Below are 144,179 nucleotides of genomic sequence, written 5' to 3'. Positions count from 1 at the left end.
CTCTGCCCTTCCTTGGTGACCCTTTCCTCATCCTTACAGCAGCTGGGATGGAGTGGGTTAACTCCTTCTTCCTCACAGGCTTTGGGAGTGAGAGCTCCAACTTTGAGAGGCTCTTGGTAGGACCTAGAGCTCAGTTTGGTGTTGCAGAGTTAACCATCAAGGACATAGGCATATGGCAATGTACTGCAGATGTTGGAATGAAACCATTTACTATGCTGATGACTGATCTGACCCAAGGGCAACCCACAGCTACTGAACAATAGCACACAGAAAGAAAAATGCACTAATTTCCCCAATAGAAGTGGAGGAATTACTGTAGAAATGTAATATGCAGCCTGTTGATAAGATTCAACCTACTTCATTACTGTGCCAGTCCAATAGTCTCCAGCAGGTCACAGGGTTGGTGTAAATACTGAGCTGAGATTTGTAAATGAGAGAGTATAAAGAAGCAGTCATTTTTAGCTCATCATTGAAAACCTCAGCAAGAGCTGTCTTCTCGCTGTCTTGTAGAATAACCTCACAAAGAAGGTCCAACAACCAAAAAAGGAACATTTCTATTCTATCTGGGAAATTATGCTGATCAGAACGTACCGGTAAATGTTTAAGCATCCACAGGAAATGCACCCATTTGTGTGTGTTAGTGTGCTGTAAGACACAGAAGTGCACTTTTAAAGGTATCTTATATAGTTGAAAAAAAATTAAAAAGAACTAACAGACAAGAAAAAAGCCTTTACAAGTAACACTTTTTTCCCCCCTCCTGCTTTGCAGAGCACTGAGTTCAGTTTGTTATTTATAAAATAAGGAAACTTGCAAGTGATGGAAACCCTTTAAGAGGTGCTTAGCCTTCATGAAGATTCAGTTCTTGTGAGGCTGGACACAGTTATGAGGCTGGATTCCCTGAGTTTGCTGCAGAACTGGAGAGGGCACTGTGGGCTCTGTTTTGTTTCCTAAGCCTACTTCACAGAAAATCAAATGTTTGATGAATTTTAATACTTCATTTTCATTCCCTTTCAACCACAATATATCCCTGAAGTGCAGCTCGCAGGAGTGTCATTGACAAAAAATGCAGATCCTTACTTTAGCCTCTTCCTATTGAAGTACCATTGACTTTGATCGAGGCAGTCTTGAGCCTTTGTCACATAAAGAGGTTAAACTAAACAACTGTTAACTGACAGGCCACCTAAAAATGAAAAACTGTGTTTCTAAGATACATAAAACCATTACAATTAGTTATCGTGTCTGTAGTCATACGGCTTTTAGTGTGCATATAATTCACCAAGTGAACAAAGGCTGTATAAAATTTCGGTGCAAAACATAAGCAAAATTCAAAATCACCCCCTTTCCTTTCAGCTGTTTAAGTTCTTAGCATGTGTTTCTTATTTCCTATTTTCTTTTGCATACCTTTTAAAATTCTTAATGCGTTCTTCTGTAGAAAAGTTGTATTTTTATCCTGAAGTTCCGTAATCCTTGTGCCTTATCTTATAGAGTTCATCCTGGGATGTTTTGTTGTTTGTTTGGCCTGTGAGGGAAGAAAGAGCATCTTAAAGAATGCTGCCCTTTTTGTGTGTGGACCATGCAGAATAAAGAAAACAGGTGTACAGAGTCTGCAGGCTGGGAGTGCACCAGTTAATTAGTGGCTGGACATTGCTGGGTAGGAAGCCTGGCGAGGATTTTTTTGTGTGTGTATGTGCGTTGTCTGCTCCCTTTGATCACTTGTGTGGTAAATAGACATGCAGGGTAGCTATAGCAACATGTGCTGTAGGTTGGTGGGAACAGAGGGGATGGGATCCCCTGACAAAGGGTAGTTTGTTAGAGCGGTTGGTTCTGATTAGAAAAAGGTGGCACCAATCAGGGCATTTAAAAACATCAGTTTTGCAAAACACAAATGAATGTTATCAGTTTCAAAGTAATGCTTGTTTCTGTAGCTCTGCAAGAGTAGGTTGTGTGGAAGATTGGTGAGGAAGGGGGAGGGATATTAAAAAGCAAAGCATAACCCATTTATACTTTTGAATGTAAAAATATTCATGCTGGATGTGCTTTTTCTTGTGGTGCTGTACTGGCTATATAGTTTGCAGAAGAAGCATTTGCAGGAGACAAATTCCCACAGATGATGATACAAATAGTTGTGTTTTTAAAATATGGCTTCAGGAGGCACTGATGATAATGTTATGTTATGTAAAGTAGTAATGTAAAGTAGTGCATCTGATCCATTACCTTTCCCTGATTTGTAAGAGTTTTGTGTGCAATTTGCAATCCCAAGATCCTGTTCCTATTTCAGCAGCCTACCTGTAGAGGTCAGACTTGAAGCTCTCAAAATCTTCCCATGCTAGAATTTCAACCTAAAGTTGTAAATATACATATCCATAGCCACTTTCCTCATTAACTTTATGTGAAATACTTTTAAAATAATGTTGTTTTTTCAGTGTCAGGTTATTAAGTAACACCAAGTTCTGCATTGGTAGAAGTTTGAAATACATCAAAATTCAGCTTCATTTCACATCTTGAACGGAGCCCAACCTAAAGCTTTTATTAGTGCCTGAATTATTTAGATGTGTATCTCTGTCTCCATGATCCCCACCAGGCCTCCTACCTTTGATGAGGTCTGTCTCCAGCTCCCTCCCTCCGGCCTGCCCAGCCCTCTGCTGCGCTGGCTGCCGGCTTCCCACTGCTGCCTGGTCTCAGGGCTTTCCCCTGGCAAGGGACAGGGGAGCAGGCAGTGCCACAGAGGGGTTCCACAGCTTCTGAGCACTGCAAAAACTTGTCAGACCTCAGAGTCCCTCCACAGAGTAGCACGAGAGGTAAGGGGTCTGCTGGAGCCTGGGCTCAAGGAAAATGAAATGCTGGGAACAGGGAGCTCGCGGTGGTAAAGGCTCAGGGAAGCTGCTGAAATTCAAAAAATGCCTCAGCACTTGGAGAAACAGTTTAATTTGTCTGTGGGTGAAGACTGAGCGGAGAGAAAGGAGCAGACCAGTATTCACACACAGCTGTATTAATTGCCTTTTGGATGTGTGCTGGAGTTTGTTAGAACTGAATTTCAGACTTTGTAGGGTATTTAATTCTTTAGCCTGTTTTTGGTTCAAAGTCTTTATTACAGTCGTGCAGCTTAGAGCTTGTAATGCTTTAGCAAGCTGTAAGGAATTACTGCATATCCCTGAGATCCCTGGCTTGCAGTGCAGAATCCAGCCTGTCTGAAAGCTGGGAAAAGCGCTAAAGGGTAGGAAGCTGATTTTGATCTCTTTTCTAAACAGTAAAAAATAGTTCCTAATTCTTTAGAATTCTTTCCCATTTGCTGTCATGTCATGTTTTTTTATCATTAGTATTTATATCTTCCTGGGGGATGTGGGAGGAGAAAAAAGCTGGCAAAGAAGCAATGTTTGTTTGGCCCAAAATGTTTTATCAACTTTCTTGATTGAATAAGTGTTGAGATAACTGGGTGCAAGAACAATTTTAAGATAGTAAAGCAAATAAAAGAAATTCCAGGCTTTTAATCCTGTAAAAGGAATAACAGGACAGTACATGAGGAGATCCATGGGGCTGAATTTTTTATTGTAGTGTAATAGTCTTTAAGGAAAATATTTATGGAGGAACATATTATGCTCCCAGAAAGGAGCTGGTAACACACTGTGACAGTTGCTCCACATTTTGGGTCAGGAAGGCAAACATATTTCTCGTGCTTTTGGTGGCAACATCTTCCCATCACTCTTCACCAGGCTGTCCTGTGCTGCCTGTGCACCTGTGGAGCTCCAGTGTCTGAGCAGGTGCCCAGGACTAATGGCATTGACTCATCTCTTTGGATCTGCAGGTATTTAATTACTGAACAGCTGCAGCAGGAGCTTAGAGAGATCCCCCTCTCCACACACACACCAGCGTGGTAGGGCAGACTCATTTGTGCTTCTGGCAAGCTGATGCACTTTGCAGACTCAGGTGAAATGACAGCTCGCTTAGATGAGACCCTCCCTCCCCCTCCACACCATCTCTGGGATCTCCCTTTTTTCTTTTTAAGCCTTTATTTGAGGCACTAGCTGAGGCTGATATTTTCTTTCAAAAAATACTGAGAAATCAATATTTTATGGCAAAATTGCTCTCCAAAAAATACCATTTTTTTTTTTTAGTAGTTATCCCATATGAAAACGTGATCCCTTTTGATTTGGTGTTTTGGGTTTTTGTTTGGAGTAGGATTTTTTTGTTTGGTTTTTGTTTGGTTTTTTTTTTTTTTCCTTTTTAATTTGGCTTGTTTTGTGTATTAGTTTGCGGATTTTTCTTCCTGAGAGGTAACTGGAGACATGAAAAAAAAAACAAAAAAGGAAGAATAAACACTTTTTCACAATTTATACTTAAAATGGGGGTTGCCAAATCTAGCCACTCCATCATAGAAACAACCAGCACCCCAGTTTCAAGGAACTCTTCATCACCAGGCAAGCTTCAGAAGTTTTGGAAGGGATTTTGGTTTTATCATCGGATTGTAACTAATATAATGCCCTTATTGCAAAATCTGTTTGTATTTTACATGGAAGATGTACACTATTGACAGCTTCTCCTTTGTGGGCCACCAAGGGCTGCCTCTGTCTCCTGCCTCCGCTTTTTTCCTCCTTTGGAACCAGCTCCAGTCCCTGGGCAGTGAGGTCTCAAGCCCTCAGCCCGGTCTCTGGTTCCACCTCAGCTCTGGTTGCAGGGATACAGACAGATCTCTCTCTTACCTCTTGTGTTTCTGTTCTTGTTGGAATTGCAAGAGGCTGTAGGCAGAAGCCTGTGCAACTCTGTAAATAATCTCTCTGAAAAATACATGTGTTGTAAATCTGAGGTGCAGAGGAACAGCAGGAATAGGGGAAGGGAAGGCTGCCCTGGGCAAGGAAAAGGACTGTTCCTTTCAAGGCAGTGCAGGTGGATAAAGCTCTTGGGCAGGGACAAGAGCTGTCAAGCACAGACCAGGTTTGTCCATGCAGTACCGAGAGATGGTGTGTTCTCTGGCTGTGCCCTGTATCAAATGCCATTAATACCAGCACACATGCACAGACCAGGTTTGTCCATGCAATACTCAAGAGCTTGTGTGTTCTTTCCTTGTGCCTTGTATCAAATGCCATCAATACTAGCATGTATTTCCTCACTGAGAGATGCCAGCTGTGTGGGCCTTGTTTTGAACAACTTAGGAAGCCTAGGTTTTAACCATACAGGTCAAAATTTGCCCCATCCCACCAGCACCTATTGAAACAGGTAGATGATTAATGACTTCATTTCTAACTGGGAAACCTCAGAATTATAATTTAGACAAGAGATTTCAAACTGGGATTTAAGCAGTTCAAAAGTGCACTGTATTGTTTTGGTCTAATTAACACAACATGGTGATAAGACATTAAAGCAGAGTGACAACACTATACATTGATAACAGGGGACATGAATGCCTGGAGACACAGTCTACATTGTAAAAATCTGAAAAAAAAGGGCTTATTATGTTAGATAGGTCAATGTGATTTGACCTAGTTTTGCTTTGCTGCTTGGAAATTATGTCAGTATTTGTTATGTCATCTCCTTGGATGAGCAATTTAACATCCTTTTTGCATTGCAGTGTTGTCCTAATATTTTATGTATTTACTTGCTCTCTAAAAGGATCCTTCAGGCTAATTCTAGAGATCTGGGGAAAACTGATACAAAACAAAAACCTCCTGAAACCAGCTTCCCTTTCATATATGTTCTCTGTGTAACAAAAAGGAGTAAATTTAGTCACAGCAAAATTATAGCTACAAATTCTGAAAAGCATCTTGTCCCCTTTGTATTTAAAACTCAGTAAAGTTCATGAATGTAAAATAACTGTGCTAACATGTATAACCATGCACACCTTTTCCATAGGGGTTTTTAATTGCTAAGACCCTGCATTTTTAACTTTACCCAGATACTTATGTAAAATAGAGTGGCTTAAAGGAGCCATACCATATTCTTCCCTAAAAGGTAAGGTCTCATTCAAAGTCCTCAGTACTTCTCTTGGGGAAAATGAGGTGTTTTTTTTTTTTTTTTTAGTCTTCATCAAAATCACAAGCTCTTTCCTTCATATTTATATTCATGTTGGTTTTTCCCTCTGCTGCCATCTGGACTTCTAAGACATTTGCCAGGGCTCAAGTTGTGGTACATCGGGGAACAACCAGGGGATTAGATGTTACAGTTCTTTACTCCAAAGGAAAAATTTTGCTGTTACAGTATTTTGGTAAATGTTAGCAAAGGAAAGCTCCGTCTGTTCCTTAGCTTTACCTACCTTCTCACAGCTATGCCTCTTACTGTATTTAACAAATATAGGTTGCCTCTTCTGCTTCTTAACATTTCTTGGTCCAAAATGGGTAGCTCTGAAGCCTGATTTTGCTTCTGCTGAAGTCAGTGTTATTGGGGAGGTCAGGCAGATCCCCCATTCAAAATAGTCTTTTATTGTAGTTATTCAAATACATCTTTTGTGACAAATGCTGAACAGATCAGGTGGTAGTGTGAGAGCAAAAAACAGGCTTTCTTTCCCAATTTTTTTTTTTACAAATTTTTTCATTCCTATTTTCTTGAATAATAAGAAATTTATTATTGAGTTTCAGCATGAGCTTTTTCATTTCAGTGTCCAAACGAGCTAAGTAAAACCTGTACAAGTTCTTCACCATTTCTGCACAAATATATCTAATCTTCAAAAGGTCCCTCTTACTCAGAATTCTCAGCTCAAGTAAAATTAAAAATGGTAATAACTATCTGAATTCTTTGAGCATACTTCAGATGCAAATGCTCTTACATCCCTTCTTAACCAGCTTAATTGGAACAAAAGCCCAATATGAATGTGTGTTCAGAGGTGCCTCTTCTTTGCTGTAACATTTGCTCTTGATTCCTAATTAAGCCTTATTACTGAAGGTTAAAAAATCCTCCCACAATTTAACTCTCCTTGAATGTCATGACTGCAAAAGAAATTGTCAGGGTAGGAGTCTGCTACTGCCTCCCATGTGCCTCTTTCTTTTAAATGGAACTAAAGTGTAAACTGCTTATGAAGGATTAGCAATGACTGGAAATAAATATCATGTATCTCCAGACTAGCAGAAGCCTCATGCATGAGGAAGATGATGATTGTGGGCTGACAAGATGATTCACATAGCTGGAAAGACTGTGCAGGGATTCATGGAAAGTTCTCACTGTACTCTGGAGATTATCAGCCCCAACCTTCTCTTCAGCACAGGTTGCTACAGCAATTTCCTCAAACAATATTGAGAATTTCCAGCACATGAGAGTCCACTGCATTTCTGGCAGCCTCTTACAATCTTCTTTTTTTCTTTTTTCCCCCTTCAATCCAGACAGAATTTCTCTTGCAGCACTTCAAGCCCATTGCCTCTTGTTCTGTCAGCAGGCATCCTTGTCTAGAGAGTAGCTCTGTTTCCTCTATAACTCACTTTATGGGTATTCAAGGAGTGTGATTAGATGTCCTTTGAAGTTTCTGTTCTCTATTCAGAGTAAACCTGTTTCCTTCAACTTTTTTCATATGTCAAGTGCTACAACACCCTAATAATCCCAGTGGCCTCTGCTGGACCCTTCTCAAGTTCTCCAGCTGAGGGACCACAAGTGGTCACAGTATTCCAGGTGTGACCTTGCAAGTTGAGTGGAATAGCCACATTTCTTGGGTTACTGACTGCACTCTTTCTGGTGCCGCCCAGTAGGCTGCTGGCCACCTTCCCTGCCAGGACACACTGCTGGCTCCCAGTCAGCTCACTGCCTGCCACTGCCCCCGGGTTCCTTTCAGCAGAGCTGCTGCTCCAGCCCATCAGTCCCCAGTTTGTGCTGCTGCTTGGGATTACTTCTTTCCAAGTACAGAATGTTACATTTATCTTTGTTTAAGCTCACATTATGGCTTAGTTGGTAAAGTTACTTTGCAGTCTCCAAGAGGGACTTCCTGGCCAACATAACAAAACTAAAACAAGCCCTGTAATTTTCCCTGTTTAAGTTCATCTTATTGCATGATTGTTCACAGAGGACTTTAGTTATTTCTCAAGCATTATCTGTCTTTCTGGACCAGAAATTCTGGGGTATTAGATCATGGATTTTGTCTAATTTGTCTATTTTCATGCTGTTTTCTATTGTGGGTTTCTATGCTTTTATACCTCTAAATATTGTAGAAGAGTTAGCTTTAGGAAGACAGATTGTGTCATTTTGGTCTTGAAAATCTGGAAACTGTTACTGGAGAAAACAGGTTTATAGAGAAATGGACTTTATTTCCCCATTTGTCTTGAGCTGATGATGCAGGTATGCACCAAAAGAGACTAATAACCAATGGCGCTGATTTTTTGCCTAACGTTCCCTTGAGTTTTCAGACTAATTCCAGTACACTTTCTTAGTCCAATTTTTTTTTTTTTAGCTCTTTGTATTGAGCCTTGCTGTCCCTCTCTCTGACACTGCTCTAGGTTTTCTGTTACTGCCTCATTACTTCTCTGTCCCCAGTTTTCTGACCTCCTGCTCATTCCCCAGATATCTGAACAACACTATACCTCTCAGAACTATAAGGTAAATGCAGGGGAAATGTTGTCTCAATCCCTCCCCTTTTTCAAATGTGCATTTAACCTCATCAGTGAAGTATAACTCCTGGCTCTATCAGTGTGAAGCTGGAAGCTTGATCATGACAAAGGAGAAGAAAACTGATTTTTCCCCTCCCTTCCTGGCCTTCTAACACTGAACTGGATTTGTAAATTTTTCTTGAAAAATCCTAAGATAGAAAACCTGTTTTAGTCGTTCTGAACATCTTTTGGCAGATGTTTGTGCCATTGATTGGTGCCATGCCAAGGAAGGTCTAAGTGTGTTGGCTTTTTTGAGGGACTTGGGGTAAAGGAAGGGGAAGAGAAAGGAAAGAAAGGGGAAGGTCTGGCTGTTTGTGTTATTCCTACATAATAGCAGGGGAAGCAGCTCTACTTTTCTTGAGAGAAGTACATTTTAAAATATCAGGATGCATTCCTGAGACTAGACTAGGTTACTTAGAAAATGAAGTACATGAGAGAGGCACAGAGGGAAAACAATTGTGTAGGAGAGGAGACCAGGAGGAACTCTTCAGAGAAGGAAAAGATTAACCATCTGTCTTCTTCAAACTGCATTAGGAAAGCAGAGGCTTTATTCAGAAATCAAGAATGAATCTTATTTGAAAATCTTGAGGATGAAAATAGGATTTTTCAGTGGTACAAAGTCAGAACTTGCCTTGGTAAGCACAAATGAAAGAGAGGAATAGTACAGAAACTTCAAGAACTTGGAGACAAAGAGAAGGCAGGCAGAAGACAGAAATGTAAACAGGACAAAGAAGACCTCTGGGTTACAAAGGGGGTTAAACACTTACAACCTCCATTGAAACAGCTTGGTCTTTCTCTTCTTGAAAGAACCATTCCCAATGGTACTTTTTCTTCACATTTGCATTGCAGTGTAAAGGTGTAGTGGGATGATCAATGGAGTTTTGTTTTATAAATCCTCTGGAAAACTATTTTCCTAGCAAGCTTTTCTTTGTAGTGTCTTTTTAAAATTCATAAGAGTATTCTGGGATGTTGGGTATTTTAGTGTCTGTAAAAAGCAACTAAAATATAAGGCTTACTTTTCTCATCAAGCTGTAAGGCTCTGACTTTTTTGGTCTTGAGGTCATTATATAGTGTGTGCAAATGAATGGTCTCTACCAGATGGTGAAGCCTTGTCCATGAGGGCTAGAGGTACATGTAATCCTTTAAATAGTCAAATATACCAATAACTTCAGGCATTTTCATGTATGATATTTGTTACCTGGACTTCTGGGGCAGCATCAATGTAAAAAATTCTGAGACTAATTCTTACCATAAGATACTGTTAAAAAAGGGTTTCTTCTAATTGTAAGAACATTACTCCTGATGGATGAGTTTGTAGATCTTCCACTGCATGAATACTCACCTTGCAGAAGTGACAATTCCAAAGCTTTTCCCCCACAATTTCATTATTGCAGTTCCATGGGAAAAGCTATTTTTTTGGTGATAAAGACATTTGATGTTGTCATCTCAGTAAAACACACTGTGAAAAGTGTATAACCGAAGTGGTGTGATATGGAGAGATGTGCAGTGCTGTACTTCAGGCCAGGCATACGGCCATTATAGCTGTAAGGTCAACTATAATTAATTTTCCTAGCTTTGGACTGTTTCATTTGAAAGTCCTGTGCAAAGTCATTCATAGGATATTTAAAAGATGTGTTAATGTGTTATGTTGTGCAGATCTACACTAAGCATTACTGGGATGGCATATGCACTGCAGGAAATGAAACAAGCTTGGGGATTTGCTCATATTTACAATAGACATTTATTTACTTAGTGTGTTCTTTCTTGTGCAGGGTGAAAAGGTTACATATGTCTTCAGGTGATAATGGACAAATTATTTAATTAATAGGGGTGATTGTGCTCAAAATCAGAAGGTCAAGAATCTTTGCCCAGTGTGTGGGAAAGAACGATACTCAGAGTGATTAACACCCAGAGGAAATTTCTGAGTTTATTTTGGCTGGTCTATAGTTGATAATTCCCTTGGCTAAAGGAACGCCTGGCTCCATGTCAGTCACCATTTCCAGAGCTTAACTTTGAATAGCAGTTATTTCTCACACATGTTGGACTTGTCAACTCTTGTTTCAGAGACAGGATGCAAATTGGCACATAGGTAAGCTATAGTATTTGGGGGGTTTTGTTTCTACTCTATTGTTGTTGAAAGACTCTGTTTTTTTAAAAAAAAGGAAATATAGGAAGGTTCTTGGTATAAGTCTCTTTGTATGAAATAAGAGACTTCATGCCGCACTACTTTGTTATGTGGGCAGAAGAAATTTGACAGAGATAAAGAGAATGGGAAAAACAAATTCCAGTAGCTCAGGAGGGCACAAGGAACATCCACTCTCCAAATCTTAATTATAGAAGTAATGAAATGAGTCATAGTATCTCAGAAAATATTTAAGGGAGATTGTACAAAAGATCAAAAGCTATAAAAGCCTCCAGAATAGTTCAGAATGAGGGACATAAATTGCTAGTGTTCTTGCACTAGCAGAGAAATTTGGGGAAAATTGGGGGAGATCGCAAATGATAATAGGAAGTGGACAATGCTCATACTAAGAAAAGCTGCTCCATAAAACAATCTAAATCCCAAAATTGGACCTTAGAAATTTCTGTCTGGCCTCTAGATGTCTTATCAGTTTAACTTTGAGCATGTAAAATGAACTGACCATGTTTTCCAACGATTCAGAGCATTTTATTCCAGTGGATGAAATAATTCACAGATGTTTTACCATGCCAAAACCTGGCTGTGGTTTAAAGCATCATTTCAAAGGTTTGGTACAAGGTTTTTATTATTCTGCAGATTTATCTTTATCTTTTAAATGCAAATGTGTTGGGCCAGGAATCTTGGACTTGGGTCAGTCTGTGGTCTGTTACATTTCCATATGTCCACACGGCAACTGAGGAGTTTATTATTCAGCTTGTTTGGGTGGTGACCTCCAGTTCTTCCAATCTAACAACGTAGGCAGTTCTACTTTCATGTCAGCTGCTATATGCTCTTTATTCACCTTGGGGGGAGGACACAGTCTAAATCAATTTATGCTGCTAGTTTTCTAATACCTGTTTATACTTCCCTCCAGAGTGCCCAGAAGTTCAGCAAAGACTTCCTGCATTTAAGTGGAAGGCATCAGGGAGCAGCTTAGGTACAGAAACCACAGCAATTGCCTCAGCAAAACTTAGGAACAAACACAGGAACTTGGGTCTGAAAACTGATGTGAAAAACAATGGAGTGAAAATTTTAAATACATGAGTTGAACATGAGTTTATCTACCTTACTTAGATGAATTTTAGGTGTCTAGGTCTAAATACGTAGCTTATTAATTTTACCAAGAAGGGAGGAGATCTATAAGAAGGGACCTGCGGAATCATGTTTTTCCCAAAAATACCTTGCATAACTGATCTTTATCATCTGTCTAATCTCTCTTCAAATGATGGATGGATTGACATAAAGAGCTGAAGCCTCCTGGTGCTATGTTGGATATTCACTTAAATAAGGAAGAAAAGTGGTGAAATGCTTTAAATAGATTGTGGTAAAAGATGTTTTGTAACATAGGTTTGATCTAGGCAGAACAATACAGAATAATGAAAATAATATTGAGCATTTGCTGTTCTCTGAGAAGTCAGAACACACAGTTACTCTGTTAGTGTTTCAGCAAGGTCAATACAGCATGAAGAAAGGGTGTGAAGAAAAGGCATCTTCAGTAGGTATTTTAAAGAAAATAAGAAAACCTCATGCTAGCTTAAATCCAATAGTACTCTTAGTTCTCCCCTCATCCTTATTTAAAAGGATTACAATGGAAGTGTTTTTTGTTTTTGTTTTTTTTTTTTTTTAAGACAGGAATAGTATTTACAAAATGAGACAGCAAAAGATAGTGCTGCCTATAAAAGACATAGCTTTTAAAACCAACTTCAACAGAAAATCCAAGTGCGATATTACACAGATTTAAAAGGCATTCATAGGTATTTGCATATAATTAAACATTTGCAAGAAATTCAGTGACTCATTTAATATACATGAGGGAAGGGATACCATCCAGAGGGAGGAGGAGGTAGGGGAGGAGTAGACCAATGTGAACTTAATTAAGTCAGGGCAATGCTCAGTATCAATACAAACTGAGGGATGAATGGATTGGGAGCAAGGCTGAGGACAAGTACTTTGGGATACCAGTGGAAGAGAGGCTGGATATGAACTGACAGTAAGCCCTTGCAGCCCTGGAAGCCAGCTGCTTCCTGGGCTGCAGCAAAAGCAGGTCCATGGAGGTGATTTTGCCCCTCTGCTCTGGTGAGACCTTACCTGGAGCACTGTGTTCAGCTCTGGAGTTGCCAAAACAGGAAAAACATGCACATGTTGAAGCAGGTCTGGAGGAGGGTCACAAAAATGATCAGAGGAGTAGAGCACCTCTGCTGTGAGGACAGGCTGAGAGAATTGAGATTGTTTAGCCTGGAAAATAGAAGGCTCAGAGAAGATTTTATTGCAGCCTTTCAATAATTAAAGGGGTCCTGCAAGGCAGCTGAAGAGTGTGTGGTGATGGGACAAGGGGCAGCAGTTTTAAATTGTAGGAGTGCATTTAGATTGCCTGTAAGGAAGAAAATTTTTTTATGATAACGGTGGTGAGATACTCAAACAGGTTGTCCAGAGAAGTTTTGGATGCTCCATCATTAGAAGTGCTCAAGGTCAGGCTGGAGGGGGCTTTGGGCAATGTCATCTATTACTGCTGGTGGCCATAGCAGAGGTGTTGAAGTATATGATCTTTGGGTTGCACTGAAAAGACTTTTATTCTATGATATTTTTTTTTTGTTTGTTTATTTAGGTCATGTTTTAAGCAATATTATGAGATTCCTGATTTTAATGAGGCATTTTAAATTTGATTCAACCATGCATGACTGCATTCCAGGAAGTGTACTGATTTAACTGGAAATTCTCTGCATATACTGTACTTTTGTGATGGGAGTCTTCTGACAGTGGAGATATTTATGTCTTAGCCCACTTGCTACTAGCTTCCTTTGTGGTCCATGGATATAGGTACCTCAGGAGTAAGATTTTTCTTTGTACTAAAACCATAAAAAACTGTAAGAGAAAATGATTCCTTGAAATGCCTGTTGAGTAGGAAAGGATCCCAGGATTACAAGGATCTTGCCATCTGTAGGCTTCTATATTTCAGACTCCTCTACTTCATCAGATGAACAGAAATTTAATATTATTTAGAGAAGGCTTTGTTTTCCCTGACACCCGTTATAGCCCATTCAAAGATGTCTTTATAAGACATGTGGCAAAATGTTGCTTTATGTCGTTTTTCTGATCTAGAGTCAGGTGAGATGAATTTCAGCCTTTATAGAGAGTGTGACAAACCAAGGTTAGCGTGGTACTGCAGTCTCCTGGCAGCCAGAGATTATTTCTTTACCAGAATTTTAAGTGCTCAATGGCATTTCATTAATGAGCTGAATGAGAGCATAAAGTGACAATTTAGTTTTAAAAATGTTGACTTCAGAAGCATTTCTCCCATCCAGAATGTAATTATGGTTGAGACCTGTATTATACCTAGAAGAATCCTAATGGGAACTTTACCTGTGGAAGGAAATATTGCCTGCTTCATACCACATATTTTTATCTTCATAAACCAAGATTGCAGTCATAAATATATCCTGTCTTTTCCCACTCATTCCCATTATTTCACATTTTCCTGTACATTCTATTTCTGAAACTCCACATTCCCCACTTTCCAATCTTGCCCACATTTAAATTTTTGGTCAGATTTTCCTGAAGGTTTTGGCATATTCAGTGCCTGTATCCACATTAACAAGTCATGCTGGACCAGTTAACAGCAGATCAGGAGAATGAAATAATTGATGCAGAGAACCCAATACCCAGACTATACAAGTTTTTTTGTATAATACTGTACTCCATACTGTACTTCTTATAGTCAGGGCCCAAAGACTTCATTAGCAGCAGAAGGTCATTATTAAGTGCTCATTTAGAGATCATCATCTGTGCTATTACATCTGAGAGGATGAGACTTTATGCACTCCAGCATTAGTCAGGAATGTGACTCCAAGCCTGATTAATGGAGAGGATTGGGAGGTTGCTTAAAAACGTTCCCATGACCTGAACAAAAGGACTACCAGGAAGATATACAGCAAGCACAGCTCCCACTTTGCAAGGGCACGGATATCCTTGAATTAGCATTTGTACTGCTCATTTCCCTAATGCGGCTCTCCAAGCCAGGTTCGTCCTGAGCGACGGTGCTGGCAATGCAGACACAGATAATGAGCAAGCCCCTGCTCCTGGGGCACAGCAGTGTGACTGCTCCTCAGGTGAGGAGGTGAAGTTATACACCGGTGAACTTGGGTATTCTGAGCGCCCTGAGTAAAAATGATGAAGGACAGGCTTAGCAGGAGGAAGATGGGTATGGGTCGGACTGGGAGAGAGGAGCACTGATGCTAAACAGTGTTATAGTGCTAATCCTTTTAACTTCCTCTCTGGGTTTTGTTGCCAGACCCCTATAGGGGCCTGATTATTCAGACTCTGCTCTGTCTTCCCAGACACCCGTTCTGAGCAGAGCTGTCTCTTTCCGTAGTTAACAGGGAGCTGAACTGCAAAAGGCAGCTAGTGTTTCTTCAAGGTGGGAAACAGCTTTTTACTGTTAAAACATTGTAACTCTACCAAAGTTGCAGAATATCTGCTGACCAAGCATATGAATGTGTTTAGGATGTTATGCTTCTCAGAAGTATGAGAGTGTTGTATCTGCATTGCATTATTTCTTATCTTAGCTAACCATGGAAAGATCTCTCCCATAGAAAAGCTCAGGAATACATAAAGGCACTGTTGTTTCTTGGAGTTAGTGAAGCTATGAAATGCATGAACTTTACCCCTTGTCTCTACAAAAGATTTGCCAGTTCTATGAATTTTAAATCCATGGGAAATTTTTGTTGCCCTCAGCTGCTGAGGTTCAATGGCTAAAACTCTTTTTGAAGTTATGCTTGAATGCTGCTTTCTTTATAGCCTCCAAAATGACACCTTATGTTTTTCTTGCATTCATAACACTGAGAAAAAGATGAACAAGTGTTCCCTGTCCAACCAACCGTCGCATATCATCTGATCTGTTTGGCTGTTTGAATGTAGTGATTAAATGCCCACAATTCCAAGAAATACTAAAATGTGTTTAGCAGTTTGATGTTTTAAAATCCGGGAATAAAAAAGCAGATGTTATGATCCATGAAGGAATAGTACATACAAACTGGGGGTAGGGCACAAGAAAACTAGAACTGTTTCCTGTGTAATGAGCCATGCATGGCAAAGACTCTAAGGAACAGCCAGCAGCAAAAAGCTACCTACAGATGTAATCATTTTATGTTTCATTAAAGCCTCGTTATTTTAGAATTTATACAAATTTATGCTGCAGGAAAATATGAAGCCTGTTGTATGACTCTGGTAAGGAAGAAAATCAAACTTTGAAGGACTAGGCTATCATTTAGAAGAATTGCATCCATCTAGTTCTGATTATTAACTGAGATTTTTGAAGATGTCTGGGAGAGAACTTTGATTCAGGAAGGAGATGGTAGCATGCTGAGCACTGGAAATGTCATGGCACACATGGGCACTTGCAAATGGCAGCTTTTGGCTATGTGGCTGTAGCTTAATTTTTCCTCACTCAAGATGATGGGAAGAAGGAACACTCTGTGTTTTCAAGGTCATTAGAAACTTATTAAATGGATCTTGTTTTTAAAGGCTACTGAGAACTTCTCCAAAAAACTGGACACAAACTGGTTATATACAACCTATATATTGTCATATGCCTTTTTTGAAAATAAAAGTATAACAGTAAAAAAGGGAAAAAATTAATTTGCCTTCAATTTCCCATCCATATAATAAACCGATATCATAACCAAAGCCATTCCAAGACACATCCTGTCTACTGAGTCAGAAAAAACCTTACAGATACCAATTTGAGAGCTCTGATAGGTCTCTCCATCTATATTTTGTTCTCTAAGAGAAACTGTGACTTGTGTCAGAAAATTTATCTACCACTTCCCCCTTGGAAATCCAACCTTATTAGTTTAACAGTCAGTCATGGTCCTAACTTAAAATACATCAGGTAATACTCACCAATAAGCCTTATTGTCGTGTTTTCTGTCTGTAGTGGTGTGTCCAGCTTGACAGATACAGAAATATCTTCAAAGAGGGTAGTGAGTGAACAGGGTTGCCAGACAACAGATTGGAAAAAGTGTGATTTTATTGATTATGGAGCCATTCTCCATAACAGCATTCCGGTAATCTATTCACTGACCAGTTGTCCCGGAAGAGTTGACCTGTTCCAGATGCTGTACCATCACAGAACTCTTTTCCACTCCCCAAGCATCTAAGAAAGGCAGATAAGAAACCCAAGGGAGGTTTCATAACACGGCCCATAAAGACACCCTTTCCCCTATATCTTAACTACATATTTTTACAATGTCATTTTTCTGATATAGACAAATACTTGCTTCTGAAATATTTAAGTTGAAAGCAGACCCTCATTCTTTAATATATGAGGTATTAGAATAAAATATATATGAAAGAATGCTTTAAAATATTGTGTGTTCAAAATATTTTGTACTTAGAACAAGCACCTATCAACGTACTGGGCATTTGTACCAAAAAAGAAACTGATCCTGAGAACTAATTTACTCTGCTACAATATGGTGATATTTATCGTCAAACTAGACAGAAGAAAACTTTTCAAGCCCTTGTGTACAGGTCTGACTCAAAGTAAAGAAAGATATATATCATAGACTCTCAAGTGGATGGTGAAGTATTATGCTTTGGATTGTTTATATTCTCCACTCTCTCCTTTATATTATTTAAAAACTTGTTTTGCTTGGCATCTGAAATAGGATATCCATGTTCCTGATGCAACATGGACATATTTGACATGGAGTTTTTCTTGTCTGACTTTTTAGGGGAGGAGTGATGTACAAATGTAACTGAAAAATTTACATCACTCACTGATTGAGGGCTCGGGTTTCATATGTCTGATTTACACTGTTCAGACTATTAGTGGTGGCATAGACATGAATAATTCTGTTCGTAACACTGTCAGACACTTTTCCCTGTTACTTGTGTATAAGATCTGAATAATATAATTTGTTTTATTGGCTTTGGTAAGTGAAAATCATTCTGGGTGTCGTGGTCAGTCACTTATTTTGAAGTTTTTCACTTTATTTCTAATTTCAAGGCTCTCTCACAAAGCAAGTGTTTGGGGGTTTTGTTGCTTTTTCCTTGTATGCACAGAATATGAATTTTTCACACAAGTGAAAGAGATGACATCTAAAGATAGGCTGATAATGCCATGAAGTTATTTATGTGGTTTGTAATTATAAACCACTTTGATCACATTCTGATTATGTACAAATGGTCCAGGACACCTTCCACCTAGAGACTGTCGTGAGGCTCAGTTTGATTTCATAATAAAGCACTCAGGAAGACAAGGACTGTGGTTTTCAGAGTCACATTTTTGTGGTTTCATTTCCAGGAAATGCTAATTCTTATTACTTCATAACCCAAGTACAAATATAATACAAAGCCACAGATCTGAAAAATACATGGGGTTTTTTGAGTATTAGCCCTACAATATTTCAAAATAATATACAATAATGTAAGTGCTAAAAGGAATAGAGCTTCTTTGCTTAAGATATTCTGTACTTTGGGTGTGTGATAAAATTCCAGCATGAATGCACAGCAAAATGAAGTATTAACTTTCTTTGCTTCCTAAGGAGTTCAAAATGTTTTGCTCCTGTGGGATTTAATGTAAGTGATGCTGGATATTTAGTCTACAGCATTCTATTCACCTTTGAAAAGCCTAGGTTATAATCTGATTTAGGTGACAATTGAAAGAGCTCAGCAGTCTCAGTTTAGTCCTCTTTTGATTAAATCACCATCAGACAGTTAACACAGTGCTAATCTTGAGGCATACTGGCACTAATGGAATAAAAGAAGCATGGAGTATAAACTTGGCTTTAAAAAATTTTAAATCCGGCAAATTCCTGCATTTTAAAAAGCACAAACATTTATGGAAATTTTGCAAAGATGAACCATACCTACTACATGGGATGCCTTTACTCTCAGAGTTGAATATTCTCAGATTCTGCATTACAAATGGCAAAGATATTGATACTGCTGGAAAAAAAATCCTCAGTAGGAGGAACTGCATTACGGTAGCAGTGATTTGTCCTGGCTTATTAAAGATATCAGTGTAGCAGAATCTGGCCAGATGGTATATTGTTAGGTGTGGCCATCAAGTCAGAAACTATGCTAAGTTAAGAAGATGCCTTGATCAACATCTTCATCTATTTACATCTGATCCCTTCCAAAGCTGTACTGGATAAAGGGTGTAGGGTAGTATAAAGACCTGCAGCAATAAAATAAATAATTACTATCAGTTGATCTAGGAATAAGCAAAAACTTTTTCTTAAGTAATATAAGAATCAGCAAAGGCTTTCTTTATTAAAAGTTTCTAATTCTGCATTATTGCATTCTGAACAGAAGGGTCAGTTGTAGTTTTTAAAAATGGTGTGCCAGTTAATTTCTGTAATGATCTGTGGATCAAACACCATGCATTACACCCATCAATATAGATTTTTGCTATATACAGGCTAGACACAGCAGAAGAAAATGGTTTAGAGTTTAGCACTTCAGGGGGCTAAGTTGTTTTAAAGCTACTACTCAAAAGGACCATAGCTTAATCCCTGTGCTGCCAGTCAAGACAGTGATTAAAAATCACCCATTCAGGCAATTGCTTCTGGGTGTTGATGTGCCAAGTTGTGGGCGTGGAGTTAAGGGGGTGGAGAAGAGGAGGGTTTGTGAATGTATGGCTGATGTTTGACAAGCTGAATTTCAAAAAGAAGGAGGGGAAAGCAAGGGAAAAGAGGGAAAAACTCAGCTTGCTCCAGGAGGAAGGAAAAGGAGAGAACAAAGCTTCCTTCAGTAAGCTCAGCCTGTTTTACAATCACAATTTCTGAGTTCCTCACAAGAGAACTCCCCCCTATTACTACTCTAAAGAGAAAACAAAATTGTGAAATCAAAAGTCAGCCCTGGGGGAGGAGAAGGGGAAGGAAGTTTGTAAATGAGACAGGATTTATCCTGAAATAATAACCTTAGCAGTGATAGCAGGGCTCCTGGTGAACCGCTCGGTGGACTTTTTAATCTGTCTCCTTGGATGCTGAGTGTCGTTTTTAAAGCAAGCTCTTTATGTCAAAGGAGATTAGCACTGGTGACAGAATAACTTATTCTTGAATGGGAATATGGAGAAAAAAGTACTTTCCCCCATCTCCTCTGCTGGTAATTCTGATACATTTTGGTAATTCTGATATATATTGCTATATTATTTCCTTGTTTATTGTGTAGATTTTTTTGTATACAATTACTCCTAAATTACTTTTAAAAATCAATATGGAGACAAAACACTTGTTCTCTTGTTACCTAAAAAACAAGTCTCTGAGGATAGCATTAAATCTTCTTTCAACATTAAACATTTAAATGGCTGTGCTACTGCCTTTTGAATCCATGCATGGCTGCTAAAATATTTCATCTCTCAGGATTTCTTACACATCTCATCCATGCTAATACGAGGAAAATGTTTTGGTTTCTCATCTTTTACAGAGAGTATCTCATCTCTGTGTGTCGTCTGGTACACTCAGCTTCCTGAGCAAAGAGGGTAATGCCAGTGTGACCTTGGTGCCAGTGAAGCGCCAAGTGGAGCAGATCATCTTGAGTGCCATCATGTGGCATGTGCAGGACAACGGGGGGGATCTAGCCCAGCCAGCATGGGTTTAGAAAGGCAGGTCCTGCTGGCCAACTGATCTCCTTCTATGACAGGGTGACCTGCCTTGACGATGAGGGAAAGGCTGTGGATGTTGTTTACCTGGACTTCAGTAAAGCTTTGACACTGTTTCCCACAGTATCCTCCTGGAGAACCTGACTGGCCATGGCATGGACAGGTGCACTCTCCTCTGGGTGAAAAAAATGTCTGGTGACCAGCCCAGAGAGTGGTGGTGAATGGAGTTCATCCACCTGGGGGACAATCACCGGTGACATTTCCTAGGGCTCAGTACTGGGGACAGTTCTGATATATGTATCAGTGACCTGGGTGAGTGCATTGAGGCCACCCTCAGTCAATTTGCAGATGATACCTAGTTGGGCAAGGGTGTTGATCTGCTGGAGGATGGAAAAGCTCTACAGAGAGATCTGGACAGGCTCCTGGATTGGTGGGCTGAGGCCAGTGATATGAGGTTCAACAAGATGAAGAGATATGAGGTTCAACAAGACGAAGAGCTGGGTCCTGCACTTGAGTCACAACAGTCTTTAGCCCCGCTAGGAGAGGTTTAGGTGGGACATAAGGAAGAAAGTTTACACAGGAGGAGTAATTAGGCATTGGAATATGGGGCCAGTGAGGTGTGGAGCCACCCTCCCCAGAGATGTTTAAAGAAAGACTCAGTGCCTGGGTCTAGTGGACAAGGTGGTGTTGGGTCACAGGTTGGATTCAATGACCTTAGAGGTCTTTTCCAACCTAATTGATTCCATGATTCTGTATCCTCATATCTAGGACTGCAAAAGTTGTTCTTTACAGAGTCTTTCTCAGAATAATACTTCTGAATCTGGCCTTCCCCCTGCTTTAGGAATCATGTTGTTTCATTGAATTATTGACACCCCAATATGAGTTGGAATCTTGACAGGCTCTGTTGCTGCCACCTCATTTTCCATATTTTGTTATGTCTTTTACAAAGGACCTCTGCTACGATTCTTGGATTTGTACCAATCTTTATTTTCCAGAGAGGTATATAGTTTAGGGAAAGAAAACAGTCCAGAAAATACTACAAATAAGGTGTACATATGAGACCCTTTCACATATGCAATGTTGCTGACATGAGTTGAAACACAAGCAAAAAAAAATAGTAGTGGCATCGAGGGTTTTTTTAAGGCTTGGTTCTTATGACCTGGAAATGGGAGCAGCTTTAACTGGTATTTTAGATGTTTTTAAAACTGGGTAAAAAAAGATAGTGAAACCAGTCTTAATTTCTTGCTCTGGTTTGTGGAGGTATTTTTATGCCATTGAGATGGAATTTCTCGTCACCACTGCACCTTGTCCCATTTGCCCTTTCCTGGTTTCTTGATGATATAGTCATCCCACACTAATCTGGCTCATCCTGTCTGTGGCATTAGAGATGACTGAAGTTGTCTTTTCCTAAATGAAAGTGGAAAAAGAAGCTGCAAGAAATCTAATCATGGAGTGAATGGATCAAATAATGGATTTCTATTCCAGGTGTGGCTCCATGGCAGATGATGATTCTGACACCATTTTGGGTGTAGATCTCTGTGCTGACAAAGAAATTGGAAGGGATAGAAAACAACTGCAAAACTCAGTGCAGGAGAAGAGCCCTTAACACATCAGTCTCATGGGATATAACTGATCTGCTCTAACTCCCAGTGGCAGCAAACTGTTCTTTCTGGTATATTGTAGCTACTTCTTTTCTCCAGCATCTCAAGTAATACAACACCTTTTCATCATTTCTTGTTGCTGGAAAGGAGGTGATGAGTGTTCATGTTCTGCTAGGGCAAGTTTTTCATCTAGGACAAATGCAGGCAGAAGATACTATTGGATTAGTCCAGCAGAAACAAAGGTAGTTAGAAAATGTGACTTTATGTCCTTATATCCACCTATAAGAGTATGTGGTTTTAAGACTAATACAGTGTGTCTCCTGTCAGGGAGAGTTAGCTGCCAGCCAGACTGGTTTCCCAGAAAATAAATCTTTGTAGACTGGCTGCTGTTTAATAAGTACACTGTGTCCATTATTCAAGCTTTTGAGAGGACTCCTTTTGCTTGTTACAGAAAAAATGGAATTATTCTCTCATTGTTAAACAAAAATCATCATGTTTTTGAATATATATCAGATTCATAGACATTAGTGCCAAGTAACCCAAAGGTGGGTTGTTTTGCCTGTCTTGTCTGTCCTTTTTTCCCCCTCATCTCTTTCCCCCAAGTCATGCTCAGATGTCAGATGTTGCTGAACCTTTTGGTTGCTTTGTGAAATCTGGAGGGGCACAAACTGCCACCTGGAGCTGCTACCCAGAGCAGCCACTACTGTGTCGGACTAGTTCACAAAGACACATTTATTCTGGTTGGCATTAATTAGATCAAGAAAGTAGGAAAAGAAAAAAGAAAAGAAGTTATTGCATTCCTGAGCTGATAATATATACAGGACTGACAAGTGGAGAGGAAAATTGCAGAGCATAGCAGGTGTCTCTACTGGCAACTGAAAACAGCCCAGTAACTTTTTTCAAGGGACTTGTGCTTTCTCTGTTTGCTCTAAAGAGAGTTAGGTAAGCTAGGCAGGATAAACTGATGGTAGTTATGGCAAATAAATGCTACCTGGAATGGAAAATAGAATTTGCAATAAATATGAAAGCATAGAATCAAGATCTGAATTCTTTGAATCTTCACTGTGTAAAGCACTAATAGCAATGGTTTTTTTTGGGGAAAGGTTTTTTGGTGGTTTTTGTTTTGGGCAGGGGGAGGGGAATTATTGCTCAGCTCATTGCAGTGAGATGCACTGGCAACTTAAAATTGCCAGTGCATCTCACTGCAATGGCATTTTATAAAGGGCTAAAGTATAAAAAGGCTTTCAAAGGAGTAAATAATGGAAGATGGGCACATGGATGGCTGTTCCACTGCATCAGAGTGGGTATTCCTGGGAAAGGATCACTCAGTAATAGGTTTGTTCCTCAGTTTTCTTTTACCTCACTCATCTTCTATGGGACATAGGCTTTCCATGGCAACTGAAGAGGACATTTTGTTAATCTAGTGACTGCTCCCTATGAAATTATATTAAAATGAGATTAAAAATCTCAGGTTCAGGGAGATTAAAATTAATGGCTGCAATATGTATTATTCTCAACTGGTATTCTGTGGTATGTTAAAACCAGTCCTGTAGGAAATTTAGCTTTTAAAACATATTGGCTGTGTGATGACCTGTTCATTAACAGAAATTTGAAGTATAATACCCCTACCAGTTAAAGGACTTTGCCATTCCTTTTAGTCTGAAAACTATCATGCTCAAGACCTGGAAGTTTCATAAAAATTCCTCCCTAAAGATATTGTTACTGCTTAATAGCCATCTGGTTTGGTTTTTTTTTTATTTGAGTCAATATGGGGGCCTTTCTTCTTTGGTTTACGTGCTAGACTTTGATTTTATTTAAGCTTTTTCCTTTTCTCTTGCTTGAGTACAAAAGCACAGTTTCTCATCATGCCTTTAGTTGTAATTTAAATTCTATTTTATTATAGGCTACAGTAGTAGGAGATTCTTTTGAAGAACAAAAAGATATAAAATATTATATAAAAAAATATATCCTTTCTTCATCTATTTGTCAGCATTACTTTTGGAGGAAACTCCATGACGTGGACTATAGTGATAGTGGTACTGAGAAGTGCAGGAGCTCTGCACAGCCTACAACTTGAGTGACAGACTCTTCTTTCAGGGTGATGGGAAAGAATATTTGCATGAGTTCTTAATCTGAAATTTGACAGTCAGTTGTGCTTATTTTTGTCTAGGTGCAGGTGCACACCCTGAAGAAGACACTGAGAAGAAAATGAGGAGTAGAGTATGACACAAGAGCAAAGTTGCCAGATAATTACAGAATTAATAATAAATAGGAAAAAAGTGATTGCTGTGTTGTCCAGGACTTGGTGCTTATTTAATTTCTTGTAGATCATGAGTATTTAAAGGGAGAATAATTGATGGGATTAATTAGAGATATTTGTTTAACAAGTGTTCCTGGCTCTTGTGGCTCATTAATTAAACTTGAACTTTGTAAGAATGTTCTTTGCAATCCATATTGGCTTATGAATTCAAACCACTTTGGTTTTGAATGGAAGAGAAATCAGATAAACAGGTAATTAGTGCAACAAAAATAGTACATAATGGGTTACAGTGATTTATATTTCATTGGAGAATCAAAAAAACCTGAATCATCCCATAAATCAAACATAATTGGCAAGGCCTGCCTTTGTGGATATGTTTTCTTTAGCAGTCTCTGACGGTCTGTGTTTAAATTCACCTTGTGTGTTTAAATTCACCTTATGTGATGTTACAAGAATTAGTCTTTGAACTAACTGTAGACTAAGTATATAATTTTTATACTTTTAGCTATTTGTTTTCCATTAAGAATATTGAATATCCAGAATCTTTTTCTTTTGCATACTTGCATTTGTAAATAGTTATTCTCTTGACTCTGCACTTGACAAACTATTAGCAAAATAACAAAAGGGTGTATATGTTTCTCTGCATATCAAGGGTCTCTGTCCTGAAGCTTTTAGAAATTTAAAAGGCAATTAATTCACTTAACAGGCCCTGTGCTGGTAAGTAAGGATTTGAGTCCTCAATGCTTTGCTTTGTTTTTCATAAGTTAATGTTCTTTATTAAAAGGCACAGCTTTCTTTTACTAATACTTTTCAAGGCTATTAATCTAATTTTTTAATGATGATGAAAATATCCTGGTACAGTTAATATATGAATATCACTGGAAGACAATAGACAATACCCTCAGGACCAAAGATTATTTCATTAGCATAAACTGGTTTAGTTTTAATCCTCTAAGTATTTGTCAATGTACTTAACTTTATTTAGCATTCCCAAGAAATTCTTGTATCTGATGCTATCTCTTAGTGTCTGCAGAGTGACTGCCACTACTGTTTTCAGTAAGATGTTCCCTTCAGAAGAAAGCTGTTGAACTATGGCTCTGGGTGGAAACAAAACTGAAGTTTCAGCAAAAGTGGGAGCTGAATGTGAGGCTAAAATACACTTGTAATTGCTGAAACTGTAGATTCATACTGCTACTCATGAATACCACATAATCTTCCCATAATACTAAGGGCTATATTTCAATGCTTAAGAAAACAAATTTAAATTTCTTCTCTAATGCCGTTTCCTGTGGCCATGATATAAAAACATGAACAGATTCAGGTGGTGTTTGTCAAGTTCTTTAAAGTGAAGTCTTTATCCCAGTTTTCAGAATCAGATCACATAGAAGGAAATCATAATCAGACATCTTCTTTGTAAAGCATGTCCACCAAAGACACTAATCTACCTGTTATGCTAAAAAACCCATAATTTTTTAATAAAAAACAGCAGAGGATTTAGATGTAGCCAAGACCCTCAAAATTAAGACTGATGCCTAAACCTTTCAAAGTTTTAAGGCTTGTCTAGATTTTAGATCCCAATATCCTCTCCACAGTTTAGGATTAATTGCCTTTTCAAATATTGTCAAAGAGACTTAGACTTTAGAAGATGCGTTTAAAAACTTCAGGCTTCACTTGTAGTAAGTGTCAGCTCAATTTTGATTTAGCATCTTACTGCTAAAAAGCAGTTAACAACAAAGGAAAAGAACAATTTTCTTATCTTTTCAATATAAAACCTTTTCCATGTGACGAGATTGAAAGGGTAAACAATCCTTTTGGATATGCTGCAAGAGAAAACATAAAAAGGATCAAGTTCCTGTGCTTTTGACTGAGTTAGATTTTCCCCCCACTCTCTTTTTAAACATGTCCTTGCACACTGATATTCTTCTTATTTGTTATATTCTTATTTATTATTTATTCTTCTTATTTTATTATCTTCAAATCTTATTTTGATAGTCAGGTTCAATTGATGTTTTCATACTCCTGCAATGATCATTGCCTCAATGATTCAGGGGGTCAGACTAGAATTCAAATTCACAAATTAGATGCTGTGTTGTTAATCTAACAATTTAGAACAGAGAAGTTCCAAAATGCAACACTGAGCAAGAGGCTTCATTGATCACAAGGAATTATTAAAAGCAAGTTCTCTGTAGCAGTTGGAGTTGCTTTTTTTTCCCCTTTCTCTGCCTCACCTACCCCCAAATTTACAAGCAGCTGCTGTACATTCTAAGCAAGGGGATTTTTTGTTTGTGGCTTACTTTGAAGTTTAGAAAGATAGGCTTTTGTTTAAATTGGGGAAGTATGATATTTGATAGAGCAATTTCTAATCTATTCAAATATGAATCAAGTGCTAAATATTTCACCTTCAGCAAAACATAAAGTATTTTAGAATCCCATGCTGCTGTTGAAATTATAGTTTTGCCTCTCTCTAAAGAGCCTTAATGATGGGTCATTTATAGTATGCCTTATTGGTTCAAATTCAAATGATATTTAGATACAAATGAAACACTAGGGGAAAATGGCATACCTGCATACAGTGACCCATCAATGTCTTAAGAGTTCCATCAATGAGACCAGAGGAGGTTTAAAGCTCAAAGAGCAATTAATGTTAAAATATTTGAGGGAGAATTAGCACTTAGCATTCCTATGAAACAATTTCATACTAAGAAATTGCTCAAATAGTATTACGTGAATCACTCTTGGTGACATGATATTTCTTAATTTTTTCAAAAAGCCAGCCTACTTTTTTTTTTTTTCCTTTTATGTCCTTAGTGTGCAAAGAGACTTGCAAGATGTAGATACTGACTTGAAGGGAGGGGCATCTGTATTTTCTCCACTTCCTTCACTTGGGTTGAGCAGAGGATGTGGCTAGTCAGAAATGTACTGAAGACATTTGCCTGGAGCAGGAAAACCCTGCATGCCAGCAAGGCATGCTGTTGGGAACAGCAACGAGGCTGCTCTTACTCTGGCCCTGTTCAGAAAAATGTGAGTTGCTAATGTCATTTGGATCAGCCCCTCTGTGCTGACTGACCATATGGCAAGAGAGGAAAGACTGGGGAGATACTATTTTTAACCAATCCACTGTTGCTGATTTTCTTCATCATAGAATCCTGTGATTAGCTGTATAGTACAAGTAATTCATGTGATTGTGCCTGCCTGTGGAAAAGTTATAAACTGCAGACATTAGTATATTTTTTCCATTTGTTATTATTACAGTTTCAATATGATCCATTATACTACACTATGGTATCTGCTTTCTAAAGACACAGTGGACTGATTGTTTGGAATAAGTGCCCGGCAGCAGCACCTATCAATCTAAAAATTTATGTTCCCTGTCCATCAAAATAAGATAAAATTGCACAGAAAATGAACTGTAAAAGAAAGATTGTATTTCTGTTGTGCACATTGAAGGAGTGACATAGAGAATTCTCTTTCAAGGGCAGAAGACAAGCCAGTAAAAATGACATTGGTAACTGCATATTAGTATTTCCAAACTAGCAAGAGAAAAATCTTACTTTTTAGTTTTCTTAAGAAGAAGTTTCTAAGTCCAACTGTTTTTATGAAAATATCTATGCCTGACTTAGAAGCAACACAATGGAACCCAGCAAAAAGCTGTGCTGGATGCTTGTGGGTTGGTGAATTTCAGGATTAACATCGGGTTATGATTTTGTGTCCCATCTAAATTGCTTCTCCCAGTTAGTCCTGGTATTGTCTTTTTCTAGCACTTTGAATATTTTCTGGAAACATGATTTCTTTCAACCTAACTGGGTACTTGCTTGTTTCTATTCTGTTTATCTGCTTGAACTCTTAAGGTGCTCTGTTTCTTGACTGCCAGGAGCACTGTAACCAAAATAACACTGTAACTGCAAAGCTGTGAGGCATGCAGAATGCAAAGTATGATACTTGATGCTTCCCTAAACAGCATCATGCTGATCAAACTTTTACCATGAAGAGCTGACTGTATTTGGCAGAAACAGTGGCTGCCACTGCAGCAAACAGACACAGTTTGGAGACTGGCATCAGAAATACATAATTTTAGAACCCACACATGATGAAAGAATAATTTTGCAGAGGGTCAATAGATGGATTTTCATTAAGTGTCTGAGCCTTAAGCTATATTAAATTTAGATACAGTAACTTATCTCTCTAGTAATATATTAGCTCAGAGTCTTGGACTTAATTTCTTCACATCCTGTTTGAGCTAGGGATGTTGCCAGTTGATATCTAGTCAATATTTTGACATAGTTTAAGAAATTACTGTCACAAGCTACCCACTTCTTTTCACTGCTGTAACTTACTGCAACCCTATACACCTTAAACAATAATTTTTGGTGGTTTATACCATGTAAAGAAACACATGAGCTGTGGTTCAGCACTTAATCTACTGATTCTGGTGTGAAGGTGGTAGGTTTCAGCAGAAAGGAGCTATTGGTGGCTGAAATAGCTTCTGTTTCCAAAGCTCTTGGTGGGGATCATAAGAACGCAAATGCACAGCTGTGTTGGCTGAGCACTAGAGATGTTATCTTGTTAAACTGTGGTGATTTGATTATATTCAGTCATGTATCTCAGTCCTTCTGCTAAATGAGAATCCAGCTTCGTGTATAAAGACACTTCTGTTGAGGTTTTCATGAATTTCAATAGGTATTGAAGAGGAGGAAGGGTAGAAGACATCTATTTTATAGTCCACACTTGAGTTCAAAAGTGAAAAAAGGGAGATTAGTGTGGTTGAGGATATTTCTTAGATGACTTCATTATCTTAAGGTTTTTGAATGATAACTGAAACAAGCTGGCATCATGAGTGACACAAGTACAACTTCATGAGGCCGTGGTTTGAACTCATAATAATTCACTTGTATACATGTGTATATGTGCATACAAGAGCATAAGCAGTGAAAGTATCCTGAACCCTTTGCTGACAAGCCATCACATAGAGATACTCAGCTCTATGAAATCTCTCTGTGTTCACTATTGTAACACATGCAGTGTTACCCTCAAACTGAAGTAAAACTCATGCAGGAATTAAGGCAGATGTATCAGCAAAATTGAGATTATTTTAATTAGTATCACTTTTATGATTGGTGTCACTTTTATGATTGATGAAGAAGATTTAAATATTAAAAATGTTTGTTCATTGAAGTTGCTTCAGACTGTGGCTGATTGTCTGCAAGCAAAGGGCATGAAAAGGTAGACTGACTATAATGTGGACAAAGAGAGCAGCAGGACAGCATCTGATAATCATAGAATCAATAATCCTTTGAGCTGGTTGATCACAAATGCATCTGGATGAGTATAAACCAGCATGGCTGGACAGACAGTCCAAAGAAACTACTGATACTGTTCAATAAAAGATCAAGGACAGGATATGTGTTGAGGAATCGAAAATTCTTCTGTCTAGGACTTGTGTTGTGGCTCCTACAGTGCTGCTTATAACTTGAATTGACTGTAGGTTATCCATGGACATTTAATATCATGGAAAAGGGTTCTAATAATCATAATCCCTCTGCACATCTGTCTTGCTTTCTGCATGCTCAGTTTGCCTGTTAGAACCTGCTATTCCACACACAAGTTAACAGACGTTGCCAGCAAAAAGCTTTAAAAACCTTATGAAGAACATGGATTTGCATGAGGTCTCTGGTCTATTGTTTCAAGGAAATGAAATGAATAGGAAATTAAATAATCACAACAGTTGTTTATTGCTTCAAAAGAACAAAGTGCAGGCTCTTCCATGGAAGAAAGACCTAAGTGTGGGTTTGTAATCTTATGCTCAGATGTCTGAGGTATGTTTTGTTTCACTTTGTTGTGTTACCATTGTATGAAAGAGGGCATTGCAACATGAAAAACGGAGAGCACAAGGAAGCAATTCTTTCCTGCTGTTTCCAGTTTGTGTGATTTTTTAACACCTTTGTTGGAGACCAAATGTCTGGTGTGACTCAGTCAGGATTCCTCCCGGGCACTTTGGTAAAGCATTTTCAGTTTCCTGTTGCAGTTTGCTGCTTACATACAAGTTAAGGTAAAATTAAAAAAAAAAAAAAAATAAGCAACTGCTATCATCTTGTGTTCCAGCTGGTGAATCTCAAAGCAGTAGGGTCTTTGTGGTGTTTGTAGGAAGTCTCTCACACAGGTGCTGTACTCTCTCAAATTGTCCCCACTTTTAGCAAACTCCGCTAGACTTTGCACTGTTATATTTTTGAATAATATTTGGGGAAAGCAGTAAAAAATAAGTGATTATTTGCCACAAGCCTGTTGTGCAGAGTTCTGCCATTCTGGAGAAGAGCAAATGTGGAAATGTTCCTTTTGGGCGTGGCAGGTTTGGCCAGTCCAAGGCAGCCTCCCGTCACAGGGCTGGGTGTGCCAGCCCCACTCTGGGCTGATGGCCCCAGGGCTGAGCTCGCCCAAGCCATGGGGCAGCACTGTCCCACCACAGCCCTTGGTGGCTTGCTGGGATGCTCTGCAAGGAGATCCATTTCTTCCTGCCTTCACCCCACCAGGGCTGGCCCTTGGGAGGGAGGGGAGGTGTTTTGCTGTGGGTGCAGCACGAAGGGCTGGCCTCAGGAGCACGGATCCTGGCGGAGGCAGTTAGGTGGAGCGGGTTTTCCTGCAATTGTAGGGGAGATTTTCCTGTTGTGTTTCAGCCACAACTGTCTTGCAGTTGCAGACGCAGTCAGTGCTGCCACAGGATTACTGGGACAGTGGTGGGGTCTGCTGCCTGTCCCAGCTGGGCTGCTGGTGGTTTCTGGAGGGTCAGCGTGGTCCCTGTCTCCGCAGCAATGTTTCCCACAGAAGATGTAGGGCGGGATCCAGCGGTGGGTATGCGGCTGGGTGGCTTTGTGGGAGTGGAGCAGATGCATATGTGTATGCTTGCCATGGCAAGTAATTTAGGAAGTATTTTATAATGTGTTTAGCAGTCCTAGGGAGGAGTTGAGGTTTGCTCTGTTGCTGTGATGAATTACCTTCTTGGTGCTGGAAAGTCTGGAAAAAATGGAACATTTTTCATCTTGAGTTCTCAAACAAGGACTTATTGTCTTGTTAGTTGTCATAAAACCAGTTAGAGAGATAAAGAGGCATTAGCATCTGCATAGTGTTAACAACATCTGGAACATTATAATTCTGTATTTAAAATAACAGATGAAGGCTGAGATACATGTTTACATGAGAAAAATTTTAAAACTACAATCATTCCCTGATGTCTGCTTCAGTCTTGCGCAAAGTCTTTCAAATTCCATTTGTTTATTTATTTATTTGTAAATGATGAAGTTACATAACCTAAAGAAGTGACATGTTTCAAGTATGATGGCTGAGAGGTGATGTTTTTTCAAAGGATGTGCATTTGGCACCAGTATGCTCAGACTGATGGTCTGGTCACTATGGTTATTTTGCATGCAAATTCTATATGCACAAAAGCCCACAAAATGCAGCATACATTTAGGAGAATCAGCAGCATGTATAGCTCGTAGGTACCGAGTGTGACTTTCCCAGTAAAGTATTTCAAGAAAAACAGTTGTCTGAGGATAAGATGACATTCAGTGATGTTGGAAAGAAAGTATTTACTTTTGAAAGTAAGTATTTACTTACAAAGCTGCTGGAAGAAAAAGCTGGAAGCTGTGCAGTAACTCTTTCTCAAGTGCTACTCTAGTTAGTACAGTAACACTGACCTGTTTGCCAGCCAACAGGAAATACTCAATTTTGTTCTATTTTTTTTTTTTTTTTTTTTTAGATAAACTGTGAGGCTTTTTTGATGAAGAGCATCTAAAGGGATACAATAATTAAACTATTGTTTTCTCTTCCATTCTCTTAAAAGCTACTAAGCTGTTTTGTGAGTGATAATAAGAACCTTTATTTAAGAGGCACATTGGTGGTATTGATACAGTAATTCAGAAGCAGAACTATCCAAATCCAGAAAAGATCCCTGCTCAGCTGGAAAGAGGTTGCTCTGGGATCATTCTACTGCAACTCAACTCAGTTTTCTGTGTTTCCTCTTGGATTTTTAACTAGACAACAATAGAAATTAAGCATATCTTAAGATATTTATTGGAAGCAAATTTGGCTAAACAACTGATCATTGAGCACATAAGAATAAAAAAAAGAATAGATGTTAGATTCTCTTTTCTCTTTTTATGGCTCAAGAGCACTGGAAAGAGTTAGTTGTTAATTGACGTAGTCTTAATTTCTTAAATTCTAAAGTTCCTTTCATACCTGGAATAAAATAAACAGATCTAGAAAGCACAGATCACTTAATACTAAAGAAAATCTCATATAGTTTAAATCAGATGGCTTTAGAAGTGGCCATTTCTTTCCACTGATTTCCAAGGGATCCTATAGAGACCTGTTCAAATGAAAGCCAGCACTTGCATTTAGGAACCACTATGCAATAAGAGAGAAGAACTGCATTCTCATATTTTTTCAGTTAGTGATTTGCTAACAGGTACTTGCAGATTTCTGTTCTGGACTACTGAGCTGAAGAATGCTCCTAAAAATCATTCTGCTGGTGGTGAACAGGAGCCTGGTACCCCAAGCTGTGGTGGCAGAAAGGTGCCCATGGTGGCCCCAGTGACACCAGTAAGACAGGAAATGTCCCCACACCTCTCAGAGCAGGACTCAGGGTCTGACAAGGGCCTGGGTGAATATTCTCCTTCCTAATGGAGTAGTCCTCCTGCTGATTCCCATTTTATTATTTTCAGACCCAGGAAGCGTGAGCTAGGTGTTTCCTCCACTGGTGAGAGGTTTCTGTCAGGCATCTAAAACAGATAACCTTCAGACCACAGATATGACTTGTTCTTTATCTTCCATCTTCCCATGGATCACAGCTAATTTCCCCTTCTAATGACCTGGTTAAAATCTTGAGTTTTAAATACACCAATGATCTTAGGGAGTTCAGTGTACTGAGAGTACAGCAGGCATAAATTAGAAGGAGCTCTTCAGTGTTAGACAGTAGGGTGGGGTTTTGTTTTGCAATAGCCAGAATCTGTTTATATTCTTTGTAAATCTGCAGGGTAGAACTTATGAAAATATGTTCATTCCTTTAAAAAAATCTTTTATAGGCTTTTTTGAGGATTGCATATGAAGACCAGGGAACAGGACAGTGAGAGGTCAACACTGTGTATTTTGTAATGTGATTATAAATATTAGGAGCTTTAGTTCATCAAAAACACATATTGCAGGTACTTTAAGTTCAGAGCCCTATGTGGTGGGTTGAGGTCACATCTTTATATTTGTACCTGTTCCTGGGAATTATTGATGTTATTTTAAATGCTCTCTCTGATAAGAAATCAGACCCAGATAAGAAAGCGTAAGAATAGCAGGCTATCCTCCTGTGAGAAATTAAAATGTGATTATCTAGGTGAAGACAGTGATTGTGAACTTTAGTACCCATGATTCCCTTTACTTACTGTGGGGAAGGAATTCATAGAACAACCTGATGAGAAGAGAAGGCAATAATTTCTTTCTGCCACCTCTGAAAACTCGCAGTAGTTTAACAGCTACAGAGTTTCCAAGCTGCACTAACATATCTGTGTGTGACCCATCGTGACTAGAAGGAATGTGTTGGAACACATAATTTCTGAGTACTTCTGTTGCTGTATAGTCTATGTTAAAAATCAGGGTGTACTGTGTCACCTAAGGCATTACACAAGCTGGGGAAGTGTGGGAGATTTCCAGCTCTACCCTGCAACCAAAGCCTTATAAAAACTGGTGGGTTTGGGTGGGTAAAATTATTTTACCTTCCTTTTGTTGTGGAGTGGCATCTATATCAAAGAAGCTGTTAGCTTGAAATGAGTGAGGAAAAAAGAGTGGGGTGGTACAAAGCAATTTGATCCCTTTGGTAAGTTTTTGAGGTTGCTCCAGTTGTTGTTTTCCATGCTGCCAGTATCAGACCAAGACGTGAACTTGATATTTGTTCCTATACAGCAATGATATACCCCAGAATAAATACCATTTTCTCAAACGAAGAGTGTGAATTTAGTTGAGGAGATTTTTGGAACAGACTCTCAACCACAAATTTAATTGGAGGTCAGTGCTGATTCACATGTGCTAAAGGTTGAACAATTAATTGCTTTCCTTCCCCTGAAGAATTTTGAGGAAATATTAAATCTTGTATCTAAAGAATGTAAAGATACAGGAGTTGCAAGAACAAGAAAAATAAAGACCAAAAAGCTTTCCAAGTGTATAGTAGTATAGGTTAATGTGCACATGTAATATTGTAGCTAATATATTACTATATATAATATTACATCAGCAATATATTGATTGCTTTGGGATTTACAGGTCAAGATTTTTTTGTAGTCTGTTAGTTTTTGAGCCTTAGTTATTGTTTTATCTCCCATGAGCAGGAACATATGATGTTGTGTCAAAAACTTTAATTCTGTGAGATGTTCTTGTCTCACCGCATAACATAACAGGATTCATCTTTTCAAAAATATATTCTCCTGCTAGCATATGTTTCAACCAGAAAGGGATGTTATAACACTGCAAACAGCATAGCAGGTGTGCTTTTCCTGTATTGATATAATTTAAATGTTGCAATTATCTCAACGTTATGGAACCACTGCATGTAGACAAGGCAGATTATCATTCTTCTGTCAACGAAAATGTATGAATAGGATGAACTTGTAATTTTTTTTCATACTGATCATTTATTTTTGCATATTGGGAGCTGTTGAACAGACACTAGCCTCTGAATATTTATTAATTCTCATTGCTTTGATAAAAGCCAGGGGGAAAACAAGCATTTGCTTGCTTCAGGGTGTGTGCAGCTTGCTTTCTTTACTGCTACAGAAGTTTCCATTAAACATTTCTAAAAAAGATTTGATGTTGGATTATTAGTTCTTTTTGCATTACTCACTCAAACCACTATTTGCATGAATATCTCACTAGCTGTGCTGTTGGCAATTGCTAACATTATGGGTATCCACAAGCTTCAGTATCTGTACTGCAGAAGGTAAAATCTGTCATGGACTAAGGACCACCTAGGCTATGCAGGAGTTCATTGCTTTGATCACATTTGAAATGTTGATTGAATGGGCTGTGGAACAATCATATTCACTCTGGAGAGAAAAGTTGTTCCCCAGAAAATTTTGTGTATATCCTAGAAAACGATAGAAAATGGCAAAATTCTTCTTTTTTTCTTCACTGTTAACAGAAGAAAATGAAAGCTGGGTGTTTTTCTATAGCCTGTAGCAGATTTATCAAAAGAACAGAAGATAATAATTTTAGTTTTATTGTGCACTTAATAGAAAAGTGTTGTGACTTCAAAAACTACAGCTCTGTATTATGGTAATAACCTGCTTAAGCATTCCGTATTTTACTCAGGAATCTGTGGGTGCTGACTGCAATACCCTTGTACTATAAACCTAGGATACATACATGGACATTTGTATGCAAGCATAACTCATTTTATTGCATTACATACTTACATACTTATATTTTGTATTATAATTTCTTTTCATATTCATATAATGACATTTTAATAAATTTCATTTTCTATCTGAAAAAGTTGTCAAGTGTTTTCAACAAAAATACTTAGTCTTCAGGTGTTCAATCTTGAAATTAGCCAGTGGTCTTGTGTCCATCCTGTATATGAGTTTGGAGGACCAGGATTGAAATGGCCTTACTGTAACAGCCATTCCATAGTAGTCTTAACACAGTAAATTGTTAGAAAACATGACTACAAAAAATGCTATTCAAGCCTGCTTAGGAATATTTTGCCTATAATTCACCAAACCGCTGCAAACTGTGATTCTACCAGAGGGGATTTTCAAGAAATTTTGGAGCATGTCACAAGTCCAACTCTTTTACCCAGTGCTACTTAGTTAGTAAGATGCTTAAAATTTCTAGAATGGCCTACAGCTGCTTCCTCCTTCAATGGACTGAGCTCACTACAATTGAAATTAATCAGCTTTATTCATGCCATGAGCTCCACCTTTACAAAAGGACATGGTTTTCCACTGCTTTTCCACTCCTGTTCTCACCTCTCCTGAAGGATGTAGGATCAGCTGGAATAGAAGAAGAGCAGGAGACACTGTGTGACATGCTAAAACATTGCCTGCTAACTTTATTGTAGTAGCTAGGGATTTATTCAGTGTGGAGAGAATTCTGTAGTGTTTCACTGACCAAAAGTGATCTCAATATACTCATATATATATACTCAATATACTAGAATTTTTGACACATTCATTTATAAGTGTAGTTTTATCCTTGTGGTGAGTTGACCCTGGCTGGATGCCAAGTGCTAACCAAAGCTGCTCTGTTACTCCCCTCCTCAGATGAGCAAGGAAAATAAATACAATAAAAGGCTGATGGGTCAAGGTAAGGATACGGAGAGATCACTCACCAGTTACTGTCATAGGCAAAACAGAATCAAATTGGGAAAATTATTTTAACTTTTTACCAATCAAATCAGAATCAGGTAATGAAAAATAAAATACCTTCTCCTCCACTCCTCCTTCCCAGGCTTAATTTCACTTCTGATTTTTCTGCCTTGTTCTCCCTAGCAGCAGTAGGAGATGGGGAATGGAGGTTGCAGTCAGTACATCACACATTTTTTCTGCCACTCCTTCCTCCTCAGATGGAGGACTCTACCCTCTTCACCTGCTCTGGTGTGGAGTCCATCCCATAGGAGACAGCAGTTCCTACAAGAACTTTTGCAACGTGAGTTTTCTTCATAGAGTGTAGTTCTTCTTCTTCACAAACTCTCCAGCGTGGGTCCCTTCCACAATGTGCAGTCCTTCAGGAACAGGCTGTTCTGACACGGGTCCATCACAGGGTCACAAGTCCTGTCAGGAATCTGCTCCAGTATGGGCTTCCCACAGGATCACAGAGTCCTCTTGGCATTAACTTGTTCTGGTGTGAAATCTTGCAAGGGCTGCAGGTGGATCTGAGATCCACCATGAACAGCTGCAGGGGGACAGCCTGCCTTATCATGGTCTTCACCATGGGTTTGTGTGGAAAAATTCACGTTGGCAGAGGTTTATGTCCAGAAACGCAACAGAAGTATTCTGTAACTTTATTCATGAACAAAAGGAGAGGCCATTGGGAATTTCTCAATGGGGTCTCAAATTGTTGGAGGACGCAACCTCCTTTTCAGCCCAATTTTCCTGGCCACATCACCCTCTCCCTTTCCCCATTGGCTAAAGCACTTGGAAGGTGCAGACTTCCCAATTCACCTATTATATATTCCCCTTAACATGCACACACAAACCCACACACTCTTTATATAACATAGCTCTATTAAATCTTTGTTCTTCTTCTCAAAGTTGTGAAATTTAGCACAACCTTGGCAGAGCAGCTTTCCATGTGAAATAGTAGCATATTTTGAAACTCATGATTTCTCCTGTTACTCCCCTACCTACAAGTCCCTGGGCCCCATTTACAAGCAGATTCACACCATCTGTTTGTAAAGACACATTCATCTTATTCCTTTCAGGTTACAGGGAAATCTGCACCTGGAACACCTCCTCCCTCTCCTTATTCACTGTCCTTTTTGTCTGCAGAGCCGTTTCTCTCACATACACTCACTCCCTTCTTCTCTGCTTGCAGTTGCTTCTCTGCAATAGCTTTTTTTTTTCGTTTCCTAAATCTGTTATCTCAGAAGTTATTCCAGTTGCTGCTGGGCTATGTCTTGGCAAATTAAGGTGTTAATGCCACCTACAAAATATGTCCTGTTTGTAAGCAGAGGCACAGAAATGCTAATTCCACTAGGGTTAGTAGACTCTTGCAATGAACTAGATTGATGTTGGGATTTTATTTAGTGCGTGTTTAAAATATACTGCATAACTAATCATTGTGTGCCTGAGGGGATGTCACAAATTCAAAGTTACTTAAGTATATTTTTGTTGTTTAAATAACATTTGTTTTGCTAATCTCTTTTATTTTGATATCTGCTCTTAAAATTACCTCCTGTGGTTAGAAAAATAACTCCTGTAATTTCAATGACATTTTGGTAATATAATTTCCTGTCAGTAATTCCATATTTTTGCAAATAGGAAATTGTGTATTTGAAATTCCTTCATTCCTTTCTGCATCTGGAGGCTATGTGCATTTCAATTTTTGAGCTAGGTTGAATATGGAATACAACTGTATACACATATAAACAATGCATATTGTGTTTCTGCCTAATCTTCCTGTTTGCTGTAGCTATGGATTCTCTACCATTCTCAAGGAAGAAAGGAAAACCGAAACTCAGTATGAAACCTTAAGGCAAGGGCCAGTGAGTTTGAAAGATTTTGTAGCTGGATCATCAGCAGGCTGGTCTGTACTTTAGGCACCTACTTAAAAGTGAAAGCAGAAATTCAATGGATTAATCATTTGATTGTCCAGAAAATGCAGCCTGTCTTTGGTGAGCAGCTCTCAAAGGATTCATTATTCAGTCCTAGATGTGCTGTGTTTTGACTTACTTGCAACTGCAAAAGAAAAGGGGGAAATGTAATTTTTTTTTTTATTTCTATCAGTGTGCTCAGCTTTGTTTACCTTGGAAGATAGGTTCTTATTCCAAGACTTTTACAGTCTGAGATCAGATTTTGGCACCCTTGCTCATACTGAATAGCATTAGTTAGGGCTCAGCTGCTGCTCATTCAGGTCAGATAGATTAGAGTTAGGCATCAATTGAGATGGTGGTATTTGTGTAGAGCCCCAATGGTGATTCAAACATCTTTCTATGAGGCAGTGATGCAAATGTTTTTCTGCTGCTTCTAGCTGTTTATCTATACATCTCTTTGATATGAGTACCATAAAAAAGACTTTGCTTTTAAAAAAAAAGTTCTTTGGGAAGAAAACAGAATGAATGAATCTGTTTGGCACATGGAGGAGGAGAAGGAATTTTGTACAGAAAAGTTAGCATAGAAGAAAGCCCTGTATTCTGAACATGGTCCTGAGAAACAAACCTTAAAGGCTGGCAGGTTTTCACAGGGCTGCCAATAGATGAGAAATGATTAGTTTGTCTTTTTAAACATTGTCTCCTGCCAAACTCAAATCCCCTTCTCCCTTTTCCAGTGCAGTATTCAGCCTGCAGGATAAGAGGATGATGAGGTAGACAGTTGTGGTGTGGAAGGGATTCAAACAATGTGAATGAGATTTTGATCTTCTGGGACTTCTGTGAGACAGAGAGTGAAGAGGAGGAAAGACAAACTGGTCTTCATTTGCAGAAAAGGCTTTAATCTCTTCTGTGCTGTATGGCTATGGCTGAGAGGGGAGTTGTCTTCCTGCTTATATTAAATTTCCAGACACTTAATTTTGACCAGATGCACCGTGCAATTATGGCAGCTGATGGATAGCTATAAATGAATTAGTCTTTGGCAAACGGAACTTTATTTCAAAAAAGATCAGCATCATGGAAGATACAGGAAAGCAAATTTTGTGATAGGGTCAGTGAATTTTTTAAATGCTCAGATTTCTTAGCAGAATAAAAGGATGCATTAGTGCAAAGAGGCAACGTATCCTCCTTTCTAGGCATACCTCTGGAATAGACGCCTTGCTGCTCTTCCCACACAGCAAGGAGGACTAAATACCAATGGTGAGGTCTGAGCCTTGCCTCTGTTAGCTGAACTTTCCTTTTTGCTTTGGTTCATGTTGGGGTTATAGGTAGCATTCCTGTCACTGCCACCATGCTCCCTACACTAATTGTCGTGAAGTACAGAAGATTCAAGCCTGCTTGGTTCCCAAGGCTGCTAATGAGCCCTGAGCTTTTCTCACCCTTAATGAATCAAGGTTTGTTTGTGGGGGATTCTTGTCCTTCTGTCTTTTTCCCTGGCCAGGGGAGGAGTCAAGAGTTCACACAACTGAACAATGACTTTACAGTGTAAAGACGATGCAGCTGTGCCGTCTGAAGCCATCCTCAGTTATAAGCAACAAAGCTTAAATAGATTGTACTGTGAAGAGGTACAGCTCTCTGAGTGTGAAGCATAGCTTTTGCTTCTGCTTCACTGACCTGTCTGCTTGCAGCAGTGACGGGCCCTTGACGAGAGCTTAGGCAGGGAGAGTCGCGTAGGGCGACTCTTTCAAAACCATTCTCTGTAACACTGAGCACAGGAAAAGAAGAAAAATGAAGTTTCAGTTGATCTCTGATGGGGGTGTACCGCTGCCTTCTCCAGAAAATCCCATGCCCTCCATTCAAAAATCATTGATTCTGGTCCAAATCCACTTCAGGGGTTTAATAAGGTCACTAAAGTAAGCCATAGTTCGTATGTTTTAGCAGTAGAGAGTACTCATACAAAAGTGGATGCTTACACAAACTCCTCCTAAGCAAATCACACATTTCACTATCTTACTGTCTAGAGGCTTTTCTTGTATTAGAGGTTGGGATCATCACTAATTTGCACTAAGCTACTCTTTGGCATGTACCTAATTCATCTTCATTTCGGCATTTCAGTCAAACAATGTGTGCTCCTGTGGCTATATTAATCTTGCTACAAACATGTATGTGATATACTTTTTGGCATATGTAAACAGGTATATATGCACAAAAATATAGGTGCACATAAATACAGCTGCATGGATTGTTAAAATACATAGGAGTATATATTATATATGTCATACATATATGTAGGATATCACATGCTAGAAACATTATTCTATGTGTTTAAATCCATATATATATTTGCACAAATAAACACAGACATATACTCTAAATGCTGTGCTATTGCTATAGTAGCAAGTGAAAATTTCAATCTGATAAAATAACTCAATGCTAATAGAGATTTTAAATTTATCAGTTATAGTACTCTGGACTAATCCTTGCACAATACCACACAAAATTGAAGGATTTTTTTTTTAAGTTTTACTAATAGATGAGTGAAGCCAAAAGCAGCATCTGCAAAAGAAATCTAATTTTGCTGTAATAGACTTTTGAAGTTCATCATTTTGGGTTTTAATAATGCACAGAAACATCTGCTGTTTTCCTTGATTGTATAAAAGAGAAAGGGAAAGAGAACATAATTAAGAACAGTTGGGTTTTTTTCATTCTTAAGTGAACAGAAGGTGGGGGGGGATAGAATAAAACAGTTTAAATACCTTGATGTGTGTATGTGCAGGTTCAAAACTTTTGATTGCTCTCCCGCCTGGCATGGTGGGTTGATAGACCAGCGAGCAGTGGCGAAAGTTGACAACCCCCCATGGCTGACCCCTCATGTTTTCTCTTGCCTAATCGAATTTTACATGTGTTTCCAGATAGCTGATCAGCTTCCCTGGATTTCGCTGACGCCACAGGAAAGCTTTGCCTGAAGATGGAAACACTGGAGTCAGAACTGACCTGCCCTATCTGTCTGGAGCTGTTTGAAGACCCGCTGCTGCTGCCTTGCGCTCACAGCCTCTGCTTCAACTGTGCGCACCGCATCCTGGTCTCCCACTGCGCCACCAACGAGCCAGTGGAGTCTATCACCGCCTTCCAGTGCCCGACCTGCCGCTATGTCATCACCCTCAGCCAGCGCGGTCTAGACGGGCTCAAGCGCAACGTCACCCTGCAGAACATCATCGACAGGTTTCAGAAAGCCTCGGTCAGTGGGCCCAACTCCCCCAGCGAGACCCGCCGGGAGCGGGCGTTCGATAACAACAGCATGTCGTCCTGCGAGAAGGTCCTCTGCCAGTTCTGTGACCAGGACCCTGCCCAGGAGGCGGTGAAAACCTGCGTTACCTGCGAGGTGTCCTACTGTGAGGAGTGCCTGAAAGCCACTCACCCTAATAAGAAGCCATTCACCGGCCACCGTCTCATCGAGCCAATCCCGGACTCTCACATCAGGGGATTAATGTGCTTGGAGCATGAGGACGAGAAAGTTAACATGTACTGTGTGACTGATGACCAGTTAATCTGTGCCTTGTGTAAACTGGTCGGGAGACACCGTGACCATCAGGTGGCAGCTTTAAGTGACCGCTATGACAAGCTAAAGGTCAGTGTTACCTATCAGTTTTTTAGCCAAGCAGTGTGTGGTTGGGAAAGGAAAATACCCTTTGGTTGCATGCTAAAGTCCTCATTCCAACAGCAGTTGGGGAAGGCAGGTGTGTGATCACTAATTATATGAGATACGCATACAGATCTGTATGTGCGTTTGCTCACCAAGTCAAAGGTGCCAGATTTTACTTAAGAAAAAATTTCTCACTTGTGTTTGAGCTTCTCTAAAGCTATCATAAGGAATATGCAGCATAAAATACTGTTCAGGTGAATTTTCTTACCTATCTGTAGCTGGCAATTTTTCGCACTGAGCACACATACACAGACTGAAATGTCATGCATTCTTTGCACACGCTTTGCTGTTGATCATTTTTCATTAGGTTGCTTTCATTGTGAAAAGCCATTCACATCACCACTAACAGGAGATGCATTTATCTGTGCTGGCTTCAGGGATGCCAGCTGCCCATCCAGCCAGGGAAGCCGAATGTCGGCTCTGCTCTTCCCGCGCTTCCTCCCACCAGGCTCGCAGGCAATGCAATACTAGTAACAAAGCCAAAATTGTTTCTGATCTTGCAGCATTCCCACGGTTCTGCAAGCTTCTGGAACATCTCCTACCAGGTAGCTGGGAGGATCCTGTAGCCTGGCCCTGTGCAGGACACCCTGGGCGAGGTGGCAGTGGGCAGCCAGGTCTCAGGGTGCTCTGGAGGCTCTCCAGGCTGCCAGCAGAGGCAGAGCTCCTGCTGAACACTGAGGCCAAGGCAGGTGACCTCGCACCCACCTGGGTGTACATTTCTCTCATACTGATTCCTGTGCTGCTGCAGAGCCAAGGCAGGAATTAGGCATCCCCCACTTTCCTCCACCTGCTCCCTCTGGACGGTCTGGATGTGCCTGTGTGCAGCTGTGGGTGGAATTTTTAAACATGGACTGCAATTCAGAAATCACAAGCATGGAGAGCAAGGTTCATCTGCCAGCCTTCCCAAGCAGAATTTTGAACGTGGAAAAAACACTGAATTATGGGTGTAGCTAACTGAAATACTTTCAGATTAAAGTGTGTGTCTGCACTCATGTCTGTGATAACTTTAGGTGCTCGCTGGTGAAATCTGCACACACATTCTGTGCAGGTTTTGCGCCTCTATGCTGTGCAGACATGCACATCATATTCATATTAACATAATGATTAAGACACTTCTTTACCTGGACCTGATAACTTCCTTTCATCTGTTAAAGACTTTTTTATTTACCAAAGAGTTGTTATTTTTGCTTTCTTTTATTCTGAACTAATTTGTTATTTTCATAGTTTTGTCATTGATAACATTAGCATGGGCCATAAAGGTGAATAGCCACCTGGATTTACTGTGCTTTTTATTAATCCAGTGAGTTTGCATCCTTAACAGGTGCTACTATTTAGTGGCATAACACGGTATTGATTACCAACTTTATACCCCTATAAATACACTACTTAACATGAAAGAATGTTCAACATTACATACTGGATAAGCATATTTTTGATGATGTAAAAAAAAAGGAGTAAACATTTCTTGGTCTTGTTGTACATAAATAATGCAAGTCTTGAAGGAAGACTTTAAAAGGCCTGTCTTCTCCCCTGTGATCTTTGACTCAATACTGTCGATAGGAAGAAAATGAGTGTATTTTTTATGATCTGTGTCTTTTCTGTGCAAAGATGACTAAGCAAGCTCTGAAGCTTAAAAAGATAAATAACACTCACATTGGATGTCACCCAGCTTAGCTAACCTAAAAGTAAGGCAACTGAAGTTTTAAGCCTACTAAAGTTCTTTACACCAGCTACCTTGAAGACTAATTAAAGTTCTAATTTAATGGTTAGTGTAGACTTGAGCCAAATAGCTCTTGTCTCACAATGACAACGCATAGCATTACTTATATTATTTGTTTGATTTTTTTGAGATGAAGAATTTCTTTGTACCCATAAAAGAATATATATATGTATATAAGACCTTTACACACACAATTGGTAGTCCACGTGAAATCCTGTTCTTATCATCTTAGTCATGAAGCAGCCTATTTCATGTTGGTAACGCCAGTGATGACATCAGTCATGCCAATTACACCACATATAGGACACATTTACACTCTGGTCCAGGAGCATTAGTCCAAGTGGTTTCCATGCAGATCCAGTACCCATTCTTTGTTCACAAGAAGGTAATCTGAAAGTAATGTCTTTCCTTTCCTTGTTACCTCTCCCCCTCTCCCATCACAGGAATTAGTTCTGGTTTACAAATCAAGCTTAGAAAATGAGATTTTCAGGTCTGTAGATTGGCATTTATGTCTCAGAAGTAGGAGCGGTACCAGTTCCACCAGCATTTGGTAGCTGATGGTCAAAAATTTCATGTCTGTTTTCACATTCAGGCCTCTTCCTCTTCCTTCCTTAAGGGTGATATGACCTCCTGAATCACTGGTCTTTCTGTAACATAATATTAGGCATGAGATTGCAGATGGTCTTCACTAACTTACAGGTAATGTGCACACACCCCTGGCAAATTAAATACTAAAATTGATTAGAAAATGCCCACTTGAGAAAATGGGTTGTTGCTTGCTATTTTGCTGCTGTGACTTTTTAGTATACATGCGGTTTGATATATAGGCTACTCCAGTCTTTAAAAAAAATCTGAAAGAATGAGATAGCCAATAGTATAGTCATAGTATGATCAGTTAAAAAATGTGTGGTTAATGTTACCTTTCAAAAAGAAAAGCTCACCCCCTTAAGGTGACTCTTTCTTTTGATTTTTCTTTTTAAATTGACACACTACTGGTACTAACAGCAGCAACTGGTGCTGTTCTGGGTGTTAAGCTATGCTATTTACTTGCATTTTCTTGCAGTGGTGTTGCTAGTGGTTTAAACAATATCTCACCCCTCATTAAGCATAGAACAAAACATTCCATTACAATCTAGCTCCTTTTGTGGCAAAAATGAAGCTCCTTAATTAGGAGCTCTGTACTCTTGTCCGGCAGAGGCGTCTGCACTGAAGTGTGTTTAACAACGAGCGTAACAACAATAGCAGACATCTCAAAATGAGAAAGTGCTTTCCTTTGGCAACGATATCTCCAGCCCTGAGAGGTGCTTCTATTTCTCAACCTGAACTGGAGCAGGGGGAATTGAGGGCATTTGTGCTCCTTCAGGAGCAATCCTTTCTTGCTTAGCTGCACAGCCACGATACCACCTTCATGCTCACTGTTGGTCTAGTGCTTATAGATGCGCTTTGGCTTTTATTTTTCTTTTTAAAATTGTTCATAAACAGATGCATAGTAGTAGTGGAAAAAGCAATAAATCATGACCAAAACCGAGAACAGGAAATATACTGGTAATACACAAGATTTATGGTGTGGTGATCAAAATTGTAAAATTATAAAAATAACAAAAAATATAAAAATATTGTTTAGCAGCAAAAGCAATCAAGATTTTAAATACAGAAAGAATAAATGCCTGTGCTTACCACCTCAAAGAAAATATTTATGGCTAATTTTAATATTGATTCTTCACTTTTTTGTCTTGTTGCAATAAAAAGAAAATGACAACTTAAAGATACTTTTTTTTTTTTCAGAAAAAAATAAAATTACCATTGTTTGATAGATGTATTTAAACTCATGGACATGAGAAAAAACACAGTTAAGAGAAGATTTATTTTGAACAGTAGAGAATATTTGAGGAGGAACAAACTTATAAGATGTGGATGGAAATATATCACTCGTTTAATATTAGCAGAGCCCAGAAGAGGTATAACAAAAGAGAAAGAGAGATGCTAAAATGTGTTTTGAAATGGTGTAAAGCCAGCATAACACCATGGAAATGAAATTTTTTGCTTGTCTCCATATTTACTTAGAATTTAGCCTCTAGCATATATCTTATTGCCAAAAATAGTTTTGGCACAATTTTTCTAATGCTTCGTCAGGAAAGATCTTTTGCTGAATCAAACTGTTGTAGCTTAGCTTTGGTTCACCATATTTTTGTTTGAAATTTATTAATGCTGAGTTGAAATAATATATGTAAAGAATATAGAGAATATATAAAAGCAAAAAGACAAAAATCAATTCAGCATCAATATAGAAAGACATAGTATGTCAGTGGAATGGTGATACGTGTTATTAAATATTTAGACAAGTGGCACCCTCCTTTACATTGTTCGTAACAGGTTGAGAGTAGTGCCAGGTCTGCAAGTTTAATATATAGTTAGAACATCATATCCAACCTGGCAAAGTGTAGAGCTCATGGACTTTCATTATTATTAGGTTAGATGCAGCTTCATATTATCATCGTATTATTATTATTAGATTAGGTACTGCTTGATAGATATTTCAGTGTACAATTTTTTTTATGAAATTAAAATGATGAATGGTCACAGTGATTATTATGGAATATTATTTGATATTACTTAATTATTTAACCCAGAAATAGATGCAAAAATATAACTAACTGGCTATGCTTTAGTATTTGCAAAGATCCAAAAATATGAAGTTGTTGCATGGAAGAGGATTGATGTAGGAATAAGCTCTTTTACTACAACAATTTTCCATCCCCACTTATTTTGTTACATTGAAATATAATTACTAAGGCAGACTTTAGAAAATTCTCTCTTTAGCTCGGTGTTATCTGCTGTGTCTTTTTCCTCCATTTGGTATTTCTTTTCAGAGTTTAGAAGGATAACAGAAAGTATTAATACAGAATACCAAAATGAGTCTTTTATCAGGGGAGAATATGTGTATGTGTTTATTTTAGATACATTTTGAAGTTCTTCATGTATATGACTGTGGACAATGAACTATGATTTTAGAATAGTTCTAAGTACTATGAGATTAGTGGGTTTTATCTGCTCAAGTTCCCTCAAATAATATAAGCTAATTTTTTAAAACTTAATTTAAAAAATTTAATAGTTGGCAAGTCTTTCACATACTACTTATTTCCTTCAATTTTAGTGGAAATGATGGTGTTGAAGGTCTAATCTATTCAGGAAAAATGAAAGAATTAAACAAAATTGTGAATAGTACAGGATTATTATCTTTGGTTGCATGACCCTGGTTTCCAGGGAAGCCAGACTAGAAGTTAAATAAAATATACTGTCATACTTTTCCATGGTTTGGGTCCAAACTGTTCAGATAACAGATTTTAAGTCCACGTTCACGCTCTACACTGGTGTATTGTAATGACCTCTTGCCTGACCTTTCATTTTTTATGTGTTTTTTGATAGTACAATGATTGAATGTTGTTGGTGGAATATACTTCACAACAGATACTCCCTTGGAATGAGGATTTGTGTAGAAACAGTAAATAATAAAGCGATAAATGTGGATATTGAACAAGTAGTGTATAAAGGCAAACTCATTTTAGAACACTGGGCTTTTACATTTAGGAAATGTAGTCTGCCTACCAGAGTAACGAAGATAGTGTTGGTAACAGGAAAAGTAACAAACGAGTTGTCTTCAAAAGCAGAATGTTTAAGGGTTTTAGTTTGACAGTGCATTTCGTTATAGCTGATAAATAGAATGAGTCAGTAAATTGTTTTAGTGCTTTGCCAGGGAATGATAATGCCAGTTGGGGCATAAGGCAAAAACCACTCAGCATGGACCGTAGGCTAAAGCACACAGTCTTCAGTAGCATTGGGAGGTGTGTGAAGGGTATAAATGTGTATGTCTCTGGGTATGTATATTCTGAACTTACTGTAAAGCACAACCACCTTTGAACGAAAATATTTTAAAAAATAATATGGCAGCAAATACATTTTCAAACAAATAAGAAGATTGTTAATAATAGACTTTAAACAGGAAAAAACCCTACCCCAAAATCTGAATGTAAATGTCTCCCAAAGAAGAATGGCAGAACACTGATCATTCATATTTTTTTCAAGATTTAATTTATTTCTTTAAATTACTCCATGAAGAGAAACCCAAATTATTTTAACTCTGACCAGTAATGACACATAATTATAGGAGCATGAGATGGAAATGAAGAACTAAACATTTAGCTCTCCATCTTGTGTTGAATAATTTTCATGACATCTTTTTTTGTTTTACTTTTTCTGATCTTAAAACACAAACAAATTTAGCAATGATCCCAGTATAATCCTTCCAATTTTGGTCTTTACAACTGTATATCTGTTATGTTTTACTTTGACCCTCTTTCTTAAGTAAAATGTACACTTCCTATCAAAACAGCAATACTTGTATGTGTCATTAGCACTGGGAACCTTACATAGTGTTTATAACAAACAGAAATGGTGCCTAATTTGGAAAGCCTGAATAGTCCTGCAGAAATAGGGAAACTCCTGCAGAAGGTCATGGACTGGAAAGCTGTGTTGGGTTGCTAAAGCAGACTTTGGACTCAAAGCCTGATATGGGTGATAAGACTGTGCTCCCTTTCTCTCCCATCTGTATTTACCTCTCCCCAAAATCAGTCATCCAGACTCCCATGTCTGTGGGCATCCCCTGACTGTCCAAGCAAGAAGTGTTTTCTTTTGCTGGGAGGACATTTTTGCCCTTGAGAGAAAACACCCACACCAGGAACCTGAGGCAAGGGGATTCCTGTCCTTTACAGCTTTCACATCTCATTTATAATGTTGCTCTCACAAATCTATTTTCCAGTTGTCTCAAGCCAGTGAAAATTGAAGCAGGAGCAAAGAAAAAGTTAATTATATCATAGTGTGACTATACTGAGTTATTCTTACACCTTTTGAAAACACTTATTTAAGTAATCCTTACCCTTTTGCAGATCAAATGCTTATTTGAAAGTATATTGTTTTCACCAGTAGAATGCTTAGAATATCTTGGTTAGCTAATAAACATATAATATATATCACAGACTTTATTGATGATTAGCCTTGATGGTGCCAGCAGGATTGATTTCTATGATAGCCTTTTCTTTTTTGATTTCTACAGGCTGGAGTAGTCGTCATACTTTTTTACATACTTTTCCTTTGAGTGGCTTGTTGGTCCTATGCAATATCTCAGTTTACAAGGGTGGAAGGGCTGCATCTACAGGGTTATGTCAGTGCCTCAGAAAAATATGCTTGAAAGACTGGGCCTTTGGGTTGCTTTTGTACCTTACAGATCCTCTCCATTAAAGATTAATAATCCATTTTCAGCTGTTCCCAGTTGCCAAGATGTGATTCTTTGTAGTAGCTAGGACTGCACTTCCAAAATTTAGAAAATTCTGTGCCCACTACTAGCACCTGTGTTTGCACGTGCACTGTGACTTCTCTGTAAGAGCTCCCTGAGATTCTGAAAAGCAGAGAGGGTCAGAAAAATACAAAAGCAACGAGTCCATAGACAGGCTCATAGACAGGTTATGTAGAAATATTTTCCCCTGTTCATCTCAATTATGCCTATCACACTTCCAGAATTTCTGGGCTATTAATAATTTTATGTTTATTACATGAACAAAGTTCTGTCAGTTCGACTGAAACCTAGAGTGTGTAGTGGTTTGGGTTTTTTTCCATGCTCACAAACTTTGCATTTCTTGAGAACTGAAAATTTCCTGTCTAAATCTTGTCTCAGTCATATCTTTTGAAACTTTGCAACTTCAGGTTCCTTACAGTATGTTGACCATATTAACGTAAAGTAGCAGTATGATCCTATAATTATATTTTACATTGTGAGAGAAGTCAAATTCAGCACAGATGAGAAAAGTAGCTAGAGTGCATATGGATCCCTTTTTCCTTTGTTATTTATCTATTCAGTTAGTTGTGATATTCAGAATGGTCCTCTAAATTACCCCAGATCCCTTGTTCATAGCCTTTTTGTGGCCCAGAGAAGAGTGGCTGCAGAAATCAAATGCTGAAGGTTTGAAAGTCAAGGATAATTTGATGGAATAATATACTATATAAAGTTTCAGATTTACATGACAGTTGAAGGGTTTTTAAAAAAAAAAAATCTCTGTGGGTATTTGTGACTTTTAGACAGTTCCCTTGTACTATAATCTCTGCCAACTACATCTATCAAGTATAGAAATTAATTTACTTATTTTTACTATGGTAATCCCCAAAGGCTCAGTTGAAACAGAAAGTCCTATAATATAAGCTCTTTTCCAAGTGCTTGAGATGTAATCCCAGCTGCAAGGAATATTCATTCAGCCATCCTTAGAACAAAATACAACAGCAAGCATGATGGGTACATAGACATTTTTTATGGTCACAGTGATAATCAAGTGAGCTGTTTGCATCATGTAATGGCCAAGATTAAAAGAATGTTTGAAATTAATATTGGCTAGTTTCACTAGCCTGTGAAAGCACTACTATTTGATTTCATATAATTATTTCGATTTGAAATACAATAGCCCCACCTTCCATTGTCCTTATGTTGAAAAGCCTGGATTCTTCTGCTCTTCATCCAAGAAAAGAGGTGCCACTGCAGTTTCTGGCTCTGTATGTCCTTCCTTATGTGCCAGTCTAAGAAATTACTTCTGATGTTGAAACTGATGTTAGTTACTGCTCTAACAGTACTCTCAAGAGACTGAAATCCATACACCCTCAATTTGAAAAAAAAAAAAAAATCCAAAATATGAATCTCTTATATCCTATGAGAAAAAGATTCTCTTCTGTCTTATAAGTGTTTCAGCTTTAATTTCTTAATGAAATTTTGGGTTTGATATCAAATTATTTTTTAAGGTTTATTCAAAATAAAAGGAAAATAAAATCATTGTATAACGAGAAGAGACCTTTAATGTAAAGTATGTATCCACTCATTACAATAAATCGCAAAATGTGTAGCCTTTTTGATGCAATGACTTCCTAGTGCCATGCTGCATTAATAATTTCTTTCAAGAGAAATAAAATCTTCCTGTGAGGAAATAAAAAGAAGAAGCTGTGTTGCTGCATTGGACCTGTATTATACAAGTTAATATTCCCTTGGTAAGCACGCAGAGCTTTGCTCTAAGACCAGCTGGAACTTCCATAGCTTCCCACGCTTCAGAAGCCTTCACCCTGAAAAGCATCTGCATTTTGGAGAAATAAAAACTTCCTGTGAGGAAATAAAGAAGAAGAAGCTGTGTTGCTGCATTGAACCTGTATTATACAGGTTAATATTCCCTTGGTAAACACCCAGAGCTTTGCTCTAAGACCTGGAACTTCCATAGCTTCCCACGCTTCAGTAGCCTTCACCCTGAAAAGCATCAGCATTTTTGGAGATGTCCTGACTATTCTAAAATGTGAGACTATAAACTCGAGCTTTGTTATTTGTTAGGATACTGTCAGACTTTGAAAGAGATTAAAGATGAGCAACTGTTCACAACATGTGTGTCTTGTGATAGAAGCATCAAGCAGATTTGTTAAGCTATAGCTAATGACAGCGTGTGCAAAATTTATTTCCAAATTAAGAGAGCAGCATATGGAGATTATAATTCATTCAAACTCAATTTGAACAATATCTATCCAAATAATTAATAATTAGTTTCTAAAGAGAAGAGAAAATTCTGTATGAATGAAGGTTCATCTGAATAGGTATTTAAAATATTTTATTTCTTGTCCAAAGACTTGTAACACATACATGCAAGAAATCCCTTCAAATGAATAACTCAAGTAACTGTTAAAATACTGCAAATGACACCTGAATGTAGTTTTTAAAAAAAGAACTTTAAATTCTCAATCCAAAAATAGATTTTTTTCAATGCCTTTCCCAATATAACAAAATGGACTATAGTCTGTCAACTATAAGATAAGTAAGAGAAGGGTAGAAGTGAATGCTTGCTAGTGAAAGCTCCTGTGTTTTTGCAGCAGTGATGGCTCTCCTGCTGACTGTGTGATCATTCCTGCTTCCCCTGTGTGGGTAGGTGGCTGCTGGGCAGTGGGTCACTCCAGGATGGCCCCGCCAGTGCTGGCACTCTCCCGTTGCGCAGGATGCTCCTCAGCTTGCCGGGTGAGCTGCATTTGCTTTGTAAGTGCTTGCTGTTGGAAGGCTGGCACTGGGGGTTACAACTCATTTTAAAATTGAACTCATTTCAACTACATTGAAAAATCTGTCATGTGAGAGAGCTCCTGCATTGAGGCTTTTCTTCAGCCCAAGGGTCAATAAGGTGACCACTTACCAAAAGGACCCATGAGATGCCTGCTGAGGTCATGCAAAATTTGGGTGAATTTATACAATTATTCAGTCTTTTCTTGCCTGTGCCCATTAAGTATGGGCAAACATTGTTCTTGGCCCTGCCTTTGATTACAACCTTCAACTTCAAAAATACGCTGGAGCTTGTGGGGGAAAGGGCATTATATTAGCCATACAAAAATGTTTTCACCCTCTTTTGAGCATTGCTTATGATCACTCTTGAGGAAAAACTGACCTTTCCAGTCAAATCCACCAAACATAGCAGCACCATGAAGCCTTTTTGTGGTTTTGCACTTTTTTTGCCTCTGCTGAATTAGCTTTCTTCTCAGACTTGGTAGACAAACACTTCTGAAATTTTGATGCACTAAAATTCTTATGCAGGCAGAATGCAATTATTACTGCAGTTCTTTTGGGGTAAAAATATTATCAGAGGAACCTTTTTTTACCTCATTAATTTTCTTGATTACTTCCAGCTTTATTCATATTTAGACTAGTTGAAAACGTTTGTCTGAACATGCAGTGAATTACTCTGAGTAAAACTATCTTTTTAGGTTAATAATTTTTTGGTAATGTTTTTTGTTAGGTTGGGTAAAGAGAATGATAAGCTACTAAAACATTTTTCTGAAAAAATGAAAAACATTTAAATGAATTCCGAATTTTGAGTAGTTTTAAATGGGTTCTTGTTCTGCCTAAATAATTTGCATACTCTCACTTGAAGGCAATGTAATTTTTCTGTCAAATAAGTCACTACTACACTTAAGGAAAAAAAATAAAATCAAATAAAACTAATTTGGAGTTCTATAAAACCTCATAATACTTCATTTCAACAGTGAAAGCTTCAGATTAATATTAAAATCATTTTGAATAAATTAGGAATTAATTTGAGTCTAGTTTTTTCATCTGTTGTGTGCAGAGCTGAGTGTTTGCAGTATAGGCGTACAAGTAAATTGTTGTGTTACAGTTGTCACAAGTTACAAATTCAGATGTGGGAGAGCATTTTGTAATGACTCTGATTATAGTTTATAATGGAACTGTCATATTAAGGAAGAAAACAAGAGAAGGTAAAGAGAGGAATGCGTGTTTGTTCCTGTAGTTTGGTTTGGGGTTTTTCTCTGACATGTTGTAGACATGGTAGGAACCCCGGTTCACCCTTGGGTTCCAGACTGGAGTGCCTCACTGAATGACTCCTGCTTGCAGAGCTGGCTGAATCTGCTGTCACGTGTTTTCCTTGGAGGAACTCATTTCCTTCCCAAGGAGGTCTGCAAGGTCAGGCAAATAAATATCCCATCTTGGAAGCTGCGTGTCTCCAGGCTGCTCCCTCTGAGTCACTGTTTCTACAGAGAAATTCATAGGGAAAGTCTGTCATAAACCCCAAAGAAGCTAAGTGCTTCCCTAATGGGAAGCTGTTTTAAACTGGGCATGCTGGGTACAAGATAAGTGTTTTGAAGCTTTGGTTCTTTGTTTTCTAATACATTAGATACATAATTTCACTATTCTTGTTTAAGATCCAGAAGTCAGGTTAATTCTTTTCTAGTGCTGTGAAGCGGTATCACTTTGGTAGTGGGAGTAAAATGTGTCCTGTTCAGTCTCAAAAATTTGGCTCTATTACTATTTTTACTTTATATAATGTTTATAGTATACATCAAATTCTGGCCTCAGGCAGACCACCAAAATCCCACACTGCTTCAACAAGTGTTATGGGATTTAAAAAATATTATTTCTTGTTTGGTTGGTTGTTTGCTTGTTTGTTTATTACTTATCATTGGCAATTTAGGATTTTTGTTACTCATACTGCTAGCACTGATGGTATATTATGGGATAACTGAACTAATTTAAGAAGCCTGCTTCCACCAAAAATTGTTCTTTCTGATTATGTTGCTGTCCCTGTCTTCTGTGCATGCTGCTGTCATCCCACTGGAGCAGCTTCAGTAGCTGTGCAACCCTTTGGTGAACTGATTCTCTGCATTTTCTGCTGACCGTGAGCAGCCCCAGCAGTGCAGGGGAGCAGGCACACCTGAGGCTGGTCCATCTCGTCCCTCTTCAGGCATGGACTGCACAAGTGTACTCTAGAAAGACTGCTGCCCTAGATGCTGATAGTAGATGCACAAATTAGTTGCTTTAAATACAATTTCCCTGAAGCTATAACAATTTGATGGCTGGCTTCTGTGCATCCACCATTTTCCCCTCCCTGTAGCAGCTCATCATCTCCTATGCCCTGCCTCAATCCCACCCTAACTATGCCAGCTCTCAAGAGCAAAAAAACCCCCAAAACTCTGCATAATAAGTGAATAATTTCCTGGGTGTCTAGCAAGTTGAAATTATGCTATGATGGATCAGATTTAGTCTGGTTGTGGTACAAAGTAAAGATAAAGATCTGACAGATTAGGACAGGAAGGAAAGTGATTGAATGAACTTTAAATATTATCCTAAGGAAGGAGAAGCAATTCCACCTTCAGCCCTTAACAGAGTATAACAAAAGGGGACACAGCAACTTCTCTATGTCTGGCTCTGTTAAGTGTTGTTCCCTTTACCAGCACAGACTGGTTAAGATGAACAAATGAGACAGAATTTTAAGAAAGATGAAAACAGAAACTTTCTTTTTTCTTGTGTTCTTAAGTGGCCAAAAATTATTTTTACCATTAAAATTACCAGTATCAATAAACTGGAGATGCAAAAGTGGTTCTGTAACTATATCTATAGAAAGACTTCTTTCAGTACAAAAATTTCCTGCAGAAGTTATGCCCCTCACATGATGTTACCATTCTGGCAAAAGTTTCTAGTGTGAAGCTGTGGCTTTTGTTTAGAATAGTGGTAGGAGAACAAATTTTATCTTAGGAGGTTTTCACACCGTAACTGTGTTTTTTGCTCTATGATTAGGCATCGTGTCACCCCCTAACTTGCTATAAATCCTCCAGAGAGTTTAAAAAATGCTAAACAAATACTTCACAAAGCTGGCTTTAGTTTGAGCTTGGAAGTAGTTGTAGAAGTCATTTGGTTTCAATTTCCTTGAGAACCCGTACTAGATTTCTGGTAGGGATATAATACTTTTCTGCAGAAAAGATTCATCAATGAAAAATATGGGCAAGACTGAAGATTTTTTATTTATGTATTTATTTTGATTTATACACATGACTGGAAATAGTCCTGTAATATTCTTTGAAACATAGTAGAATGGATTTGTCTGGTAATTCCCTTTTAACCACAAACCAGCAGGAGTTCAACAGCTGAGCTGCAACAGGTGTAGATATATCTGATTTTTAAAAACTTTTGTCAGAGCTTTACCACTTTCTCACAGACTACAGGATCAGATGAGCTTGGGAGTCATGCTCACTAAAACAGGGTTATTCTAAACTAAATAAAGACCAAATTCCAAAACACACCAGAGCTAATTTGCTATTGTTTTCACCATAAACCATAATGAATCCTCATCAAATGAACGCAGCTGCTATGGTGCTGTATCCAAAATAATGTAATTAAATTGCTGCTTGGGGAATTTTAGAGTATAAATTTGGCAGAGACTCATTATTGGCAATTCAACAGTGAAGCATTTATAATCTTATCCAAAGAGGTGATCCTGTGTTCTGTCATTCTGAGAACAGAGAGAGGAGAAACAGAACCAGGATGACAAATGGCCAGACCAAAATCTGAAACAAGAAACCACAAGAACTTAAGGCTAATCCAAGACATGCTGGAAAGCCTGTTGGGATGGCCAGGGGAGCACAGGATGAGAAAACTTGAATATATTACATCAGAAAAATTCCCCACCACTCTCTGCAGTGACAAGGTCAACAAGGAAAGAGGGCCCACCACAGGGAGCCTGCAGGAGCCGCAGCTTTGCCACCATCAGGGTCAGGAGGGTCACAACCCCTGATCAGGCAAGGGAAGCTCTGCAGCCTCATGCCCAGAGCTGCCTCGTCCTCCCTGCCTGCTCCCTTACAAAAACATTGGAATATTGCCCCTCCTCTTCTGTCAGGTTGTGTGGATGCTTGATGTAACTGCAACCACCTCCTCCATCTGGGGGGAGGCAGCAGTGTTGGCCTCTTGCATGATGAGTTTCCCAGAGCTGTCAGGACCTGGGCTGGCACAGGGAGATTCAACACACAACTCAAACAACTGTAAAAACTTCCGTTTTGAAGTTGTTTCATCATCTTCCGTGATGAACACACCGTTGTTCCTTGGTAAGGCTGTTCAAGATCAAACAAACTGCCATTCAAGTGCTGAGAGTTGTGATGAAGTGACTACCACAATAATTTTTGTGACTGCAAAACTAAAACTAAAACCAGGGTCACCCAGTCTCATAAAAAAGGCAGGTTGTGTTTCTAATTTGTTTTAAAAGTGAACGCAAATTGAATTCTAATTTCAGGAGAGAGAAATTTGCATTTTGGCCAAATCTGAGCCTTTAAAAGTTTATGCTTAATAAACCTTAGTATGCCTATTCTAATCAAGCTTACATAAAATATTGCAGCTTAGAGCATACTTTAGTTTAACAACAATGTTTGTGTTCCTTTATAGGCTAAGCAAATCTCATGGGGTTGTGTTTCCAATATGAATATTCACTATTATGGCTTCATAATTGGATATCCATCAATATTTAACATTATATGTCCCTAAAGGAGTTACCTAACACTTCAGTCAGGGAGGGCTGATCAGATGAAGCTGAATCCTTTATTTTTTTTTCTCTTTTTTTCTCTTTTTTTCTTTTATTTTCTTCTTTTTTTTTTTTTTTTTTTTTGGGGGGGGGGGGGGGGGGGGGTTTTTTTTTTTTTTTTTTTTTTTTTTTTTTTTTTTTTTTTTTTTTTTTTTTTTTTTTTGGGGCGGGGGGGAGAGCGGTGTTTTCTTTTTTCTTGTTTTTTCCTTTTTTTTTTATTCCTTAATGCATAGCAGTTACTGGCAAATTTGCAGAAGCAACAGCTGCCAGCAGAACTAATTGGCAAAGGGGCTTGGGGAAAGGGACAAACAGAAAAATTTCAGAGTTTTGATGAAAATCAAAACAAATAATTCACTAAAGATAGAAAGGAAATGTTGAGATTAAAGATCAACATATTCAATAGTAAAGTTCCCAGAACAACTTAACAACTTTGATGTGGAAACAACATAAAAAATACTAAGAGGAAATAGTTCAAAGTCAGGTGGGAATTCCTATTATATGTATATACTTGGAGAAAAGCTGTGGTTTTGGACTTGAAGAAAAAATGAGCCTGTTGTATCCTTCAATACTGTTGCTCAGAATTGACCAATAAACATCCTTTTGTATGGAAATAGAAAGTAGTTATTAGAGCTAACATTCAACCTCAGGTGAGTGTTCCAGAAACATAAATCTACTCCAGCAACAGACTGATGTGTCCTGAGTTTGAACTGACACAAAGGGAAGTTGAAGAGAAATAGGCAGGGTGGAATTTGTAGATTCATCAAGGATTTCATGGGTTTCATTTGTTTATGTAGCTTTGCAAACCCAAAGCTATATCAGATCTAGAAAAACAAATATTCATGACTTCTTAGAGGTTTGTCAAATGACAGAGTGCTGGCAATCTTAATGAGATGCTGAAATAATTTGTTGCCAAGTTTTCTCAGCTCACAATAAGCTTTATAGTTATCCTGGATTTCATATGCAATGCCTTCATCATTGCTGGAGACAATTAAGTGCCTCTATCCTGTGCCATACCCCCAAAAATGTAGCAGTTGCTTAACAACTTCACTGTGATTTTTTTCAAATTACTTGTTGATGACTTCAACTTTGGACGCTTTGGTCAGATTATTTGGCTGCTGTAAAGCTCTGTAAAGTCACTGAGAAAATGATGGCATAATCTTGAACTTAATGGAAGGATCAGACTGGCCTTATCCTACACTTTGATCAATAGGGTTGGGTAACATTTTAATGACTGCAAATTCATCACAAATGGAGTTTTGATCCTAAAGCTGTTTCCACTTTTTAGTAGAATGGCAGAATTTTTTGAGGTAAGGAAAAAGTAGCCTGGAGATAAACTCTAATCGTGTTACCTCTCTTTTGTCCACTAACTCAGGGATTGTGGAATTTGGTTTTTAATCTCATCATAAGTGCCTTGGAAACAGCACCTCCCTCTACAAAAGAACAATGTCTCTGAGGAGAAAGTTGGAGGAAATTTGGAATGAGCTCTTCCTGTTTCTGGCCCCATGTCTTGGGCCCAGCCAGCCAGAGGTGATGGGCTCTGGGGTTCTCAGCCTGCTGCTGTCTGAGCTGCTGGGCCCACGAAGCCCCTGGCAGCACACAGCCTTGGCACTCACACTGCTGCTGACACTGCTTTAACATCATTGCCCAGCTCTGCCCTCCTGGCTTGGTTGTCCATAGAGCCTGGATGTTTCTCTCCCAGAGAAACGGGAACCCCGGGTCAAGTTTGTTCTTTTCCCAGTCTACAGCAGGGACCAAAGAAACAGCCATGTTTTTTTTGCAGTATTTCAGATTGGCTGCTGACCCAGAAAATCAATTACAGTCACAGCCTTACGTAGTGCAGAATCAGGTAATATCCAGTATGACAGTGACTATGTCTGGCCCATGTGGAGCTTACACATCTGCAGAAGCTGTATTCTCTGTACTGCCTTATTTACCTCTATATAGCCCTTTACATTCTCCAAATGAGAGAATCTCATATTCTGTGCAGGTTTATTTAAAACAGAGATGTAGTAAGTTAAGAGAATACCTTTTTTTTTTTTTTTTTTTCCTTTTTGGCACACTAGTTCTACAGACTGGTCTTAGATGAAGTTCACCTAATTTATATAGTAACAATAGTGAGCTGATATTTCCTCTGATACTGAGATTTGGCAGAGAGGACCAGAAGGAAGTGTTTCAATCCAATATATAAGACAACAGTAAAAGGAAAAAAAGAGGTTTCCTCTTTATTATGTGAGGAGAATAATATTACGAATAATTTCCACCCATTAAAATGTTCTTTTGTTCTTGCAGCCTGGTTTGGGATTTGTGGTCAGTCCAGTTTTGATCACTGTAATATCTTTGCAACATTCCATCTTTGTTTCCTCATATCCATAGCTTGCTTTTACTTGTGTTCCGTCTGATCCCAGCTGTTGACATTCAAAGATCATTAATCAGGACATTTATTACTAAAGAGTAATAGTCAAAGTTTGGCCCATTCCAGCCCAGCTGCTGTGGCTGGATTTTTGTGGTCCCCAAATCCAGTCATTTCTGGATAACTCTGTCTTTAATCAACTGACCAACTGTAATTTAGTCGCAACACTAGCGGGCCAACTTCCTTAAACAGAGCTATTTAAATCATTTTTGTGTAATTTTGCAAATCCTAAGGTTAAATCTCAGGTTTAGAAGCTTCCCTCAGAGTTTGCAGAAAATGACTTTGTGCTGTTCTCTCAGTGTTTTTAGTGTTTGCTTGAGTTATCATCCTGATCTTTGGATTTTACATTTTGGCAGTACAAATTAATTACTGGAGAAAGAAGAAGGAAATATTTCATTGTTATTTTTTGCACACCACCAGCAACACAGCAATGTTACATAAGTTCATGTAAGGCAGGTTTTCTTTACAGAAGCACATGGCTGCTTTAGGAAACTCTATTAGCAACTCATCCCTGCAAGCATTATTTCAGCCTCAGAGCTCTGAAGGGCTTCTGTTGTTTGTGAACCACACACTAAAGAAGATCTGAATTGCTCAAAGGCTTCTCCCCTGGAAGTGTGCCATGAAGCCTGATGTGTGTCTGATTCAGACACCACAGGGCAGCATGCAGTTAAGAGCAGAGGGACCAGGAGAGATGCTGCCAAGTCCTGTGGAATACCAGGTCCCTCAACATGGTAGAGGAGAGGGAGATTTTTGGATGACAAGGTTTTCAGAACAATCAAGAAATGGCACTAAGTACTGTGATGCCTCGGGAAAAGGCTGATTCACAAATACTGATTTTTGATAGCTTTAGAACATGCCAAGTGCCAAGAGTTCTTCTCTCCTCTGTGTTTTCACATTCATTGTAGCTAAAATCAAGAAGCCTGGAGGTCTGATCACCAGACCATAAAGTCCTGGGAATTAAAATTTTCCAAATAATAAGCAGTATTTTAAAAGTTGTGTTTCTGATTAGTTCAAATTTTTGGTTGATTTATCTTCATTTAAACTACCTGCTATCATAATAAACCTCTCCTCCTGAGAAGCAATGGAGTTTAAATTCCACAAGGACTTCTGTCTAAAATGATATTTTCTGGGTTTTTTTTTCTTATTTAAGAAGAAATTTACAGTGGCAACATTTTGATTTTGAAATAGAGAATAAAGTTAGAATGGGCCATTTGAAATTCTGTATTCAATAGTTATAGTGTGTGAGTCAGGGGTCCATTCCCAATGAGGGATCTTCTGTTGTAAGTTAACACTTTTCATGACATACTGATACTCTAGTAGATAGTGGATGGCATTTTTGCAAAGCAACGCCTTACTAGTGTAAGTGGAACTTCTTGCTGATGAGCAAGCTACAGTATTAGCTTTTCATCTGAATTTATCTTATTTGTACTAATAATGCACTTTTTTGTGTCAGCTCTGTGTCAGGTCATAAGAACATTTTCTATTACCCTTGTCCATCTGCTCAAGTGGATTTCATGGGTGAGAAGGGCTCAAGGAACCTGCTGTGGTTCTCTGATTCTGGCGAGCTGAAGTTCATCAGTATTCATGATTATGATGTCTTTTTCACATTCTGAGCCCTGACAAGTTTGTAATAAAAAGCTCCCATATACTCAGGTTTTCTGAGGTCAGTCCTCTCCTGGATTGTGCAAATTTTTAAGGCCAGAATTTCCAGATGGTAACTAATGGCTCACATGCTTTAATGTAGGCACTAGCTATATTGTGTCTCTTATAACTCAGTGTCCAGATATAAGTCATTCTAGAAATTCAAATTTCCACTAAAATAGTGTTGCATGAATTGGAAAATCTTAGTGTTGCATGAATTTGGCTGCTCTTCATCTGGAACCCTAAACGTCTTTGGGATTTCCAACAATCACTACCCAGGCATGTGCATGCTGCTCTTCCCCTGTGCATGGGAATTCTGGTGCTGTCAGGACATCCCAGTCTTCCTGAACATGAACTATGCGATATATTCAGTTTTAACTGTGTAATAAGCCTTCAGAAGGTCCCTGGCAAGGGTCACACTGTGCCCACATGGCCTTTGCAGCCCCAGAAATTCTATATACTTTCAATTTTTCAGATTTATTGAATGTACAGCCAGTGTTCAGAGCTTTTACATCAGGAAATTTTGCCTAGCAACAACTCTTCTACATAACCCAAGCTCCTGGCCCCCTGGATTGTCCGTATTACAATAGGTGGAAACAAAGCAACCACCAGATTTGTAACCTCAGTGAGGTTTTTGCATAGCAAAAGTGGTCCATTTTACTTCTGCTGACTGACTTAACACTGTGTGTTTGCTTCACTAGAAAAACTAGCTCTTTTGAGGAAATAATTCTAGTGAATATTTAAAGCTTTTATAAATGCCCTGCAAGCATTTCAGTGTGTGGTGCAAGGAATTCTGTCACTAGGATATTGTGCATTTGACCTTTATTTCATTCTTTATTTCTCCATTTCATTCCTTTTATTTTATTCATAAACTAGTAGGCTACCAAGGTTAAAAGAGACACAATATAGTTAGTGTCTACTTTAAAGAACAAGAATTGATGTCTCTTTAAAACAATTTTTTTTCCTTCTGAGACAGGATTCTTTCCTCCTGAGTTAAGATAAAGATACTCAAGTGCTTTAAGTTTTACAGCATATATTTATACATTTCTTTTGAACATCCTAATGCATTTTTTACTTTCAAGTTTCATGTGAAAAGACAACAATTGCTAGGTTTCAGATATTCCTGGTTCTAATACAGATGCTTAATAATAATATATAATAAGTTATGATAATAAGATGTTTCTGAGGCAGATATTTGGTGGCCATATTAGTTATTTATTGACCTTTTATCTGGAAAATATCAGGTTTCATTGTCCTGCTGTTGATGTCTCTGAGCATTATAACTTGCCTATAATTTTTCTGAAGTGAAGGGCTGTTTATTTTTAAGACATAAAAATTAATTAATGAAAGGTCTTTTTTTACTATAATTTAAAAGTATTTCAGGACTTATATTTTGCTCAGTTACTTTGTAAAAAAATAGAAATAAAGAGGAAAGAATGAAAAACAGACTACAAAATGTGGAAAAAAAGGTAAATAAAAGCTGTATAAAGGCCCCAGTCTTGTTCATGGAAATTGTGCTGTTCAGTTAAATGGGAGCAGGAACTTGCCCTTTAGCAGAATGTCCTTTTCCTTACAAGATATGGAACTGTCATTATGTAAAGTGGTTTTGTGTGTTTGCCATATTTTTTTCGTGTCATTCAAGAGCTAAGGACCCCCAGGCTAGCATTAATGTCTAATAGAATATTTGTAAACCTTTTACTTCCAGTGACAATCTGCAGTCTGTACTGCTGTCAAAAAAAGGGTCTTTATTGAAGTTAAACATGAGCTGTTCATGTCTGAGAACTTGGCAGAGGATGAAAACTGGAGTCTCAGTTCTGCATCTGATGTACAATAGGTGATTTCACAAAGCACCTTTGCCATTTGACAGCTTTGTTTGCAAGAGACCTCGGGATTCAATGAGCCTATAGTGAATTGCTTAACAATACTCCACAGAAACCTGCCTCTGTAGGTTAAATCTAAAGTTAATTCACTGACAGTACCGCACTTTCTGTGCTGTTTTGGCCCTAAGAGTACAGCAGGAGACATCTAGCTCAACTATAAGGTATCTCTGGGTGTAAAATATGTTTACATCTCTGAAATCCACAGAAGAACTCAGGGAATATAGACACGACATTTAATGAGAAACTTTCAAATTACTTTTGTTTACCTAAAAAAAAAATTATCCAAAATCACCAAATTAAATCTTAACTGTTAATACTGTGAATTATGCTTAGGGAATCAGAGCTAATACCACCCTGGATTTTTCTACTCTGGCTATAACCTCTTAAAAGTACAATCCACTTTTATCATCAGTTTTTAGTGGAGATTGCAGTATCTGTACCCTATGCTTTTGAGGTTGGTGAGTGAGCTGCAGAAATGGAATGAAGGCTGCACAATGTCGGGGACACTGAGAAGGAATTAGGCAGCTGGTTCCAAGCACAGTCTGCAGGGACCCACAGTCCATGGCCAAAGAGGCAAAAGCTGCCCTACCAGCACTCAGAGAGAGGAGGGTAGTCATGAAGAATAATGGAAGTTTGGACAGGCAAGGACCAGCAGGAGGATGACACTTTCCCTGAAGGCTGAGGTGCCATCACAGACCCACTTCACCACACTGGAGAGTGAAGAGGAAAGACCTGTCAGATCAGGATTGCTGCTGGAACTGAGTAAGGCAGCTCCATCTGCTCCCTGTGTGACAACCTGTGCAGCTGAGAAAAGGGGACTGGTGAGAGCAGTGGGTGACTCTTCTGCCAGGTACACAGGGAGGCACCCATGTGCTCGAGAGAGAGGTGCTGCTTACCAGGGTTTGTGTCACTGACAGACTGCCAGCCCTCGTACAGCCCACTGGCTAATACCTGCCGCTGTTGTTTCACACTGGTACCAGCCAGAAGCAGCTGGAGTGGACCCAGAGGAGATCACAAATATGGAAAGAGGGTAGGAGGGCTGGAACACCTCAGCTGTGCAGACAGGCTGAGAGAACTGGGACTGTTCAGCCTGGAGAAGAGAAATCTCTGGGTACACCTTACAGCAGCATTCCAGTACCTAACGGGAGCCTACAGGAAAGCTGGGGAGGGACTTCTTACCAGTGTGTGTAGTGACAGGACAAAGGGAAATGGCTTTAAACTAAGAGTAGGTTTAGCTTTGATATTAGAAAAAAGTTCTTTTGTATGAGGTTGGAGAGACACTGGAAGTTGTTGCCCCCAGAAATCACGGACACTGCGTTGCTGGAAGTGTTCAAAGCCAGGTTGGACAGGCTTTGAGCAGCATGGTCTAGTTGAATATGTCCCTGCCCATGGCAGGGAGGATGGAACAAGGTCCCTTCAAACCACTCTGTGATTCTGTGAACATCATTCTGTAATGTAGAAGATCTCTGCTTCAAAACCCTTAAAGACAGATGTTTAGTTGCAGTATTTATTTGATAAGCTCATAATTAATTCACATATAATTTTATACTGCACTTGTACAGTGTAAAAACTATCAGGATTAAAAGGTTGAAAAAAAGGTTATATGTTCAAAAAATAATCTTCTTTCATAAATGCTTTGGATAATTTGTGATATTTATCTGTTTGTTACCTTAGGCTAGAGATAATGGGAAGTTGTTTTTTCAGCACTTATGGATAACCTGACCCTTCAGTATGCTTAGGTTCCACAAGGTGGGATAACTGTGATGGGACCCTTACCAGGAAGAGATCACTGCAGTTCAATGCATGTTGCTTGCAAATGACAGTTATCCTGTGTTTTGTGGTACCATTTAGAATGGAACTTTCAAAGACTGAACATGTTATGTCAAAGCTTTTAAGAAAGAAGAGGCTTGAATAGTTAAAAACAATATAGTTTATCAGCCCCATGTAATGGAAATATATGGTAAATAGTGATGTGTTTCTCTGTCCAGCTGTACTACTTGAAGGAGTAAGGATCACTCATATGAGGATTTATGGGATAAAGTCCAGGGCTGCCATTTCAAAGTACTAAATAGAAGTGTTAAACAATAATATTTTCCAGGAATGTCTCCAACCAGCACTTTTTACCACAATACAAGAAACAACAAACTGAAAGTATGCCTTTCTCTTTGGTATATTTTCCTCCAGATACTAAACCTACTTATGCATGTTAGGAATGTATAATGCAGCCCTCTACTCTTTTAAGTAGAGGGCTGCATTAAGGAGGACAGATTTATGTGAAAAATGAAAAAGACAAGAGTCTATTTTTTCATAATTTAAATTTCTTGGTATATTAAGTTTAAATAAAAAAAAAAAAATAGTGAGTCTTAATAATTGCCTGGACCAGGACCCCTTTATGGTATTACAGGTAGCACTTTCATGTCTTGTAAGTCATCCTTGCAAAGTAGGAGTGTAGCATGTCTCAAATTTATAAACGTGAAAACCAGAGATGCAGCCTGTTACTTCTAGCTGGAAGTATTTATTCCTGTAAGTCATCATCAAAACTTGCAGCAGAGATCACAGAGATGATACAGGATTTGTACTGCTTCGTGGACTGGACCTGAAAATCAACTCTTTCACTCACTGGGTTAGTTAGCATTACTCTTGAAGAATTTTGGAGTAAAAATTACTTTGAATGTTATGATAAGTACAGTCTTTCTTGACTTTTTCTGAACGTTTTGAGCCAGATTATCTATCTAAACTTTTGAATTAAGGTGCTAGCAGAATTTAGGCAGCATGAGAGAAGAGCTTTGTTGGAACTTGAAAGAAAACCACAGCGTGAAGCAAAAGCAACGTGACACTGCAGAACCACCACAAATGTTCTTTCATGATTTCTATTGTGCTCTCTCCTTTAAGCACTTCAAAACCAAATCTACTCCCACAGTTTTTTGTGACTGTACCCTTAGTTTAAAGCAAGAACAGAAAGCATTGTGTTTGTCTCATCCACACTGGTTGCCAAATCTTGAGATGGAACCCGGGATTTTTTTCTTCTGTTAAGTACAAGTATTGTGCTGATACTCTAGCTAGTAAACAATGTTGCCTCAAACAAATGAAAAAAAAATCTGGATTCCTGTCTAGGTTTCAGATTTTGATCACCTGTTTTATTCCAAAGGGTTCAGTGTTAATTTCAAACAGAGAAGCTGAACAAATGCTTTATTTTTAAATTATGTTAGATAGAAATATCTTAGAAGTTTGACAAAGCATTATGCATTACTAGAACAAAAAGAGCAACCTGAAACTTTACAAATGATGAATGCTGCAGTGCAACTCCCAGTAGAAAATCTCAGGATAGGGCACAGGCAGATCAGATTAGGTTTATCTTTGATCAAGAGCCAAAAACATCAGGAGATAATGATAGTCATTTTGTATTCTTTTATTTTCATAAAGAACATGAGATAAGCATTGGAAACAGTTATTATTTATATTATATTAGGAATTCATTATTAAATTACTTTATTTAAAACAAAGCTAAGACTGAGTGAAATAAAATTGGATAGCATTGTGCCATTCTTACTCTTAATAGTCAATTAACTATCGTCTACTATTTCATTTTTCAACCTAAAAAAACCCTTAAAAACAAAAAAAAAAAGCCCAAAAAAACCCCAAAAAAAACCAAACTTCCCAAAACCTTTAAATGATACATAGTCTGATGCCTGGGCACAGGTCCACTTTTAGTGCTGCAATTCACTTCAACAGTTATTTTTTTTTTATTATTTCAGACCCAGTAACTGAATCTCCTGTCACTTAAACACAGTATTAGGTCACAAAGATTCAATTTCCATTTCAGTGTAACTTCCAAATAGAGACAACTTGTGGGATTTTAGCTGCTTTATTTTTTCTTAATTAATGCATTCCAATCTGTGCTGCAAAGAAAAGAGTCCAAAGGTGAACCTTACCTATCTTTACAGAACTGTTATTACAGACATGTGTAGATATCAATATGATAGGATCCTGTATGGGACTGGAAGCAGGGACAACTAGAAATTTGAGCATCAACTTTCTATTGCAGGTTTTTTGTATGCTGGTAGTTGCGATTTTTTTTCCAGGTATGGTCCATTTTTAATAACATTTCTGCAGAAAGCCAGAAATTTCTTCAGAGAAAAAGGTGATCCAGATTAACCCTTGTATTCTTCAGTCATGATTAGGGAGAACGCTTTGTTGGAAGTTCACAACTGTTTCTGTAAGTGAACATATATGTAAGGGGGCATTTTGTGAAGGACTGGGCAACTGCAGGCTCCTGTTACAGGTGCATTCTTAACTGACATTGAAGGAAACTTGTTCCGATCAGTAATATGGAATTTTAGTCCATAGTCCAAGTATATGTTTTGTACACTATGTGCTCAATCTATAACTATTTATAAACATTGAAATCACAGGTGGAACATGGATCTCTCACACTACTATATTGATACATGATAAAAAAGTTGCACTGCAATTCAGGAAAGGAAGCATAGCTCCTTGTACATGTAGCTACATGTGCAAAAGAGTAATCTTGGGGCCAATAGAAAATGTAAAAGCTAAAGCCTACTTTTTTGCTTATCCTATGAGGTTTCTGACTAGTATAATCAGTTAATTCAGTTATCTTTCTACCATCATTCTTATGAAGCTCTACAATCTTCATTCATTTTTTGCTAGAATACATTCAGCCAGCTGTGGTTTCTCTCATATTCATTTGCTTCCCTGTGCCCCCACACTTTCTTTTGTTCTTTAAACCACAGGGGCTTCCTTCCTCAGCAATGACAAATGTTTCCTTGCCCCCATCTGTCTACTCCTTATGACTTCCTCTCAAAGAATGTGCATCTAAGAAACTAATTTTTAAAATTTTTGACACTCTGACCTTTACTGACATTTGGGAGGCTTGACATCTCTCTCTGAGAGTCACATCTCAGCATCCCATACACTCAGGCTGTACTTCTCATCAGCATGCTTGGCTTTAGCTTGTTGCAGTTGAGACCAGTCAGGAGTAAGGTCTGAAGGCAAAAGAGCTGGGAAGAAACAAACACAACCTGGAAGAAAAATAAAATTTACTGCAATCTGCAGAAAATACAGGCAGTCACATGGGCTGAACAACCTGCATTCATGGAATCACAAGAGGGCTTGAGTTTGAAAGGACCTAACCCTCTGACCCCGGCATGGGCTGGGATGCCTCTCAATCAGATCAGGTTGCTCAGTACCCCTTCCAACCTGGCCTTGAACACTTGAAAGGATGGGACATCCATAGAATGGGACATTCCCAGAAGTTTTTTCATTTTGTCAAGATATTTCTGACCTGACACTGGCAAGTGTCTGTGTATATACCTGTATGTCTATATATATAGACATACACAGGTAGATTTTTTTTTATATTTGCGTATGAGTATGTATGTGTCTATATAAAACAATATTTTCAGACAGAGTGACTTTTTTGTATATTTAGACTTTCATTTTCTCCTGCAGGGGCTCACATGCTCAAGTTCTTGCTTGTCTATACAATGATCATTCCCCATATAGACTCCTACTCTTGCCTTCTCATGAATTTGGGTCTCGACTCATTTTGTTCCTCATTGTCCAAGGTACTTTTCTCAAAATTGCGTGTCCCAGGTATTGACTCAGCCATGTTACTTTGCCATCACTTTAGATTCTTTCTGGTTTGATGTTCTTTGAGTCTGAGCTTCCCAGGATTCCTTTGAACAGCCTGTGTGGTGATACTTTGCTGCTGTTTCTACCTTGATCTTGTCATTGTCTCAGTGCTGCCATTTTCCAAATAAATATCCATTTTTCATATTTCATCTTCTTACCCAGAAAAATGCTTAGTGTTTCAGGGCAAGGTTACTTCAGGCTCAAAGACAGCACTTCCAAAGCAGCGAAGTCTAAATTTGTGCCTTTTCAGAATGTCATATGTCAAGGAATTTAAAAATAATTATAATAAAAGATGGCATCCATTTTTGATCTTTTCATGCTAGGCTCTTTGCTTGAAATGTTTAGCTACTTTTGGGGCAAGACTACATTTTTGTCTTGTATTCATACAGTATCTAGTAGAGCAGACTTCTCATATGGGACACCACTCTGTAGTGAGAGACAGAGGAAAGAATGCAGTATGTCACTTCATTTTCTGATAAATCAATTGCTTTGTCACAGGTATTTCAAAAGTAGTGACTAATTTTAGCTTTGGATCCACCATATAGCAATATAATAAGTATTAAAAACTTCAGTGAAAAAATTCTAAATGCTGGTTTCATGATTTTTGGCTTATAAACATTTGGGACAGTTCTCTAATCATGAATTATAGTTTTAAAAGCATGCCCTATAATATTTATATATAAAGTTGATAAATTAGTTTAATTTTAACCAACTATCACTAATCAATTCAGTAATCAATTAATCATCTGTGAGCTATGGATAATTATCACTATTTATGTTTTAACCTAAACTCTAACATTTAAAAAAGGCAGTATTTGAATAAGTGTCACTGGAGGGAATATTTCAGTGCTCAGCTCTGCTTTTAATTACCATAAGTTTCTTTTAATTTCACAGTTATTCACTAGAGACATTTTATTTACAGATAAATGTCTCATACGCTGAAGAAGGAAAGAGGCATTAACAGGCTCAAAAATTAGTGTTTGGTCCTTTCTTCTGTGTTGATAATCAGCATATTAATTGATTAATTGGCTATTTGTTTGCTTTCTGCACTTAATTTTGTGGACTTTGCATGTTGTAGAGTGATGTAGTTCAGATGGATTCCTAGTGCTTAGTAACAGTCCTTATAATTATGAAGGAATTTAAGAGTGAGCACATGCTTATCCAACTTGATGAATTCCAGCCTAAGTCCTCTGAGCCAAGAGGTGACAAAAAGACTCTTTCCTACCTGCAATGTAAAAACAGGGCACTATCATCACAAATGGCAAAGTCTCCCTACCAAGATCTGATTAATTCACTGAGTTCTTGGCATTATAGTTAGAAAGGAATTAGCTAAAGTACAGCTCTCTAGGATAGAACAGTTCTTGTGAGCCTTCTTTAAAAGTGCTTAGAAGGAATGGGCTGGTATATAGATCTAAATGCATTTTTTTTATAATTTAGACCTTTGTCATTAATTTTGACTCACTTCTCAAATTTGACAGGCACACAAATATATCAAATAAGAGTGTGAAACTTTGCTAATGGAAAAATGTGCTAAAAATATAAAGCTGCCTTCACTGAAATACTTTTCTGTAATCTGTCATAAACTGTGCTTTTACATATCTTGCTGCAGCTAGTGATACTGCAGTAGCATATGGCCGTACTGCAATGTGGCATGCCTTGTAATAATGCATAGCACACAGTTTCATATCTATTTTGGTGTACTATGCAGTTATTTATAGTGGCACCCTGCAGTATTTTTGGGATACAACCAGTATTCACTGCAGCACTTTCCAGCTGTGCTCAATACCACACTTTTTGCCTTGAGTGCTGTTGATGCTCAGGAATTTTGACAAGAATTTATTCTTTGTTTTTACTTCTCCTGTGGCTAGAGGTTAGTTCCTTTCCTGGTGTTCATAACCCAGCCCCAGTCCAGGCTGGAGTCTCTGGAAAAGTGGCAAGCCCATTACAAAGTAAGCTCTATGAGCAGCAGGGCCAACAAAGCTACAAACAGCAGCTTTTTCCTTGATTGCTGCTCTGAATAAATCCAGTTTCTTCTCATGCTCCATGGGTTCAGTTTTCCTTCCTTAATATGCTTTCTTGAAAACCTGTGGATGTCCTCAATCCCTCTTCCTTTGCATGGGCCACCAGCTGGGCAAGCAGCTGGGCAGCACAGGGGAGGTGTCCAGGGTACACGGATGCTTCAGCAGGTCCGGAGTCAGATCAGTTCACACCATGGTTTTCCCCCTCAACAGGATCAGTAACAGAGCTCTCACTCCCCCATTCAGCAAGAAATTTGAATGGAATTTGTAGGACTTAAGCATATCTAAGGCTTCTGTCTCTGTTTATTTAAAGTTAGGCATTCAGTTTGCAACTATTGTAGACGTGGCAGATAACTGCATGGAGGTATTATAGGCAGTCAGGTCAAAGTTAGAGAGAAGGTTGAAAATGAAACACTGTAGGAAACAAAGGTTTTCTTCACTATCCACTATATTATCTCCCTCAAGAATGCTAAAAACTCTACTTTTTCACTCCCTCCTCTTCCCTCTTTCACCAGTACAACTCTACACAGTTGGAACCATTTTTTCCCAGGGAGTAGCTGTTTAAAATATTTCTGTAGTTTCTGAATTTTTCTGAATGACTCAGTACTTCAAGAGACAGGTGTTCTGAGGATACTCATCATTCTACAGCTGTAGTTTGCTTATCCAGAAAAATAATATCATGCAAATAAAATACTTTTGAGTACTTGAAATTTAACTTAACCTTTACTTTTTCCAATGGGTGTTTAGTTTATGTTTTTGTTTTATTTGGGTTTTTGGTTGTTTAATCCATGTCTTGGAAATATGTCCTTCTAATCCAAGGCATCTGGAAAAACTAAACATTAACATTTCTGAGTAAAAGTTGCTTAGTTTTCAGAGGGGCTGCAAGACTTTCAACAGTCATAAGCCTAAAGAAAATAGCGTAGGTTCTAGAAACTTCTGAGGAAATTGTCATTTAAAGAAGTTTTGTGAGTAATTTCAGGTAATTTGAGACCTTATTAATAGGAAAGATGGTTCTGTTTCACTATTTGCTTCATGATAGCTTGTTATCCACCTTCTCACTCACAGGTGCTGGCTGCTACAATCACGCACCTTGGAGAATGATTTACTTTCAGTAAGATTAATATTTTGATGTACTTGGCTATATGCCCCACATGCTGTAGTGCTGATGAAAGGGTGAGAGCAAGAATGACCCTTTTAACAATGGCATGTTCTGAAGTTATTTTAATAACTTTTGAAATTAAGTCACTAGCTGCCAAAAAAGAAGAAGAAAAACAAAGTAAGGCAGATAAAGCTAAGAGTTTTTCTCTGTCTGGAGAAATGAGCTTAAACAGAGTCCTTCCTCTACTCTGAAAAACAATGTGGATTTTTATATTGAGGGAGTCTTTTCTGGAATTTCAGAACCAATCTCTGAGTCACTTGCCACACACTGACTTAGCTATCTAATTCCTCTCTTTAAAATTGCATCTACCATAAATTAAAGATGCAAGGATGCCATAAACTCTATCTGTATCAATTCATTTCTTTCTCACCAAGGAACTAAGCCCACCCTGGAGTCCAGAACTTGCTGAGAATTCAGGAGCTGTGGCAGTATCACTCTGTAGTGCCATGGCAGGCCAGGTAAGGAAACCTGCATTTATAATTCAGTTTCCTGAACACAAGTGTATACTCATCCCATAATGAATACATTCCCAGTTGTCATGTGAAATAAGTGGTTTCAGTAAATGAGAGTATTTTTTTTGTATTTTGAAGTAAAGCTAACCTTATGGCCACATATGTAACTTCAAAATAGAAGGGAAGAAAGAGACTCATACCAGAAATCATCATGTCAGTTCAAAATAAGTAAATAGAACATCGCTAAATTATCAGATGTAATGAGTAAGTAACATTAATTTGCATCTGGATTTGACTGGCTGTTTTGCACATTGAATAATGTTTGACCAAAGAGACATGACCACACACCTCAGCATGAGATTTCCTGAAAACTGGCAACAGTTGTACAGTTGCTCTCTTCCCTCCCTTTTTGTTTTATTATCACATGTAGTATAAGGTGCTGACTTTCAATTTTTTGGTAGTAAATTTCTCTCCTTTTAGTTTCACAACATCAGTGAAAATAGTGATCTATGTGAGTGTCTTTTAAAGTGCTAAAGGGCTTTAGTGAGTCAGGATTACCTTGCAGTGAATCCAGGAGATGCTGCCCTTGGCCTGGAGACCGCCCGGCAACTTCTGACCTTCAGCTCTTCCCTCTCTGCCACAGATCATCAACTCCTCGGTTTTCTGCTACAAGCATTTGTGGAGATGTTGCAAACTAGATCTCTTATATATGTTTAAAGGAAAATTCTTATTCCCTACTTTGTTCCAGAGGTATAACCCACACCTGGCTTACAGTGTAGCTGCACAGAGTGGTGCCAGTAGGATTAGAGTAATGGGGAGGGCAAACCCATATTTCTTAAACTGGCCTTGTCATTGCAGCCAGGAAGTGACAGTATCATATTAGAGACTACAGGACTCCTCATATTCAGTGTTGTTTGTATTATTTGTATATAACCAGTCCCATTCAATGGGGAGAATTAACAGGTAAAGGTGGCCAGGACATTTGTAGTGCCTCTTCCCACCCCATGAAAACCAGCAGGTCCCACTACATGAAGGGTGGCTGTGGAATGCTTCTGGGTGCTGCCCTGAGGCCAATTTTGTATTTTCTCATTAAAGAAAGTTAAGCCAATATTTATTGTCTTTTTCTTTTAAAGCTGAAAAAACTGAAATACCCAGTGATGTGAAGTGGCAAAGGCTGTAGAATAAACATCACTCCTGGGAATAAAAGTCAAGAAATAACTTACATGAAAAACTGTAGGGTTTTTTTCCTAGCAGTCTGTGCTCAAAATAATGCAGCTCTCTCGTAATGATTTCTTGTTCTTTTCTTTTCTGGATGTTGCCAGTCAGGACTGTTTCTTCCTTAAGACTAGTAAGAAAGTAACATAGTAAACCTGTTGCTTTTAAAAGCATGTTCATTATGCCTGCCATGCTGTTTTCAGAATCTTTTAAAGAAGGGGTAAATCTTGCTATGCATAAGTATTTTTTTCACAAGAGAACTGGAATTTGCTGGGATTTCTCTGTGTGGGTTAAGTCAGGCATATGAATTTTGTTTTCAAAAACAGTTTTTCTTCCAGACAATGCCTTATTCCTTGAACAAACAGCAATATCTAGCAGGGTAAGAGAAATGGCTAGCACTGAATAAAAGTGTTGGAGGACAACATTTCACCTTTTACATATGACAAGTGTTAAATACTAAAATATCTCTGAAGCCAGCTGGCAGAGTCAGGCTGGTACAGTGCTAAATTTTGGATTTAGTGTGAGAATGATGTTGATAACGTGCTGATGACTTGTTGTTGCTAAGTAGTGCTTAGTCTAAAATAAGAACTTTCTTTACTCTTTCTCCAGTCTTTTTTAAAATTGATTTTCTATTGGATGTACCAATTAGAAGACCCATACTGTATATCTTCAAAAGGATTAAGGATTTCACTCCAGCTAAGTGAGTTTGTTTAGCCTTGTGAAAAGAAGGCTTAAGGCAGACCTTATCATCATGTTTCAGTATTTAAAAGGTGACTACAAAGAGGACAGAGACTTCTTTTTACAAGCAGTCCAATGGAAAAATATGGGGTAATGGGTACAAGTTACTACTGGGGAGATTCTGATTAGACATGAAAGGAAAATTTTTCACAATCAGCGATTGGAATAATCTCTTCTGGGAAGTGGTGTTGGACTCCCCAGAGCTGGACAGTTTTAAGATTCTGCAGGTCGGGGTGCTGGACCATCTTGTCTAGACTGTGCTCTTGCCAGGAAAGTTTGGACCACATGATCCTTGAGCTCCTGTCCAACCTGGATGCTGGTACTTAGACGACAGCTGGGGTTAAACCATAAAAGTGAGAGAACACATTTTTGAAATTATTGTATATGGGAAATGAAAGCACTTTAACTTCTTTGATTGGTAATGTCAGAAAAGAAAACTGAAAAAACCTACAAAAGAGATCAAAGTCTTGATCCTTACACTGAGGTATCGTTAGCAAATGAAAACCCAAATAATCCCATTAACTTTGTAGTCTTTTTTTAATTAAAAGCTGGATTGGGAGAACAAGTGCTTTATTTCAGTTTCCTTTGCAAACAATGAAGGGGTGAAATCCTGCCTAAATCAAATCAATGGCAAAAACTCCTAGAAATCACAAGTTGATAATTCAGAAGAGTAAAAGATCCTTTGATGTACGCCTTTTTAAGTGCCTACAAAAAAGCAGCAATTCCAAAGACAACCATTGGGCCATTTCTGGTTTTTACTTCTCACATTTTGCACGTAAGAAATATTCTCAAGGCCTCAAAAAAGATTTGTGAGAAACAATAAAACCAGACTCTCTGGTGAGGGACCAGTTGTCTCTGTTGGTCTCATTTATGTGATTCTGTTGTAATATATGATTACACATCTGCTGGCAGATGGAAATGTTTTACTAAATGGGAAAATGTAGCTGATATCATAGGGATCATTTGAGATTTATTAGAAAGTTATCTGGTGCAGACATTTTCCCTGTAAAATAAATCCACACAAAGTCCTGCTAAATTATTCACCTAGCGGCCTTCTCCTTTGACAGAGTCTAATTTCTAACTACCCTCTTCCTTCCTTAGACTTGGTCTTCTTCTTTCCTGACACCCAGTAGCAGACTCCTTGCCTGCTCAGATCCTTTTCCAGTTTTCCAGTACATGGTCAGCATCCACATCCCCAGATTAGTATTTTCCTGCTTCTACATCTGTATTTATTCTGAACCTTTTCCTTTGGTTCCCAGACTGCTCGGACCTCCATGGATGCTCAGCTATATTCGGTAAGCCCCTGCCATCCCACAGACCACTGTTCTGCTCAGGACTCTGCCCTCTTTGCTCTCTAGCCCTAGTGGTTCTACCCTGCAAGGCTTTATTTTCCCAGCTGTTTACCCAACAGAGTAATTCCCCTTTGTGTATTCTCATCTCACTATGCTGACTTTTCCTTGGTCCTTCTTCTACTGTTTCTTCTTCCCATCACCTTATCTTTCCACCATCTCTGCCTCTTTTTTGTTCCTGGGGTTATCATTTGCAGTATCTATGTTGTTATTTTACTCTCTCATTTGAGGCTCTCATCTGGTTGTACTTCCAGAGAGGCTTCCAGCTCACCTATCTCCCAGTCTCGGGCCCTTTTTCATACTGACTCTTTGCTCATTCTGCTTTTCCAGTTATCCATCCCCATTTCTTCCCAGCACCTCCTCTAGCCTCACCAGGAGCATTTTTTATCCACTGTTAGTCTACCTAATTCCATCTATTTGTCATACTCCTTTCTCTGTTTCTAACTTACAGTGCTTGTTCCATTTTAATTTTCAGTTGAACTTCTCTGCATTAACAAGTGTGTTCTCAAGGGAGGGGAACTGGGGGCAAGGAGAGACAAATTCTGCTTTTAGATCTGGAATATAACCCTGCCTTATGTCATCAGGTGGGAGGAAGTCATTACAAGGATATTGTAGGCAAGTTTGAGTAGCCCTGACCTGTACCATGACAGGACATGTCCCATCTGGTCAGGTGGGAGTCTGGAGCTCAGCTGGTGTTGTCAGTCTTCAGAATTTTTAGTTGCAAAATTGTGATGTACATTTTCTTCAGATCTTGTTTGAATTTGGAAGGACTGGCAGCTAAAGGCAAAAAGGCATACACCTGGCACAAAAACCTCTCCTGCCTAAGACCAGATTTCAAAACACTGAAGCAGCAAAGCACAACTTTTTATCACTGATGGCAGCATATTTTCTGTAGCTTGTTTTGTGAAATTAGCTGGTGGTTTTATCTGACATTTCTATTAAAATGAAAATTAAATAAAATCAGGCCAAGGAAATACTGCAACTGGAAAATTTAATCTGATATAACTGAAGTTTGACATTGCAGTATGTGAAATAAGGAGCTAATAATGGGAAACGTCAAATACACATAATTATAGACGAAACTACAATCCCTACTGATATGAGTAATAGCTTTAAAAAATCTGAAATATGCTCTAAATAGTTGAGGATAAGTTATGAACTGAGCTACATCTCTCAAAATTATCTGACTCTTAATATTCAACTAATGCCTGGGTTTAGATCTTTATATATAGAAAAACTACTTTTAAAAACTTGCTGCAGGCAGACATTACAAATTCTGTGCATTCTAGGGCCAGGTATGACCACAGTAATTGCAGAATCTGACCTCATGCAAGAGAGACTATAACATTTTGCATACTAATTCTTTTATTTCACCTACAACTCACCGAGGAACAAGACGATAGCTGTTAGTGCATCTGAGTCCAGCTATCCACATGCATGGATTCCAGATGGCTGCTCCCTGGGCTGGATTCAAGGGAAGAGGTCAAACCTAATGGCCCTAACGACAAGACTGTATCTTAATGGGTACACACCACTAGCAAAACATTCCAATTAACAGGGGATGTACTGAGCTGAAATAAATGGTTTCAAGTGATGATCAGCCTGGTGTGAAATTATAAACTCCATTGTTATTATCAAAATGACTAATTACAGCTCTGATGCATAATAGCACACCATTTTTTTGAAATCTGGTGGACCAAACTGGAAATGCATTTAGCCTTATGCAAAACCTCTAGGGAAAAATGAAGAGCATGTAATTTTTAGCTTGTATCTTTATTTAATTGGGACATTATTTCAGTACAAAGCATGATGTAGTACTTCCTTCCCCTTTCTCCAGTCTTTTTTTAAAATTGTGTTTCTACTGGATGTCCTAAATAGGAGACCCATACTGTATGCCTTCAAAAGATCTAAGGATTTCACTTCAGCTAAATACCATTTTTGACTGTGAAAAAAAATAAAAGCACAATTTAAGGGGGGGAGAGAAAACCAGGGCAGCCAGGCTATTCAAGGAAAACTGAGATGTAGGCATAAGTTTTATATAAGCATTGTAATTCACGTAGGTGGCTCTGTCTTTACAGTTTTCTAACACCGTATAGGACTAAATTATGTTAATTTCTTTTGTACTTCTACGGAAAGCAATCCACACACATTTTAAGACTTTATCTTCCTTTTGCCCTACAGTTTTCATATCAAGCAAGTAAATGTTAAAAGCAGTTAAAAGCAAGCCTGAATCTGTCCTCTCCATTAATGGGTTTTTAATTTAAAGGTCTTTGAATCTTTCATCCCCATTAGCTCAGCCCAGGAGCACTGAACCACAACTGCCTGATCCATGTGCTGGCAGACTTAAGTCCTGAAAAAAGAGTGGCAGTTCTTCCACCCCTGGTTAGACTCCTCAACCAAAGTTGAATGACAGAAAATAAATCAGATTTTTCTATTTAGTAGAGTACATGAAATAGGTAAGGCTGAAGATGCCTTGCAATTCCTGTTCTGTTTTGTTTATCTCTCACAAGTGCACTGAAAACTGAAAACATCCGTTAATAAATTACAGTCTTGTTCTTTGTCAAAGATTCCAGGTGAAGCAGAAAAAGTGTGATGTTTCTGTAACTGTATACTACCCAAAAATAATTTTATTCATTGGAGCTTGATATCATTCAGCAAATAAAAACTCAAAGAATAGATTCAATGAGGGTAATAGAAAAGCTAGGTATCCATATTACTCACTCATGGTTTACAACATACTTTGCATAGTGCAGTCAAATGCACAAAACATTGTCACTTGTGCTATGTCATATATGATAAAGTTAGCTGCTAAAAATATATTTCATTAAGTTCTTTATATAAAAATTATTTATGGCTCAACTAATTATCCATGTATTTTCAGAATTTCAGTAATATTTATGATTTATAAAAATAAGTGTCTTAATTACAGAATTAGAGAATAATTTAGTTTGTAAAGGACCTCTGGAAGTTATCTAGTCAGCAGCCCTTTTTCACAATGAGGGCAAGTTGCCTAGTGAATCTGTCTTCAAGGAGAGAAACTCACAGCCCCTTTGTGCAACCCCTTTACCATTTAAACACCTTCAAGGCATCAACAGCCACCTTTGCTGTGAGAGCACGTGGTCAGCTCCATGTCCACAGAATCCGTGGGGCTTTTCTGCAGCTGTCAGGGTTAACAGCTATTTTTCCTAAATACAGAGTTTGCTTAAAAAAAATCACCAAGTTGAGAAATCCACTGCTTTTACTTTGATTCCCTTTTCTTTCATTTCCCTTTTCTTTCTTTCATTCACATTTGATTTTCATGCTAGTTTTTTGACCCTGAGTCTCAAAAGCATTTTTGATGTACAAATTTCATTTGTACGTAAGACATTTCTGAGGTTACCTTTAGGGAACTCTGCAAGATGAAACAAAGCAGACTTCTATTTACTTTGAAAAGCACCCAGCAGCTAGTGTCATACAGTGGAGACATACCTCAGCACATATTTAATAATGAGAATGGACAACCTTAAAGGTCTGGACAAACCCATCAAGAACTATTGAAATCTTTTTTTAGACACGCAGTTTCAAAATTACTTCCAGGACCAAGGCAGGGGTTTTTTGGTTTTGGTTTGGTTTGGGTTTGTTTGTTTGTTTGTGTTTTTTTGTAACATGTTTCCAAGGGGCTAGTTTTGGAAGTTTGAATTCAGAACATTCATCCAGTAAGTTTTCATTTTGATCACATGTCAATAGACTGTGGCAAGAGCAAAATACCTGTAATGTCAAACCTAGGAATCTTTCCTTTTGCTGTCTTCAGTAACCATGTATAGATTGTTTGAGAAATAGCTGATACCACTCTAACATACAAGTAATAACCATTGAGCATCCAGATTACTTCCCTGAACAAAAATTTTACCAGCATTTATTATCCACAGTGGAAGGGGCCTTCTTAACTTTACTGGCTTCTGATGACTCTCATTCAAAGCCCATTGACACAGCAGGAAAATTAGCATAGCCTTTAGTGCATATTTGATTAAAGGCATTTATCTTAGGGAAATTTAATAATCTATAAAACAAGGATCAGGATGTTTTTCTTGTGTAAAAGTAATTGAAATTCATATAGGGAAAGAACAAAGTAGGCATTATTAGTCTTTTATCTCTATTAAGAAATTTTGTTTTATCAGGTTTTTTTTAAAATTAGCTAAATGATTAATTTAAAGCATTTTAGGGCCTCATGTACTCGGCATGTGATTTGGTTCTTTCTCTTGAAGTAAGGTGGTTACTATGGAAACAAAGACTATGGAAGATTTGCATCACTGTTAACTTCATGAACAAATGCATTATTTTGAAAACAAAGAAAACAGAGATATTGAGGTATAAAGTGAAATAAGTTCCTTATTAATTACAAAAGTCATGGGTAAAAGCTAGTTTTATATATTCAATAGGAACCACTCTGGCAGAAACAAATGAAAAAAATGGAAGTTAATGTAAATGTCATTTCAATATTCAATAATACTATCTAGAATATGTAATTTCCAAAATGTATGTCCCATCTCCTGCATGAACAGTTACAGCAAAGTGAAAGGCTTACCAAAACCAACTTGTTTTTCCTATCAGAGTGTAACAGCAATTAACAGAGTAGACCCTCTCTTGACATAGTTACAAAGACAATATAGGGCATGGTTCTCCTAGCCCCTTCTCAGCTATTTGCACAATTATTTCTTGGCCATCTCACAGACTTGCATGTTTATGCAGGGGTGAAGTAGCTCATGTGCAGAACTAAGGAGTCAAAAGCCCTCCCTCTGGGAAAGCCTGACATCCTGAGCATTTGCAGGTCTTGGCAGGCTTTGTTTTCCAAGCATCTGGAGATACAGGAAAGTGTGGACCAGGCCGGTAGGAATTAGAGAGATGTCAGTTCTCCTCTCCTGTACGTAACTCACTTTGTTAATGGCACTGTAGTGTTCAAAATCAGGGACCAGTTGCATAATTGAGATCGTTTCAGACTGGGCAAATTAGCTCAAAATACAGCCATGAAGCTCAGCAAGCTAGAATGAGAGGCCAAGCTAACCTTTAGGCTGATTTCACTGGAGGGTTTGCTAAAACAAACCCTATGTACACACATGCCCACGCACATGCACACGGGGTGATACTTAAAAGAATGAATCAGTTATAGATACAGCTCCTTAACTAATAAGAGTGGTTAATAAATCATCACTTGTAGAGCACTACACTTTGGAAGGGATCTCCCAAGGTGATCTGTTTCAACCTTTCATGTAAAAAGGAGCCTAGATGACTATGCAGACTATCTGTCCAATTGCATCTTGAAGACTTCCAGCGATGAGGACTCTCCCATTCCCTAGAGAGGCTATTTTAGTAAATGATTGTTCCTACTCTAAAACACGTCTTTTTTACATGGAGGTGAAATGTCTCCCAGTACAACTTATACCTGTTGCTTCTTGTCTTCTCTGTGTGGCTGCTTGTGAAGAGACAGTATGTTTGTAAGTGTCCTTTAAGTATAGGGATATTCTATGAGGCCCCTTGAGCCTTCACTTATCCAGGGAGAAGAGATCTTACTTCAGTCATTGAAAAAATGAGGAAATTAAAATGTTGTTGTACGTGAACTCAGGCTCAGCACTCCACCAGTATTGTGTGACCTCAAAATGCTGTTGATGACCATGTGCTTTAGAAACACCAGAGAATAATCTGTTCTTTCTCTACACCCCTTACACATTGCATTACTCATTCTTTCCACTTTACAGAGCATGTACGAGCACCTGTATAGATGTGTGCTTTTTTGTGTATGTTTTATATGGCTAAAGAGAAGGTATTTCTCACAGAGTCTGTAGGCTCATCTCTCAGAAACAATGGATGTAGAGAATATAGAAATAATGTACTGGGTAAATAAAGTTCATATCTTTTCTCCAAAGAAAACTTTGTCTGAGATCAAAATCAAACTGAATTAATTGAAGGCCTCAAGTTGAGACTTCCATGTGCTTTACAGTTTTAATGTCTTCCCAAAGTGCCATGAAAAGCATACTTATATAACCAGCATAGACTCATGTTTTCATCAGTAAGTTTGGTAGCCTTGAGTAGGCAAAACTTCAAAGGCTCTCATAAATCAAATGAAGAATTTGTCTGGAGGAAGTTGTTATAAATTGGTCACATTATGTAAATGTGTCAAATGAATTGTTAAGATCTCCCTCTTTCTGTAGGAATAATTGGATTTGCACTTCTCTCTAAATTGCTAGTCTTTTCAGCAAAATGTGAAGTCATTTATTTTTCATTACCTGAATGCCTGTCATATTATGGTTACAAAGCTTGCAGAAAAACAAGCAAAGCTATATGGGAGGGTTCAGGCAAGCTGTTTCTACGTTTTACTACTGTTATCCTACCTGATGTAATGATGATCAGCAGGCCATGGAAGACTAGCTCAGTTTTGCATCCTTAGTTTAGGTATGCTAGAATGGATAAGATGAAATGTTCTAAGATTCTTTGTAAATCATTCAAAGTTCATACAATCATAGAATATACTGAGTTGGAAGGGACCCAAAATGGTCATTGAGTCTAACTCTGGCCCTGCACAGGACACCCCAACAATCCTACCATGTATGTGCCTGAGGGCATCGTTCAAACGATGTTGTTGATCTCTGTCAAACTTGGTGCTGTGACCACTTCCCTGGGGAGCCTGTTCCATGGGCCAACCACCCTCTGGGTGAAAAACCTTTTACTGATATCCAAACTAAACCTCTCCTGACCCAGCTTCATGCTGCTTCCTTGAGTGCTGTCACTGGTTATGAAAGTGAAGAGATTGGTATCTGTCCCTCTGCTTCCCCTCGTGAGGATGTTGATGACCACAATGAGGTCTCCCCTCAGCCTCCTCTTCTCCCAGCTGAACAGACTGAGTGTCCTCAGCTGCTCCTCATACAGCTTCCCCTCAAGGTTCTTCACCATTCTCATGGTCCTCCTTTGGACAGCCTCCAGTAGCTTGATGTCTTTTTGATCTTGTGGCACCCAGAACTGCCTCCAGCACTCAAGGTGAGCCCATCCCAGCTCAGAGCAGAGCAGTACAATCCCCTCTCTTGCCCAGCTGGCCGTGCTGTGCCTGATGCCCCCCGGGCAGTGTTGGCCCTCCTGGCTGCCAGGGCACTGCTGGCTCAGGTTCAACTTGCCATGGACCAAGGCCCCCAGGTCCCTTTCCATGGCTCTGGTCTCCAGCTTCTTATTCCCCAGTCTGTACACACAACCTGGGTTGCCCTGTTCTAGGTGCAGAATCTGGCATTTGCTTCATTGATCACACCTCTAGAGGACCATCATTTTTCCATTTGGCATTTTGGAGGAAGGAGAGGTACCAGGAAAATGGCCCCTTAAAATTATGATGATTCAGCTGAATTTTTTAATATGTTAAAGAAAGGTTGGGCTATACCTGTCACTTGCTGTTCTTATAGAAAATGGAAAGTGGATTCAGGCGTTTTATTCTCTATTATTCATAAATATTTTGTTCTTAATTGAGCATTTATTGAAATATAGTATATATATGCACTTATAAATTGGTTTTGTTTTCTGAGGATTAAATGCTCTTTTTGCTGATCACAGATTTACTAAATTTACTAGTGCAAATTTGTGTGCTTAATATTAAGGCCATAAACAGAGAGTCTTGTCCTTATTTCATTAGTAAAACATTCAAAGTCTTTCCCTGTTAGAAGATGTAGAGCTGTAATTGACTGTTCCAGCTCTCTTAAAGAACATACAGGCCTTTCCTTTGTGTTTTGCCTTTCAGGTGAAAACCTGAAATATCAAGAAAGCAAAGTTTTAACTCAGAAGAGTAGAAAATAATGTTTTAAAAATTGAAACAGACATGTGTTTGTGAGTTTGAAATCTTACAGGTGCACATATCTAGGCTTGTACTTGCACTTCTTTCCCTAAAAACATCCTTTGATTTTATATTATATGATCTATCACCTTGCAAACTACAGCATAAGATATATTTTTAACGTATTTTTTAAATGTTTTGTGGAACCAGAGTTCTGTGGCGATATCACAAACAGTCCTACACAATCCACTAATTCTTAACTCACAGAAATTTTATTTCTGTTTTGCTTTTCAAACTGTGTGTAATCAGAAATAAAAAATAGAAAAAAATATTCAGTATATAGTCATGGGATCTCAGTTATTGATGAAGTAGAACTGGCTTGAATTACATTTTATGGTCGGGCATGCTGCAAGTGATTATAGGAGCACAGTAAAAAAATACAAGAGTACTTACGAACATACTTCTTGAGCCAAAACTCACTACTTTGAAGTACCCTCATGCAATTGTTCATACTAGCATGAACAACTCATTAGTTGATACAAATTGATTAATTCACATTAGTAAAGGGAAACATGTCTGTGATCATCTGCAAAGCTGAGGTAAGTGGACAGGCAAGTCTGCTGTGGTTTCCATATGGAATGTTTGCTTCTGGCTGCTTTAATTTTTTAATCATTGCATATACATTATTGAGGACTGCTGAAAAATAATGTGTCCCTGCTTTATTGGCCTCTAAAATTATAGTTGGATTATCACTGAATAGATTATTTCGTTTCTTTGTGAAAATGCACTCCACAAGGGAGTGAAAAATAGCATAGTATAACATCGTAGCATGGGAAGGAGTTATTTCTTCGGCTGTTCTGCTGTCTGTAGCATGCATCCCTCACCCCCTGAGGATTTTCTTGAGCATCCACATTACTTTCAGACCTTCCTCCCAGAAACTCTTGGCACTGTACACTGCCAGCAAATCAAGAGCCAGAAACTGAGTTCAACTCAGGTTCATAAAGTCTAGCAGGAGGTGAGGGGCATGCTGTAGCAACAGCTGGACAGGTCACAGCGTGACCAGAAAAAAATGGAGCAAATTCATGAGCATGTTTTGGAAGTAGGAGTAGTGAGGGAGAGCAGGATGTCTGGGAATGGAGCTGGATGCACTGATGAGGTAAGGGAAGGAAAAGCTTTTAGTATTGTACATTAAATGAGAGAGGGTGATACTTCTGCCTGCTGAGTGTCTTGGTATGTTTTTCTTTCATTTATCAGTTGCAAAATGCAAAGGGAAAATTAAGTGCTGGATTTGTCAGGGTTATTTTTCTAGTCCATCAGTATTTAAAATATACTCAGAACTTTAGGTTTTGAGCTAAAACTCTTGGGGGGTTTGTTGGTGTTTTGGTTTAATTTTTGTATTTTATAGGTTTGAGTTGGGTAGGTTTTTTTGGTGGCAGTAGTGGTGGTTAGGGAATTTGAAATCTTCAGTTGATCTCTGAGGAAGTATTGGCAATAAAGACTAGGCAGGTCAGAATAGAAATTTCACCTGACTATGACAAAAATATGATACAAAATCTGCTTCCAAGTCATGATCTGTACTTTGCAATTTATACTCCCTATTTAGTTTAAGCTCAGCTCACTACCATCATATTCTTTTACTAAGTCCCTAAGTATGTAATTCTACTAAGAGTATTTAATGTTGCTATCTGATTTTATCCATAGCAAATTATAAAGTCAAAATTTAAATATAATAACATCTCTGTACCTGAAATTTGAGCCAAAGATTGATGCCTTGAACTGGCTACCTAGAATAGAGACTAGTCAGAGTTAGAGAATAAAGTAATAGCAAATTCTGAACAAACAATATTGTCTCTTGTGAATGTGGCATTTCCGTTTTAGACAGCACATCTTTTCCTAAATGTGTATGTACTGCAGACAACCCAATGCACATCATATTCCTTACAGGGAACTACATTTAAAATAATAGTAAAGGAGGAAGTTTTACAATATTTATTGTGAAATCAATGTTTTACACATTATAAATGCTCCAGGTGCATGAATAATATAAACTGATGCTATCAAAGAATCTGATCTGGTTGCTTTTATTCTTTCTAGATATTTTCCATCATTTAAATAATAAAAAAACCTTTTAATATATTAGATCCTTTTTATTCTTCTTAATATTTTGTGTCTCTTTTCAAAGATACAGTAAGGCTGCTGTTAAAAAAAAAAAAAAAGAAAATAAAAGAAAAGAAAAAAATCCTGGAGAACTCATGACCATTGTCCATCTTGGGTGTAGCCTCTGAGAGACACTGCCCAAGGTGTATCTATTGAAGGCCTTTAATAAATACCTACTTTATTCTCTAACTCTGTCTAGCCTCTGTTCTAGGTAGCCAGTCCAAGGCATCAAGATAGTTATTTTTGTAACTCCTCAATGTGAGACCTGGTGCTTGGTCAAAAGCTTTGTGTAGAAAAATACTGATATTATATTATTAGGTCAGGTTGACAAGTATTTTAGATAAATATTTAAGCCTTCGATTCAAAAAAGTTGAACGTATATCTAAACTTGAAAACTGTGGGAAACTCAAGTTCCTCACACCAAACTTCCTTCAGGACATTTACTCAATCTAGTAGATGGATTTAGTTTGCTGAATAGGCAATGGAGCAAATGAAGAGAAGAAAACGGAGAGATTTACGCTTCTGTCTAGAGCAAGCTCTAACCATGGGCAGCAAGGCATTGAGCATGTGACAGAATGAGCACCAAACTGAACAAAGGTGCCAATTTTTTCATGGTATGTAGTCTGCAAGGTATGGTATGTGGTATATTCACTGCAAGGAAAAGGCAGAGCTTTCAACGACTTCAGTGAGGAAAAAGCAGAGCTCTCCAGAGGGTCGTAACTAGCTCAGGGTGTATTTCTTGGCAAAATTTCAGAGGATTCATAAACACAAGAAACAAACCCCCATAAAACACAATTGTAATTGGTGCTTTGATTAGTATACTTCACCCTATGCCAGGTATACTTCACCCTATGCCAGAATTGGGGTTTCTCCTTAGCTGGTTTGGTGACACTTGCCTCATGCACCATGGCACTGGACAGCAGGACCAACATTTTCAGAAAGAAGTGCAGTTCTCTGGCTTCCCTTGGGTTTGCCAATGGTGCCTCTATGGCTCCTTCTGTGCAGCTGGGGCACAGCTGGGAGTATGTCGTGGTGATGCAGCTGTTTCCTCCCTGCAGTGGAGCTGCCCAGACAGCCCCTCCCACATCTGGAATAGGAGCTGCTGGTGTTCCGTGTCAGCCCAGCTGCAACAGGCTGGCTGCCTGGTGAGAGACAAGGCCAGTGTGAGTCCTGGGTGTGCCAGGCCTTGAGATGGACTCACTGCTTCATTCTCTGCATGGACAATTAATATCCTCAGGAGGGCAATCAATAATACCCTTCAATGTGCTGTTTGCTATACTGAGAAACAAATGCAGAAGGGTGCAGCTGCCTCAAGTGTCAGCTTTATTACAGGCCAGCAGAAAGAGCTGAACTGGGCTTGTGACGGCTCCACCACTATTACCTAATGCAGACCAAATCACCACATTGACCTGCTCCATTTCTTACCTAACCAGCTCCCTTTTCTTACCTGCCAGCTTTGCATAATACTGAATTGTTTCTACACATACCCGCTTAGATAAGATGGAATTTTTCAACCGCAAAATGTAGTAATATGTATTGACTGATTAAACCCAGATTTCTTTCCACAATAAAACCTCTTAAATAAATACAACTTTCAGAAATGTTTAGGCAGACATCTGTAGAAACCAGGAGTTTATTAACACTGCATAAATTTTGGTTCTTTAGATAATATTTTTGTTTTGTTTTTGTATAGATGACTGTCATTAGTTAGGTGGAAAACTTAGGATTTCAGGTTTTGGAATGAATACTTCCCAGACCTTTCTGAGCAGGATTCCATTATGCATCTCATGGGCAGGAGCTTGTGTTGAACTCCTGGTTTTAAATACATTCCATGTCCTGGGAGGCTGGAAGTACATTTAGCTAGGGTGCTGCAGGACAGCTGTGCAATAGTTCAAGTTGTCCTTAACCCCCTTCATTGCACTGGATTAGCCTATGGGGAAAAGAATGAGTTTATAAGCCCTCTAGCTCGCCACAATAAGTCTTTAATGCCATGCATTAAATTCAGGGTGTCTGGTATTTGTTTTGCTCTTTTAACACTTCAGCTTCCAGTTTGACTCCTGCATTGAGGCAGGAAAAAAAAAGGTCAAATATATTGTGGCCTCAAACATATTTTTACATTTTTGCAAACCTTTATTAACTCACATATCAGTCCAAACTGTGTTTTAGTTTTTAAAGTGGTAAGATGTTAAATCTATTCCTTCTTGATCCTTGATTCATGATTATTATTCTGGTCCTTCTTCGATTAATGACTCATTAAAAAAAGAACTGAAACCCCCCCCCAGATCCCAACCAAGTTAACATTTGTATATCTTCTAATAGCTTAATTGAAAAAAAATTCCCAGCTTGTCCTATAGTCAGTTTTGCCACTATCTAAACTGGAACAAAATTATTTTAACCAGTTTGAAAGCCTTTAAAAGAAAATTATATTTTCATTTTTATGTGTCCTTCTGTTACAATAAAAAAAATAACCATAAAAATAAGTATGCAGTGAAAGTTTCATTGACCTGTGTTCTGGGTAAACATTGTCCTTGCTAAGGGCAAATAGTTTTTAAGTGTATGTATTGTTTCTTTTCTAAACTTCTAGTACACTTTTGCTATAGGGTGCTGTATATATAGCTCTGGTCCTGTTCTTTTTCCTCAAAGGCACCAGGTATGAAATATCTCTTTCTCCAAAAGAGAAGGAGCAGTGGAGGGAGACTGAAAGGCAACTCACAAGACAGATTGGTGCAGTTAAATAAAAGGGCAGAACTGCACTTACAAATGGCAGGATCCCCTGCTATATTTGAGGGCATGGCTTTGCAGAGGCACAAGAGTGTAATTGGAGGCTCTCCCTAGAATATTGCTTTCTCAGTTAATAAAGATTTTATGTGGCCATTTGAAGTGCTTGGATTTCCTTCCATTTCTACAATGTCCCATGTTCATTAGAGATTAATGAAAAATTGTGACTTCCTATGAAATATGGAAATATTCAATACTCAACTTAGTTAAAGTTATCATTTGAGTCATAATGGCTTCCCATGCAGATATTTTCCTTGCACTTTTAATAGAAATAGTCCTGGACAATTAATTAACAGTGCAGTATCTCATGGGTCTTTCCTTGTGATATACTATAATCACTTGAGGTAAAAATCCTAGTTCCAGGAGTCTATCAACATTATAGCTGTTGTTTCTTTACGCATAGGAATGTGGAGTGCAGTTGTCAGGCTCTGCACATTTGAGACTTGAGGTCAATCATTCCTATTAAAGTGTTACTATTCCATGGCTAGAGAAATACAGAGTTGATCACATGAATGCTACAGAAGAGTAGTTATATGTTTCAGGACAAGTACATAGAACAAAAATTAGCTTAAGTTTTTCCATGTGCACCTGGCATGTCCTTTTAAATAAAGAGCACCAAATGAAGCATTAAGCTCACATATACCCCAAACCTGGCTCAAAACCACGCTTGATATTCTGGCAGTTATTCTGGATTTGATTGGCAACTTTTTTAATAGGTTAGACACAAGTCCTGGGGGCAACAAGACTAGTTCATGGGGTCTGTCACTATGACAAGGTGAAAATATACCTGGAACACATGCAGCATAAGGCCTTTGAATTGGGAGGAAAATATTTCAGTGAAGATGTGTTTGCATGGACTGTGTTAGTGACAGGGAGTACATTTATGATCTCTAACCAGCCTGCACGTGCTAAAGATTGATCTGCCATGTCAACACCACCCTGCTTTCCCTACTGGCTTGAGTAAGTTAGAATTGCGATCACACTTCTGCTTTGTGATGTTTTATTCCTCATCTACGGCAGTCCAACTGTGTGGCTTTAAGTTACACACTTTAACTAACCCAGTCTGGAAATGTATAAAAACTGTTTCGTTTTGACTGTTTGTAAAGAGGTCATGGGAGGGGAGTTCTCAAGAAACCTATATAATGGCAATGGTTCTCAAGAAACCTATATAATTACTGAACTTAAGTTCCACTATGCAAAGTTGTTTTCTTTAAACCAGGAGATAGCCTCAAAATGTGCTTTACTCTGGTCAGTTCTACACTAGGATCAAAGGAAATGCAAACTGCAGTCAATGCTTGCTGAGGCTTTGGTCATGGTGGATTTGATAAAAATGGTGGTCAGGACTATTGTTACATGCACTGTCCCATAGTGCATGTCTTAGCACATGTAGCAGTTTCAGTGTATCAATTCTCAAAGCTTTCCAGTAAGCAGTGAGTGGAAAATTCAAATGACTGTTTATATTTACCAGTGGGAGAAAGAATAGGATTTTTAATAAGAAAAATACAGTTGCTTTACTTCAAAAGAAATTGAAAATTTCATTGTACCTGATAGCTATCTGTTTTATCTTTTGGCTTTTTAAAATAGACATTTTTTGTGGAAAACGTCTCTGAGAATATGATTTTGGGAATGCTTTTATTTTGTCTGCTGTGACGTAAGGCAGGAGCACACAACTCAGCATTTCTCTTCTTTAGAAGCTTACATTAATTTATTTTGACAGCATTTCCAACTCATAGTAGCTTAGGATTATCTGTTTGTGCTACCTTCTTATTTTAGACAAGCAATGCTTTGCATGAGGCTGTTAATTTGGCAAAGGGCATGGGTTCACATTTGGTTTTCATAGACTGATAGATTTAAAGACTAGAAGAGACCATTATGATCATCTAGTCTGACCTTCCACTTCAGTCAGGGCACAAGCCTCACGCAATTGTTGCTGCAACATGATCATGACTTCAGCAGCAACGTGTTCATGAGCTAGACAGCAGCTTAAAAAATGTGATCAATACTGAGTTGCCTTCCTCTAGTTTTTGGCATTAATTTTTCCAACTTAGATTCCTGTCCCTGGATCATATCATTTTATAGGCATGCAGAGTCAAAATGAAACATCATCCTTAACTGTCCTTTTCAATTACGTGTCTGGGGTTTCATATACTTGGATTTATCCCAAGATTATAGGAATATTTATGTTGTATAATTGTCAGATCGTGCTAAATGGACAGTAAGCATTCTTTTCACTTTATACTGTTGTAAAAACAGTTTCAAAGCATGCACGGAATGTCAAGATCTTGGACTGGATCTATATTGGTAAGTCAGGAAGTATTTAGCCTTGCTTTTGCTTGTTGAGAGCATTTTGCATCTACTGAGTTAACATATATGAAGCCTGTCCACAGAGGAAATGCAGAGCAACTATTGTGCTTCTTTAAAAAAAAACCAACACCAGAGTTTCTAAGATCAGTTTTTAATAGACAGATAACAGTGAAAATTAGCAACTGACAAAAAAGTAAGAAAAGGAAGATGTGAATGTTTAAGAAATTGTGATTTACCTAGTACATTACCAAAAATACAGTTGTAATTTGGTTTGCCCAACAGAACAAAGGTGGGAAGAAAGAAGGTACTTGGAATCAGGTTACTCTGCTACTCATTTTCACATGTACTCATCATAATGTGAGAGCACACTTTCTTCAGACTTCAAATCTGGCTAAAATTCACTCTCCCAGGAATTCTGGTCTACAACAACTAGATTAATTTTCCAAGTTGGCCGGACCTCCAGATCTGGCAGTGTTGGCTTACGCAACTGGGGAAGTTCCTAGTGTGGATGAGAAATGAGGTTGCAACACTTTGGAAAGTCTCTGAGCAAACATCTGTTTCTGAAATTTAAATGTTCAGGCCTTTTCTCTGGCCCCCTACATGGAGTAAAGAAAAAGGGCAGAGCTCAAACTCTGCAACTTGACTATCACGAGGTAGCTAAAATGACTCCATTATCTGTCTGAGAAAATAATAGGGGAAAGTACTAGAGGAAGACACTGCCAAGAGAAAATGTGGGTAAACATACTGCAGGAATTGATCAAGTCTTATGAGCTTTAAAACTTTCGAATCAGGCCACTTTTAAGAGCTGCCATTCAGTACTGCCCTGATGAAACTGGAAAGATTGACATATTAATTTCAGACAGCAGCCACCAGGTTCTTGTTGTTTGGTAAAGCATTAATAGAAACTGATGTTCTTCATCAAAAATTTAACAAAATTCTGATTATTCTTGACTTAAAAAAAAAAAAAAAATATCTCTTGCTTACCAAACTGCATGGAAACAAAATTCCAGACTTCCCATATTTAAAATTTCACAGTTCAATGAGGTAGATCATGGGAATGGATTAACTTCAGTTTCTCTAAGGCAACTCACTTGTTTCATAGTTTTCTTCCATTTTCATAGTCAGGAAATGCAGAAGATACCAAGAGACCTGTGTGAAGCCATAATAATATATATGGGTTTATATTTATAGTCACTGGATAGGAAACTTATTCTAAGATTTTGTTCTTCATCATATATATATATATATATACAGGAATATAGATTATTATATCCAGATTTTTGAAATATTCATAATATAGTAATGTATATATAATCTATGGGTCAATACATTTCTATTTCAGAGAAAAATGCTGACTCTTGTATTAATGGTCTTAGTTGAAGAGAAATAACTTTCAGTTATTTGAAATCATTGCAGTGTTCCACAACCATTTTGAATATATTTTTTCTTTATAGTATATATAGGTACCAACTGCTAGTATTTTTTTGTTCAGTAATACATTTTCAATTAGATAACCTCAATCAAGAATACACAATTTTCATTGAAACATTTTAGTGTAAAAAGTTAAAACATATAAAACATTAGTGTATAAGATTAAGAAGTCTTATAAATAAAATTTCAAGCATATTTGCTCATTTGAATCATCTTAAGGAACTGTTTGTTGAAGGGAAAAGTTATCTGATATTGTAACTATATATGATATTTTGACTTTGCCTGTGAGCCTCAGAGCTACAAAGGGACATCTGACAACACAGCCAACATGCCTTTGCAATTAAGATTGTTCCCAGTAAGGCTTATGGAAATATAAGATCCAGCACAAACAGTTTGGTAAAAATGTCTGTTCTTGTTACTCTTTGTTTTAATGGGCTATGAAATAAATGTAGTGTAGAAGGTATTTTTACAGCCAGAGCTTGTCATACAGAATATGCATGGCTCTGCTGGGAAGAAAATGCCAAAGCTACGTACTTCAAGCACCCATCACACTTCTTGGAAGGGTCATATACATAAAAGCCACCAAAATGTTGTGTTTTCCTTAGTGGAACAGAACTGACTGCCTCTCCAGTGCTTACAGCATCAACCCTGGTACATGCCAAAGAGTGTATCATTCAGCAATTCAATACTGCCATCTTCATTTGTTTGTAGCCACATGCAAAAATAGGACGGGAACTGCATGGCTGCAGAAAGGGAGGGCAAAGAACAAGGTGTTTTATACAGCATGAAATAGGCAGGGAATAATAACACCAGAAAACACACACACACTCTCTAAATGTGCGTATGGAGGTGGGAATTGGGGGAGGATTATACAAGTCAGGTAAGTTAATGGTAGCTGCAGGGACTGAAATGAAAGAATAGATACACCAGAGGGAAAGTAGTAGTGTGAAGAAAAGAAGGTCATTAATAAAAGATGAGGAGGGTTGAAATTAATGAAAGTTGTGCAGAGACACTTGCAGCCCTTGTCAGGAGAAAAGCACAGGACTCACTTCTGGTATTCCTGTTCAGTAACTGCAGGGAGTGGGTCAGAACTGTCACAGACCTGCTCCTCGTGTGCTTGGGCTCCCCTCCTGTAGATGCAGGGAGGCTGAAACAGTTTTTGTTAGATCTCAATCTCCCATGCAATTGCAGGGAGCCAGGATGCAGCCTCAGATCTGTGAGCTGGAAAGGACTTTACCACAGCTGCAGATATTTATGGCAGCCATAATCAGTGGATAAACACAGAAACATACCACAACTTCTCTCTTAAGAACAGTTAGTGAAGGCAGAGTTTGTGAGCAGGTATCTTGCATAGACAAAGCAGCTAATTAATCAAACATGTAATGGAATATATCAATAAGAAAGCCTCATGTTCATCATACCTGTGTAATTCAATTTTTCAAATATTCACCGAAGTATTAAATTCTTTGAAATGTTATTTTTTTTTCTTTTATTTTTACAGCAAAATTTGGAGAGTAACCTCACCAACCTTATTAAGAGGAACACTGAACTGGAAACTCTTCTGGCAAAACTCATTCAGACCTGTCAACATGTAGAAGTGAGTAGTGACCTTGATTAGAAATTCTTATAAACTTAATTACATTCGTTCCTAGCATCCAGGAGCAAACATTTAAACAAAACAAAAAAAAAACTCCAACAAAAATAAATAAAACCAAACAAACAAGTGTAGAAATTAATTTAAATGGTAAACTGACTTATAGCTTTTTCACTGATAAGTGGTATTCTCGATACAGATAACATCTTTAACTTTTACATTCCTTTCTGTCCTGTTTTTTTTTTTTTTTTTTAGTCAGAATTAACTATCTAAATACATATCTGTACTCAAATGTCATGCATGAAATATATTTATCTTCCAAAGAAGACAGGTTCTTACAGGCCTTTTAGTTGCTTCACTTACATATTCCACTATGAGAATCAAAAAAAATCTTTAGCGGGGTGGGATCTGTACCTATACTTTTCCCCCCGTCCCAGAAAAGGTGAAAAAAAGTTCATCCAAACTTTTGCCAAAAAAGGCAAAGCAAACAAAACCAAACAAACAAAAAAAGAAAAATAATCAAACCCAACCAACCAACCAAAGCCAAACAACCCCCTATTCTTCCAAAGAGATCATCTTATCAATGTTTGTATCTGCTCCACTTCTCTGGAGCCTCACCAACTTCACAGAGCTCAATAAAACCATGGAAGTCTCTCCACAGTATGAGACATTAGCTGAATGGTTTAATTCCTTTATATAGGCACCAATAACGCCAGGCAGAACAGCTGGAATGGCATTAGGGCATTGAGAGACAGAGATAAGGCACAATTCATTCCTCTGCATCTAAAACTCAGAGCAAACCCTATGAAGCAGATGGGCTCAGGACAGCACAAAGCCTCTTCTTCATTGGTGGCCCGTCTCCAAGATGTGCTGGATCTGAAAAACCTAAAATTGCTCCTCTGTCTTCTCTGTGGTTCTGCAATGCATTCCCAGCTCTAAGTTTAGTGTTGTAAAGAATCCAACTTGTTCAGCCGGTAACAGATGCGCTACTGTCCCTGGAGTCCTGTGTTAGAAAATTTCTCTGTAGACATAAAGCAATCGCAACATAGCTGTTAATGAATTCCTTCCATGTTTTATTCATCAAATTAGTCTAATTAGCATTTAAATTAGCTAAATATCAAGAAATGAGCTTCAGTCAAAACCTTGGACCTCGGCTGTACTGGAAATTGGGCAAGTGGGGATGGGGAAGTAAACTTTGAAGTTATCTCTGTTTCTCAGAGCCCTGTGAAAATTTCAGATATGATGTGCATATCTCCAGCATTGGACAAACTGTGGCTTAGATAGATTTTTGAAAAGTCAGTACACTCTTTTTCTTCTTGCTTGTTCAGGAGAGGAATTCAACCCAAACAGGAACCTGAATTAAAAATTAAATTAAACAATATATTGGCTAAAACATTAACAATGCAAATTTAAAATTACAAAATATTAGGAAAAGTTTTCTATGTCATGGAAATGTATTAGTAATTATTAGCTTTGACATATGAACTCACTGAAATGCTGAAACTGAACAGGAAGTTAGTTTTACAGCAAATGCTTTCTTTTTCATTATGATGTATATTATATAACAGATAATAATGTAAAATACATTGTACATAATTTTAAAACGTATAAAAACATAGGTAGTAAATTTAAAGTCTTTTGTTACCTACTTTGCTTTTCCTTACCTAATTTGCAATAATTTTGATTTAGATTTTGGGGGCTTTAAAACTGGTTTAAAAAAAAGGAAATAAGCTTTCAGTTTCAGATATTGTTTGAACTTTGAAAAGCAAGGAAGGAGGAAATTATTATTATTCCTTGTATTAACGTTACCAAGACTTTATTCTGATGCAGATAAACTTTTAAAAGTCATGCTCACTAACATTTATTTGTAGCTATAAAGAGTAACATTTTTTAAGCCTTTATCATGTCATAAGGCAAGAAATTCAATGTTACATGAAAAAGGAAAAAGGAATGTCTTTTTTGGTTTGATATGGACCAGAAGCTGATGTTTCCAAAAATGAACAACAAGCAGGCTCTGTGTGTTCTGAATAAATTAATCCTCGCCAGCCAAACCAAATGTTGTCACAAAGCCACTGTTTCTCATCTCAACTGAGCAGTCAGTGGCTTCCCAGGAACCAGCTTTATGGCAGATTAGTGATCTAGCCATGCATCCTTCCCAACTTTACTTTCATCCAGAGCAAAGGCCAAATCCCAGTCTCTCTATGTTTTATAACTAATGCTTATTCCTTTCTGAAACATTTATTTTCATTTTTTTCCTCCACGAGTGCGCAAGGACTGATCAGTGATGTTGATAATGTGGAAACTGGAGGCCTTCCAGCCACTGGGGAGGGGTATCTGCTTTGGCCTCTCATCACAACAGGGAAGGCATAAATCTTGCCAATTTTTAGGTGGAGGTTATCAGTTTATGACAGGATTTATCCTGATGGAGAACCTGATCTTGGGAGACTCAAGAAGTTCACTTCCAGTCTTGCATTCCTATGGGTGATTCTGGTCATAACAGCAAGAAAATCTGTAAATAAATCAAGCCAAACCAAGTATTCTTTACTGCTTTAAGTAAGATATAATATTAAACATTTTATAATAATAATAACAATTTTAGTATCTGTCTGCTTTCATGCCTTACATGGATTAGCTTATTTGCTTATGGCAGCAGTTTTTAAATTTCCATTTTCTCAAAAGGAGACACACTCTGAAATGTGATTGCATAAGACTGTAACACTTTTTTCTGTCCCAAATCTTTCTATTTGTTTAGGAGCACACTGACACACTTGTTCTACTCATCTTTCAGACACATCTCTAACATGTTTTTCATTTTACACTATTTTTTCTGTCTTTCCATTCTCCCTTCCTCTGTAATCCTGTCTGTCATTACTTGGTTTTGCAGAAACCCTGAAGGCTGTTAATCAGGAAAGCTTTTTTTCCTTCCTTAGAGACCATGGCAAGTCCTAAACCTCTTACTTCTGGCCTGGCTGCTTTCTGCAGAGCAGCCCCTGGCCCGGGGCAGCTGGCAGGGCTGGCCCTGCTGAGGCTGCTCTGCTGCTCACTCTGTGCAGGGAAGGCACCTGTGGCTGCATGAAGTGACAAACTGATCCATGGGATAAAACAGAGCTTTCTCCACAAACTGAGAGAATGGAATAGAAACGACTGCTACTTGGATATGTATTTCTTTGTAGACCTAGTTCACTGCGTTCACACTTCTGATAGGATCTGTGGAAAACTTTTTTAAGGGCGTTAAAAACTGCCTTGGATAATTTTATCTTTAAATTTTCTTCAGGGGCCTTGTACAAGTCTTCCAAAAACAGTGCTGTAAAACTGGGATTGACAGGCCCAGATTATGTCCCTACAGGTGAATCCCTGGGTGACAGCACCCCTCCAGGTGTCCCTTGGCCAGTGTGGCCTTTAGCACTGTGTGGCCCTGCCTGTGAGCACTGCAGCTCTGCCACCCTCCCCTGCACGCCTGCCACACGCAAGGTGATGGGGGCTGCATCCCGCTCTGCTGGCTGCGCCACTTCCAGCTGCATGCAGCTCGGGATTCAGCCCCTTCTTAGTTCAGTCAGGGGAGGATATAATGCTGTCAGTGTCTAGGTTCTCCCCCTGCTTTTAGTGTTACAGGTTTCTCTGAATGACAAAGTACTGTGACACAGAAAATTTGCTTCTTTGTCGTAATTTCCACTCTTCGACTGTGTGAGGTTTCTGCAGAACTCTTTTAGACCATGGTATTCATTGACATAAGGCACAAATTTGAGCATGAGCCTCTTATGCCAGTTACTTTGTTTCTAAGCAATTTGAGTTTTGTTTTTTGGATTTTTTTTCTTGTCTCTTCCAGGAAATGCATGATTAAATTTCTGTTATATCATCAATACCGTGAAGCTTCTCATCTGTTAGACAGAAACATAATCTGAACTCAGCTGGAGGAAAAATTGGAGCAATTATCTAGGGGGGAGGAGAAAGGAAATAGGTTTTGCTTGCAGACAACTTTATAGCATCTGTATCTCAGTCTTTTTGTTTGTTTTGTTTTGTTTTGAATTCACCGAACGTCATAGGAAGCAGATTCTGGACAACACTGTAAAATAATTTTGGATTGCATAAAGAGGAGGCATTTTGCTCTAGTTGTGTAACCCTCAAAGTGCTGCATCCTTTGCTGTTTGTATGTTATAGAAATGCTCCATTTCTAGCTCACTTCTAAAGATGGGCTTCAGGCAAAATTTCAGTGTAAAGTTTCCAGTCAAAAATTGGGTTTGTGAGTGTCAAATGGTGGTTTTTATAGACATGTTATATAATCACCTGAATAAAAAGTAGTTCATTGAAAGAACCTTTATTTCTCTGGCACAGATACTCAGCACTCACACTTACCAGATACATTTTTCATTTCAGTGTAAAGCAGTAGTGCAAAACCAATGAAGAGAAAATGGTAGCACCTAAAAAATCCTGCTGTTGCTATTTTTTTTTGCATGGCTGATAAAAAAGAAATGAGCCAAACAGGAAAATTTAATAATAATGGAATGTTGAGTTTCTTGTAAGACTTCAGCGACAAGATAGCTCCTCCAAATTTTCCAACAGAATGTCTCCATCAATTTTTGCGTGGCATTTCTGTTCCTTGAGAGACAGCAAAATCAAAACTCAGCTGTCAATACAATTCTCAAAGGACCCTTGAAAAATAAAGAGGCTTTGTCTGTCACTATAAAAAACAGTGAGTACTCTGTTTTCAAAAATTTTCATGCTACTCACTCCTTGAGATTTGGCATTATTTTTGTCAAAACTCAAGTCAACTGAGAAGTTCTCAGTTTTTTCTATTTTTTCTAAATAGGAAAATTTAGTTAGAAAGCCTCTATGTAAATCCTGGTGTCTGAACTGCAGTAAATGGCCTTCAGAGTAATACCAGGTCTTTGGAATAAGGAATCTACTTTGCTGGGGATTTTTTTTCTAGGAAAGGAGCAATGGGTTAGATAAGTGTTTACCATTACTGTGGAATATGTGTGATAACTTGGCAGATAACTTGTAACAGAACTCCACAGAAATTTGCTTTTTCCTTTGCCCCACTATCTTCCATTTTTGTGAAGATGCTTGTTCAGCAACTACATTTGTTTGCTATATTTAAGTGCTAAAAGTAAATGGTATTTTTTTATTTCTGAAATAAAATATACAGAAAAATATGAGTTGAAGGAAATTAGGAACTCTCACTCTTAGTGAGATACCAATAGCAAACCTGATCACATGCATAAAACCTTAAGATGTAGTTTACAGCATTTCTTTTATCTAAGACAATTTCTAATGAGTGAAAGTACAAGGGACTCTTTCTCTATTAACATTATTTTAATCAAATATATGGCATGATCTATAGTGACTTCTAATTACTTTCATTCTACTTTTAATTCAACTCTCATAGAAGTTGATTTCATTTAATGGAAATCTCAGGTAAGCTTTACTCAGAGTCTTAAATTTATGCAGCGTCTGAAAAGAGAAACTTCCGAAATAAAAACTGACCAAACATGCTGCATAGCATATGGTGTTGCAGAACATTCATTCAAGGATGTCCAAAGTTGCATGCCTTGTAAGCTGTAGCCTAGGAGTGAAATACAATTTCCCTAAAGAATTATTAAATTGATTTCAAAAATTACTAATTAAATGTATAATTGGTCCTATACAAATAGGGGACTGCAGCATTTATGCATACGTTTTATGTACAGATTAGGCACGTGCTGAATATGTTATTGCACCTAAAACTGTTTTGTACCTTCTGTAAATTGGAGCTGTAGTTATGGTAAGAGATCACACAGATTGTATATAAACTAGTAGCAGAGCTTTTCACTGCCTGCTAAGATGGCCAGTCCTGACTTGCTCCACCTCTCCCTTTCTCTCATATCCAGATGTTCAGATTTTTAATAGACTGATATTCTTGCATTACTTTGACCTTAGACTAGTAAGTGGAGGTTATTTCAGTATTAAACACTGGTTAATTAATGCAGGTAATATTTTGTGCCTGCTATCAGAGACTGTAACTTTTCAGTCAAAATGTTATCAATTTATGGAACCTTCTGTCTCTGAGTCATTTATCATTATGGGAACAAAATACTCTTGAATTCCTCCTTTTTCTGCCTAACATAAACAGCTAAAGAGCAACTAGAGCAGCAGGGAGTCCAAAGGCACTGGTCCTCTTGTGAGCACTAGGCTAAAGACCCTGGGTCCTGAATGACAGTTTTAAGTATTGAACTATTTTTTACAAGTGCACTGGTTTCAACATCACGAAAAGATGGGCAGTCCTTTGAACTTCAGTGATTATTTGATAGTTTTTGTTTTTCTATCCTACATGAAGCACATTAAGTGGAATATTTTGCTCAATATGGAACAAAGGCTTAATATCAGCAGGAAAAACTAAATAAATAATTAAAAATAATTGTTCAATTAAAAATATTTTCATTATTTAGGTTTAAAGAAAGGTCTAACATAAAGTGTAAAAAAAAGAGTAAAAATAATGTGATTCCTATAAATTATTTTTTTCCCCATGAAATTCTAGGCTTTTTTTTGTTTTAGGATGAGATTGTTACTAGAGGACTTCTAGGTGTCTTGCTGGTTAGTTTCTCACCAATGTGCTTCAAAACACAGTGGGACAAAAAACTTCAAAACAATATTTAAGTAAGTAAAATGAGTACTTCAATCTTCTAAAAAAGGTTTACCTTCAGTCAGGATTGGGGTACATAGTTTTATCTGCTGGACCCAAAGTGGTTTAGCTCTCCTGGCCTAATTGATCCTTCATTCACAAAATTCCTACTTAGCCAGAGTAAGATGGCATATTTTTGCACTGACCTTTGTTTAACCTGCTCTGAGACTGCCTCTAAACACAGGTCTCCTGGTTAGAGATAAATGTGGAATGCAAACAAAAACAAAGCCTCTGGCACACTTGAAATGGAAGATGACCTTTTTTTTTTTTTTTTTTCTTGCACCATTTCAAACTAAAAAATTTATATTCAGATGGCAAGCTGATTAATATCACGTATTTCCAAAGGCATGGTTTGTCATCACAGATAAAATCAGATTTATGCTTAGACTAGGGAAAACCTGAAAAAGTTATTTTCCAAGAGTTCTGCTTTTGCTCTGTTGAAGACTAAATTGAACAACCCATAACATCAAAGAGGGATATGAAATATAGGAAGTTTGAATCCACAACTCTCATGGTCATAAAAATAAAGGAAAGAAATTTTTTCATAAATGTGTGTTAATGATTATCCTTTGTATTTCCATTAAATAAATAAATTCCATATGGATGATGTTAAAATAATACTTCAATGTAAAGAAAAGTTACTCACTTTACAACATGGAATAAAATAAACAAGTCTCTCTCTTTAGAAGAGTATAATCCTTTAATTCATTTAGGGACACTAATCCAAAAAAATGTGTTCCACATCTACATGACAATGAAGAAAACTTTCCTAGAGGAAATAGGTATTGGCCATTATATATAAAAATGTCAGGTTTTTTTAATCTCAGTTTCTGGGTTTGGTGCAAGAAGAAATTCAGTCTCAAATATAAAGTGAAGTATGTGGCCATGATGCAACAGGTTTTGAGTGGAATCATTCAATTTACTTTTTTGATATTTTTGTCTTCTTTTGAGTATACAGTAATTGTTGTGAGTATATAGTCATTTATAGCCATAGCATATAGTCATTCTATAACTATCAACTTAAACACATAAAGAAAAATTCACACCTCTTCTTTACCTGTACAGCCACAGGTGCAAAGAATTTATTTTTTTAAGAAATTGAAACCATTTTTAAATCATTAATCTGAAACTCAAATTCATACCTCAATTTCAAAAGATCGGACTCTTTCTACAACATACTGTCTTCCATTTTACATCATAAACTGATTACTAGGAAATAAAAATTGCTCTGGTTTTGATGAATTTATCACAGAGAGCATAGCCTTAAAAAGCAGACCCCCTCTAATTTAAAATGTCTTATTTTGCTTGTCATTTAGAGACTGTTTGCCAAAAAGGCACATGAAGATTTCCACTTGTGGGGAGAATTGCCTCACCTATAAGGAATCTCAGAGGAAGAGTTTTGCTATTGCAAGGACAATTTTTCTGAGACACTAAAAAAATCCTTTGCTTCAGTATATTAGCTGAGGAAGTTTTCATGGGTATGAATCCAGCCCTCTCATTCTGTTTGCCTTTAAATTAACCATAGAAGCTCCACTGTAACCTCAAATCTCCAGCCATTCTGTAGTTTTGTGATTTCCCAAACATCTGCTGGGGACTTTGAAACCACCACATTCATTTTCTTATGAGCTAAGCTGCAATTTAACTCAGGTCTCTGAAGATGAAAGCCTAGGAAGCCTCCACAGAGAGCAGAACACTTTCCAAATCAGTTCTCAGCTTGTGGAGCTGGAGCAGCTGGCCTGCTCTCCCCTTTGGGCTGAGAGGGCTTCTTGTTTCCAGCTCCCTGACAGACATTTGAGGAACCCCCATTTCTCTTTTTTTCTAACTACCCGTACTTCCTGAGGCAAAGGGCAGCAGTCCCTATCCATATGTCTGGAAAACCTAGAAAGAAACCTGGAATTTGTAAGGTTGTTGGGTTTTTTCAGTAAACTATTTGAGGTCCGTGTGTGCTACAGAAATGGGAATAAATTCCCCACAAAATCAGGAGAACTAGAATCTGTCCTTCTTCTTCTTCTTTGTAGATGTCACAGTTCTTGCTAAATCATAAGGCCTTCTAGTCAATTTTAACTCTGGCATGGAAAAGAAATTTATAAAAATGGTACCAATAAAACAGAAAGCTTTAGGTTCAAAGTGTTTCTGGATAGGGATGTTTAAGGATCCAGTTGATGCCAACACTAATTATATTAATAGTGACATTTTCAATAGGAAGGTGTCACCAAGTCTAGCATAAACTCTCAGACAACAGATACCTCAGATTAAAGAATCAACCTTCATCTTGGGTGAAGGAAGCCCAGACAGAAGTCAGTTCTCTTTGTGATTTGGAGACTTTCACAAAGTGTGTGACACAGTCCCCAGGCTTTATAAGGCAGCTATCAGTCTCTTTTAACAAACTCCTTGGAAAGAGGGCTTGTTTTTTAATGTGGAAAAAATGTAGAATGTAAAACCTCAAATATTTTCACCAGACAGAACTCACATTCCTTGGCCAGCCCAGCTGGAAGTTATTGTCAAGGTCGCTGTTCATCAAAGGATTCAAGCAGAAGGAAAAGCCTCATTCTGTTATTTTTGTAGCACCTGTACAGCGGAGCCCTGGTCCATGCCTGTGGCTCTTTGGTCTGACATAGACTCCTCGGGAACATACAAGTAAATAATATTTAATGGTGATCTCACAAATAGTCCCTTTAGGGCCACAGCTAATGTAGTGCACTTAAAATTGGGCATGTGCTCAATTATAAAGTTATTATTGAATCAGAGGCTTTGGGGGCTGAAAATATGATTAAGGAGTATTTCAGCTTAAGAAAAACCCCTAGATTAGATGTTGAGGGATTTTTTTTCATACAAACCTCAAATGTGTCATATAATTTTAGAATATTATTTTCGTTTTTAACAAGCTTGTCCAAGCTATAAAGTTGGAAATGTCTTCAAATGGTGTTTAAAAAAGAGTATACTTTTCAGATTTCAAAGCAAAAGAGAAGTCTGCAGTCAGTGCATAAAGAAATCCAGAGATTTTCTTCCAAGCATTTTGTTTTTCTTAGTCTAGAGCTTTTTAGGTTAAGATCCAATTAATACATTATTATTCAAATCAACCAGAGTATTAAATGAAACAATGTTGACTTAACCTTCCTGTTACTTTATGTTTCATGACAGTTATCCCAAAAATTAATTAGATCTTCTTGACAAAACAAATTGGTGATGTAAGTGGTGCTAGAAGTAACACTTTGAGTGGAAGCTACTCCAAAATCCCGTCAAGTGTTACCATAATGAAGTGCCAAAAGTGTTACTGTAATTAAGTGCTGAAGTTGGCTGTGGCATGAGCCAGCCTTGGTATTGACACAGGAGCTGTGCCCACAGGCAGTGGGTGTGATCACTGCCCCGGGCTGAGCCTGTGTACGCTTCCCTGCTCCTTGGTGGAATTTCAATCCAGTAGTGAACCTGAAGTCAGGACAGGCAAACCAGTGTGTTATAAATGAAAAATGAAAAATAGCCAATTTTAATAAAATATAAAAAAAAATAAAATTTATTGGGCGACCGTAATACAGTCTCGACAGCCACCACCCAAACGGACAGCGTATCAGCCCCGGGAAGTGATGCGGGTGAACGTGAGGAAAGACCCACTGGTACTTTGACCTCCCCGTCCACCCCACCTGCTTCGAGGTAGCAGTTCTTATACAGTTTATTTTGTCTGCGGCAGAAAGTCTTTGTTTCTTTCTGAGTTCTTCTTATTCAAGTTGGTTTCTTTCTCTGGCTTGGGCTGCACAAAGCCTCCGTCCGGGAATGGAATGATGCACTTCCCTGATTCCTGGAATCTGGCATTCAGATTCAAGGTGATGATGATCCTGGCCCCCTCAGATAGGCATCTGGTCTGGGCCATCAGCACCTGGAGTCTTTGGGCGTAGGTGCTGTTGAATGCTCGTCCTGGGTGCAGCTGGAGTCCTCTTTGGATGCAAATGCCGTGATGTCCATCTGCCACGGGTTTCGTGGTTTTGTGGTTTCGTCATCTGGCCAAGATTTCCCAGCCTGAAGGAAAAAGGGATTCTTCCCCCCCTCCTCCACAGTTTATTCTATACACTTTTATACAGCATTTATTTACATGAATTACTAACTATATTCCTAACAAGTGCATGGTACAGCCTGTTGAAAGCAGCTCTGCAGAGTTTCATGCCAAAGTAAGACGCGTGGTGCAGCTGAGGTACTAGGACAACAGGAACAAAGGGAATAGGAGGGACAGTGCAGTCTGACTAACTTTTCTAGGTTACCTGAGCTATCAGTGGAGAGACAGTGGCACTGCTAGAGGCTTTGGGTGGGCTGTTCATGCTCTCTCTCCTCACGGACTGTGGTGAGAAGCCAGGCAGAGCAAACAGCAAATGTAAGGAGAACCATGGGCACCAAAACCAACATTAGAGGAAAACCTTCTACATCTTCATCAGCACTTGCAGTCACATCTGGCCCCTTCCAGAAACAAATGTATTCTCTCTTTATAATCTTGATGTCTTAATTAATAATTAAGCCTCTAAAATGTGCAAACAAACTTTAACTTTATGAAGATTTCAGAAAGATAATCCAAAACCTTGATGAAAGCAGGTCTTTATAAACAAGTCCTCTCTTTGCCTGGAGGATATTGTGTATTTCACAAAAGAAGGTTATTTGTAAAATTGGTTCTGGTCCAAATTTAAATACATAAGCATTTGCTTAATCTTAATGAGTTCCATAATGTGCTTACAGGTAAATGCATGTTTAAACACATTGTTGGAAGGAAAGAAAAGAATACTGATGCAGAATCACGGGGCTCATCGGACTGAAAAAACAACCAAGGGGTGCAATATAGTCACTTGTCACCTGAAAGTATTCCCTGTTGTTGTTCCCCACTGACTCTTATTATCCCAGTGGAAAAAGTGACATGGCTGTGAAGGCAATTAGCCAGGGCTGAAAGCTGCTTTACCCTCTTACCCTCTTTTAGCAAAGTGCAAATGGAAACATAGCTCTGAAATACGTTCTTTTTTTTATTATTCTAGACATGATTAGAACTTTTTACCTTTTTTTCTGACTCTTTACACATATATGTAAGCTAAACATGCAACTGCTGGAGGAGAAGTACTTTCTTCTGGTGGTATAGAATGTTGGCTTTGCACTGAAAAAAATCAGTTTCCTTCAGAAACAGAATATATTCATCTGAGAACCCAAATTTTTCTATTTTAAGTTTTCTTTTTTTTTTTTGACAAAAGTCAACACTTTCTACAGAAAGTTAATATTTGTGAGGGTTTTGCACTAAAAAAAATTCATTTCCTCATATATTTATACTCTAGAAAACTACATGAGCACACTATTTTCTGTCTGATTCATTGCTGAGGCAAAGCAGGAATAATTAAGAGAGTCAACACACATCTTGGTATTGTCATGTGGATCTTTGATAACTTGAATCTTTCAGGAACCAATATGTGGATATATATGGTATCAGTAGTTCGCTGCCCTTTCCAGTGAAAGACTTTGGATCATTAAACACAGCTGGAAGAAGACAGTTTCAAATCCTCCTAAAAGGAGCCAATTGTTCACTTCACTGTGAGTTAAGCTGTGTTGCTCATTTCTGTAGAATGAGGCAGATTCCTAAGGTTTCCAGGATTTGAAGGAGACACTAAATAAATCCATCTTATTTTATTTTTCTGAATATTAGCAATGATGTATAAATTATGTCCGGTTCAAGAAGACCGAGCTACAAATGGTTGGAGGATGAGAAAGCACTCATGGGAGTCATCATATATGTTGGGACTTCTTTCCTCCTGGCATTCTGTGCTATCAGATGCTGGCGCCAGCAGCAGTGAGAGGGGACGCTGCACCAGATGGACTCTGCTCCAGTACTTGTGCCCTTGAGCACGCTGGTGTTCACTGCAGTGCTTCACACGGCTGCAAACCATGATGTGTGAAACACCGCCTGAAGAGACCTCCCTTCTCACTGGTGTGGGTTAGAGCTGGCACCACACAATACTCACCACACCACACTTTTCTCACTTGAGTTAGAAACACCTGATTGTCTATTTGCAAGCCCTGCCTCCTGCACACAATACATTGAGACTCAATTCAGTACTTTGCAAAATCCAAAAGAGGGGACTGAAAATAACATAGATTATACACAGAAAGGAGAAAAAAAAATGCCAAACCCAATATTTTAGTAAACACAGTTTTTAAATTTGGAGATGGAAAAGGAAAAAGTGAAAAAAAGTTTTTGCTAATCATAAGGTTTTGCTTCATAGGTAAATGCATCCCGCCAAGAAACCAAGCTGATGGAAGAATGTGACCAACTCATTGAAATAATCCAGCAAAGACGGCAAATAATTGGAACCAAAATCAAAGAAGGAAAGGTAAAAGGTTTTCTTCTTTAGATCACAAGTAGGTCAACACTGTTTCCTTTTGACTGCAGCTTTTTTGACCGCAGATATTATTGATAGAAATATGTAAAAGTCCTTGTGTAGTTCTTGGCTACTGACTGATACTTTCATGCAAAGAAGAATTAAATACTTGAAGACTAGCACTCTAGACCTCAACTGTTTATTTGGTGTTTCTCTTACTAATAATGGATAATGGATAATGGATTATAAAGATAATGGATTTTAAAGATAAAACCAGAAATTTTGGCGTGATCAGTAAATGACTAATTATGTCCACTTAATGCTTCCTTCTCTCTGTTTTACTGCCTGACAGTATTTCCCCCAAAGTGTTAGCTTTCACAAAATGTTACAGCATATAGAATCATGTCTCACAATTATCTTCTTTTTTTTTTCTAGGTACTTTAACTTTTGATTCAAATACTATCACATAAAAATTTTGTCATTTATTGTCATTCATGAGGATATTAAGTCTTATTTGCAAAAAATATTCAAAAGTGTGAAAGAAATTAAATTAAGTGTGCATTTCTAATTCACAAAGTTTCATGATTATTAGTAGCAAACACAGTGAGCAGGAAAAATCTCTGATACTTAAGTTTCAATGTATTTTCCTAGCTAACTGTTAACTCAGAAATGCATTAGAATTAAATGCATGTTTTTATTTTCTAGGTACAAGGTGTTTACTGTTTAACTCCTAAACTAAGTCAGATATTCATTCTTCTTGTGTGGGAAAAGTTCAGGAAAGGAATAAAGTCAAGAGCAGGTTAAATGCTTCATGTGGATGTCAAGATATTCCAATTAACTTGAAATGAAAAGTCTGTAGCCAAGGGCTAACTTAAACACGTTGGAAACCACAGGTCCTGTACACTGTGTGAAAAAACCTGAATATCCTTCAAATGAAATAGATGGCCTTCATTTTTGTTTCAACTCCTTTCCAAAACAAAATATAATTAACAAAATATAATTCCCTTCAAATGAAATAGATGGCCTTCATTTTTGTTTCAACTCCTTTCCTCTATGCAGAGAGACCAGGTGTACTACCAATGAAGTAGAAAACCTACCATTCATCTGGACTTGTGCAATATACACATTGCTTTTAAAAACTCTGTTGCTTGCAAAAATAATTTCCATTAGCATGAAAGATTTGTAATACAATTGACTCCAAATTTATTTTAATAGAGCTGCCCCCATTCTTTGTTCTATTTTGTTGAGCTGAAAGTTATATCAGTGGAGGTCCAGTCAAGGTCTGGAATGCTTTGACTCAAATGTGATATATGTTGAAAGATTTCAAGGTCTCAAGAGACCCATGTGAAAAGCCACAGGAAGTTCTGCCCAATGTATCTTCCTTTAAGAGGGCCTATGGCCAAGAGTCTTTCTGGAATAAGAGCACAGCAAATATCTCTATAGGACTGTAGGAGTGGCTGCAGAGCTGGAAACACATACCAAGCTCTTGCTGTGCCTGCAAGGCTGCAGCTTCAGTTACACACAAGTCTGAACACCCTCTGCAGCTCCACACTTAATCTCACCTATCACCCAAACCCTATAAAATCCCACAGAACATGTAACAGGAAACAAGCAAATATCAACTAGGTAAAATAATCCTAGGGCAGATGTCATTCCTACCATTGCAGAAGTGGGTGGGGACTGAGATTAGACTCTTCCTATTTCAATTTTTCATCTTCCTCTTCTTGAAGATAAAAGAAAGAATCAATCAAGTGGAAAATATAGTTCATATTTAGAAATCATCACAAATCATGACATGCCTTCTACTGCAGAAAACTCCTAAGTTAACATTTACTTCAGTTCACTGTTTGCTTTTTAATTAATTAGTAAATAAAGAGATTAACCTTTCCCTGGTTAGGCTGGTGTACACTGAATTGTAATCTCTGTAAATGCACAGTTATAGGAAACACTGTGACATTAGTTCATCCAAGAAGCTGATCAAATCATTAGCATTAGCAAAATCTGGAGGTTCCCAGAATTTTCTTCTCTATGCTATTTCTATCATTAAAGACATACATGTTTCTGTTGTCAGATAGCTGCACTAAGATACCCTCATCACTGCTTAGGATGCAAATATATCTCAAAGTCAAATCAGCAACTTCATAGCCTGTGCCCTAATTAAAGATATTGGGAATATTATCTTGCTTATAATTTTGGACATTTCTGCCAACCTACTTGGTTGTCAGTTCCCTCATTTTGCATGTAACTGGGTCTTAATGTGCCTTTCTAAACTCCAGAGTTATTTAATTTCCTTCCTATTTCTTACTCCTGTTCAAACTATGATCCTGATGTGACAACAAAGGGAAGGACTCCCAGACCTTTCAGGAACTAATGTAGTTCCTGAAAGTTTTGTTAGCCAACATTGTCTTTAAATGGAGGACTGTGCCCTTCCCTAACCTTTTTGCTAATGATTACAGTCACATCTACTGTGTTTATCTCCAGCACATATGCTTGCAGTAATAATAATCAGCTCTCCAGCACTACTGTGCTTTTGTCCAGTTAAAAATATCCAACAAGAAAACACCCTGTTTTACTTAAAGCACATAATGAGGTCAGGCTTGTATTGTTAACAGAGATGAACAGTCTTTTTCTGTTAACTTATTTTCAGCTTTTTTCTTTTTCTGAAACTCAATTAATACAAAAAAAACTAGTTAATCTATAAGTAGCCTTTAACACAGATCTCATAATTTCTGGGAAATGGTTATCTAAATAGACCTTAGTTATCATGTAAGCAGAAATTACCAGGAAATGACGTTCCTTCTGCTGGAAAATAGGCCAGCTGTGCTTACTTTGGCTCTCCTCTGTTGTTTTCCATGTGGAAAATATTCAGGCAGAAAGGCTGTGCCTGTCCCTTATTAAAATGTTACATGGCTAGATGGAGTTCACCACAAAGCTTGTCACCAAAGCCATTCGTCTTAACTCCTCCTTTGCCCAGCTTTGCCTCTGAATCGCAAACCCAACCATGATTTGTGACCTTAGAGACATGACTGCTTTCCTGTGTTTCCACTCAAGGTGGTGAGGCTGAGAAAACTGGCTCAGCAGATTGCGAACTGCAAACAGTGCATTGAGCGCTCGACGTCCCTCATCTCTCAGGCTGAGCAGTCACTGAAGGAGAACGACCACGCTCGCTTCCTGCAAACAGCCAAAAATATCACTGAAAGGTAAAGGAGGTGTTCCTCTCAATAGAAAGAAAAACCTCGCTTTAAGGCAGATGGGTTGCCATAGTTGCTGTATTGTCACATCAGAGATGTGGTCAAAGACAGGGGGTAGTTGACATATTCCCCCAAAATGCTACTTCGTGCTATAATGGAGTGGGAAGAACCTTACTGTAATGCTAAATCAAAACATCCCTTTGAGAAGAGGAGCAGTCAAAAAAGGGTACAAAGTAAGAGTTACAATAACAACATGCACAAGTAAAAGAATAGTTGCCAAGCAGATGTCTGATGTTAAACACACTTTAAAGATGGGTTTATGGCTGAAATTCCTACTTCATGAAAAATTCTGACATTGAGAAAGAAATCAGGCAGTCAGTACACTCCTTAGAAGAAACTGGGAATGATCTCAATGGCTTCATGTTCTTCACAAAATAGAAAGCTACAAGATAACGAAATTTGTAACTTTGTGAACCTTCACCGTGCATCTTGAAGAGATGGAGATTCAACAGTCCAGGAGGTTTGGAAGTTACATCAGTTGTTGTGTTGGGCTCCTGGGTGCAGGAAATTTCTACTCCTTTCAGGATCCTGGCTCCTCTTCAGCATGCCAGATGTATCAAGAATCCCAAAGACAAGGACCATGCTATCAGAAAATTCGGTCTGGTTTTCAGTGCAATGCTGTGAATGCTGAAACACACCCATTGAGTTTCAGCAGGATTTTCTGATGAAAAAATATTCTGCTGGAATATCAGCTGTTTAGCAATCAGAAAAAATTTTTTAAAATGTTAAAAGTTTGAAGAAAGGAGAGTATGGACAACAAAGAAAGACATGAAAAATATGCTCTTTTAAATATTTTTTCAAATAGCTTTTTTTTTTTTAATAGTTTTTTTTTTATTTCTGGGTTCACATTATATCTTCACTTTTCCACCCAATTTCCCCAAATTCAAAACATGAAGTTCCCTGGTCCTATTACACATTTTTTTAAAGTCTCCCTTACTCTGGTGTGCTGCACCAGTCTTCATCGAAGGTAATTACCAATTTGTAAATAAGCCAGCAACACTGGGTTCTCCATTACAGATTCAGAGAATTGAAAATCAGTTAAAAAGACAAGGCCAGGCAAGGCAGTGTGTTATATGTTGTCTCTTAGACTGTGGTTTATATTCTGTCACCAAGCAACATTGTGGCATCCCAGTTGAAACCAGTAGTAAAACTACAATGAGTACCAAAAGCTGAAGGTGAGGGTTTGCCCTTTTTTTCAGTATTCAGCAGAAGCAGCAGTAGGGCAGAATCTTGTGGACACACAGGGCTTTCTAACTGACTACCAGAGAATATTCAGAGAAGCTCCATTTTGAACCTGAAAGCATGAACAATTGCATCATAAATACAATACTGTCACAGGAGAGACACCGGGAGAGCAGAAATGAGACAAGCTGACCTATGTGCCCTATCAAACAATTCTTGGCTATCACAGATTGTTGTCTGTAATGAGATGGCTGTGAACACCCTGAAACTCACAGAATCATTCCAAGCAATGAATAAAACCAAAGGTAAAAAAGATACCAAGTGTTTGCAGACAAACTGCAAATGGAAAAACAGGGTAAATAGAATTAATAAATTATTCCTCCCAAGTAACTCTCTTAGCTCTCCTGTGGTGAGCAATATTTTGTTTGCTTTTAGACTGCTCATGTAACAGTCTCACTAGGGCTCTGAGCTCCAGCAGCTAAAGAAGTCTCCTGAAATCATGCTCATTGCATTTCTTCATCCACACATTTCAAAGTAATTGCAGTGAAATATTTTCTCTTGTAAGCATGACAGGTAATTGCACAAGCAAAGTCATTACATTCACTCTGATATTCAAGTTGTGCGTTATTTACAGTGGATGAAGTACATTTATCCTGGAAAAAACCTTTCCAATCAAGTACGGTGTCAGTGTCAGTGTTTACAGTGTCAACAGTAGGCAGAATTACAGGACAAAATTCAATCCTCTGAACCTAATATGGTGACATGGTGCCTGAAATTTTGAATTGTTGATCTCACCAAAAACTGACTATAACACATGTAAATACAAAGCACCTTTTACATATCCCCTAAAACAGTCCAAAAAGACATGCTGATATAAAATAAAATGTAAAAAAAAAACCAAAAAAACAACTGTCCTGGGATCTACTTTAAACTGAGTTCTACATTCACAGCTGCAACAGAAACAATGCTGAAATCTGTATAACAAGAATATTGACCAGGAAACCTCCTCAGCTCAGCTTTTGAAAACTATGCTGAAGACAATGAGATATACAGTTTTGACTTTCCTTATTGAGTTTTCCTAAAATACTACACAAAAAATATATATTAAAAAATAGTCCTTAGTAAACATCCCTGGAGTAATTTCAGTCCCATCTACAGAAAAAGAATAATATGGGAAAATTTTAAACTGAAGCAATCAAATACTTTGATCAGACATGTCATAAATGACAGATAACAGACATAGATTTCATGCACAGTTGTCTGTTTATGTCCAAACTGAAACATTTGCCCAATTTCTATTGTATAGCATAAGGTTTAGTGATCCCTCTCCTTAAACCAGTCAAACTTTCTGTAAACACATCCAATATCCAGCTCTCCAGAAATATGCATTTGGTGAAACCAGGCTGAATGGACTGGAAAATACATTTTTCTTGTGAAAGTTCATCTCTTTATATTAGTACATCTGGACAGAGAAAATGTAAATGTAGCTCCTGAAATGAGGTAGGTGAGGAAACTTTTCCAGTTTGGAGGAAATATAAGTATGCACACATGCTTTATAGGGAAAAGCCTTGTAAAATAAACCAAGCTGACATCTATTTGTTTTATCTCCCTCCTGTGCCTTTTGAAGTTAACAGCAGTGTGCTGTGGTGAACAGCTGAGGAGCTGTGGGGACTGCTCCAAGCCCTTGGGACAGCAGTGCCAAGGCGTGCCTGAAGCAAGAAACTGCTTGGGAAAACAAGGGTTGGGAGAGATGCAGCATCTGTCAGGATTGCTTAAACACAGCTAATTATAGAGCTCTTTCTTCTTTGGTTCCATAGGTGATTAAAAAGAATTCTTCAAGGGATATTGTTGTTTGGCCAAAATGTTGTTAAAATTTTATCTGATACTGTGTGGTAGCCCTAAGTTCAGTTAAAAAAAAAAATTATTGGAGATCTTGCTGTCAAAAATAAAAGTGAAAGGAGAAGTTCCTAACTTAAACCATATAAATAAAATATGTATATAAAATTTTGTCAAGCTTTTTGAGAAGCTATAACAACCATATTGATCAAGTCTACCTTGATATAAAAGTCATTGTGTCTTGAGTACTAAAATATATTTTTCTTTTCATTACAGGGTTTCCATGGCAACTGCATCCTCCCAGGTTCTAATTCCTGAAATTAATCTCAACGATACTTTTGATACTTTCGCACTTGATTTTACCAGGGAGAAAAAATTATTGGAATGCCTTGATTACCTTACAGGTACTCTTTTTTCTTGAGGTTTACTATTATATATTCCTCATAAAATGGTAATGATAGGATTTTTTTCAGTTCTCCCTGTGCTTGTAACTTTGGCTGATTGCCAGGTGCACACCAAGCCACTCTCACTGCTTCTCCTCAGTAAGGGGAGAAAATAGGATGAAAGGCTGATAGGTTGAGATAAGGACAAGGAGATCACTCAAGAATTACTGCTACAGGCAAAAGAGACTCAGCTTGGGAAAGATTAATGTAATTTATTGCAAATTAATTGTAAAAGTAGGACACTGAGAAATAAAAATAAATCTAACAAAAAACTTTTCCCCACTCCATCCCTCTTGGGCTCAACTTCACTCCCATCTCTTCTATCTGCTCCCCACCAAGTGGTGCATGGGGTTGAGGAATGGAAGCTGTGGTCAGTTCATCACACATCATCTCTGCCTGGCACCCTTCCCCTTCTCTGGCATGGGCTTTCTCCCACAGAATGCAGCTCTTCATGAACTTCTCCAACATGGGCCCTTCCAAAAGGGTGCCATTCTCCAACAATTGCTCCAGAGTGGGTCCTTTCTACCAGATGAGTCCTTCAAGAGTGGACTGCTGCAGTGTGAGTCCTCCATGGGCGACAATTCCTATAAGAAATCTTTCTCCTGTGTGGTACTCTCTCTGCAGACTGCAGCTTCCTCCAGGGCATACCAGCCTGCTCCAGTGTGGGTCCTCCACAGCTGCTGGTGGACATCTCCTTCACTGTAGGCCTCTGTGTACTACAGGGAAACAACCTGCATCACCACAGCCACCACCGCAGGCTGCAGGGGAATTTCTGCTCCAGCACCTGGGGCACCTCTTCCCCCTCCTTCTTCACCAACCTTGACATCTGCAGGGCTGTTTCTACCACATTTTCTCACTCCTCTCTGCCCCCACTGCTGCACAGCCTTTCTTCCCCTTTCTTTAAAGTGCTATCACAGAGGCACTATCAGCACCAGTGATGGGCTCAGCTTTGGACAGTGGCAGGTGTATCTCAACTGTCTGTGTCTGATACTGAGTCAGCTCCTGATCTTTTCTGACAGAGATAACCCTTGCAGCCCAGCCACTTCCAAAACATTGCTACATAAACCAAATACACTCTCCCTCTTAATCCTGAATATATTACCTCCAACAGCCCCAGAACACCCCAGGAAGCATTGGGTGCTTCAAACAACTGGGATGCATTTCCATCTCCTCTCCTTGCATTCTTCACCACCAGAGTGTGAGGAAGTAGGTTTAAGAAATTATTAAAAGGCACTGCGGCAGAGTGCAGTGAAAGAACAGCTGGAGCTCAGTCTGGAGAAGCCAGAGGAGGAAGAGCAGGGACCAAAGCAAATTTCCCAGGAGATGGATGCTCCAGGTGTTACCCTCTCCCTTGGGGCTGCCTCCTTACTGCAGCAGATTGCTGCCTGGCAGAGTTCCCACGAGCAATCAGAAGCTGTTCAAGCAATCAACGTCACAGGCTCAGCAGTGAAAGATGTTTTCTCATGTTGGGGACGCTGTGAATTTCCCCCAAGACAGAACTGGCTGAGGATCTGGCTGTGTCTGGAGCTAGAGAGTGTGTGGTGTGCTCTGAGCCTGGCTGTGGGGTGGGCTCTCCACACTGCAGAGCCCCACCTTGCCTAACTGAGGTCTTTGGCCTGAGGAAGCCCACAGGATTAGACCCTTACTGAAAGCCTGACTAATGTGTAGTCTCAGAGTGTACAATGACTCACAAAGGGAAACAAATTACTGTAATTTAGGGTGTTTTGATTTCAATGCCAGAATTAGAACAATTCTTTCCAGCTCAATTGAAAACAGAAGAGATGTGGTAGGTTTTTATTTTGCAACGTCTTTAAGCATCTGCTGTTAGCAGCAAGAATTTGCAATGAAAGGCACAAAGCACTGTTAGAAAAGCATTGGAAAACACTTCCTGGGTCCCACTTGTCCCAGTTTTCAGAGGATATTGTGTTAGTTCAGGAGAATGTGAGGGTGCAGCCTCCCCATTGCCAACCACTATCTTTTCCAAGCAAAGGACTGGCTTCTGGCTTTTCTGCAGAGGAAAAGCTAAGAAAGTTAGGGCTGTTCAACATCTAGATGAGAGGGATCCAAGGAGATCTCATTGTGGTCTTTCAGCACCTAAAATATTTTAGTAGTGTCTTTTGAGAAAGGACATGGGGTAATGGATCTAAACCAAAGGAGGGTAAGTTCAGACTACATATAAGGAAAAAATCTTTATAAATGAATGTGGTTAGACATTGGAGCAAGTTGCCAGAGAGACTGTATAGGTCTCATCTCTGAAAACATTCAAGGTCAAGTTGGACAGAACTCTGAGCAACCTGTCCCTGTTCACTGTCTGGAGATTGGGCCAGATGACCTTTGAAGGTTCCTCCCAATCCAAAGTATTTTCTGATTCTGTGATTCTATAAGTAGCAAATAGATTGATACTGGGAAGCACAAGACTGGGTGCATGCACAGGGCAGCAGCACTCTTGCCTGATGGAGCTGTGGGATTCTTGCCATATCTAAAAGAGAAATTGTATTTGCAAGGAACTTTTTTGTCACTGTGTGACAGATGAATACAATCAGTATCTAACACATATTCAAATAAATGAAACACAACAATAATGTGATAAGAGCAATTTCAGCTTCTTATACAGTACCAGTGAAATGTTATGTTGTCTGCTTATCTCTAAATCTGCAGGAATTTTTCCATCATGTTCAGCCTTCACCCCAAATTTATAAAAATCCAGGGAAATGAAGGATTAAAACAAAAAACTGACTCATTCACCCTAATCTAGCAATCGACCTCTAAAATAATCACTCATCTTCCTTTACGGTGAAAGAAGAGAAATAACCATCTCATTTTGAGGCACATATATTGAGGCACTTGGCTCCACTCTGGAGTTGCCCGCTTCTCTCAGTTGTTTCCAAACAGAGGATGGATGTACTTATTCAAATGCAGATAGCTGTGATTTAGATCTGTGAAGTTATATGATGTTAATTTTTCTAGCAGTCTGTTCTTGCATCCCTCAGGTCTTCTCCCCTTTGTACATCATATGTCAATATTATCAACTTAATTGCTGTGCACTGCAGAAAACGAAGGTTATGTCTGTACCAAAATGAAGGGTTGTCTTGCTACAAAGATATTTTCTGTGATCCATCATGATGACTGTCATTTACATAGGTCCTTCTCTGCCTTTTCCTAACTCATCCACAGTCTTAAAAAATTGCTCACAATGCAGTCTAAGGAAACTTGCATGCATACATATCAAGCATTTTAGCAATTTTTTTTCCTAACACAAACCATTTTTACCCTTGATGCCCAGTGAAAAACAGTTCTAACTGGCTTTTCTTCACATTAATAAATAGCATATGGCTGCAGTGGCAAAATGCAAAGCACATGTCCAAATTATCAGAGCATAAAATGCAACCTATGCAGACAGTTAAGATACATTTATGTAAATAGGTATACATGAGATATAGGTATACATATATATACACACACACATTTATATATATAATCCCAAGAGTAAAATGCATTTGATTATTCTCTACTGTTGTCCAGAAATTCCAGAGAAAACTTCATATTATTCCTTTCAGATTGGTGCAGGGTATTTTCATAGATCATAAACTGAACACTTTGTGACAGAGTGAATTAGGCTTTACTTTTATCACGTTTCACAGTTAAGTAAAACGAGTTTGTGCATCCTAGCCATAGATCTATACTGTGAATTAAGTGAAGAAGCCTACCTTATGACTGTCATCTGTACTGCTTCTGAAAAAAATGTCAAAACCTAAACACCAGCTTCATTATCTTTGTTGTCAGTTACTTTTGAAACAATTGACCCTGGCTGTCTCCTGGCAATTTTTTTCTCCTTTGGTTCTTCCCAGTATAATATTTGTCACATCTTCTTCAATCTCTATATCCTTATCTTTCTTTCTTCCTAGGCTATTTCTTTACTGAATAAATAAATTTAACTAGTTTGTGCTTATCATTTACGTAGATGTCTGTCCAAAGCTTCTGCTATCCAAATAAAATCTCTGATATGTTTTTGAAAGTTGCCAACCAGACATTGAGATATCAAGCTCAGTATATTAAAACAATACTTTTAATCTTCATCTGACTGTTCTATTCTCTCTATATATAGCCTTGATGTCTTTTGAAAGCATTCTTATCTTAACAGTTGCTCAGGCTCTTCATCTGGAAACCATCTTTCTCTAGACATGTATCTAGCTAGATCCAGGCAATACATATAACTTGCAAACTCTCTGCAGAATATTACTGTCATAAGGACTTTTTTTGTCCATCATGAATCAAAAGTGCTTGGTTTGTGTCCTAATACTTTGAAATCAATTGCAGGAGCATCCATTCTTTGACCTTGCAATTTTCCCTACTTCAGAAATCCTATCTGAAACAATGATAAGTTTTTTTCATCCATCACTTCACCTACGACTGCACAAATGTGTATTGCCTAGCATATGCCAGCAATTTTTTCACACAGAAACAACTTTGTTCTGGAAACTCTTGACAACCTGCCTTACTGCTTAACTCTTTCAGCACTGAAAGATCAAAGACCAATTCCAGACAACACTGGGGTAATCTCTTCTCATTCTGTTGGCTTTGAGCAGTCTTGGTCTGCCCAAAGACTGGGTCGAGATGGTTTGTATGTGAGACCGAGCCCTTGGTACTAGCTCACACATGACAAGTTAATAATACATAAAATTTGTATCCACATCTGATGTAACTGTGCCTTTCCATTTCCTCCAAGCTGATTCAGCCCAGTGTCATGATACAAGATGGAATCAGTAATGAATGTCTAAAAAAGAGATTCAGAGCAGCTCTGCAACTCCCTCACAGTCATACCAGCAATATGAACATTTCTAACATCATTAATTCAAGCAGATTGCTTAGGTCTTCTTTTAGGTCTTGATATTCAGTATCTAAATCCATAAAGAATCTTTACAAAGTCAGTCACTGCATGACAACAGGGAGAGAGAAACTGAGCAAACAAAATTAATTTGAGGTTGTTTTAGTCAATCTCTGTGACCTTGTGCTGAGAGGATTTAGATAGAATCTCAATAGACACTCAGGAGACACTGCATTAATGCTGGAATTCCCCAGGGAGAGCTGGCAGTGTCCCTGAACTGTCCCTCAGATGTGCAGACCTTGTGAGGCATCAGTTCTGCTTCAGAGCAAAAGCCATGCAGATGATGCAGAAAGGAAGGTGCCTTAAACCAAATGGGTTGAAAGAGAATATGCTCGTGAGATCAGTTACTCCTGAGAGCAAATTTAAGAAACTGCATTCCTAATATTAGTGCCTTTCAGGCATTTTAGGTGTGGTTACTGACTTTTTAAGTGTGTTTACTCAGTTTTGAGCTAAAATGAAGTAAAACAGCCTTCAGCAAGAATTTTTCTGTCATGTGAGAAAGTGTTGATTCAAAACTGGTGAATGAAAGCCTGAGTGTCTGAAGCAGTTACCACTCCCAGATATGTGCTCTGATCCTCTATGGAGAAGTGGATTGTGTCTTCCACTGCTGTGCTGGAACATGCTGGGCTTCCCCTCTGGAGCAGTGGTGAAGCACTCCCGAGCCAGGAAGGGGAACCTGCTGGTGCAGTCTCAAGATCACTGGAGTCTTTGAGGAGGTTCCCTGTGGCACAGTGCTCTGTAGCAGGACTGGTGAATTCAATAATTCACCACATCACACACTAGCAATTGCAATACTGATTGAAGCTAGCTGGTTGAGGTCAGTCTCTTTAGTTGCATTACAAATTTACACTCTCTAAAGGAGTATGTGCTGTGCTATGATGGATTTGGCAGTTGGACAGCTACATTATTTTGTCGTAACAAAGCATCTGAATGTAGAGTTGCTTGCCTTTCTGTAGGAGAAGCAGGTGTATTTGTTTTATTCTGAGTGGTTTATGAAATGAATGTTGTCAAAGAGCTGAATTCATGCAGTATAGTCTCAGGTGAGTGTGGGTTAATCACAAGAGCCAGGGGAAATATGTCTTTCTTAGGCAAAATCTCTTTCAGACATTTTCATTACATGAAGTCCTGTAGATTTGCTGCTTTAAGGCCAGGTGTGCACATGAAGAGCAAACTTAGGATGCCGTTTTCAAAGAAGTTGAAGATGCTTAGGTGTCATTGAAATGCAGTTTGCAATTAATTAAACCTTCAGTAATTTTTGTTTTCCATAAATTAATATTTATTTTCTGTGTTGAAATAATAACAAGTACATTTCTTAAATAAGATGTTTTGCTGTTAGGTGCAGGAGATAACAGAAGAAAACTTTAGTTGAACACCATGAGACAAATGAAAATTTATCTACTTGTATATTTGTTTTTAACACTTGTTTCAATTTTTGTTTGGTCTTTGAAGGACAGGCAAAATATTGAAATGACGCCCCAGCTAGAAATAAAAAAAAAAAAAAAAATTAAAACCTCCAGTGATTGTTCTACAGGATACATTTATGGAACATAGCTGATATTACTATTAATCTTTTCAGAAAATGGTGGACCTTTTTTTTCACCCACATTTTGACTATATTCTTCCCACAGATAGCTGTTCTTACTTGAGTTTGTATTTCTTTTAATTTTAATATCCTTCTGTCCCAAGGGTTTCTCTGACAAGGTAAAAAAAAAATAAAAAATAGCATTGGTAGGCTTCTGTGATTCAGTATTTAGAGCATCACAAATCATGGTCATATCATGAAAGACATTTGAATTTTTCCTTAAGCCCTTGGTTAAAAGAGGCTGCTTGGGATCCTGTCTGCACTCTAATCCTTGGGAACATACATCAATAAGCCAGAGACATGATCTATAAAAATGCTTGACGGAAAAAAATAGACATTTCATAAAAATAAGATCTTGCGAAAGTAAAGGTGGAATTCCTTCAGAGGGACTTTTTTTTTTAGGTTATTTTTCATGGCTATCAGAGGTTAAAGATCTGACAGAAAAAATGTTCAAAACCAAACCACAAACATTCATAGTTGCCTTCCTTTTCCTTTAATACAGACAAAATTTGGTTGTTTCAGCTTGAGTGCCCTCCTTCTTCACTCTGGGACAGCTGGGAGAAACACTATTAAAGCAAAAGGATTTGTGATTCTTCTTTTCATGATGTGGATTGTAGGGAAGATGATTTGGAATGAAGCTCCCACGGAGACAAGCATGCAGGACAATCCCTCAGGAAGAGAGACTCGTTTCTTGGTTATTTAGGTGTTTGGCTTTTTAAAGATTGCAAACAGGAAAATTAGACCCCAGTAATTTGCTTCAAATTTTACTTTAAATAGGTCTTTAAAAGAAACTCATGTGTTAATATGGGAAAAGATTGTATATCTTGCTACAGAAAGATTTTGCCTGTTGATTATAAAAAAGAGAGACAGAGGGCTCCTGGGTGACTATTTGCTTGAAATATTCATCTGGTCATTATGTTATGACAAGAACTCTTGTTTTAATGCTGCAAAATGTGACTTTTATAACAGCAGAAATTAGATGTACCTATGTTAGAAAGGATAGCTAGGAAACCAATAAAAATGGAGAGAGAAGAAAATTGGGCATGAAAGTATGAGTGTTGGCAGCTTCCCCAGAATTATATTTTTTAAATACCTGTTGCTAATGAATCACAGCCTAGAGCGGGGCTAGAAAGGATGCACCACCACAATACCACTTATGGCAATCTCTGGTAAGATAGGCTGGGCAAACACTGCTTTAAAATCAATAGTGAAGAGTGTTGACCTTCCCTCTTGATATGCTTCAATGGAATTTTGGTAAGTTTGGTGAAATGATCAGAACAATTTTAGAAAAAGTAACTTGTCATTGTATCCATCTAATGTGACACAGATACATCACTTGTTCTATGACATCTGGAGCTGAAGTTACTTTAATACAAAATATTTTCAAAATCTGGAGTTCCTTGGTGTTTATGTTGTTATTAAGAATTCCCTCCTAACTGTTAATTAATAATCAAAGTTAGTACTGGAATTAGCGAAAAGTTGTTGAAAAGTCTGTTGGATGATGTCTCTACAATCTCATACGTCAACTACATCCTCTAATCTAAGGGGAGAGGGGAAACTCTTCACTGACTGTGCCTGCTGTGTTGTATCTCACAGCTCCCAACCCACCCACCATTCGAGAAGAGCTCTGCACAGCCTCCTATGATACCATTACTGTGCACTGGACTTCAGATGATGAGTTCAGTGTGGTTTCTTACGAGCTGCAGTACACCATCTTCACTGGACAAGCCAACGTTGTTAGTGAGTATAAACCTTCTCTTTTCTTGTTGCTCCCTCATGGTTTCTATGAAAACCAAGTGTTGTTAAAGATAAATACACTCCTATGTCAAGAACAACAGGAAAAATTATTTTCCAGAAAGATTTAAAGCCAACATTTTCAATCCAAACCAATAATGATTTTAAAAGGTATTCCAAATCCCTTTGTGAAGATATAGCAAGTTCAAAGATCTCAGTTCCATTCTCTGCACTAGTCAGGCAGCGTGCACATGGGAGCCTGTGTTGAACTGGTCATTAGTTAGAACTGCAGCCCCATTGTCATTTATATAAACTTGACATCTGGATCTTTGTCTGAAATACTGATTAAGTCCTTCCCTCTGGTTTTTATTGTCTTCAAGACTACAAAGCATAGGTCTCAGTAAACTACAGGCTAAGTCAGAAAACATCAGTAGAACAACAATTTATAAGTTAACTTGGTTTTATTTAAAATGAGATTAACAAACATTGTATATTTTGTATTATAGCACATTTTTTATGGGTACACTCTATGTTTTGAGTCTGTGACTTTCTTTAATGGCTGAATTTACTTAATTAGATTTTGGATTGCTTTATTGTTACTTAACTGCTCCTCACAGAAGAAAAAAATATATATTGTCTAGTCTTTGGTCAGGAAGTCCAGTGTTCCTGGATTCAATGTTCTGCAATCATTGGGGTCATTGACTATGAATTTAGAGAAATCATTCAGCTTCTTCCTGGTCGCTGCATATTTAATGGGCATACCACTAGCTGACACAGACTTGTTTTTTTAAACAAGGATTCTGAAATGAGCCAGATCAATCAAAATGTGGAGTTTGTTCAAGTCAATACCAATTTAGATAGGGAACTCATCGCCACAGGGGGTTGGTGTGTTTTTGAGTTCAAGAGATGCCTGGACAGATCATGCAAGAAAAATACACTGAGAGCAATGAAGTGCAATGAAGTTGCTCTGGAAGTGCCAGAGCTGTAAGCTGTGGATGCCTGGGAGAGCAAGGTGAGGAATGATCAGTGTGTGCTTTCCCTGTTCCTTGAAACCTTTGTACACCCTCAGGTTTCCCCACTGTCAAATACCCTGGCCATGCACTGAGCTAGATAGGCTTAGTTGTGAGACAGGGCAGAAATGTTTTTCTTCTTGCAAACTTTTTTCAGAAGAAAATTTGTTGAGATACTTTGATGAAAGTCAGTGCTGTGAGCATGTTTACATGCTTCATGTCAGTGGAAAAATGGTATGGTCTATGCCAAGTTTGAGTACTGAGCCAAACTCTCCCACTGACTCCTCTGTTACTGTGTGCACCTCATCTTCTCCATCACTGAGCAGGAGTTTATTTTCCAAGCCATCTGAAAGGACATCTGAGGATTCATGTGCTGGCATCTTAATACCTTTTTTAAATAGCATACTGTGAATGTATTACAGTATTCAGGACTGAATGAAAAAAGAAGATGAATTATTGAAAATTTGATGAATGTTTTGTCAAAACCTCCATTTAATATTTCCCTTAAGAGCCTGATTTTGAAGAACACACTGCAAAATTTAAGGCTGTTGGAAAGACCAAATAAACTTCAACACATCCTTCTACATCTGAGCAAGTTGGATAATAAAAAAGTCTAATAGTATTTTTTCAAAAATTGAAGCAAGGTAGATAAGGAAGGAAAATCTTCCCTGATAAATCACTACCAAGCAGAGACAAAAATGATAAGCTGGTGTTGCCTGTTTTCTAGTCCATTTTTATCTATGGCTTTATGCTGTGCAAGGTGATTATTGGCATTATGTATGAACATGGCAGCAGCAAAAGATGTGCCATTTCCACAGCCTTGGGATGTGGGATTTTATTCCTTGCTGAGTAGTGAATAAATAACAAGGTATTTCTATTTTAGGCTGTAGTGTAGGTCTCCCATGTCACAGTAAAAGCTTTGATCTGAAAAACCTGTATCAATAAGTCTGCTTTCAGGGACGTACTATAATTTTCAAGCATAGCATAAGGCACTCAGTATGCAGTCTGAACTTTCATATTATCGTTTTGCAAAAATAGTTAAATAAAATTTTGAAGAGTAAGCAAATTAATGCTGTAGGAATCTTTGTTTACAAAATGCTCTGAAGACCTTAAATGAAAGTACATGCATGTGTAAATATATGTGAAAGGCCTTTCTAAATGTTGTAAAGTCTTTTTTTAAATACCATTATTTAATATAGACTTGAACCCCTCCAATGATGATCTTCCTGCCAACATGCTACAAATCTGCCTGGGTTTTTAAAATATGAGACTCTCCCAGGTCATTCCAAATTGCACTGGTATTGGAGATTTACCCACTAACATCATAGAATCATAGGACCACTTAGGCTGGAAAAGACCCCTAAGATCTTTGAGTTAATCCATTAACTTAACACTGCCAAGTCCACCACTAAAATGTGTCCCTAAATGTCACATCTACATGACTTTTGAATCCTTCCAGGAATGGTGACACCACGGCTTCCCTGGACAGTCTGTTCCAATGCTTGACCAGCCTTTCCATGAAGAAATTTTTCCTAATATCTAATCTAAACCTCCCCTGGTACAACTTGAGACTGTTTCTTCTTGCCCTGTCAATCCCATCATCATTTTGCTCAGAACACTGCTTGGATGTTTATTCACTTTGTTACATTCTGTTCTTGATCCTGCAGAAGGATTTAACATCACACCTGTTACAAATGGCTTTCCAAAGCTGTTCTTAGAATATCACAGTGTACCTTGGTAGTGCTGTTGAACACAGAGAGCTGCTCTCACTGTAAGTGGCATTAACAGGCGTTGCACTGCAGCCTTCAAGTTTTGATGAACTGAAGATAGTTTTTCTATCTAAACTGAAGATAGGTTTGTGCTTTGTTTTTTTTTTTTTTTTAATTCTGTTTTAGACTTGGGGTTAGCAAAAATTTCCTCATATTTATGGCATATGCATGCTGTTGCACATAACTGTGTGCAATTTTTATTTCTCTGTCACATCCCAAAAATTTCCATTGGTATAGTGTGTTGCATGTAGCAGATAATGTAAACAGGCTCATAGATTGACTTCAGTTCTGTGGGGTTTTAGCTATGAATTAGTCACCAGGGAGTAGCTCAAGTAGTGCATTAAACCAACAGGCTTTTTCCCTTGAGACAATAAGAATCACTTTGCATACATACCCACCTACCGTGCTAATGGAGGCTGTTATTTTGGAATGTTTCTTAAACCACATAGTCAGCCTGACTGCACTTTCCACTCACAGTACATTTCCCCCACCAGAGGCATATATCATCCAGAGATTGTTAAGAATTCAGTAACAAAAACAAGCAATACTATGTTTTTTTACTATATTTTCTATCCAACATAATCAACTATATTCTTTTTTATTAACTGAAAAATTGGAAAGTTAACATTTGATGGCCGAGGTCCAAATAGAGTATTTCATTTGAGTTCTATTTCATGCAGGAAAGATTATTTCCAAATGTGGCCACACTTCTTGGCTATTGAATGCTTGGCAGACCTGCTCTGTGCATAAGAGCAATACAGAACTCTAGATTAAGTAGGCTTTTACTAAAGCAGTTGTTCTCAGAGTTATACCATTTGTACATTTGCATTTCTGAGAGGAAGCTAATCACCTGCAATCTGAATAGGTAAAAGCTTCTAAAATTACTTTGTCACGAGCTAACTAACGTGCATTATAATTTCATTACCCCATTTCAATAGATTTTGAAGTATTCATTGAGTATGCCCTTTCTTAACATCATAGATTTGTTAAAGTGTGTTTCTGGAATTTTTCTCTAGCTCTGATACAAGATTCTTCAGGAAAAATACATCTCTCCCTTCTAGACGAACAGCAGCAAATTATTGTCTCTTACCTGGTAAAAGGAATCGGGGATAATTAGTTATACAGTCTAATTTCTAAAAAATTACTCTGTGAAGGATACAGTGTACTACTGTCAGAATCTTTTCACTGTTACAGGACTTCTCTTTCTTTGAGAGAGGATAAAAGTTTTTGGAAGGACCTAATACAATTAGAAGCCCAAACTTTCATGAAAAATAGTGAATTTATGAGTCACCAAATAATTTTTTAATATTCTAGACTTTGCCTCTTTCTGGAAGTTTAATTTTAATAAAAACAGATTCCTTACAGTCTTCAGATTTCTACTAGAGATTTTAGTGAGAATTTTTAATGGCACAAAAGCAAATTTGAGATAAAACCAGGAAAATTCTGCATCTTTAAAAATATAAAAATACTGTATTTCTTAAAAAAATTCAACGTGTTTTTCAGAAATCCTGCATATATATTTTTTTTTCAGATGGTAATGGAGAGCGAGGGTGGAGAACTATCTCTTACTTTCACCTACCTAATTTGCTCTACCAATTTGAAATGGTAATAATTTATTTACATAAAACATTTTACAATAATTAAAATACTCAAGAGATTAAATAACCTTCCCGAGAGTTTTGTGGTCCTTTTCCAGTTTTCAAGAAAATATATTTTATTAAAATCTATCAGTGTAAATTTTAGGAGGATTTACACCTTGGGATTTTTCCCATCTGTTTTTTAAAGTGCGTCAACAGCCAACACTAAGGAAATAGCTTTACAAATTATTACCTCCAGACTCTGAGAAACTTGTTTTGAAAACTCACACATCCTGTATGGACATCACTGTGCTCACTGCACCATTCCAGGATGTAATTTAAATTCTCTACATTTTTGTACGCTACAGTTTTAAAATACATTGTTTTACCATCTGCATAACCCTGTAAAAAGCCCTGGGTTTTTGAAACAAGAAACCTGAATGCAGCCTGGATTAGGAGTGGGTACAATAGGAGACCCTTGGCTCCTGCTGTTGCACCAGCGAGGAGATGTGTACTTTTCCACTTCACCTGCTGCCACCGGCAGGGAACTGAGAGGGCAAACACTTCCCCTGGATGCCAGTGTGATCAGGCTGCTTGCTCATTTCCCTGAACTTCCTTAATCATATTCTTTTGTATTCAGAGAAGAAAGGCTGTCCTGACAGGGCATAACTGGAGACAAATTCCTTTGATGCAGTGACAAATTATTCTTTCATACGTAAATGCTTAACTTGGCTGCCACAAGTAACTATTCACCCTTTTGAAGGAGTTTGGACTTGTAGTTTGGCATCATCAATACTTCATTCCCAGGATTTTTGAATCAAAGTACAATTTAAAGCCTGTTACCAAAGAGCTTATAGTCAGAAAGCACAAGAACATATCACTGAGTCCTTTGGTGCACAGGCAAGAGCTGAGCTTTTTAAGACAACAAGGTTTGTCAAGTAAAGTAACCAAGTCAGTCACTGCACATCCGGCATTTATTGCACATCAGTAGTCTGGGATGCCTAAGAGTGGAAGGACAAAGAAAAGAAAGCTAAGATGTATTCTGTCATCAAAGAGGATAGAGCTTTTCTCTAGAACATGAGTCAGGTCAAACAGGAGGTTTCTGGCTCTCTCTATTGACTGTAGAGTAAGGGTAGGTAAGGCCTTCAGTGATTACTGAATGTGTATAAATCCACATACCCAGGAGGAGAGGATGACCTTTAGAGGAGACTCATAACAATGCAATAGTTCCTTTACTGTCCTTTATGCACTTATTTGGATCAAAGTTTTATGCTTTGTTAAGGAGCAATCAGCCTCTAGAGGGTATGGTAAAAACTGTAATGAAAGTCTTAAAAATGTGCCAATTAGGGAGTTATAGTGAATAATACAAAACTAGTTTATAGATGAGTCAGCAAAACTCTGGTCATTTCTGTGTCTGCATAATGATCAGTTTATATATGGCTTATACATACCACAGAACTTGCTTTCAAAGTGTGGTTGTGGTTGGAGAAGACACTTCTAGGACCGCTGTCTGTGTCCGTCCTGCTTATTGTCCTATGTTATTTGGTATCCCATCAGAGGCATCTTAGTTAAAGACTCCTTGATCTTATTAAATTCCTTTTAAATCCAGTGCTTCATTTTTTTCTTATTTTAACATACCTTAATTTATTTTGCAATAGCACCTATGAGTCCAGTAAGGGATGGTCTCAATGCAAAATCTATGTGGTAGTTCAGGTACAGAAGTGTGCAATTAATATCTGTGGCGAACTGGGAAAAGATGAGATTTCCTCTGAGTAGTCAGTGAAATATCTTATGTCAGGAAGCTGCTTCCTTTATTTTCTTTCTTCCTCATAGGAAACCCATTCACACAGCCTAAAAAAATAAATATAATTTGATGTGTATGGTACAATGAGAGAAGACATGGACGGATGTTGCTTTAAGCAGCTCACTACAAGTGCTGGGCCCAAGTGGAGTTACCATGGGATATAAAGTAGGGTTCTTTTTCTTCATGAGAAAGGCAGATAATTGTTCTATACAATCATTCATATATATATATATATATATATATATATATATTTAAAATTATCTACAGATGGGTGACTCATCTCACGTCATTTTAGATACCTGAAATTTGAGATGTCATGTATGCTTATTGCCTAGGCTTCCTCTGTGGACAAGAAAAGAGAGGCATTTGCAGTTGGTAGGATGTTCACAACTGGGGAAGTGAAAGAAACTACTAACTGATTTCTGCCTTTCCTCAGACCACAGAAAAATAAGTTTGGCATTGTAGCTCTTCATCAGGTGGCAAGATAGTATGAATCCAACCTGAAACTGTGCCACAATTCCCCATTTGCACAGCAGGATGAATCTCTGTTCTGCCTGCCTCTCAAAAATACTTTGTAATGTAAAAAAAATTTGAGACACAAACATCATAATCACTTAGATTGAAATCTGGAATTTAAATTCTGTTTCTAATGACCTTTTGTTATGAAAAGTGTACATCACATTAGAAAGGAATCTCACAGTATGGCCATGAATTGTCTGTGAGTCTGCAAACCTGTATCACAGATGTGTTTCTTTCAAGTTTTGTAACCAGTAGCTTTTACATTTTATTTTACATAAAGTTTTGGTATTGTCTGATATGTAGAGCTGAATTACTACTGAGTTCTAAAAGATTGCCTTCATGAGTGGTTTGCTGTTAGAACATTCATTAAAAGCTGAAAGCTGTCTGCAAACAAGCTGCATAACAACAGCTTCCATAATGTGTTCTATGCCCAGTAAAGACAGAGGCCAAGAAGTCTGTCAGCCTTTCTCTGTTCCATTTTCCAACCTTACATATGTGCACACATGCATACACTTCCACTTGCATCTATCTGTTTCTGGCTGTAAAACCATGTAAAATGTGAATAGATATACTCTTCATAAATGTTAAATTTTTTCTTTATGTAAACATCTACAATAAGAGGTTGGGGAATCCATTAGACCAGGAGCTGTTCCAAATGTACAGTGATGGAACTGTATGTATGGGTGATTGACTGCCATTGCATTTATATCACAGTAGGAAAAACTTATGAAGATTAAAATGTTCATTTTAATAGGGTATTTTCCTGATTTGTTTATGATATTGGTAGTGCCTTATTTTACTTACTTCCTGTGTGTTATACTTCTGTGGTAGGCATCAAATGTAAACCAAATATAAACCAAAAAGGTTTATAAATGGAAGATTTTCCAGCTCTTTCCCAGCTGGCATCTCAGCATGAGGACATAAATCAAAAAGTTGCATCCATTAAATTTACTGGCTTAGATTACTTTCTGGCAAAGTCTGAAGCGCAAGAGCCAAGGGTTTCCCTGAAGCCCATACTCTACCCTGTTTGGCCTCCCATGATTTGCTTCAGATTCTGAAGAATGCATACCTGGGGACTGTCAGCAAAGGTGCCTCCCCAGCCCTCCTGGCTTTACTGCTCACGTTCGTTTTCTGAGGTTTAAACTGAGTTCATTAATCCAAACAGTAGATTGATGGGATCTCCATAATCCTCCAGTTCTTAAGCAATAAAGAATGCCTTGTGCTGGGATATGAAAAATCTCAGACTGCTAGTGTCTCCACTGAGCCATTTCTTAAATGCCCACTTTTTAAGGTTCACTTCACATTGCAAGAATTTAAAAGGCACCTTGGCTGAAGGTTGATAAAATGAATTAGTGGCTTTAAGTAGTGGCTCAGTAAACGTAACAACACTTTAAAAGGTACAGGAGCAAAGTTCATATTGGTTGTTGGGTGCCTGGGAGTGGTCTAAATTTCCCTCTGTGTGTTTTGTGTGCCATGACTGATGTGCTGTGTTCAAAATTGCAGGTTTATGCAACTCAGCCGACAGCTGGATGATTGTTCCTAATATCAAACAAAACCACTACACGGTGCACGGGTTACAGAGCGGCACAAAGTACATCTTCATTGTCAAGGCCATTAATCAGGCTGGCAGCCGCAGCAGCGAGCCTGGCAAGCTCAAGACAAACAGTGAGTAACACAAAATCAGGATGCACGGAGTCTTCTCCTTTCTGGCCTTCCATTTTAGGTTTGGTCTTTGGGAAATACAAGAGGACAGAGAAGTTCAACTCTTTTAAAGTGCTTTCTAAAATTAGAGCTACTTATTTAACATAATTCAAGATTGCCTTAGTCTTCTGTAGTGTAGAAAATATGTTGGGGTTTTTTTTTGAGAGATATATCTGTAGTCCACAGGAAATATCATATAGGAATGAAGACATCATATGTGAAATGGTTGAAAATAGCCTTTTGTGGTTTTGTTTTAATATCCTCTTTATTCTTTTTCCTCTACAAAGCAAAACCTTTTCTTATGTTTGCAGTAAAACATTTTATTTTTGTGTCTTGTTCATAGGATAATAGCTAGTCTAATTTTATCCTCCAAAATTATCTCTTTTTGAGAACATTGGAAAACTTAGCTTCAACCCCCTCATTTTTTTTATGGAGTTCAGCAAGGTGATAGACTAGTCAGAGATCCCACTTCAAAAAACAATGGTTACTCAAATTATTAGCAGATGTAGAATAGCAAATTTAAGACTAGTTTTCAGCTATTTTTTCCTCTTGCCCAAGCTAATCCTTCAGTCATGTAGTCATCATGGGCAGTTCTGAGGGCTGGAAAGAAAACACTGGGATTTGTGCATCTTTTGAAACCTGCTTATTGTAGGGGAGAGTGATAGTGAGTGCTGCAAGAAGGAATCTGAAGAGAATGGCATGTACACCTTTCTGATTTCCTCCTGTTTTTTATTAACCTGTGTGATGTGACCAGACACAATTTAGTACAGAGACATCGTTCAGATACTGCTCCAGCACACAAAGGCTCCTAAGCAGCTGGAAAGGCAGGCAGGAGGTTATGTTACAGCTGTCAGGTAGTAAGAAATAGTCCCCAAGTACTTTACAATAGGTTTATTCTATGTTTGGTCATAATACGCAGCTACATGCACATTGGAAAAGTAGATAGCCCTGAACAGTCCACATCTTATTTTAAGTACATGTGCCAGTGCCTCACACAGGCTTCATGAAAGATCTAATTTAAATTTTCTGTGCATGCCATCAAATCTTCTGATTACATGTTTTTTCCCCTTGGTATGAACGACAGTAAGAAGAGAAAAGTGCTTTGCTGGACCACTTGTGGAATTGTACTTTTCTAGTTGTCTCTTGGTGGAGGTAAATGATCATTCTGCTTTCTGACACAATGAGCAAGCCTGTCAGAACTGTGGTGGGCTTTATATATCTACAAGGTTTGGTTTACCAAAAAGCTTCCTGTTATTGTCTACAAACCTTGTGCTACAGGCGAAGATACTTGCCAAGAGCAACAGCCTGAGTAAAGTTATTGCACCATATTATTTGGACCAAGTTACAGTTCACTTCCTTCCTGTTAATGCACAGTATCCAGCACCACATGGGCATCCTTCCAAAGCAATCCTGAATTGTTGACTGTGCTTGTTACAAATAAAGCTGTCAGTGAACAAAGAGACAAGTCTAGTTCTTCTTATTTTCAAACTCATTTTGTGGGATTTGAAAACATACTTTTTGTAGGAATGATGAAGATGTTATTATGGAGCTTTGCCCCTAGAGAATTAATAGAACACAAGTTATTCTAAATCTAATATGCTGTGAAAAAAGCAACCCTCAGACCTTTATTAGCATGTATATTGGTTTCAATTACATGCAAGAATTAGAGTATTCTGGTTACCTCTAGGTCAGAGATAATGGACATGGTGATTATGCAGGGCTCTTTTCAGGGATTATCGACGCGGGGAAGTTAGTGCACAATGAAGTTGACAGTAAACCGACAATGCAATAGAAACTAGCTATTGCAGGGAGCAGGTTAGGTTAGTCTGTCTCGAGAATGCTTGAGAGGAGGAAATTAATATGGTTATGTAATCCTGTGGGCTTCTTAGAGGCTTGCTAACCCACTCTCCTTCTAAAAATCAAAGCCAAACCATTCTGCTCTCATCTCTGCATCTCTAGGTCAGCCATTTAAACTGGACCCCAAATCTGCTCATAGAAAATTGAAAGTGTCTCATGATAACTTGACAGTGGAACGGGATGAAACATCATCCAAAAAGAGTCACACACCAGAGCGATTCACGAGCCAAGGGAGCTACGGAGTAGCTGGCAACGTGTTCATCGACAGCGGGCGGCACTACTGGGAAGTGGTTATAAGCGGGAGCACATGGTATGTATATAAAAATATATGTGAAAAGAATCACTAGTTCCCACCACACAGGTGCTGGCACAGTTTCTCTGACAGAGACCAGTAGCAGAAACATCAGGAACAGTATATGAGCCGACCAGGCATGTATTTTCAAATAGTTTGTCAGATGAGTTTCCCAATGTCCAGCACTTTTGGACTCCAGAAATAAATCTGTCAGATTATGCATCTTTGTATTTAGCAGCCTTCACAGGACTTTTACTCCACAGCTGGGGTTGGTTGTTTTTTTGAACCCACATACTGTATTTATTAAGTTTTTTTTAATTTGAGGGATCAAAAACTTTCATCTTGTTTACACAGGGATAACTTTGTAAATGTGATCATTTCTCTACCGAATGTAAAAGATTTTTCTGTCCTTCATGATGAAAAAAATAAAACTGAGGGCAACTTGATGATCCAGTTTAACAGAGGCAGAGGTCAGATTTGCTTTTGGGAAGGGGACTTGAAGCAGCAGAGCTGTAGGTCTATGCCCCGGGGAATGAAGCAAGGGGCAGGAAACAGAAGACTGCTTTCCTTCACTTCTGAATGATCCTCTGTATCACACAGAGGTGTATTTCAGAGGGCCTTTAGTCAATGGAAGAGATGTTATCCTTTGGTATTCAAAGACACCATGACAAAAGTTAATGGAGTGGAAAATCAGTGGAGTCTTCAGGTATTTCCCTCTGTCTCAAAGAAGCAAAATGCTGTTTGTCTGTGCCAGTCCTAAGGAATGGGGAAAAAAGTCTTATGACAGATTAATCTCTGTTGGTTGAAAGTCCAACAAATACTGCAGTGTCTCTAGAACATGAGGAACTTTTACATTTCTGTTATATATGACAAATCAGGTATTTTGCCTCAGTATCCTTTAATGAGAATATTTTCACAATCCTTCTGCTCTGCACATCTTGCCATAAATTATGGTTTGCAGAGCAAATGTCTTCACCTATGGTTGCTTAACTTGGCCTGAAACCCAGTCTCAAAAATGTGCATTTGAATCTGAAAGCCACACCAACATCTGGCAAAACATATTTGAAAATGGCAAAATGGGGGCGGGGGGAGATGTTTAATGTGTCCTTTGATGTTTACTCTTGCATTCCTTCTTCAGGGCCACGTATTAAAGGAGCAAGGAGAGATCAGATTAGCTGACAGATAGCAGTGTATTTTAAAATCAATGAATTCCTCTGTATCCATCTGCTGGAAATGGAAATTTGAGGTCCAGTGATTTAAACCCTGAGCTGCTGGGTATTCAACAGTCTTCCTTTTCAATACCAGAGGGAAGCCCTCAAAAAAATTGCCATAGCTGCCAAACCAGAAATAATACTATGAGTTTCCCTGACCTCTCAGACCCAAAAGAGAGACAGAGAAAAGCATTAATTAGGCCTGTGCAGATGTTGTGGTGAAACATTGTTTAATTAGAGCTTAACTCATAGCAGTAAGAGGTGGGGGCATTGCAGCAAGTCCTCTGGGCTAATACTTGACTTCACTGAGAGACAAAATGGCAGGAAGCACTTGTTTCCTTGAGATGTTCTTTCGTTTTGCAGGTATGCTATTGGTATTTCCTACAAGTCAGCACCGAAGCACGAGTGGATTGGAAAGAATTCTGCCTCCTGGGTGCTTTGCCGCTGCAATAACACGTGGGTGGTGCGACACAACAGCAAAGAAATCCCCATCGAGCCCGCGCCTCACCTCCGGCGGGTTGGGATTTTGCTGGACTACGACAACGGTTCCCTTGCCTTTTATGATGCTTTGAACTCCCTACACCTTTACACTTTTGACATTACATTTGGCCAGCCAGTGTGCCCCACGTTCACGGTGTGGAATAAATGTTTGACCATTATAACTGGCTTGCCTATCCCCGACCACCTAGACTCCTCCGAGCAGCTGGCGTGACTGCTAAAAGCCAAAAGGTAGGACAGCACATCTTCCCAGGGCGGCCAGGCGGGGCCACCAGGAGCTTACCCGGAGCTGGCAGATCCATGTGGCATCCCAGACAATGCTGCCAAATTTGGGCACAACTGACAAGGAGAGAAAACCTCTTCCTCTGTATTTTGTACTGAAGGACAAGAAGTGGCTTTAATAATACCTTAAAACTTTTTTTTTTTCAGTTTTTTGTTTGGTTGGTTTTGTATTTCATCTCTTACAGGAAGATTTATAAATTATTTATAAAAATGGAAAAAAAAAAAAAGAGAAAAGTGAAAGCCTAGCATGGACATCTGGGAAATGACTTCTTGGTTTTTTGGGGGGGGAGTTTTGCACATTGGTGGTCCTGTTAATTAAGTTTCATCAGCCTTTTGAATAATTTTATTTTACAGTGGATAATAGAAGAAAATTGGAAAGATGAAAACTGCGTAGTGGACAAGTCAGTATACTGCAGGTTTTACTTGTACCAACATTAGTGGTCTCATTACCAGCCTTGTTGAGTGTGAGAACTCTCAATTTCTACTTTGCATATGGGAATGTGCAGACCAAAAAAAAAAAAAAAATAAGCAAGCGAGGAAGTGGAGCTCGCCAACACAGCAAAAGAATAAAGTTTAATTTACTTCTGTTCGCAGGGCAATGCTCTCTCTGTTCACAAAAAACATGTGGAGTATCTCCTAGAAATGTGAGTGGATAAATCATCTGGTGATTTATTTTATTGATGGCAATATTCCCATCTACCAGTGCTTCACTTTCATCTTTGGGAAACATTATAGAATCACTGAGGATGTGGAAGACCAATACCATCTCTGAGAATCAGCAGCACTGGAGGAGAACAGCCAACGCAAGGTCTGACTGTAGACTAATTTCATAAAGCACGGCATCATTTAAGGATTGATTGTAATAGAAGATGTCACAGTTCTGATGGCAGACGTGAATGCTTATTGCTGATTTTACAAGGTTCAACATAGCAAGCCCAGCCAACAACTCGGAAGTGAGACATGCGCCACTTTACCATTGGTTTTAAATTAAATACAAATGTTTCATTGTCATACACTGTGTAGTGTCTATAACAAAGCAAGGAAATCTGTTTTGCATGTGCTGTATGGAGAAACACTGCAGCTGGAGTTTGCTCATAGTTATCATTGTCCCAGGTTGTTTGGGAAAGCACAGTTCACTTTGTGAATGAAAAGTAAAGGGTAAGCTTTTAGCAGCAGTAGAAATCTGCATAGGGAGACCCTATGTTCATCCTGGTGCTGGTAGAAGAGCTTCAGTGAAGGCAATAGAGGTTCTATGTACTTATCTCAGAGCTGAATCAGGTGCATTTTTTTTCTCTTTCCCTTTACAGATAAAAGCTTTTTGTAATTATTGCAATACTTATGTATAAATGATCATTTTGGGAGATGATTGAGGCATATGACAACTTTAAAAGAATGGTTTTCTTGCAGTGTTTTGTTGTTACTATGCAAGTGGTGAATATCTGGCTGTGTAGAGAAAAGATAAACTGAATATCAGTTTTAAAGATTTGCTCAGTAATTTATAACCATGCTTTAGGTGTCTTTTGACAAAGATGCCTTAATGCACTTTGTTCACTATTGGGTCCAAAATAAAATGGTCCCAAGCTCAGCTTCAGATTTTTTAAATACTGATTCTCCAGGTACAAAGCTCTACTACAGTTTGCCTTATGATTATATCAAAAATTTATGAACAAGATGAGGAGAATACATACATGCCTGTTTGTTTGTTTGGGGTTTTTTTTAATAGAAAATAAATGCCTTTCCATGTATCTTTGATTTCCCTTTACATGCCCTGCTAACTGCTGAATTAAATGGAGAAAAATCTGGCAGTACATTGCTGATACCATGGCTTTCAGCTGGGCGACATCCCATATTTCACAGGTAGGAGCCACTGATCTTTCCCAAGTAGACATAAAAAGGCAAAGTGTGTACATATAGTGAACCTCACTGTCTATCATAGCGTCATTAATAATCAAGAAATGTACACCCTCAAAAATGAAAAAGTAAATCAGTCCCCAAGCATCACATTTTAAGACTGAGTACAATGCTACTGGTACAGTCTGATATACAATGCCCAGATGATCTGACCTGGAATGTTTGGGAGCTAGCTGAGATGGTATGAAAATTTTTTAAATGAGTTGACAGAAGATGTCTGATGCAAAGCAGTGCTAAAAGGATGCATGAAGAAAGGACTTTTATTCTAGGGTTATTGCCAAGTTTCTGCCTAAAAGAGTGAATTACCAAAGTACATATAGCAAGGCTGCGTATCTTCTCTTCTGCAAGAAATATTAGATCTAGAAGCTGATTTCAGTAGTGGATAAACTGAAAACACTGCTCAGTGTTTGGTTATACAATGTTGGCAGACATTGAGCTGGATGGAAATAATACCATGAATTTGGAGTGGTCCCAAATGATTTCACATATTTTCATTGTAAAGATAGAGCATGAGTCTAAAGACAGATTGTGGTTTTGGCCAATGGAAAAAGGATGGTCTTTCATCTACAGACCTTGCTGTATCATCTTTATTTTAACACAGAATACTTCATTTGGAGCTAAGCCACATTTCTCCAATGTCCTATTAACTCAGTCAGTACTCTTTGTGCATATATGTTTGTGTATATATGTACACATATGTATGGGTATACACACACCAGCATATGCACAAATATAGTGTGTAATTTGTGTATACACACACATATACATACGTAATATGTATATACACATACAAAGTGACAGCAATTAGTCAGGTGTTCCTTTTTTCCTTGTTTCTTGGAAAATTTCGTATTCTGTATGACAATGAGGAAACAAGTTTGCTATGAATAGTATTCTTCTGGACATTTTTTAACAAACAAAATTTGTTTATTTTACAATACGTGATTCAATGCCTGATTAATCAATAAAAACTTCCATTTGAAAATGTAGCTTCTGTGGTCTGTGGCATTTTGCATGGTCCATAGTAATGAATTGAAATCCGGGGGAGCAAGTAATCCTTGTATAAAAATAAAATATGGTACTTTAATGTAGCATGCAGTCTTAGATGAGGATTTTTCCCTTTATTGGAAAGTTTTGTGACTAGGAATGAGGTAACATTGTATAATGCTATGTTTAACAAATGCAGATTTTTGAGGAATAATCTGCTGAGATGCAAGCAATGAAAGTGGTAGATAAAGCCTGTGTTGGCATGATTGTTTCAAAAGTGTACTTAAAACCCAGTTTGGGGTTCAGCAGAATTAGAACAAACAATAACACAATCTCTTTAGAAGACAGTAGCAGCTCAGAGTAGTGTTGAGCTTGAGGAAATGGAAGGGTGGGGGACTATTTTTCTCTGAGACCAGATAAGATTTTCCATGTGTTTGACTTTTATGTGTTAATGCACACCTAATAAGGAAAAAAAAATAGTTCTGAAATGGGCTATATGTCATAAATTATTTAGTAGACTGTCTCCAGTCTACCGTATTTTCCTATTGTTGGCTTTCAGAGAGCAACAAAGTTGCTGCTTTTTCTGCCATTAGTTTATTTTTTATGAGTTCTGGGTATCCCATTTTTCACTTGCTCAACAAAGAGACTCTCAGTTAGCAGAGGGTCCCAAAGGTAGGAAGCATAAAAGTCTCTCTGGTTTGGGTACATTGTGAAAAGCAGGAAATCTGTGAGTACAGGTGAAAACACATTTTTCATTATTTTAGCAATAGTAGGCCACTAAACACCAGTGTGCATCATCTGTTTTAGTCCTGTGTCTTAATTGCAAACACTATATTATTTACACATTAGAAAACGCAACAGGACACTACTGAGAGCACAAATTAAAATGTCACCTCATTAGCCAGTTCATTTTGAGATGGCCAGCCTTTATAGCACCATGAAGGACTGTGGGAGATTCCATTAAAATATTATTTAATAATAAATAAAGTAGTAATAGTAAATATTTCTTTTTAATTGTTCTTATAAAACAGATATCTAGTAGTCAGCAGATTCTGCTTTTAGCTGCAGCAGCACAATTTTCAGATAAGCCTGTGAAACAAAACAAAGTGAGCATTGCTAGTGGCTTTCATCTGTGTCACCAAAACTGAAGGTATTAATTTCATTTGGAAATGCTGTTTTAATTTGTGGTTGAGGAGTGAAGAAGAGCTGTCCCACACAGGAAGTGCACAGCAGGACCTCAGTCACTGGCCAGGGCACACCTGGCCTGAAGGCCTTCAGTGGGCAGCTTTGGGAAGCTGCTGATAAACAAAAACATGCACAAGTTGTGTGGAGTGATGTGCTGGGAGTTTACACCATTTCTGATGTATTTTCACATTCTGCTCTTCGCAATAGTGGAAGTGAGTCTTGAGACAGAGGGATGTAAAATGCAGTATTTTCCTGTCTTACTGAGTTGCTTTCCCATATAGAAATGAGCACCATGTTTTTGTCTTCTCCACATTGAGGAAAATCCCGCTCACTTCCGAGTGCTGATGTTGAGCTATTTGTATCTAATATGCTTTCTGAAATAAAAGAAACCCTCTTTACTTTTTAACTATTCATTTAGTACTCAATATAGTAAAAACTTGAGACTAAAGAGCAATGATGTTAACAGTGCTTTCAGTGTGGGCTAGACTCTTGGTTTGGCCTGTGACGTTTGGGGCATCTATGTACATAAATCAAATCTCTGTGCCAGAACAGATTAAATTGTCATTCATGTGGGAGTTGAGCAGTGCAGGTGCAAGTGTTTTCTTCTGAGGTAGGCTTTTGCACTAACTCCACTCTTTGAGTGGAATATTCTGTTTCTTTAATTTTTTTAATTGGTTTTCTGATTCAAGTGCAGGCCCAGTTAATGAGACTGTAAATAATACAATCATTCATCATGTTACTAATTTTAGCAAGCCCTGCCATATCACATGCCTCTGGCAGATCGCTGAACACCTCAGCTGCAATCATAACCTCTACAACCTCACCTCCAACATGAGGACTGATGCTTAAGATATTAACCAAATGTGTAACTTTCCCAGGTGGGATTCATCCTTCTTTGAGTAAAGAGCTCCAGTACAAAGCATGCTACCAGTTAAAGGTGAGGGACGTATATTGCACAAGGGTGATATAGGAAAGATATGGGCTAGAAAACCATCACTGATGAGGCAGCTCTGGTTTAGAAGTGCAACAGTATATTAGGAAGTCGTGAACTCTTCTACTACAGTGTGATAACAGTGGCATTATTACTGCTGCCTGAAAGAGGAATGGAGTAGCAAAAGAGGGAGTTCTGGAGCAGTGCTGAGAGATCACTCAGAGTGATAGGGCAGCTGAAAACCTGCCACCACTGCCTTCCTTGGCACCATGCTGCAGCTCTGCAAAGCAAGCCTGCACCTATTCATCCTTTTGTTCCAGATCGGCCTCAACCCACATTCCCAAATGACAGGAAAAATAATATTGCAATTACATATTTGAAAGCCTAACCTGAATAAAAGCAGCAGGGCAGGGATGACAGCCCCAGGCCTTGATCCTTCTTTATTCACCCAGATTTTTACATCTGCTGACTTCAAAGGAGATAGTCCTGATTTACACAGAGGTAGGTACAAGCCCATGAATCTTCACTTTCCAAAGAGTCAGACCCAAGTGAAGCAGGAGCCCCTGTGAGAACGGCTCAGACTTCCCAGTAAATCATGTCTTTGGAGAAAGCACTTTAGCTGCTAGCAAAACTGCAGTTTCTCATGAGCTGTTTCCCAAGGCCAGCACAGGTGTGTTTTAAAATGTCTGGTTCCTTTAAAATGTATGGCTCAGTAACATTCTTCTTGGGTGAATTGTTCAGGCAATGCTTTGCTGCTTCCTCCAAGTGTGGGAACAGTTCTCTTAGCAGGTGCTGTGTTACTTTTATAAAATCTTGAGATACACAAGTTATTATATAATGCTCTAGCATAAGACTATTGTTCTTGGACTTCCATTTAAAAAGGGATAATAGCTAAAAAGTTTAGAAGTCTGCTTCCTTTAACTGTCCTAATTTATATAGTTATTTGAATTCATGGAGATATTTCCTCTTAAGGAATAGCACCTCATTTCTTGTTAATACACATGGACAGAGAGTAATTAGGAGTATTCCTGAAAATTATGAACCTTTACAATAGTTTATAATCAGGCCTTTAAAAGGCAGAAAATGGAGGCTTTGTGTTTTATAGTCATTGAACAGGAAAAAAACAGCTATAGCTATTTTGATCACTGAAAGGTAACAAAGGACAGCTAACTGCTACATGACAGGATGGGAAAAGTTTTCATTAGCAATTGTTTACTTCACCCTCATTTTTATTTTACTTAGAAAACAATTCCACTTGAAAATGTTTCTCTGATATTATTCTATTCCTTCAACTTTCTTTCTGTTTTCAGTCTCATTTTCAATTTTTAAATATTAGAGAGACAAGAAGTGTGTGTTTCAAAAAGTTGGCTTTATTTTTTTGTTTTCTTAAAAGTTACCATTTTCAGGATGTGCACAAGAAATGAAATGAGAAGTCAAAATACTAACGCAATATGGCAACTTGAATGTTGAGAATATTTTTGAAGCATAATTTAAAGAAGGAATGCAGATAAACCTGTCACTCTTCTACAATTACTGAATTATTTGGTTTCATTATTCTGGGCTTAATAGCATTTCTCTCTAATTAAAACAGCACTAGGAGACCTGATTAAGAAGCACAAGCAGAGAGATAATAGATTATTTTAGGATAACCCTGGAACCAGTTCCCGTTAATAGCAGTAATATATATACCCAATCTCATTAATGTCAGCTTGGGGAGTTGGGAGTTCTTTTTTTTTTTTTTTTTTTTTTTTTTTTATTAAATTGTGTGTCCTCACTAACAGTAGTTCATAGCCTAGAAGTATGTGTCTCTCTTGGGAAGCATAGATTCCAATCCCTTATTCTATTGGGATTCTATTCCCTTAAGGAATAGCAAAAAGTCCTCCCTGTGGCAGGTGTGAAGGTGATGCCAGCATAGTGAGAACATCTCCCACTAGCAGAGGATTGTCTGATCTATATTTCTGTCATCTTGTTTATGCAAGTAGTAGTGATGGCCAGAGGATGAAATAGATTCATCCAGATTTGTAGGTATAGGAAGATGTGAAAAGCCTCTGTTGCATTACTAATTACAACCAGTGCCACACACAACCCAGAATTAGAAATTAGCAAGTGGAGATTTGTTCCTCTATACAATCAGTCACATATCCTTTTAATTTCTTCTAGTGGCTGTGGCCTCTGTCTCAATTTTTCCATCAGTTTACATCCACATGCTCCTTGAACATTTCTTAAAGTTGGTGGGCTTTTTTACATATTAGGTTTTAGTCAAACAAATATCTTTTTAAAACAAACGTTGCTGATATAATGTCAGCAGGTTATGGTAGAAAGTGAGATGAGGAACAATTTAGAACCCAGAACAGGTACAAATTGAGTTCAGAATAGAATAATACTGTTTCTCTTCTAACAGTGTAGTAATAGAATTACTACATTATTTAGACAAACAGGGTTTATTATATAAGGAAGTGCCCTGAGTTATGCTGTAAATTCTAAAAGATGTAAAAGTTGAGGAAATTAGGATAAACCTTTGAATTACATACACAAAAAGAGAAGAAAAAAGTTATTTATTCACTATCAATAATTCATATTTTCCTACTTCCTTCCATACGAGGGATGAAACAGGAATGATTTGTCTTTCCATTTTTATGAAATCACCGCTCCATATTAGTGTTACTTGGAAATCTCTCAGGATGAAGAAATTTCATATGAACAAGCACAGCATTCTCAATAATCTTGAAGTCTGCATAAGCCATTAGCCAGTTTTAAGGCTGGCAGTTACTCATCAAGTTATGAATGCTTTCATGTGTATTTAACTATGCCAGTAGAAACGTGTAGCATTAAAAAAAAAAAAAAAAAGTGATCAATCAGCTACAAAGCTGCTACTTGGTGTAGGGAAAGGAAAATATTTCATGGAGCCGTATTCGTGCTGGTTCTCATGCACAGAGAAGCCCTAAGTCCTGACAACCTTTTATCTATTTTTGGAATTCAAAAGCTCTGCAAATCATGCTGGGGGTCTGGTTGGTGCATATGGGTACAACTGACCCCAGTGTCCCCACTATCCCAGTTATTCTGGCTTTCCCTCAAGCAGAAGGAGAATCAAGCCAGGTCCCAGAGGTCTTCATCTCTAATTCCTCCCTGACATTTCTCATGGCAGGAACAGTAAAGGCACAGGATGGCCACATCTTGTGTGGCAACAGAATTACATGATGAAGTTTTAAGCAGGCTTCTCTGGGATAGAATCTGACCCTACAGAAAGAGGCTGAACTGGCTCCAGTAACAAGGTCCAGACATTCCTTAAGTAGCTTCTCCAGATTCAGGAAAGGAAAGGGAAATCTGCTGCAGGACAGGCTATGAGGATGGCACATTTTCTAAAGGCATGTCCAAAAGGATCAAAGGGAAAATTTTAACTGTCATTCATCCTCATAGGAAGGTCTGCATAAGGAGGATGGATATATTTTTCCATGTTTCCATGGAAGCATGGAAAGTTGCCTCCTTATATGTCAGGTTTGGCAGTGCTTGTGGCAGGCAGCCCCTCATTTCATCTGAAGAGTGAAAAATCTTTTTCCCAAAATTTTTCTTCTCATTCTCCTAAAAGTTTCACAAATTAGAAGAAAAAATGGTCAGATTCCATTGCTTGAAGGCTCATACCACTGATCTACATTGTCAGAGTGAAGAAAATGCAAAAATTAAAAAAGAAAAAAAAAAAACTAAAGAAAATACAACAAAACCTCTGTGTGCAAAACTTTTATTTGTTACAACTGACATATCTGACATATTTTTCATCTGTTACTATTAAAATAGTAGCAGATTAATAGTACTGTTATGATAGTAGCAGAAACAATGTGGAGGATTTATCATGACTGGAACTCTGACAGTGAAAGAGAGAAATGGAAATTAAAGGCAGAAAGAACATCCCTGGGAAATACACCTAGGAAGGTAAAACCAGAAAGCATTGCTACCACAGTGCAGTGAGTCTGATAGATGCTCATCTGGAAGAGTGCAAAATTCTGGTCTAAAAGAAAGATGATATTCAATAACACAGGATCAGGTAAAGGCTTATCTTAAAGGAAAGCCAAGGAAGAGCTGAGGTAATAAGGGGAGATGTAAATGTGGCAGTGTAGCCATTACTGTCTGAATGGAGGTAATAAAGTGGTTGTGCTTTTAAATATATGATTTGAGATAACCCCAGGAAAGGAGAGTCACAGTTCTGAATAAAAGTTAAAACTGGCACAAGAATAAATTCAGCCAACTCTTTTATGAACAGTTAGGTCTATAGAAATCAAGAAGTTTACTTTGCGGGATGGCAAGAGGAAAAAAAGAAACCTTGCTGATTCGAGAAGAAGTTTTGTGCGTGAAATTAATCACACTTCAGTCTAAATGAGCAAGTATTAGTCACCTAGGCATAAGCATGTTTTCTAGGCATCTTCCATAAGGAATGGGAAACAAATAGCACCTGCAAATGTTCATTCCAGGTATTCTAGCCACCTAACTCAGAATAGGAAGAATTTCACTCCACGCCTGAACTTTCGCCATTGGTCGTATGAGGAGTCACAGGCAGCCAGAGTGTATTTGGTATCTGTCTTTTAGATAGCTAAAGTCAGATCAAGTGACTACCACTCCATATATTTAGAAAATGGTATATTGACATTTTTATAGTGGTGATTACAGAGTGAATCCATTTCTTTGGATATAATACAGGAATTTATAGAGAGCTCCTGTCTTAAAATCCTTACTATACTGAAGTACGAAGGCAATTTTTCACTGGCCTTAGTGAAGCCTACACTTTGCCTCTTAAATATGAATCAGGTGAAATATTGTAGGTCAAAGTCATATTAAATCTCTCTCAACAAGGAGTGTTCTAGCCACTGAGCCCTCGTTTTTTCAAACATTTATAATAATGCTTCAGTAAAACGGCCATTCAGGCAGCGTCCACAAATAAATAAACTTTTATTTGACTACAAAACAAACTGGCTTGAGATTTTATGTGCTCACATGCATTCTATTGCACTGATCCTGTGCACAAGTATTTTAGATTCTAAATTTATTTGCTTATCCAATGCTGAAAAATGCTACACATTAATAGCATTTCCTGAGCCAAATGATTTGGTTGTGTTAAGGAACCAAGAGCTCCTCAGCAAAACTGTCTTCTAACAGAGAAGTAGCCAACAGTTACAAGTTAAAAGAAATGCATAAGAGATAGCTGAGAAGTGCTGGCTTTTAACATATAAATTGGATGCTGAGGTCAAAAGTACTTGTTTTTTTATATTATTTTTTAAAACCTTCTGCAGAGGAAATGGGGCTGGTTCTCTGAGGCATAACTGGAAAGCTTTTTTATATTCATGGTAGATTGTTTTGGATGGTTGCCTTCCAGAA

At 38.2% G+C, this 144,179-nt stretch overlaps 1 protein-coding gene across 2 annotated transcripts; it reads left to right on the top strand.

The window, feature by feature from the left end:
• Positions 1-30,916: 30,916 nt before the first annotated feature.
• MID1 (midline 1) lies at positions 30,917-136,657 on the top strand. 2 transcript variants are annotated; one of them, XM_041472492.1, is made up of 11 exons: positions 30,917-31,038; positions 41,390-42,105; positions 93,286-93,381; positions 106,276-106,383; positions 109,423-109,571; positions 112,917-113,044; positions 121,147-121,290; positions 129,467-129,628; positions 131,624-131,831; positions 133,388-133,753; positions 134,399-136,657. In XM_041472492.1, the coding sequence occupies exons 2-10, from the start codon at positions 41,446-41,448 to the stop codon at positions 133,734-133,736; spliced, it is 2,004 nt and encodes a 667-aa protein (XP_041328426.1). In that variant the 5' UTR covers positions 30,917-31,038; positions 41,390-41,445; the 3' UTR covers positions 133,737-133,753; positions 134,399-136,657. The 2 variants fall into 2 exon arrangements, with proteins under 2 accessions (XP_041328426.1, XP_041328425.1); XM_041472491.1 differs by having other exon boundaries at positions 133,388-136,657.
• Positions 136,658-144,179: the final 7,522 nt, after the last annotated feature.

Source organism: Pyrgilauda ruficollis, unplaced genomic scaffold (genome assembly GCF_017590135.1).
Source record: "Pyrgilauda ruficollis isolate IOZ18807 unplaced genomic scaffold, ASM1759013v1 scaffold29, whole genome shotgun sequence".
Lineage (NCBI taxonomy): Eukaryota > Metazoa > Chordata > Aves > Passeriformes > Passeridae > Pyrgilauda > Pyrgilauda ruficollis.
This window is presented reverse-complemented; position numbering and strand designations above follow the sequence as displayed.

What these genes read in the sequence shown, in the direction of transcription:
- MID1 (XM_041472492.1), top strand. Translation starts at nt 41,446, where the DNA reads ATGGAAACACTGGAGTCAGAACTGACCTGCCCTATCTGTCTGGAGCTG. An exon ending in TGGCAAGCTCAAGACAAACA is followed by an intron (nt 129,629 to 131,623) that starts GTGAGTAACACA and finishes CTGCATCTCTAG; the next exon opens with GTCAGCCATTTAAACTGGAC. An exon ending in GTTATAAGCGGGAGCACATG is followed by an intron (nt 131,832 to 133,387) that starts GTATGTATATAA and finishes TTCGTTTTGCAG; the next exon opens with GTATGCTATTGGTATTTCCT.